At 41.1% G+C, this 121545-nt stretch overlaps 3 protein-coding genes across 8 annotated transcripts; all 3 read right to left on the bottom strand.

The window, feature by feature from the left end:
- Window positions 1-4357: 4357 nt before the first annotated feature.
- DRGX (dorsal root ganglia homeobox) lies at window positions 4358-21115 on the bottom strand. Of its 3 annotated transcripts, XR_014853209.1 has the most exons (7): window positions 20918-21115; window positions 20536-20637; window positions 17714-17886; window positions 17295-17407; window positions 6826-7247; window positions 5531-6741; window positions 4358-5099 (listed from the first exon to the last, which is right to left on the bottom strand). XR_014853209.1 is itself a non-coding variant. In XM_085065314.1 (5 exons), exons 3-5 carry the CDS (start codon window positions 17806-17808, stop codon window positions 6982-6984), a joined length of 474 nt encoding a protein of 157 aa, XP_084921440.1. In that variant the 5' UTR covers window positions 17809-17886; window positions 20536-20637; window positions 20918-21115; the 3' UTR covers window positions 4358-6981. The 3 variants fall into 3 exon arrangements, 1 of the variants encoding a protein (XP_084921440.1); XR_014853208.1 differs by having other exon boundaries at window positions 4358-6741; XM_085065314.1 differs by having other exon boundaries at window positions 4358-7247.
- Window positions 21116-32511: 11396 nt separating this feature from the next.
- On the bottom strand, window positions 32512-39107 carry LOC146435356 (bone morphogenetic protein 2-like). Of its 2 annotated transcripts, XM_085065313.1 has the most exons (5): window positions 38275-39104; window positions 38045-38184; window positions 37197-37313; window positions 35819-36020; window positions 32512-34199 (listed from the first exon to the last, which is right to left on the bottom strand). In XM_085065313.1, exons 1-5 carry the CDS (start codon window positions 38573-38575, stop codon window positions 33751-33753), a joined length of 1209 nt encoding a protein of 402 aa, XP_084921439.1. In that variant the 5' UTR covers window positions 38576-39104; the 3' UTR covers window positions 32512-33750. The 2 variants fall into 2 exon arrangements, with proteins under 2 accessions (XP_084921439.1, XP_084921438.1); XM_085065312.1 differs by having other exon boundaries at window positions 38045-39107.
- A 5240-nt stretch (window positions 39108-44347) lies between these two features.
- On the bottom strand, window positions 44348-89283 carry ERCC6 (ERCC excision repair 6, chromatin remodeling factor). Of its 3 annotated transcripts, none has more exons than XM_085065310.1 (21): window positions 89052-89283; window positions 87839-88272; window positions 85255-85375; window positions 82893-83001; window positions 80515-81241; window positions 72999-73124; window positions 69112-69270; window positions 65084-65219; window positions 58448-58618; window positions 57827-58003; window positions 56366-56482; window positions 54892-54987; window positions 53578-53793; window positions 52737-52847; window positions 52172-52291; window positions 51064-51158; window positions 49161-49306; window positions 48376-49077; window positions 47591-47792; window positions 47187-47265; window positions 44348-46762 (listed from the first exon to the last, which is right to left on the bottom strand). In XM_085065310.1, exons 2-21 carry the CDS (start codon window positions 88267-88269, stop codon window positions 46334-46336), a joined length of 4470 nt encoding a protein of 1489 aa, XP_084921436.1. In that variant the 5' UTR covers window positions 88270-88272; window positions 89052-89283; the 3' UTR covers window positions 44348-46333. The 3 variants fall into 3 exon arrangements, with proteins under 3 accessions (XP_084921436.1, XP_084921437.1, XP_084921435.1); XM_085065311.1 differs by lacking the exon at window positions 89052-89283 and adding an exon at window positions 88814-88917; XM_085065309.1 differs by lacking the exon at window positions 89052-89283 and having other exon boundaries at window positions 87839-88353.
- Window positions 89284-121545: the final 32262 nt, after the last annotated feature.

Genomic DNA, 121545 nt, shown 5'->3' with positions numbered 1-121545 from the left:
GGCAGTGTGGCATTGAGAAGCAGAGTGACACAGAGGCACTGAGGGGTCCCAGATAGTTTGTGAGCCCTCAGTGAAGGGACAAGTGACCTCTCAAGCTATGGAGACTCATTCAATTATTAAAAAGAGAGACTCCTTAGCAAGAAATATCTCCCTTCTGTATGTCTGCACTGAAAAAACCAGAGTAACACAGGGCTCAGATTGGCATGTCACAGTGCAAAGGGATGGCTAGTGAAAAACTACTAAGTAAGAAACTCTCCCCCCTCCTTTCCTGCAGCTTGGACCCAAGTTGTGGTAGGGATAAAACCTTGTGCAGTGAGTCCTGGGCTTCACTGACAGAGAAAGGGCTCAGGGGGGTGCATGAAGCTTACTCACCTAAAAGCAGCTCCTGAGCCCTGGGGAGGGAAACTCCACCAAAAATGAGGGGAAGCTGTGGTTTGAATGTGCATCCACACCCACACAGGATGTCTGTGTTCTTTATCTCAACAAGCAGCAGCATCAATCTGGATTACTCCCAGGTTCAGACACACAGGAGAGGTATTCAAGTATTTGGCTTCCTGAGAGGGATTTTGAAACTTTTCTTCTGACCCTTGTCAGATAGTAATTGCCAAGTCCTCCCCACAGAACCTCTCACTCAGTCCCATTGGGTTTAGCTCTAAAGTAATGGTTCAGAGGAGAAATAGGATCAGCTCTTTTCTCCTGTACATCTTCTTTCTCTGCCAGCAGCCAATTTCTTGCGCACTGCTACAGAAATATTTCTAATAAAAAGTAACAACTCCCAGGGATGCTCCTATCCCTTGCTGTGCCAAGGCTGGTGATCACATCAGCCTCTTGGTTCTCAAGCATCTGCCAAAACCTGATGGCTTCAGCCAGCACGACGGAGCCAGGGTGAGCCAGCTGTGATATAACAGGCAGAGTTTAGGTTCCTGGGGAGTCTTCCTTGCAGAGATGGGCTTCTTCATTTAATGGGCTTTGGATCTTATTTAACACATTGCCTCATGTACAGTGAGGGTGTAAAGAAGCTGTGTGCACATAATAAAAATCTTGGCCTGTTTGTACCTAGGGGAGTCCTAATAAATTTGCCACTATAGCAAGTGTTAGTCTCTAGGGCCAATACTGAATGCTGGAGTTTAATAAAAAAGAATTTTGAAACAGAAGAACTGAAAGGTAAACCAGTTCAGCTGACAAAGCAAACACAGTTTAATTAAAAATTAAAAGTTTTCTCCTGGCTTTGACCAGTCCCAAGGAGCGGTGTGTCTGTCTGGCCTGCCTTCTGATGGCTGCTCTAGGGGCACATTTTCCAAGCACACTGTCAGAGGTCTCCCAGCTGGGGCTGAAGGCATTTCACAGAGTATGTTCAGGCCATCAGTAGGGCAGAAGATGGGTAAATAAGTCATGAACGATGACATACTTCCAAGTGTCCACCTGTATATGGCATTAATGTCACAGTACTGTGGCTTGTGCTGGGACTTAGAAAGCAGGTCAGTAGCAGCCACCCTGCCTTTAGACCAGCCCAGAGGAGTGGAAATTTTCTCTGTACAAACAGCTGTTGCAGTTTCAGGTGCTCCAGGACACTGTAGAGCTGAACTGTCTGAGACCAGAAGCATCTTTGATAACTTCCAGGCCCATCAGAACAGAGTTCTAGAAGTAACTCAGCCTGCAGAAAATAGCTGCCTTTTGTTGCTCTGCATGTGAGAACTCTTCTTGGTAAAATGACACAAGTGGTGTTTTTTGCCTTTTCTGTTTCATATTATGAATGTTACATTAAAAAAACACTCACTACAGAAAAGGCCATTGAAATTAAATACTAGAAGAGTTATGCAGGCCAATACTTTAAATCCTGGTGAGATTGAACTATTACTACTTTACCACAGGAAACTTCTCACAACTCCAAAATATGATGCTCAGACTTCTGGAACTGCAGACCAGCACCCAGTTGTGGCAGAGAGCTTAGGGCAGACAAGAAGGACATTGTGGTTGCATTATTAAAATATTGTCAATGTGTCACTCTCAGCTAAGGCTGGATGTGCTATATGCCAATGAAATTCACATTTTCACAGGCCAGCTCTATGTAAAGGCTTCTTAGTTGTTATCAGGAGAAGATCTTATTTTGTGGTAATATGGCCACCTAAAGTCAATATTTTACTACATTGCAAAGGAAGTTTTTAACTGGAAAGAATAAAGCATTGTTTATTGTCCTTTATTGCTCTTTTATTTATGGCATTGTGGTGGTGCAACCCCCCCGCCCTCGGGCCGCACTGTGATCTCAGAGAAGGGTGTCAAACTCTTCAGTGGAGAGGTCTGAATTATGTACTCAGGGTTCAGGTATCAATTCAGGGCATCTCACTTCCCCTGCTTCACACGCTGCTTCCACCGCACCGCCAGCCAAGCACAACAGGATCTTTATCGAGCAGCAGCTCTTTTAGAGGGAGAATGTGCCACAGCAGCACACCACAAGCATTTCATCTCCATCTCCTGGTCCCTTGTGGTCCACCCGGCAGCAAATGACTTCCTCCCACACTGTGCTGGCTTCTTTCTGGTGAAGGGAAGCAGAAAGCTTGAGTGCACAGCAGAAGTGCAGACTTCCCAGAGACACAGCCCTGCCAGCAGGCTTTTATCCCTGACCATGACCTGGGATGGGGGACTCGTCTGGGAAGTGGAGTGGTCATCCCAAATTCACCAAGGGCAGCAATCCATGGGGAACAGAGGGGAGGGCACTGACTGCAAGAGGGAAGAGTTTAATGGTAAACCAAGATCTTTATCTGCATGCACACAGCCTTCAGCATTGTTGTAAATAATACTCCTAATAAAGAGCCTATTAGACCAACAATCTCATTACTATCCAGCATGCAGTAGGAAGGACTAGCCTACAGCATAACTGAGCACAGGTGAATACACAGCTCCACATTTCCTGTTACAATGCACACAGGCATAAGGAGGCTCAAATAGATGTGTAAGAGGTAACAAGCGCAGAGAGCTGAGACAATGGCATGCAGCCTTATAAAGAAGCCCCATGGTGTGGCACATTGCAGCAACCCCATCAATAAAACCCAGCCCAGTGTGCTGTGCTCACCCCACACACACATCCTAAACATGGGCTCCTGGATGGCCCTGCTGGAGCCTCCCCAGTGCCAGGCTCAGCCCTGGAGCAGCAGGAACTGCAGCATGAGAGTGGCACAAGAAGAGAGTCAGCACCAGGACTGGAGGCAGGAGTGCAGGATTTTCACAGTCATGACTGAGGATGAAGGGAAGGTGGGGATGAGGGGGAACCCAGGTGTTGTGGGTGTCTAATTTCTTGAGAAAGGAGCCCAGGACTGGGCTTTGTCAAACCTAAGCAAGCAACACTGGCACGGTGATCATTCATGTTACGCATGGCTTGTGTTAGTACAGAAATTCACACAAAATTACTGCATAGGACCCAGTGACAATGCAGTTAGCTGCCAAACAAAACATATTTGTCTTACATCCATCCCTTAAACCTTGGGCATCCATTTTTCCTTCACATAACCAAAAAAATACCATGCAGGATAATTTTGGAATAGCTCTCACGTAAATCATCCCCTTGGGCTTGGGCCTCTCAAGCTGGGGTTCAGCCTGAGTGACTTTTTATAGCTGAGTTGTAAACTTTTAAATGCCAGACTTAATCAGAGCTCCTGAAATTGCCATTAGAGTGGTTTAAGTGGCATAGCCCTGATATATGACAGCACAGAAAGTAGGCAGGTGGCTCATCTGCAGTGGGCAGTCCATCTGGAGGGGAGCAGGGTCTGGTGGCTAGAAACAAGTACGACTGAGACACAATCTCTGGAGTTTTGCCCTTGCCCTTGTGCTGCTGCTGAGTGACTTCAAGCATCTCTTGGGATGCACTGCCCTGAGCAAACAGGTCTCACATCAAAAGCTGAGAGGGAGAGGTGGCTCACAGTGCCCTGGTTTCCCCGACATGCGGATGAGAACATGAATATACATCTGCCTCCCCTCTGCAATTTGCAAGAATTGTTGGCCAACTGGCCTAGGGTTTAACACATTGTGGACACTCAAAACACACAGGTCAGCTTCATTTTGGGCTGACTTAGAGCAATCATCCACAAAATCTTACTGAATAGTTATAATCACAGACACATCAGACACCGAAGAGCTCAGGCTTAAGGGAGGTTAATGCTGCTTTGCTCCTTGTCAGGAGGCTTTGTAAAGCTTTGGGTCCCCTAATTTTGCAAATTCTGGGACACTCAGCAGGTTTCAGCTGTGCATGGGAGAGCCTCCCTCACTCTGCAATATCACTGTGGTCTAAGCAGAACTGGACAGTCATCAATGTGAAGCAATGCTTGCACAGAGAAATTGATCTGAATGAAAACAGTACAGGAGCTTTTCAGGGTCTTCTTTCTAAATTTATTCAAGTATTAAACAAACAGAAACTACAGCATGCATCAGATACTTTCCTTTATTGTACAACAAAACTATGGACTTGTTTGTATTTGCAGCATTTCCAGCAACATCAGGCAGACTTGTCGATGTTATCCAGTTTTGCACAGTCACTAGAGTGTCGCATCATGAATTATTAAATCAGTGCTTCGTGGTAATACATAATTTCTTATCAATTATTCATGCTAATGTGCGTGTAGTTTACTTAATTGTGTTATTGACGATCAAAAGTAATTTCCTGAAAATCCTCAAGGACAGAAAATTTAATCAGCGTAACTACTTTTCAGATGCAATGCTGTTAAGTATTCTTAATTTGCTCAACAATTCACTTATTTATGTACCTTTCTGGAGGAAATACGAGTTTAATCAAACAATTAGATTGAAGAGTTAGTGTACAGAAGGGCTGAAGTTCAACTGAATGCAAGGTAATTATGTTGAAACAAAGTTGGGCCTGCCTCTTTGGACTGGAGTATTTTTTTTTTTTAATCTTCTTTTAGGAAAGAGGGAAAAAAATATTATTGGGAAGATCACTAAGAAATCGGTGATTCTCTCCCCTCCAACCACTCCCCACAGCAATCTCTTTTATTTTGGTGAATAAAAGGGGTTTCTGCTGTTGTTAAACTAAGTCATACCTTGCAGCCAGACAAGCCACCTCCACCCACAGTTCAGAAGAGCAGCTCCTGAAGCTGGAGCACAAAAGCAGATCACAGACTATTGTATGTTCCCCTCCTTCATTAGGACAGTAAAGGATCTCCAAAGGAAACACACTGGGTGGCAGAAGTAAAGCAAAATTGCTCCATTTGATTAATGTGGGCCCTGTCTGACTTTTCTTTGCTCTCTGATGGAAGGACAGACCCAGCAATGCCCTCTCTGCTGGCTTGCTCCCAGAAGACACAAACTCCACTCTGGGGTTGCCTGGTACCCCTTGCTCCTCGACAATGGAAGTGCTTGGTGCTGCCAAGACACCCCATGAACACCAGGGCTCCACCCTTTGAGTGGCTGCTGACATCAAACCCTGCCTCATGGAAAGGAAGGTGTGCACCAGGGCTGTGAGAGGGTCCTGGTAGCCCCAGAGAAGTCCCAGATTCTGTAAAATTCATGGGCTGAGATCACTTACATGGAGCAGACAAATTTTTGCTGCCATCCTTTCTCAGGACTGCCTTTCCAAGCACATCCCCAAACTCAGATCCTGTGAAGAGCCAAACAAAACTCTGTGTAAAAGCATGTGCTCAGCACATTTCAGAAGGTTCTCAGCACAACGCGCAGGATCAGAGGTGACAGGAATCCTTCCACTAGCCTTCATGTTACTTGATCAAAGTCTCAGAGAAGTGGTTTCAGCCAGTTCTCCAGGGACACCTGTGGACAAGTCTAAGCAGACTGTAAATGGCACCTCAAAAATGCAAGTCCCTGTCACTAAGTTTAAATCTGCATGTGCAGTTCCTATGGAAAAAAATGTGAGGCACCCCAGATTAAAATAACTGCTCTTCAGATCTTGGCCTGCTTTGCTTTAGGGAGGTTTGGGTGAGAGATAAGACTATATTTACTAAGGCATCAGTTTCTCCTTTGCACTGTTCCCAATCTGTTATAATTACTATATTTTCATATCTAGATTCATTACAACAAGCTTTCAGTAAATGGAATAGTCTGAAATTGGATGGCATAAAGGAATAGCCTTCCAAGCCTTATTTCCTCTTTATTAAACACAAACCATGGAAAAACATATTTGTAGTCTTGCAATGAATGATTACTTTGTCTTCCAGTCTTTTTCCAAGACAGGGTTGTCAAAATACCCCCAGCTTTGAGCAGATCTAGAGACAATTACACTCTCCAATTAATACCAGCATTGCTGTTGGAAGCTGTGAATGCCACTCTGAAGTCATGTGTCTTTCATGTCTAACCCAGGGAATGGCAAGAGTAATACACTAATGTTCACACAGAAGCTAGTGCAAGGATTTTAGTCACAAGTAAACTGATCTCAACAATTTCCCAGTAATCTACTCCATGGGAAGTTTCACTTTCAGAGAAAAGAAGACAGAAGGGAAAAATTATGAAGAGTTTTGCTCTATTTTCTGCCTCTCTTACACCTGGATTGCCTGGGATAGGTTTGGTTGAAGTCAAATGCCTTCAGAAAACAGCAGGCTAAATTGGGATATACCTGGATATTCCTTCACGTCTGACATGAGTAGTGGAGTAACTGGAGCCTGGGTGCCTCTCTTGCCCCCAAACTCACATCTGGAAGTGATGTGCTGCTTCCAGATATCCATTTCACGCAGGATGGGAAGTCAAGATGTGCAGGAGCAAGCCAGGATCCTTGGCCTTTCAGGGTCCCTGGGATGTGGTGGGAGGAATAAAAACAGTTTCACGAACGTTTCCAAACACAGATAGTGCTGATAAATCGGGAAATGAACCTACAGGGACACAAGAAAAGCAAGGGTGCGTGAAAGGCAGCCGAAGAGGCCACTCAGCTGTGCCAGGTCCCTGGTGGCCCCATGGTGTCCCACTGGGTACGGCCACACTGCAGTTCACCCCGCTGCAGAGCACTCGCGAGGAGCCAGCACCACTTTGGTCTCATACGCTCTTCTCCACTTCCATGTGCTCCTTGGCTGGAGAGGGCTGCTTGTCCGGGCTGCCCTCAGGGCCGGGTTTGGCAGGAGGAGTGGGGCTGCTGCTGGTGGCGGGCAGCAGGTTGGCAGACTGGAGCACAGCCTCCGAGTGCTCGCGCGCCTTCATGCGCAGCGCGGCCACGCTGGCGGTGCGGTTGCTTTGGCAGCCGTAGGTGGGCAGGAAGGAGAGGCCCATGGGGTCAGGAACGCAGCACGAGCACAGCGGGCTCCCTGGGGAGGAAGGAGAGAAGGCACTGTCACTGCTGGGGAAGGTCGTGGAGGCTGTCTGACTGTTCCCTCCATGGTCAGTCTGAAGAGGACGGAGATGGGGTTGACCTTTAGCGGGTACAGTGACCTTTAGGGAGTATACAGGTATTCTCTGGCTCAGGGCTAGAAAACCCATATCCTGTTCTGCCGATCCTTCTGTAAGAAGGATCTTACACTGTGAGTCATCCAGGGTCACAAACAGAGTGAGAGAGGGAAGTAGAGACAGAACAGAGCAGTGAAGTTCAGATCACTCATGACATTTCCTCATAAGCAAGTCTCAGCTCATTCCCTCCTCTCATATCAAGCTGCTGCTCGGTGGCTGCCATCAGCCCCATGCTGGAGATGTCCCCTGCCCTCCACCTGCACACTGAACTTGATCAGTGTGGGCAGCAGCATTTGGGGGACGAGTGTAGGGGTTCTGTCCCTTATCTTTGCCTGAAAGATTATAGCAGGGAAAAAGGTGAAAATATTCCAGTTGTCATGATGACCTTCTCCTATCTCACTGTAAGATGAGACAGACTTTTCCTTGGCCAGGCTCTTGCCAGCTACTGGCACCATGTCTACCTGCAAGTGTCTGTTCTACTTTTACCCATTCAACGTCTGTGCTGCTTAAGGATGACACCTCAAAGAGAACAGCCTCCAGAAGTGAGCCAAGGGAGCTGCTGTTATATGGCTCAAGAGTTCCATCAGGAGATATGGCCCAGAGCATCTCTACCCTGTCGTTTGAGACACATGGCTGTTCCAAGCAGGCAAGAACACACTGGAGAGTGGATGAAGTGATTCCTCTCCCTCTAAGCCAAAAAGCTTCCGTGCAACCCACTGACAGAGGGAGTCTTCACTCCACCAGCTGCCTTCCTGAGCTGGAACACTGCAGGCTCTTCCTCCAGCTTCTCTTTGATAATGCTGGGGCTTGGGCCAGTTCCCAAACAAGCACACCTGGAAGTGCAGGTGGGTCACTGGGCAGGACATGCAGTCCATCCAAAAAGCCACCCTGGCACCCAGCTTAAATGCTTCTACCAAATGATGGAGAATGTATCGGAGGAGTAGGATAGGGGGGCAGTGTGGGATGGCTGAGCTATTTCTTGAATTTACTCTCTGGTTAGAAAATGAGACACCATTAGTCACCATTTTTCCAGGGGCCTTAGAGGCCAACACACAAACTCCACATCCTCTGGTACACCCCTGGCAAAAGACTTTTGCTGATATGCTACCTTTCAACAAGAAACAGCCCAGCCACACACATCCTGACACGATGCAGTATCTTCCCCTGATCTTTCCAAGCCAAGGACTTGCTTTAATTTCTGCAGTTAATATTTGAGTTAAATGGCTCATGACTAAGTGATGGAACTAATAACCTGCAGAGTTTTACACTTCTGTTCTTGGTAGCAACGGGTCAGCACCCATCTGCTAGGAATGAAGGCAGCCAGTTGTTTGTTTTTAGGATGTTGGCAAGACTTCTCCACAGCAATTGTCAGACATTCGTGGTTGCATGCAACTTTCAGGAAAAAGTACTCTTTGTATTTCAAAAAACAGCATCTACAAATGACAGTTATTGTAACTGTCCTTGTAAATGTAAAATTATCAATAGAAATGTAAAGATTATTAATATAATGGAAAGAACACTTTTCTCTTGTAATACCTCTCTGATAAAGCATATGATAAGCAGACAAACATATATGTGGGTCCAGGCATTCAAGCACAAGAAATTTTCAGCACTTGACTAAAATCCTCTGCTTCTTTTGCTTTTAGCTCTAGGAAGCTCAGTCTTGAAATCTGTGGCTCTTTTGAACAGGTCAGAAGGAGAGTTTATAATGAAATCCACTCAGTAACACAACTTAGTTTTTGCCACCACCAGCTATGCTCATAAAGTAATTTTTTTCCCTGTTGAATCCACTTCAGCCACTTCTAGCCAGCCACTGTTTTAACAAGAGGGAGGAGAGGCCCTGCAGAGTCCCTGGAGTTTGCAGCAGGTCTTTTTCACCTTCTGTCTCTCAAGCCCTGCTATCTTCAGGTTCTGCTCTGAGATGGGGGAGTCAGGAGGCCTGCAGGTGCATCAGCTGCCTTTGCACAGCTGCTTTCTAACACAACCTGAGCGAGGCTTTCAAACACAGCTCTTCAGCTCCCAGGCTGAGGGGAGGGCTGGCCTGTGGTGCCTAATGCAGGACTGGGCACAGGCATTGTCTACTTAGTGGGAGGTGGGGAGAAGTGGAAAGTAGTCTTCCCCTTTTCAAAAAAGCGGGAATCGTCTCCATCCCCTAAGAATAATTTTCATTCCGTTGTTAGAGGGATAAAATATTTATCAGTATTCAATACCAGCCTAAGCTCTTTGCTTAATAATTAGCCCTGATATTACCTAGCGACTCTGCAACCTGAGGGTGCAGTTACCTGTGGTGGAAACTAAGCTATATCTAGTGATAATTCACCCATAAAACATTCCTTTCATTTTCACTGAAGTTAAAACACTCGCAAACAGCTCACACATGAAGAAAATGTAAAGTAAAAAGCATCATTTCCTCCAGGGTCTAGCTAGAATAGAGGAGAATGGGATTTAGCCCTGTTCCCTTTTGATGTATATTGTAAAGAAGTTTGATTCTACTTTACAGTCTTCTGAATCTGCAGATAATAAGTCCAGTAAAATGTGTTGGACTTTGCCAGCACAAAAGGCAAAACAAGCAATAGGACAGTCAGGAGCCCAGGGTCTCCACCTGCCTGTCTGTCAGCCCACTACCTCCAGAAAAGTGACTCTGACCAAGACAGGGCATCCACATATAGCAGGGAACAGTGGTTTTAAACATCTTATTGCAGTAGCCCTGAGTCCACAGTATGGAAGGAAGGAATTGTTCCTACTTATTTTGAATCTTCAGAGGACTTCAGGCATCCAGCTCCCATCAAAATCAGTGAGGGTTAAACCATTAGCCCTAGATCCTGATCCAGCTCTCACCAACATCTATGACAATCTGAGATTAGTTTAATGGGATTTGTATCAAGTTGCTACAATATGGACAGGGTACTGTTTGCTTTCTTTCAGGATCTTACTGCCTCCTGTACACAAAATTAAAATACACAATTAGATTTCCATTAACTTAGAGTAAATTCTGCTGAATTGATCTGAACCTCCTTCTATTCCTATATGAGATCATACTTTAAATGCCCAGGCTGAACATAAATACTTAATGTAATAAATACAGTCTGAAATATTTGATCCACTTGGCAGTTTAATTGATCTACTACAGAGACTGACAGGAAAAATTAAATTAGTTTTGTCTTGTCTCTGCCAACATCACATTTAAATTGTAACAATATTTGATCTATAATTTTGGTTGTGGACCCTTTTGTGCAGTTCCAAGATTCAGTTTCAGGTGAGAAGAGAGGGATGGGAATGGGGTGCATATTGATACATAAATATAAATATAAATTTTTAAGTATGCATTTTGTGTTTTAAGTCAAGAACTTAAAGAATTTATTAGGTAGTCTTTCCAAAAGGCAAACCCCACATTCCTTTCCTCCTCCACTATTTGTGCATATCAGCATTTGATATGGACAGTTGAATGGCAACCTGACACGGAGGGAAGGAGAGAAAAAATCCCATTTAAAATCCTCATATATCAATGCACACTATTTAGCTTTCAGAGAAAATAATGTTTGATTTAAATATTTTTATCTTCTCATTGTAGTCACATTGGCTTGCTTGAGCCCTAAATTCTCATAAATTCTGAATCCCTTTCATAAGGATTGGAAGGTCAAAAACAGCCTGAAGTTCACAGTGTTGATTACCAGTGGGAGCTGATGCAAAGAGAGCTCTCTCTTGCACTTCACACACGACACCAACATTCTGTCTATTAAAGCCTAAGTCAAAAGCAGGAAACACAAAAGTGGCTTTATCCAAATCTTCTTGAGCTCTGAATCAGGAAGTTCAGAACAAGTAAGGCATGAACCTAATGTCTGAAATAGGGAAACATCAGATGGTCCCAGTATAATTTAGGGTAGCCTCAAGGCTGCTGAAGTTGTATTAGATGGTTTCTCCTTCTAGTGAGAAGCTGGTTAAGTGTGGAAGGTACCCTATGCTGCCCAGGGGCTGGAAGAGCACTTCAGAGGTGACAGCAGAGTATAAATGTTATAATTTCACATCACCTTGGCTTGTGACCCCTAGATGCCCAGTGCAAATAACACAAAGCTGATGGTCTGGCTCAGTTGCTCTATCAGGAGCCTTTTTGTCTAAATTACTCAACACTGGAACTGGAGGGTTTCATCCTCCTTAATTTGTGCCATTAGTAGTCTCCAAAAAAAAAAAAAAAATCAGAAGCTAGGACTTGCCTGTTACAGCAGGAAGGCTGTCAGCAAAGCGCACAAAAAAGCTGGGAGACCAGAACCAGTCCTTTGAGTACTGTCAAAGGCAACTTCATCAATAGGACCCCCTGCTCAGCCAAGGTCCGCTAACCTCATCAAGATCTATCTTGTAGGAGCAGGACAGCACCCATTTCCTATCCATGGCTCTTAGGGCTCCAAGTACCTGAGTACTTCCTAGTATTTGTGGAAAAGACAAAAAATCTCTACCTGTGAGGTAGGGCAGTGCTAGAGCTGGGGAACTGTGACATGGGAATCAAAATTTGCTCAAGGTGTGTGCATCTGCAGCAAACTAAAGAAATGTTTTACATTATCTGAAGTCAGAGTGGTAGACAAACTAGGAAAAATGCCAAACAAACCCACTTAATATATTGGCTATGTTACATAAGAAAAGTCAGTAAGTCCATAATCAAGAATGACACTGAAAATAAAGGACCTCAATTGTTTTATTCCCATTCTCCAGTGTTACGGTAAACGGTGGTGTTTCAATCCAGTAAACACCAGTTTAAGGGTGAGTTAGGTCCTTGAACACTTTCGTAGTGCTGGCAGTGGGAATTGCCCAATGGAACTGGGCAAATTCCCTTCCCCTTTCCATAATAGAAATTGAAATGTAATGGATGGGCAATTCTGGTTAAGTTTTAGGTTTTTTTCCTGGATACTGCAATTAAGCCACCCTAATATGAACAGCAACCACAGTAGCAACAAACCATAAAAGGGCCTAATCAATGGTGCCCTGGAATACCCATTTGGATGTGCATAATGCAGTCGTGCTTCTCTATCAATGATGTGGAGGTGCCGTGAAAACCAACTGAGCTATAACTTGCACAGAGCAGAGCTGTGGGTGAATTATGAAAGTAATTCCCTGGCAAGTGTAATTATTTCTCTCCTCATACACTTCACTCATCATAGGGTCTGGGGAAATTTCAGTGGAACGTAAGAGACACACTCTTGGCCTCAGCCACCAGAATGGTAGAACACATCCGCTGAAAAACGGAGATTCTTGTTTACACCCATTAATAACATCTTCTGCATTAATGAATTGCATTCATGCTGTCATCCATTAAGAAGGTACTTTGAGGTCTCTCTCTGCACAGAACACTAGCTTCTCCTAGTGACTCTATAGTTATACAGCCCATAAATAAAACAAGTATTTTCCCTTCATCTTTGAGGTCTGCAATTAAATCTACTAAATGGACTGCAGATGCCTGGCTTACAGTAAGTGTTTCATCTTGAAAGATCATGGAACTGTCGAAGGCACCACAATGAAGTAGCATAGTTGTCAAATCAGGATAATTTCAGAGAGTAATGAACATCAGAAATTTCATCTCTATGAGTCAACCTTCTTCCTGAGTATGGCCAGTGGCAAAGTACTAAACCCCTGAAGTAGGAAACACTGGATACCACAGAAATTTTGATCTTATCCTGATTTTTCAAATGAGGAATTGTACTTCCTGAGAGAGCAGTACATAGGGAGATGACATGGTAGTTAACAGATGCTTGCTACTAAGGACAGCTTCCAGTGTGCAAAACTTTAGAGCAACAGGAGACAGGAAAAGGTCTGTTGCATTGCTGAACAGAGAATATTTGATAGAAACACAGAAAAACTTTCCAGTGATAATATACTCTTCTCTGGAAAAGTCTATATTCTGAATAACAGTTTTGTGTGCATTGTATAGCCAGCCCCTTTTCTTCACAGAACATCCTGTGGTGCCAATATCCTTGCTTTGAGGGAAAAAAGAAATCTTAGATTCAGAGACAGCAGAGCTTATGGGGCACGGTGCTTAGGGAAAATAGCTTTAAATAGCTTTATTCTCATTCATCAGAGTAGACCTAGTCTCCTGCTCCAACAATATCCTAGAAGTGGCACATGTGGGGTGCAGAGCCACATGAGGCAAACCTACAGTGCACTTCACAGTCTTTCCAAAAGCAAAGTTGCATGCTTAGTCCCTGCCCCAGACTAGGCTGTCTTGAGATTTCCTGTCTCTTCCAGACCAACTTCACCATCAGCAATTATATCCTAATACTATAAATTAGATCCAAGAACCTTGTGCCCTAAGCACTTAATGTAGCTTTGGAAACCTTGATCTGGAGCCAAGCAAAGTCAGAGAAGGAGAAAGAGAAGTACTAGTTTTTTTAATAAAGATGGAGAACTCTCAGATGACAGAATGAAAATGGGCCCTGAGAGCATAAAATAATTATTAATTAGTTACATCACTATCATCACTTATTATTCACTGTATTGATTTTAATTGTCTCCTTCTAAAGCATCAGTCAAATATTACTCACTGACACCAGCAAAGTGTTGGCTCACAAGTCCAACAAAGCACATCTTGTCTCCTCAAAAGAGTAAGAAAACAGCCTACACTTCCCAGTAGAACCTGATGTGCTGAGAATGCTCATTGGTTTGCAGGCAGCTCTTATGGCTGTACTGAAGAATGTGATTCCCTTTACTGGCCAGGATTACTCTCCCAATGGTGGGAATACATATCTATTTACAAGATCCACATAGACAAGCTGCATTTAGTTTGACACTTGCATAGAAGAAAGCAGGGTCATGCATCCTTTTGTTGCAAAATAGAGCTTTGATTCTGCAGCAACTAATTTGCTTTCAAAAGCACAAAGAATTCCTGGTAGTTTCAAAGCATTGCTGGCACAAGGCAGATACTGGGAAGACCTTTCAATCATTTCACTCTTCACTGAAACTCACAAAATTTTGGAAAACTTTACTACTTGCTGTTATTTCCCCTTATCCAAGCAATCCAAAAAACAAGCAGCTGATAACTTTACGCCCTGTGCTGAGTTTTATGTGATTTGCGTGAGATAAAGTCCTATGCTCCCAGATACACTGCAGCAGGGTCCCAGCATCATTTCTGCAGCAAAATACAGCAAGATTTTCAAAGGAGAAGCTTAGGTCCCTTAATTAAGACATATAAGGACACAGACTATTGCCCATGTGCACACAGCTCCTGTCTCAAAGGGGAGTGAGAAGGGAGAGTCAAACCAACTGAAGTGAGCATATGACTAAGACAGTCACATTAAGGTTTTATGAACACTGTGTCTCTCCCTGTCCTTTCCTTCCTCCCCACAACCATTATCTTTTCCTCCAGACTGACACATGAGCATGGTTATGCTCTCAAATACACTGGTTTAGATGAACCATCATTCATCTGGAGTTTCCATACCAAAGTAAAACAAACTGTGCATTCAGCCTGTGACACCTTTGGTCCACTCGAAAGCTCTAGAGATTGTCCTGGTCACCATTTAACAGGACCAAAGCTCAGTGACTGCTCTGCACAGCCCTCCCCCAGCCCAAGTGAATTGCTTTTGGAGAAATGGGGAAAGAGAAACTTGCAGACATGAGCCAAGGAAGGAGGAGAAAATATTCCATATTTAGATACCACAAGAAAGATGTTATAAGTATTCTCTGCTTGTATATATCAAATCTGGTCTTTCATAGAATGATAAATTCTTCCCCCTTAACCCCAAAGCCAAAATTTGACATTACTAAGACCTAGCAGCAGAGTTAGCAGCAGAAGAAAGAGAGCTCCACTGAAAGCAGCAGCTCAGACTACCAGCTCCCTGCAAGGATAACAATACACTGACAGGCACAGGCAGTTGCACAAAGCTCTGAGGCTGGATTTCATAAAATCAAAATATATTACTTTATACCAGTCCCCTTGCATGTATCTGGAGATTTCTAGTGCCAGGCAGGAAATAAAAACCAAACATTTCAGGAATGAATTGCATGTATATCTGACAACATTCACCAATACAATATGCAGGCATCTGATAACTGACCATTCCTATACAAATTATTTAAAAAAAGATCTCTAGTCACATTTGAGACCAGTTTTTCAGGGACACTGTCTCTTAGTCGTGGCAACTGACTATTTAATATCTGCAAGAGATTCAGGAATAGAACTTTTACTGCCCCTAGGTTGTAAAACTTCAATCAAGAAAAAAAGAGCAAATTATTAATTTCTCAATTTAGTGGCTAAACTGTAAAATCACAGAAAAGAAAATCAAGTAATCTTCCAAATAAATAAAGATAAAAATAAACAACTAAAAACAATAAGAAAAAACCCCAACCCAAACAAACAAAAAAACAACCTACTAAAAATACCAACCCCTCATGACAATTTTAAAATATTTTTATTTCATTTTGCTTGGCTTTTGTTAAACTGGGTAATTTTTTCTTAAAATTTAGCTACATTTAAACACGAAACAAGTGAGAACAGTATATTGATGCATTTAATTTTGAAAATGTTTAAATGTAAATTTTAAGGGAAAAAAACCCCTTACTTTCATCTAAATTATTCACTGAACAAAACCCTATTTCCACACTTTTCAACCTGTCTGGGACTATATTTATCAATGAACAGCATTTTTTTGCCTAAAAAAATTCAGCTCTATCTACTCCAGAAAGGCTGTTCTTGCCTAATGGAAGAAGTCAAAATTCTCAGCCCCAAGACTTCATAGGACAGAGATCAAGAGGACTCAGGCACTCCAAACAGCTGCTGCCCACTTTCAGATGAGAATAAGCCTTCAAGTTTTAGGGTTCAGGTCACACCTGTGTGTCCTTTCTTGATTCAAAATTCCAGGTCACACCCCTATCAAAAGAGCAGTAACTGTGTGGTGTGTCTGCCTTCAGCTCTTTTAGAAAGACAGGAGAGAAGGGGATGTAGTGGGGGAGAGCACTGAACTTAAAACAAAACTCAGGAGTTCCAAACATTTGCTTCAGGAATATACCTTGGCAATGCTGTTTTAACTGGAAATACTCATAAGGAGCATGAGGTAAGCCAGAGAATACAGTGAGATGTATTAGAGGACATTTTTCTTCATAGAGACAGCTCTTTAACTGGGAAACTTTCCTCACAAGTTGTTGCACCACATCGGGATATAGAATAAGTGTATGTGCCTTTTTGTGCTTGGCACTGCTGCGAGGCTTTGCATCCTATAAATCTATAAATTGAATTCATCCTGCTTACACCCTTAGTCTTATAAATTGTTAGAGTAAGAACAGCTAATGGATCAGTAGGTGATTTATTTTTAAAAGATGCATACTGCTGCTTTTTGGAAACTGAAAGTATATAGACATGGGATGTACCCTTCCTGAATCCTGGGTCCCAGGCAATGAGGAATTACTCCATCTCCTCCCCTGTCCCCAGGAACATGCTTTTTCCAAGTTCTCAAAGGGGGCCTACTCTCCAAGAAGAGAAAGGTCTGGATTGTGCAGAGATGCACTGCAAAGGAAACCACATGCAAAGAGCGGATGAGGCATCAGTAACAGTGCCAGGTACTACATAATGCAAAAGGATGTATATAACTAATTTATTAGAATAAATTTAACTCTTAAAAAAAAAGCATATGCAACAAAAACTCTAAAGGAGAAAACCCTGCCTGTCTTACTCCTTGAGAGAAACCCTGACCTCACGAAAAGTGACTGAGTAAAATGAAGGGGTTTTGCCACAAAAGATGCTATGAGATACAACAGGAGACTCACTTCAGTACACACAGCTTTGGTCAGTGCAATTACTGCCAATTTAAACAGAAAGAGGGATCTACCATTTCCCAAAGGTTCCCCCACAGTGGGCAGTGTGACTATGCCATTCAGCTTGAAAAGGATGCTTTTTGAGCTTATTCCTGAAATTAAATAAAGTAATTTACCTTTTAGAGAGGCGACATGAGATAAAGCTTGTGCATATGTGGCTGTGTTGAGAAGAGTCCCCGGCAGGCAGGAAGGGAAGAAAGGTCCTGTAGGACCCACTGCTCGACTCAGGCTGATGGAGAAAAGAATACAATTTCCTTACAAAACCAGAACCAGCTGATTCCACTTGTGCATGCACACAAATACACTGGTGTCTCAGCATCCAAATAGATGTGACCAAGGGTGGATAACATTAGCCTCCCACAGCCACCAGCTTCTCAGCATCTCCACAGGGAACAGTGAGTTACACAACACTTTATTTTCTAAAGATGACACCTATAGGTCAAGGCATAGCAGCATGCAAATCTGTATGCATGCACATATCCATGAGGCATTCTTGCCCCACAGACAGGCAGCTGAGATCATGTATTACTCTTACCTCTGCTGGATCTCTAGGCCCTCTTTTTTATTCCTGGTTTGGTCTGCTGGAGAAGGGGAATTTAAATTCCTCGTAGGAGGTGCCACCTCAGCCATGGTTTCCTTAGAACCCTCTTGGTCAGAAGCACCCCTCTCTGTTTTTCTCCATTTAGCTCTTCGATTTTGGAACCACACCTGGAACGTAAGAGCAATCCTGGGTGAAAACTGTGTTTAGCCAAATGTGAAGCAAGGAGACTGTAAATTGTTAGTCTAGTGAAATCAGTCATTGAGAAGCTTGGCTAAAACTTCCTTTTATTTTGTATCCCCGTTGCTATTCTATTTGAGTCTTAGGATTACATTTCTATCTGTAACATTTCTGGGTCTGGAAAACAAACCAGAAATGTCTAAAGACATTCAAAAGGCATACTACAACAAAATTTTTTTAAAAATTAGTTTTTATGCTATTGTGCCAGTTAGGAAAGCATTTAATCACATGCAATCCTTTATGCACACATTTAATTCTCACTGATTTCTACACTTTAATGCATCTAAAAACCTTTTTATAGGGATGGTGTTAAACACATATCTAATCACTCTGAGAAAAACATACGTCTTAAATCAGCTGCTGCTAAAATCAGAGAGGTCAGAAACGAAAAGGTGTGTATCTGGCCATCTTACCCAGCCCACTTTGTGGACAGGGCTAATACTGGCTGTTCTTCCTCTCATGTCCAGTCTGCATTCAGAGGACTCAAAAGCTGATAGATAACAATTTTGGAAGATCATTCTGCAGTTTAATGATGTGGTCATACAACTGCCCCCACTTCAGGCTGCACCATGATCTCAGAATAGAATACCAGTTTCCAAACCTTATTTTTTCCCCATATGAAAAATAAATATTTGTATGCTTGATTTTATCACCTATTAGTCTAAAAACTTTTCTTTTACATTAACCTTGGAGCTGATACGCTGAAAGCACCATGTCTGAGGTGGAAAATGTCAAGCCTGTCTTGAGGTCAGGAAATCCACATTTTAATACATGAATTCAAGTATAGGCGAGATTGTTATTATTATTCTTCTCCTTCTCCAATTCCATTTTAGTTAGCTGCCTTTTAATTGCATGTATCAGCAAACATTGAATAATGATTTTATCTATATTCTAAATTTAGAGCAGTTAAATGCAAAGCAAAATGCAGACACTTTCTTGTGTCTTAATTGAATGAAGGTCACAGCTATAACAATATTTAATTGAGCTATTTTTCATTATCATATTTTAATGACTTTGCACTGACAGTTCGCCTGCTTCTGAGGAAAGAGCATGATGAAGTCGTTTATTTCCCTATTTAGTTATTGTTTGACAACATCATCTTCGATTAAGACTCTGCTTTATAGCACATTAATCATATTTGAATGAGCAAGGGGTATAAATGTAAACATATCTCCCATCCTCTGTGTTTCCCCATGTCCCTGCATGAAAGCAGGCTAAACAAATGCTTGCATCTATTGTCTGTTTGCATAATAGCCAACAACAAGGCTAAACACCAGTCCTCAGCAATCTAATTGTCACCACCCCTATCTCACCCTTGCACCTTTCAGGAAGAAGTTATGATCTTCCACTTCTGAATGCTCAATAATTGTCCCATTTATCTCAATTTGCAGTTCAGTCTTTAGGCACCAATAGCCAAAATGGCATTTTTTATTATTTTTTTTAAGCCAGTACCTACAATGCAGTGGTAAAAGGAGATTTTCATTTCCAAATAATAATCAGTTTAATTTGCCCGCATATGACCAATGATTCATGTTCAGATTTAATAATCAGGATCACATAATCTGATTATAGGAGAAATAATTTGTTTACAATCCCCAATTTACTGTGGTGAATTCCATTATCTCTCTTCAGCCATTGGGTTTTAAGAGATACTAACATGACCCTAGGGAACAAAAGGCAAGCTATTATATTTCCTACAATTAGATCTTTGCATAGTCTTAACCCCAAGCACCTAAACAAAAAAAAAACCTAAAAAAAAAAAACCAGCATACAGAAAAGCCCCATAAATAAAAAAGAATGCATAATTCTGTTCAAAAAATGGTTTGCAACTCTGTGGTGGATGCCTGAAGAGCTACAGGGATCCATCTCTGACAACTGCAGGACTGCTGCTCTTAGTACAGCTTGTAAACGTACAAAGTTAATCCCTGGATGTGGAGAAACAAACATATGTTTAAAAAAAAAAAGGAAAAAGGTGAGGAGAACGAAGAAAGGAAGGGGTGGAGCAGTGTGGCTGTGGAAAGAGTAATCATGGCCAATGGTATTTATTGGATCATATTAAAGGTGTGGGAATTGCTCTGCAGGCTCTTTCTTAGGCTTGCTCTGCAGGCTGCCTAAATTAAGTGTTTAGAAAGAAGGCGAAAGGGAGAAAAGTTGAAGAGGTGCAGAAGCTTTCTTCGTGGCAGCTGGGCTCCCCGCAGTTGACTAACCCCACTGCTCGACAGTGGTCATAGTTGCTTTGGAGAATCACGTCTCAGCTCTTTTCTCTGCACCACGCCCCCCCTCCAAAAGCAAGGAAATGGATGTGCATTGATGTAATTTAGTACCTTGGAGACGCGGACAAATTAGTGTAGAACATTATCACTAGTTAATTATGAATGACCGATTAATCAACCTAATCTAATATTCCACATTATGTTGATGTTATTAAAGTGCATCATGAAAATGACAGATAGTCTTCATTTGCGTTCTTTGGCCAAATGTGCACTCTGCAGTCATGATGTCAAATAAAAAAAAAAATTTACAAAAAAAAAGTTTGCCAGTTCGAATACCCGAGTTAAGTAATTCCCCAGGATGTTTACCTGCACCCTGGCCTCTGTGAGGTTGATTTTCAGAGCCAGCTCTTCCCGAGTGAACACATCTGGGTAGTGGGTTTGAGCAAACACGGCTTCCAGGGCCTCGAGCTGATGGAGGGAAGGAGAGCAGAGATCCATGAGGGATCCGTGAGGGATCTGTGAGGGATCCGTGAGGGATCCGTGAGGGATCCGGCCACCCCACGGGGGTGTCTGTCAGCCGTGGATGAGGAAAGAGGATCCGCCGGGGAGCGGGGCAGGCAGGATGGGCTGGCATGGCATGGGGCATGCGGGCAGCGGGTTTGGAGCAGGTGTGGGGAGGCAGGCAGCAAGGATGGTGCAGGCAGGCAGGGGCCATGGGTGCAGAGGTGAGGGACACGCAGGCTCCTACCTGCTGCAAGGTGAAGGTGGTGCGGTTGCGGCGCTGCTTCCTTCGCAGGAACCCGTCGTCGAAGTCGCCGGCGGAGTGACCTCCGAAGGGAGCCGCGCCTGCGGGCAGAGAGCCGCGTTAGGGCGAAGGGCCGAGCAGGGAGCCGCTCGGCCGGGCAGGGCTGACCCATCTCCGCGGGGCCTGCTGCGGGCACCGCGCGGTTCTGCCGCCCGGAGCTCACCCCGGGCCGGGAAAGACAATTTTTCGGGCCATTTTTGCTTTAAAAGGACGAAGATACGAAGCTTTGACACGGGTGTGTGGACGGCAGCCCGCAGAGGCCCTGCCCGCCTGCCCGGAGGAGGAGGCTCTGGCTCTGGCACTTCTCCCCACGCTCCCCGCAGAGCGGCCGAGCCCGGCCCGTCTGCTCGCCCTGCTGCTGGAGGGGAACATCGGCTCGGTACTGCCCGGCACCCGGCTGCGGCCACGGCTGAACCGCCGGGACACGGGAAGGGGCTGGAGGAGGCCACCCTGCCCTTCCCCGGCCGGGGCTCGAGGGCCAGACTGGGGCACCGGGGTTTGTCCCCAGGCGGAGAGGGCAGATGGGCCAGCGGGATGTGAGCCACTTCCATGGAGCACATCCTGGTCTTCGCGGCTCCCCCAGTCATACAGCATCCGTGCCCGTGTTGAAATGTGTCACTCCCTTCCTGTTCGCTGACAAAACAGGCTAAAAAAACCACAAACACAACAAAACAGACCCAAAAAACCATTCAAAACTTAAACCGAGTAAAACAACCCAAACCAAAAATAAAAAAATAAAAAAAAACCAAACCAAAACCCACTAACGAACAAACAAAACCAAAACAAAATAAACCCTCACGGAATAGAAAAGTACCCGAACTCCCAGAAGCGTTGCTGAGTGTCCCTGTGACCCCACTCGCAGACCTGCCCGTGGAATGCTCTGGGGTACGAGGGCTGGAGGTCACCACTCATCTTGCAGCATCATTTGGAAGATAAACACAGCCCCCAGCCCTCTCCTCGCACAGACTTCATTCGATGTGGGCCTGGGAGAGGCTCATCAGAGAATAAATTAGTGTCCTGGTGACCTCCAGAGCCTGGTCTCTTCCCTCTGGCACCGGGCCTCCCCGGCTGCCCAAACGCTGGCCGAAGAGAGCTTTTCTCTTTCCACTTAGTTTTGATGAAGGATGGGTAGGGGGCTTTGGACAGAGGTGTATTTTCTTTTCCACTCGCTGCTTTCACCCTTTGGCAGGACAGACCGCCCCTTTCCCCCGGGCGGGAGGGTGAAAGGCCAGCTCCGGACACGGCCGGGAGAGGCTGCAGCCCGCGGGGAGCTCCCCGCCTCGGGCCGCCAGACCCAGGCACCGGGGAAACTAACACACAGCAAAACAAACAAACAAACAAGCAAAAACAAGAGCACATTTCCAAAGCCGTCTGCCAAAAACTAACAAACAAAGCCGCCTCGGAGCTCGGTGGCACCGGCGGGAGGGACTTTCGCACTGTCCTGCCCAGTCCGGCTCCCCTGTCCTGCCCGCAGAAAACTTCGGGGAGCGAATTCTCCAGCCGGAACGCACAGACCGGCTTGGGTGCCCTGGCCCTGGGAAGCCGTGCTTAAAGAGGGGCTCCCCTTTCCCCGAAGTAGGACGAAACCGCTGGACCACTTCTTCCTGCCAGCCCTGCCGCAGGAAAAGCCCTTTTCTCGGCGCGTGATGCCCGTGCAAGCAGCGGGGTGGTGGAGCAAGGGCATTTTACCGAGCCGGAGCGCTTTCCCCGCCGTGCAGCCGCGGCAGCTCCGGCAGTGCTCGGGCACGGCGGGACAGCCCGCCGGGGGCTGGTGCTGCGCGGCCGCGGCTGCGGGGATGCTGCGCGCACCACGGGCACCGGCCGGAGGGAGCGGGGGCAGAGCCCTGGGCATCTGCGGGGCGACACGGGGAAATCCTGAAGGCTTCCAATTTTTTTTAAAGGATAGTAGTAGTAGTAGAGTTAATAATAATAATAATAATAATAATAATAATAATAATAATAATAATAATAATAAAGCGTCTGACAAATATCACAAAGAAAAACGTCCTCCCAAATATTAATTTTCCTTTATTTTTTTTTCCTGTCGTGCCTCATTTTCCCCCATCCTCCCACAGAATGTTTGCAAAATAGCATTAAAGATTTATGCGGTCCCTTTGGCTGGAGGGAGGAGGCGTGACCACGTCCTGAAAGTGTCCCGATTACAGCCATGACACCAACATCTGTGCTGGGAGGGGAGAAAAGCATCTCTCTCGTAGCCTGAGGCTCAACTGCGGGATCGCTATCCACAGAGGGGAGGCAGGTGGCAAAATGACGGGGGTGGGGGTGTAAAACCAAGCCCTTTCCAGCAGGAATCAAATTAAAAAAAAAAAAAAAAAAGTCATGCAATCCTTCTTTCCTTCCTCTTCCTGACAAGAGGGGAAGGCTAGGAGGGGGGAGGGGGATAGGGTTGTATTTTATTAAGCAAAATGATGATATTTAGTTGTCTCCGTAAATTTGCATCTTATCCCAGCACGTATCTTTACGCGACAGTCGTGGCTCAAGTCCGGTCACAGTTTCTCCCTCCGTCCCCAGCGCACCCCCCGCCACACAGACACCTCGAAGTTCAGCTCTTGTACTTACACGGCTCTGGGCGGCAACACTCACCTTCTAGCTGCGGGGGGCAGTGGAAGTAGAACATGGCCCTGCGGCTGGGTGGGCGCCCGCTGCTCGCAGCTGCGAGCCCGACGGCAGCCGGGGCAGGAGCAGGGGCCGGGGCAGGAGCAGGGGCCGGGGCCAGCCCGCGGGGCTCCCGCGCACCCCCCGCACCCACCGACCGGCACCAGCTCCCCAGTCGGGCACCGCGACGCACCGCCGGGATGCCTCCTGCAGACCTGAAGACACAGAGGGAAAGAAAGAATAGGTGAAGAGCCAGAAGAAAACACCTGGAGAAACTCATCGAGAGCCCTAAAGCCCATCCCACAGGACGCAGAGAAAGTAGTGTCTAACCCTGTGCAGCGAATTTAAAAAGCCAGAGGCAGAAAACTCAGTGGTAGGCGCACAGTAATCAGAATCAGCAAAACTTTGATTTTTTTTTTCTCCCCGGAATAGCAGATTGTGTCTCTTGTTCTGCTATCTATCTAGCTAACCATCCACCTTTATCACTATCTATCTATCTAATTGTCTCAAATATTTCTTTACGGACCTAATAGTTACATATAGAAAAAGTGTTTGTCGGTAGGATTGAACTGCTTAAAAGAAAATCTAAATTATTCTGCCTAAATGAAATAGCAGTAAAACCTAAAAACTGTCTTCTTTTTAAAGCATCCAACACACCGGGAGCCAATGTCCTCGGCAAGGGAAAAACCCAATCAACTATTCAAATTTATATGCAGTCATACCAAAAAAAAAAAGGAAAAAAAACCAACAACCCAAAAACAAACAAACAAAAAAATATCCAGAAGGTACATGAATACAGTAATCCATACCTAAACGGAACAGAAGTAAAAATCACCGGTAAGGTTTGGGGGTGTTTTGCTTTAGAATAAGGCGCTGTGAGTTGTTGGCTGCAGAGACAGAAGGGCTCTGTGGAGTTCTGGAAGTGGCCAGATGTCTTTATATCTGTCTACAGCATGCTCTGCCTCTCAGCACTTGCCTTTATAATCTCACGCATAATTGGCCTTAATCTGATTATTTCCAGCGCTGTCTACAGTGAGTAACTTGGATAGGTCTATTGGGCCCTACAAATGGCCCACGTGGTGTGCAGAGCAGGGGGGGCGGAGAGGATGAAAAGAAAAAAACGTCATTTCTCAGCAAACGCCAGGAATGCGAACGGCAGCACCACAATCCCATTATTTTCTGAGCGCCGGCGCTCCGGGGCTCGCAGCCCCCGGTGTGTCCCCCCGGCCCGGGGTGCCCCGGGGTGCTGAGCCGGGGGAGCCCCGCCGAGCGCTGCCAGAGCGCCGGGTAATTGCCGCCGGATGGGTTTTGGGGGGCCGCTCTGCACACGCCTCGCCTTTCCAAGCGATCGTACCACGGCAAAGTTTGATTTTGTTCGCAGCGAGGGGTCTCTGGATTTATGCTCGTTTCCCGTCTGCAAATGATATGCGGCGGGACCCTTCGCAATTACTTTTAAAATGCATCCGAGACATAGGCTCAGCGGAGAGAGATGGCCCTTGCCTCAGCCCGGGTGAAAATTAGACTTTAAAGTACCCAGATGAAATTTTCAAGTCAGGGACGCGGGATTGGATCAAATCACATAAACTGCAAAAAAAGCAAGTATAATGGCGCATAATTGGTTCTGTAATAGCATTACACAAGGATAATAGCCTGTTATGGCCCCCTGCACATTAAGTGCTTCCCTGGCGTAAAGCCTTTATGATATTAAAGGGGGAATATAATGATATTTTGGTTATTAAATGCGTGTAATTAATTTATGCACCACTGAAAATAAAGTTGGTATTATGACCCACTCAAGATGCATCAGAAGATGTAAGTCAGACAACTGTTGATAAGTTCTGGTGTCTATGTTTCGTCTAGACTGCTGATTTTATTTTGGAACAATTGCTTCTCCGGCAGACTACACAAATTTAATATTTTATAAAGTTGTAATGTTCTGTGCAGGAAGGGCGAGCAAATCTACACAGGCTCTCTTAGATCTGATGGGAGTTTAAAGACAGAACATTCATACCAGAGCAAAGGAGGTGGATACAGACAATACAGGTGCAGAAACAGTGATTTTGAAGTGATGATGTCTTTGGAAAGTTAATTCTTTACATATGATCTCATTAAATAAACACTAATAAGCCTTAGAAATATCACCTGCTCTATCTGCCTTTTTCATTAGGCATAGATGTGGAAATTCCCCTAATGTATATTCAAGCTGAAGTTATGTTTCCATCCTGTAAAGCATTATTTTAGCAAAGCAAGGCAAAAATTAGTTTTACTTGAGATCCAAATTAATTTTATCTGATCCTACCTTATCCATTCACTTATAATTTTAGTGTACTAGTAATAGATGTAGAAAGCTGTCTTCATGTGTTTTATATATATATTTACATGTCTACACATACATAAACATTTTTAGGAATATCTTTGTTTGACAACAGATATTGACTCACCATCCAGGCAAGTCTCTGAGCAGTAAAGTATACTATGAATCGAGATGGCTTTTACAGTACCATGCGAGATCAAAGAAAAATGTTTTGAATCTGACTGCACTCAATAAATAGCAGCACAAGCTGTAGGTCAAGTAACCTTAAAAAGAAGAACATAACCCAGAGGTGCTGCCTGGATCTCCCCTGCCAGTCTCTCGCTCTTGAGCTTTAAGATCCACACAGGGCCAGTACTGTAGGATCCCTTTGCACAGAGACAGATGTGCATTTTCGTTTTTCTCTGACGTGGGGAAGAGAGGAGTGAGATAGTGTTTTATCATAAGAACCCCTAATAAAATAATAATAACTTCATTATGGCGCTCTCAGGCCTTGCTCTAGTCAGGGGGCTGCATTGCTGTTTTGGCTCCAAGACTCACTTTCCCCAGCAGTTTGAAGCCTGCAAGTTCAGCGTATTGCAGGAGGGAGAGAAGGCGGAATGGAGCACGGGGAAGTGCTCCAAGTCGCTGCTTTTTAAATAGAAACAGAAGAGCCCTGAAGCCGGTCGAGACTCAACTTTCTCCCAAAGAGCAGCAGCTGCAAAACAAGGAGATAACTAAGCAATATATAATCCCCCACCCCTCGCCAGCTCGGTGTCTGTTTAATTTTAATGCTCCAAACGTGAGGCTGACATAATTAAAAGTTAGCGCTGGGGAGTCCTGGGCGCTGCTCTCGGGCGGACGGAGCCCAGGGGCGGCGGCGCTTCAGCACCACGGAGAGCGCCCGCAGCTCCGCGCCCCGGCCCAGCTCCGAGCCCCGGCCCCGCTCCGCGCCTCAGCCCCGCTCCGCTTCCCGGCCCAGCTCCGAGCCCCGGCCCTGCTCCGAGTCTCAGCCTCGCTCCGAGCCCCAGGTCGGCTCCGCGCCCCGGCCCCACTCCGAGCCCTGGCCCCGCTCCGCGCCCCAGTCCAGCTCCGATCCCCAGTCCCGCTCCGCGCCCCGGCCCCGCTCCGAGCCCTGGCCCCACTCCGCCCGTCCCTCCCGGGGGAAAGGCTGCCGGCAGGGCTGTTCCTGCGTCCCTCCGTGTCCCCCTGCTGCAGACGCTTAACTGCGAATCGGGGACCACCGTGGAAAAATACGCAGTAAATTGCTCAGGATAATGTCTACTATTTCTACTATTTCTCTGGTAGTTTCCCATTCAGCTACCAAAGGCAAGCACTAAAAACAAGAATGGAATAACATTCAGAGCTACAACATTTCAGAAAAAAAAATCCGTATTTATGTAAAGTCCTTAGTCTCTCTCATAAACTTAATTTTTATTAACATTATTTTTACTGTTGTTATTACTGTGGCTATAGTGACATCAATGTTGGTTACTAGGTTACTTTTGGTTGGTTACAATATTGGTTACTTTTTCTGCAAGAAAAAGTCCAAATAAGTATAATTCTGGATAGACATTTGCTGATGGTGTCTGTCTTAAAGCAGGAGTGTTCCTGTGCTGCACACCAAAACACACCTCATCTTTTACCCACGACAGCAAAACCTAGGGCTGAACTGCTGAGCAAAATCACTGAATGGATGTTTTCCTTGGAAGCACTGAGCTTTGAGGGGATCATTTGTAAAACTCAAGGAAGTCTGAATGGCTCAGTTTGATGAAACAGCTCTCTTGCCTTTCCATGTCCAAACACTTCCTTTCCCGTGATTCTCAATACCTGACCACAGAAAAAGGCTAGCAGCTAAAAGGTTATTTTACCCTAATTCATGTGCAGTAAAATGTATTTTCCAATTAACCAAATTTGCCGATTTGTCCCGCTTGGACACTCTTATAATTTATAATGTAAAAGTGTTCTTTCTTTATCTAAAGACCAAGGTGACTGCTTTTAATTTTCTGTAACCTCTTTACACTTGATGTTCACCAGACTCATAATGTTAATTGGCTTCATATACGGATCATCAGTTTAATGAAGGAATAAATCCTATGTTGCTTTATGTCCCTCTGTTTTAACAATGATTGCTTTAATGAAGAATGTGACGTGTTTGAAATCAAAGCTGCAGGAGACATTAGAGGGGTTTTTTTAAAAATGATTGAAATGCTTATTTAAAGCTAAAACCATGAGGTTTTCATATTTCAGAAGCTTTTGTTTAAATATTTTGCCATGGAAAATACTGACATATTCTTCACTAGAGAACTTTTTCTTGGCAATTATGGGTAGAGACTGAGAATAACACAGTCCTGTAATATAAACACCCCAATTAGGTTATGAAATTATCTCTAGGCTGATTTTATATCACTGCAGTTTTCATTCAGAGTTTAACTCCCAGTGAGTTATAAGTAGTTATGCCTGCCTAAATAAGGAGTATTTGGAGGTAACTAATAAACCTCTTTCTCACTCTATTGTATTTTCATCATTGATGAGTAGATGAAGAAAATTACAGGGGAGACAGAATTGTCAGTTCATACACAAAACCACTGGATTGCTGTAGTCTGTTTTTCCCCATGGGAATTTTAGGATTTCAGGAGCAAGGGTAAAATGTAATGAAACATGGATTCATAGAGGTAGGTGACTGCAAATCAGAGCATCAATTAGGTCAAGCTGGAAAGCAGCAATTAGACCCAACTGCATGTACTGGTTACAGTAGCTACAGCAGGTCTAAAACGTACAAAGCAAATGCATTCTGGTAATTGAACTTTTACATTCCTCGTCCCATTTATAATGAAAGTAAGCCTTCTCCCTCTCCCTCTCTCCCTCTCTCCTCTGCCCTTAATGGGAACTGCATATACTGGTATGCATATACAGGTATATATTTTCTTCTCATTTGAGAGCTGTTGTTGACTGAAATTACATGACCTGAAATTACATGCAACATCAGAGAGGAAAGTCTCTAATCAGAGTCTGGGCAAGGGCTAAGCAACCAATCGAATTGGATAGGAATTTCATGACATGGCAAAGGAAGTGCATGAGACGGAAAAGGATAGTAGCTTAAATTACATGCCACTGAGAAGTCGTTCAGTATGCTGGGCCTGATCCCATGATCTCTTGTCTTATTTATGCCCTTGCAAGTGTTATACTCATTCAGCCCAGATCGCAAAAAGCTCCATGCAGGTACACACAGACCTTCACCACTGTCCTCCATATAACTCTCCTAGATACTGTGCTGTATGTTTCTTTTCAGAGCTGGCCAGGACCCTATGAACACCCTATGAACAGTCCACAAATCACTGTTGCATTTGCTCTCCATGGAAAACAAGAAGGTACCTTGTGGCATCTCTAGTGGCACAAGACTAATCTCTAGATTAGTCTGCCAGGAGCCTTACTCAGTATCTGCCGTTCTCTGCCTGGAGCTGTGCCTTTACCAAACCTACACTTACCACTTGAATTGACTCAGAGCACAGGCTGGGATTATGCCAGGATTTGATGGGGCAAAACAACACTGGTTTTCAGGGGGATTGTCTGGGTTTTTAGTGAAGATATCATACAAAGGTGCTTCTTTCCAGATAAAAGGAAGTCTTCTAACCAAGATTTGTGAGTAAAGACGTCCAAGGGAAGGTCTTTCAGTCTATGGCTTTTGAGGACACAGTTCCTTGGCCACCAACACTGGCTCAGCACATTCAGCACAAAATTTGACTCCGATGAAGAGTTGATTACAATGTAGGTCACAGTAGAAAGTCTATACAGATTCTTAAACACACACACCAGTTTTGTGATGCCTGACAGTTTCATTTAACCTGATGGTTAACCAAGCAAGGTTTCTGTGAGCAGATCTGAACCAGCATACTGGGATTTATGCCATAATGCCCCTTGGTGTCTCAATGCCTGGATTTACAGCATCACCGAATCATGGTTTCAGTTAAAGGTCAGTCACTTCTCAGTATCAGGTCATTTTCCTAGACAAAACCTGCAGCTTTTGTTTTCCAGAATAAGACAGGCCATGATCTAGCTCTGAATTAGGGCAGTTAGTATGTGCATGAATCTAAAGCTGCACACATCCTATGACAACAGGATTAGTTAACAGAAAGTTAGCAGTCCCACTAATTCCGTGAATGGCTTCTAGCAATAAACCCAACAGGAAGACGGAAAACATTTTATTAGCTGCTTTAATGCACAATTCTTTAATTCACCAAAGATAAGACAAATTCACACTTACTAATTACTCTCCTTGGAGGTGAGCTACACTCCAGGCCAGAAGGGGAGAAGTGGCCTAGGTGTGACATTCTTTTGCACAAAGCCATTGAAATGCACCCTCTGGATGTGGCAATGTTCTCAAATTAGCCCGAGCACTCCATCTCAGTTACCGGTAAACTGCAGCATCCTTTGGGATGAACCAGGAGTGAGGCTCTGAATGCGAATGCATGTGTCCATGGGTGAACACAAGAATGAATCCACGTGTATATACGCATTTGCATGTGTGATCTGAAGGGGTCTGGGGATAATCTGGAAGGTTTGGTATCTGTGGGAAAGCCCTGCAATTTACCATAGGCACCCAGCCACTCCTCTTTCCCGGAGACAAGCTCCAGGATTATGAATAAATACTATCCGCCACGAGTCTTTCAAATAATTACCCCATTTCCTACACGAAGAACAGGAACCATAGTAATTACCTTTGGCAGTCTGGAAACAACACTGAGCATTCAATCCTAGCAGATTTCCTGATACCAAACAGCATTTTCAAGTCTGCAGAGTCGATAGAAGAGAGTGGGGGGCTTTTCAGTGGCTTACAGCACTGCTGTGCTCCAGCTTCTTCAGGGCAGGCACATTTAAGTTTTCTCTTCCCCTCGCCCCGCACCCCCATCCCCCCAAAAAAAACCAAAAAAAAAAAAACCCCAAAAAAACCCCATGCCAGATGAATTTCCCCAAGCCCATCCTTTCTGCCTTACCCATCCCAGGACATGCCCAGCATATACCTTCTCCTGCCTCAGTGCCAAGAAACACCTTCCCATCATCTATACCTTGCGATAGGAGCACCACAGAAATCCCTCAGAAAAATTTCTACAAAAAGGAGACCACTCTTGTGAATTTGTGCTCTTTATCTTTGTCTCTCTCCTTCAACATACTCTGACCCCACTGCCACCCCACTGCAGTGCTGTCGGGACCAGCTTAGTGCTCTCCCCACCTTAAGGAGTAGTGGGACTGCGTGTATCTCACATGCCTGGACTGCTTCCGTTCCAAACTTAGACAAAATGCTTTTTCATCGGGCTGAGTGTAAACCTACAGCTTTCCCATGAGCTTTACCATGGACTCTCTTCTTATTTTGGAATTTTTACTTATTTCAGTTCATGAATAAGAAGAAAATTCACCTTTATTCTAAACCAAAACAATGGGAAAAAAAGACAACAAAAAAGAGCCTACTAGTGCCTAATTGTTATTCTAATTACAAGTTGTGGTGTAGTGTAAATTTTTTCCCTTGGCATTATTATGAACCTCATTTCCTTACAAAGTCCAGGATAAACAATTCCAATATATTTTGTTTTAATTATCAGGGTTTAATGGGGCATAATAAGACTAAGTTGAGTGGTGCAGAAAAAAAATAATTTAATGTGTGCAAAACTACTGAGTGCTCCTAGCTTGCCTGTGCATATTTCACCTATTGTAGGGCAGCACTATGTTAGCTAATATTCAATATGCCCATCATTTATTTATTAACCATTCTTGCTTTTCAGTAGAAAAGTTTCCTTTTTTTTTTTTCCCTGGCATCTGAAGCAAGAAGAAACACATTAAGATATCGTAGAAAAAAATTTGGGCAGTTCTCTGTGTTGAGCAGTGAAGGATGAAGCTTATACACAGCCGATGGTGCTGGAATCATGTCATACATGGACAGAAAATGCGATGCCGGACACAGAACCTGCCTCTGCCAATCCACTCCAAATTCTGCCAGTAAAAACTGGCTAAAATTCTTAGGGCCTCTACCAAAAGAATCAGTTAAAGCATCAGCTGGTCTCCATCCACAAACAGCCTCATCCAGACTCTCCAGACTCCCGTTGTAGATACATCTTGCCACACCCAAGGTGTGGTTCCTACAGACTTAAAACACTGCAATAATTTTGCAGTGAAAAGGGAAGAGTGCAGAAGAGCAGCCTAGGAAATAAACCAGTAAGAGGAGCTCCTTTATGACCCTCTATGCTTCCCAAGGTTCCTCTGCCAATGGAACTGAATCCCACGGCTGGGTGTGGCTGATGCAGCAGATAGAACCACCCTGCTACCAGATTTGCATTCCACTTTACCAGGACGACCATATACCGAGATCAAAACACCTTCAGTTGAGGAATAACTACTGGATCCTCCCTGAAGGGAAAAATGTTTATTCTGCTTTTCTGTTATAATCCTTGACACAAAGTCAGAGGACTTGATACAGTACTCTCTGAAGCCATTGGGAACGTCCTCTCTTCTGGAAAATTACTTGATTCATGACTCTAGGGAGGAGGTTCAAATACAACATACAAACCAAACCAATGTTACATTACATTTATTTTAAAATTATCATTTTATATTACAGATCAATTTAATATATCCCAAGTGTTTGAGTTTTAAATAAAATATATTTCTTACAGACATTAGTATTTACAGCAAGAAAAACATTACATACATTTCTTTTTTCTTTTTAAAAATCTCATTTGAGTAAAAAAATTCTCCATGAAGATCCTGCCCATGGGAGATGTCACATTCTGTGAGACGTCAGCCTCCTTCAAGGATTAATAGATATAAGAAGTCTAACCAGGCTTAAGATACAACTCAGTGAATTGACTGAGGAACTGCAATGGGCTGGTTACCTGCATGAAACTGCAGCAAGACTGAAAGACCTCAAGAGGCCCCTTCCAAGCCTATGTCCTATTCTGCAAGGAAGAATGGAAGGGAATCAGTGAGTACGTTCCACCAAACTTGCTGCAGACACTAGACCAGGCCAGCATCTAGCATGTTCTCATGGACCTCCAAAGCTTCATGGTTTTCTTTCTTTCTGCTGAACTGTGAGGATTCTGACTCAAGCTTAGGACCCTGTTGTACAGCAAATACACAAAGGCAATCTCTGGTGCCACGAAGACTAACAGCCACAGCAGATAGTGGTGGAGGGGAGTAATATTACGGAGAGAGGCATTGGCCTCACCACACAGAGTTGCAGCCCTGAGATAGAAGCCAGACAAATACTGACTTATGTGCTCCTTAACACTGGCTGGCAAGTCCCATGGGGACTTAGAAGGAGGTCTCTGCATTTGGTAGAGCTGCACGAAGTTCAGGGGAAGAAGTCCATTTCCTGGTAATGCACGGTCTGCAGGCGACAGACGCCTCTGAGATTAGCTTTGGGCAAACACTTATCCTGAAAGCTCAAAGTAGGACTGCACATCCCCACCAGATCATGCAGCCAAAACTGAGTCAGGCTGTGTTACTAACACACTTGCATCCCATCCTGGATTGACACAGGATGCCATGCCTGTTAAATCACTGGAAATTCTGAGTCTTAGCGTACAGAACAAGACCCGAATTTGAACAGTCAATGTGTTTCAACTTCTTCACATAGCAAGTTCCTGAGTTTGTTTCCTTGGTGTACAGGCATTCAAAGAGCTCTCCATGGAGGTCTTGAAGTCCACAGCTCTTCATAACCTTTCCACATAGCCATGGTGAGAGGAGAAGGATTTGAATGACAGATGAGTTTCTATCTCTCCTGGCCTATAAACTGAAATGCCATCTCCTTTGGTATCTTCAGTGGCAAATGGGGAGCTGAACCCAGGTGCACACCAAATGCAGAGAAAAAAATTACTTGCTAATGACAACCACACCTTGTTGCCACCATGTCTTTATAATTTTTAAGGATGACATTCTGTTTGTCATCGAAGTAGAGAAGATTGAGGGACTTCAATTCATCTGGCACACAGCATGGCATGCTGATATCTTGAGACAGTTTCAGTGTATAAACAATGGACTGAACTGTAGCATGGTTTGTTGCATTTAGACTTTCCCCCAAAGGGAAGAGACAGGATCCTCTGCAATAAAATGCATTGTATCCACTCGGGTAAATAATCCATCCTGACCAGCCAATAGCATGGAAGTCTACATAGAGTTCCCTTCGGTGACATGCTGTTAGCTGGCTTCTGGCAGCAGGGGCTGCGGCAGCTCGGCGTCTCCTGCTCCTGCTGGCACTGCTGCTTTCCATGACACCAACTTCATGAGAAACATGGGAAGCACCAGGTTTGGCAGGGCTGATTTCTGATTCTGAAAGGAAGCTGTATGTTAATATATCACAAACGAAATCCCTTTACTAAATACAGTATTCTGCATGAAAGTCTTTTAAATAAATCTGTATTAAAGTCTTCAGAGTAGATTTTGAAATGGCACTTAACCTGTGAAAGTACCAGAAGGGGTGTGTATTCAATTGCCATTTCAGCCATACTTCCAAATCTGTCAAATCTTGTGTTTCACTTTGTGTCCTGAAAAAGCTCCAGTTCAGCAGAAAGAGAAAGGAAAAATGCAATGATCTACCAAGTATTCTGTGAACTCCACAGTCCTTTTTTAGGGCTGAATGGTATTAATAGTCTTCATATGGCCACTCCTACAACACACCTTAATCTGGGCAGTGCTAATACAGGGTGGAGTTCACAGCCTTTTTCCCTCCAGTGTTCTAGAAACTACCCATACACTTGCAAAACAGAGTGTGCAGTAACCTTGTAATGTGTAAAGCAACATTTCTAAAAATATATTTTTCAAATTTTTGATCTAAAAAAACCACCACCATGTTTACAGAACACTGCTAAAGAATGAAGCTTACTGACAATAGGATGCTTTCTTAAAGTACCTTCTGAGAAGCCCTGAGGTCCATGGAGACCTCAGGATTCACATACAGAAGCTGAAACTCACTGATTGTAGAACAATCTGTGTAGCCACTGACCACTAACAATAGGCAGGTCTAAGGACTTTCTTCATTAAGATATTTCTCAATCCTGACACAGTATCCCATGCAGAGCTTGATGCTCATTAAACTGGGACCTAGGATTTCACTATTAAATTTTATTTGGAAAACAAAAATAAACAGGCTGGCCTCATTTTTCTTTTTAATCAATTTCACCACCTACTTAATACCGATCCAAGTCCTATCTACCTTCTTTCTGATATGCAAATATAATCGTTTACCAGAAAAGCCTGCAAAGCCAGAACAGCATGATTTTTGCCACTCCTCCCAGCTTTTGCTCTTTGCCTTTATCAGGCCCTAAAATCCAGCCTTAGTTGGTTTTACAGAAGGCCAGTGGGAGAGGTAAGACACTGTTTTGAAATTTAAGGCACGAGGGTGTTGTCTTTGATGAAAGCAGCCTGTAGTCACAATGCTAATTAGTCGTTGAAGTTAAATAGATGCTTGAAAACCAAGCCAAGGACAGAGAAGTTCAAACTGCTTATTTAACAACCTCTTTTACTCTTAAAATCACTCTTAATGACTCTACTTACAGATACTTTACCAGAATTTTCACAAAGTTTTCCAAGTCACTGCAGTTTTTTCGGTCAAAACCTAACATACAATCTCCATGTAAATTTCGCCACCACAAAAATAATATAAATAGTACTTAAAAAATAGAACTCCGACGCCATTGCAAATTAAATAAACTAGTTTCCTTTAGGCATAATGAATATTTCTTGCAAACACAATCTTTATAAAGGGGAGAGGCAACTTAGGATGCTGGTGACCTACTAGCAAAAACTATTAAATCAAATTCTGATCACTGACAAAGCTGAACCTCAAACCTGCTCGACACTGCAAGTAAATAACTCAGGTTAGGTCTGCATGAGGTAGCAGAAGGTAAGAGAAGATGAACAGGAAATTCATGTTCTCAAAGTGAACTTACTTGTAGCTAAGGGTACAAAGCTGTGAGATCTCTGTTTGTTACTGTTCGTGAAGAGGACAAGGAGAGCATTTCTACTCTCCTGCAAAGTGCCCTGGCTCTTGGCAAATGTAACCAGGTTGTGTTCCATTCCATTGTTGGATACATGTGTCGTAGTTATCCAAAAGCCATGATTGGAGCTGCTGTTTCCAGCCCACTTGGAAACCTGGTGAAGACAGGGAAAGAAAAAATATTGAAACAATATTCTATTTACAGCATTATGATTAAGCAACGTTTATATTAGGAAAAGGGAATAGGCAACAAGCTATGAGAGCATGAGGACATATAACAGAAGTGAAATAACTGTATAGCTGAGATTCCATTGAATTTAATATTTAAACCAGTAATTCAACACTTAAAAATACAAAATAGCATATGCATTCCCCAAAGCTACATTTACAGAAAGATAATTAATTTCAGAGAATTTACTAGCGAACACTTGAGTGTAGGAGTTAATATTAAAACAAACTCTCTCTGACTTTCAGCAGAAATTTATTTTTCATAGCAATCTCAACAGAGTAATATGAACTCTCCAGACTTTTCATACCATTAACACTCATGTAAATCTAAAAACCATAGCATCTGGAGAAACTTGCAATCAAGCAAATTTACTTATCTAATTGTTATAATTACACACTGATAGATAAGGCCAGGCCATTCTCTAGCAGGAATATCATGACTTAGGATGGAACTCAACCAATCATCCAAGCATGGTGTTCAGTCTGATCATAAAGCTTAGGCAATGAAAACACTGTCCTAGAGTACAGTTTTAAACCCCAAAAAACGGTATGTTTAAAACCATATGTGTGTTCTTTTGGTATGGAAAGGCATTCACCTGCTGTTACACTTTATGGATATCTACAAAACAAATCTTGAAGCTCACAAATACAGAAGTCTACTGGGGAAGTTGAATGAAAGGCAATCCGACCATGATAAACTCCAGAAAACACAACATTGAACCATAGTGCTCTACAGAAATGTCGCCAGAATAAAAGGGAGAAATGAAAACCTACTCTTAGTACACAACCAATGCCAAAGGCTTTGGCAGTCTAAGGACTAACGCAAGGTTTCCAATCATAATGACGTACTTGGCCTGATGTCCCTCCATCGACTAGGTTTGGGTTACTCAATTTGCACCATTCTTGTGCTCCTAGCAGCCCATAAACACTTCTTTAGTTCAGGTAGCACCAGGTGTACTTTTAAGGATAGAGACAGCTTTTCTCTCAGCTGGTGTCCTTCAGTTTGAATTGACCTCAAAATCCAGCATAATGGCAATGCTGAAGTTATGACCTGTTCCCTTAAAAGATTTAGAAATAAAATTATGTCAGACTTCTCTGCTTACTGTCTGTGTGACGTTGAAGACTTCCCAGCCTTCCGTATACAGGGATAATAATCTTGATGCAATGAGGTGTTTTTCCTGTGGCTTCTTTTCACTGTCCAAAAGCTCGTACACTTCCACCTAGATAACAGCAATACAACAAAAGCAATAAGAAATTAATTCAGTTGTCCTTACAGCAAAATAGGAGGATGAAGATTATGCAGGCTTCTGCTACATCGCAGGTGTAAAACTGTACCATTATTCTAAATGAGGCAAAAAGTAGATTTTGGACAGTTTAACAGAAAAACAGTTATTGCTACATACGTCTACTTCTAGATGCATTCAGAGGCAGGATACCAGCCTACAGATACTATACAAAAATATCCTGACTATCCCTATCTGGTTTTGAATATCTGATACCATCAAAGTCTTCTGTTCCTCCACATATTTGTCTTCAGGTTGCAAAAAGTCCAATCCTGCCCTTTGCAAGAGGAACAGATACACTCAATTTCCTTACCCACCATGTCTTCCTATGGATCCCTGGCTGCTATTATTTTTTGGAGCAGGTCCAGCAGATAAATTTAAATTCGAATATTGAAACAACTTAAAACCCAGAACAGTGCAGTTTGATTTGGGCTAGGTCTGATATTTGATCTTTAGGGAAGGCTCACTGCCATAGCACAAAGGACAGCGTACTGCCAAAGACAAAACTTTGCATTACTTCTCTGCCTGCTGGAGTCAAAGAAAAAGTGAGGACGACAAAACAATAACAATAAAGCAGGTTTGCGTGGTGTGTAATTTCACTCCTCATTTGCAGTATTACTAACGACGATCGCACAATTAAATGTTTAACTGACTATTTCCCCACTTACTTTGCAGAAGTGTTGCACGTCGGACCTTCTGGACAGACGCGTCCTCTTAAGCTTGAACACCCTGAGCTCGGCCTTCAGCACCTGCTCGCCCTTCTCCATCGCGCTGATGTCGAAGTAGAAGCGGTGGTGGTCCACGTGAACTGGAAAAGACCCTTCTTCAGGAACAACGCCAGACCCCGCGGGCTCCGCGGAGATTCCCCGCCCGGCTCGGCCCCGCCGCCCCGGCCCACCTCGGTCCTCGAAGCTGCGCACCACGTCGCCCTGCAGCAGCCCCGGGGCGCGGGTGATGCCGTTGGCGTCTGCCACCTTGTTGAAGAGATCCACCATGAACTGGGGCGGCTTCTTGCTGGGCAGCACGTCGGGCGGCAGCTCCTCGATGTCGAAGACCTCCCGCAGGCGCTGCAGGGCCTCCGCCAGCACCTGGTCCCGCGGGCCGGGGCGCCGGGGGAGAGCGTGGGCCGCCCCCAGGCTCAGCAGCGCGGCCAGGCTCAGCAGCCCGGCCAGGCACGGCCACAGCGGGCACACCGCCATGGACGGCGGCGCGGGCTCGGCCGGGCCGCCTCGGGGCCCCGCGGCCGTGACGGCGCAGCGTGAGGGGCAGCGGCCCTGCGGCGGGCCCGGCGAGTGCGCGCAGCCCTGAGGGACAAGGGCCGCGGGCAGGGGCGGCCGTGCCTCGCCCGGGCCATCAGCGGCGCTTAGGTATCAATGGGCAGCGCCGTGCGCTCCTTGCCATCCCAGGGCCGCCGGGCGCTCGGGGGCTCGGGCTGCCGCGGGCAGGGCCAGGGGTCAGCCCAGAACGGCGCACTTGGGAAAGCCCTATCCTTTAAATCTGCCGTCTTGTTTTCACCCCGAAACGGCTTTGATTTGGGCATTGTTGAAACCAGTTGCTGTTCCTTGTCGTTGCCGCGTCAAGAAAAAATATACAGGGACATGGGCGTGGGTTCGGTACTTCCCTGATGCCCAGGGATGCCCAGGATCCCCGATGTCCTCCCGCCTCAGAGCCTGCGGCATGCCCGGGATCCCCGGGATCCTCCCGTCTCTCAGCCTAAGGATGCCCGGGATCCCCGGGATCCTCCCGTCTCACAGCCTAAGGAATCACCCCGGTGCCGGGCGCTCGGCCGGCCGCAGGACGGAGTCTGCAGTTCCCCAGGCTCAAGCTCCGGCCCTACAGCTACCCGGAGAAGGAGGCTTTTAGGGACAGAGTCCGGGGTTCTGCTAGTGTAGTGCAGCAAAAACAGCCAGGCTTTGAAGTAATGAGGGGTAGGAGCAGGAATATACGTTCTGAAGAGCTATTTTAAGGCTTAAATATTTCCCAGAGTCAAACAGCTTTCAATAATTTGCCTTCCCCCCACTCATTGGTAGATAAAGGGGATTCCCCACCCCCCAAAAATACCGAAACAAAAAACAACCCAAATGAGCACACCTCAGCCCGAAGCATCCTGCACAGTCTTTTTTAAGGCAGGCTGGCAACTTAAAGAGGAGCAAATAGACCTTCCTGATGGTTCATGCAGCAGTGCCTGTTCTGCTTGTGCAACACTGCGCTGTGTTCTCTTTCCAGGCAGGAAAGCAATGGGAAGTAGTTTGTAGGGCAGATAAAAATGTCTGCTTCCTCCTCTGCTTAGCCACACGATGTTAGACAGGAGTACTTGCACCAAACAAGCAGGTGGACCTATAGGAGAATACGGTGGAGACAAAAAGGCCACAGCTCCACACGGTTCCAAATTAGCCATTTGGGAAAATCGAAGTTTAGTCTGTATTGTTCAATTAGCTCTGACAGAGGAAGCACTCACCTTTTGCTCCTCTAAGGCTGAAGTTCCTTGGCACTTAGCCGTGCAGGTCTACTGCTTCAGACTCCCTCCCCCTGTCACTCATTCCAGCCTGCAGTTATTGAAGCCACGTTTAAAAAAGAAAGTGGAGTTATTAATATTATATTTTGCGGGGAGAAGCATGGTATTTCACCATGAGACAAGCTTGCTGTGGTAATTTGCCACGAGGTGCAAAAGACTAATGGAGGAAAATGAGAAGCAGCGATGGGTTAATCAGACCAGTAAAGATCACTGTTGCCACACATATAGCTTCAGCCAACTTTGATCCTCAAAACTCTCCACTTGTCATCTAAGGGCTGTAGGTACCTCAGCTCATGCCTAACAACAGTGCTGGATAAAATAATACCCAATCAGCTACCTGCCTGAGAGCTTGGAAAGAGACAAGTATGATAGGAGAAATCATCACTAGACTGTTTTTCAGTCAACCTAAAAAGCTTTGCTTCCACTCCACTGCTTCTTCGCATGCTTATCCTCACAAACCCTACCCTGCCCTTGGGTATCTTCATTTACTCCCAGTATCCTCCCTAGGCATATCCCTTCATTTTTGCTCTCATGGTGCTGCTTCCAGACATTAATGTCTGGGAACACGTAGCTAGGGTTCCCAAAGAACCTTAACTCTGCCCCAGAGGCAAAGATTTATGAAAAAAATCCTCTCTGTTTAATATAAGCTGGGACCACAAACAACGAAATGCCTCTATCGTAGTGCAACTGCAGAAATTCCAGCCTACAGTTAGCCAAACGTAACCCACTGAGTGCTGTGTTCTTTTATTTTCATATTTCTGATTAGGCAAACAACATAATGAAAGCCTCTCTCCCTATTCTTTTGTAAGACTGCATGACTCACCACTTATGTAAGCCTTATGCAGGAGTTGGTCATAGCTCCTCTGATGATTCTAAGTCCTGGTTTGCAATTAGTGCAAGGCTTCAACCTCCCTGTTCTGTACAATAAAAATAGGTTCTCTCAACTTACATGTTGTGAGCAGTGTGGCTTTGGGAGCCCAGGAAAAGCTGGGAATCTGCAGGGAACTGTGATAGATAGTTAACTTAAAATTTTAGGTGGATTCTCTGGAGTTCAGCATTGGCATTGCTTTCCCTTCTCTCTCAAATGACTGGATAAACAGCTTGTTGGGTCTGAAGAGTTTACTATTATCTGGCTTTCAGGTATAGCTTATGGGTAAGAATGGTGGTACTTATTATATGGCCTGCCACATCATCTTTGATGCCATTGTGGTGAATACAGGATAGCAATATTGAAAAAGCATGGTTATTGCATGGTAGCACCAGTGGGCAGAGAAAACTTAGGAGCCTTCATTGTGCATTTCAGAACTTTATCAAGTTTGGAATAAAGGGCAGGTCCAACTCTGCCATTCAGAAAGGAAGAGCTCAGCTCAGAACACACCCTCCCTCCTCTCGTTATTGTTCATGCTAATGTGACACTAAGTGCCAGTAAGTACAGCAGGCTGGGAGTTGCTTCTTTCTCAACAGGGCTGCGAGACACTTCCTGTGTTTTCTGCACTGGTTCTGTTGTTCCTAATTTAGTGACTCACAACAGATCTGCTCTTTCTGGGAAAAGGAAAGATTCCTTTTCTGCTCCGTGAATGAAAGAATGATGCTCTGCAGTCTTCCCTGGGTTTTTCAGGCAGGGAGCCAGAACACGAGGCATTTCACTCACTTCCATAGCATCTTAGGCCCATTTGAAAAAGAAAAGAGGAATGGCCCTTGCATGAAAGATGTCAAACTCCTTTTTACTTTTAGTGATAGCAGAGGCAGCAAAACCAGGGCCGCCAGAACAAGTCAAGAATTACTATGGAAAGCCTCATCTTCTAAGTCTCAGCTGGAGGCACAGGACTGTACCACATCAGCAATACTTTGTGAAGTAGGAGTGGTGACATCACTGCAGAGCCTAGAATAGCAATCCCGTGAGGGCTGGATAGATGGAGAGATCCACTGAGTTAGTAAGCATTTAGTATATTCAGCATTTAGCTTGAATGTTAGAACATTGAAATTATAAATGGCCCTAAGTAGCAGTGAGTGTTTTTACCATGTATCTAATATAGAAATACCTCTCCCAGAGGAGATAAACTCCCAAGTGCAGACTCGCCAGCACATCCTGACTCCTAGACATGTGCCCTATGCAAGCCCTTCAAAAACTGGACTCTCAGCAATTTTCTATGATAGTTTTGTGTAAATTAGAGTTGCTGAATTAATGATCTAGACAATAAAATGCCATATTACCCATTTTTCCAACCAGGACTTCTTTGTAATGTGCTATCATTTCCTGAAGGATTTTTGAAGGACCTGAAAGATGTATTGCTTCCCTCTAAAGACTTGTATCCATCAGATGGAGACACCAATGCAGCAGGCATTATAGTGCTGCATCCAAAATTACCCAGAGGTTTACAGCAGGAAATTCCAGACATCCCTACTTCTAAAAGACCAAGCAGGTAGATTATTCCACTTTTTAAATCATCTCATTGACTATGTTACCCAATGTAAAATATGAGGAAAAATTAGGAAGAGATTCAGTAATTTCTTAGCCCATACATTGGAAATAAGTTGGATAAAGTTGCTATAAGGTCTCTTCACATTTAAATTTTTCACCATCTTTACATATTATTTGAGAAAGCACAGCCACCACCAGCACAAGAGATATTGCATCATCCTTCCTTGCTGTTCCACTGTTCCTGAACACCTCCTCCCTTCAAGAGAAAAAACTGCTTGAACTGTACTTCCTAAATTTTACGTAAGAATCACAGCAGTATGCAAAAAGAATCCAAGTCAGGTATTATCCCATCAGTTTAGTTATTCATCTATCCAGTTTCTTATTTTAAAAATAAAATTATTTTAGGAGAAAAAGAAAATAACAAATAATCAAGTTTGTCCCTTCTGTTACAGCTTCTCAAAAGGCAGAGAATTGCACTATTAGAAGACAGTAAAATTTAGCCAAGTTTAGCAATCTTGGAATCAAAAGGAAAGTTGACCTTAAGACTTGAGTACAACTCATATAGGTGACTGTCACCTGAAGCCAAAACTTGCAGATGTAAAACCCCACAACTTTACAGCTTTATTTGGGAGGATGACATTTATTATCTGCAATAGACTCAATTCTCCACATGGTGCAGCTCTTTGAGAAGAGGCTGAGCCACAGACAGAAGTTAGGCATTTAAAAATACCATTTAAAATTACTATTTCTGATCAATCTAACCATTCAGCATCTTACATTTCTTTTGTGGTGGGTCATTACAGACCAGAAAAGTCAAAGGCCTCCAACCTTTAGCTGAGCCTTTTTTCTATATGTAAAAATTTAGTTCTATACCAGAGATGTATTTATTGGCTATAAATCTTCAGCAAAAGGGTGAACACAGGAGAATAAGCACCTGGAATCATATCAAAGGAGGATGGGATGGGCAGACAAGGGAAAACATCTTAATAAACAAGAGGGTTTTTTACTTTCTCCTTATAAATATGGTTTGAAACCAGAAGGAACAATTATGATGTTTTAACTTCTGCTGTTAAAGTATCAGTGCAGCACATTTTACTCAAACAGCGTACAAAGTCCTCAAGACTGCTTACAGAACAATCAAAGTTTCTGCTATTTAGCTTTCTAGATTTTTATTCAACTGCATTTGTCTGCTCAGCTGTGTGGTCACATCCCACAGTAGCATGGTGCTCAGCTTTTAGCATCTTTACAGGAAAGAAATTTCCAGTAGTTCCCTGTGGTATGCTTTTTTTTAAATTTAAAGTTTATATTCATGTTCACTGTTCCATGCTGACATGTCTTCCCTTAGTAAGATTTAATGTTTTTTCCCAGCTTGATTCCTAAAGTAACATCTGTATTTTAATTTTTCTTTATCCCCTTTTTACTGAGGTAAGAAAAGAAAATCTAAGAACACAAGCATTCCACATGAATGATTTTTGGAATCATGTGCAAATAAAGTAGCAACTATCAGCTACAGCATTGAGTACTTGGAAACTGAGATAGTTAAAATACAAGACTTGTTTGACTATGCAATATTGTTACTTAGGAATCACTTCAGATATTCTGTGAAGATGTGAAAGGAATTCACTTTACACTTTAGGTAAAGCTACACAAACAAAAATCAGATAATGCTTTATAGAATAAAAGTAGAATTATTCTGAAAAAACTCTTCTACATTAAAACGTATAGTAGCTATATTATATTCCAGAAAAACTTTTACCTATAAATCAGTCTGTAAACCTTTAATCACATATGCTTTTGAGATTACCTATTTACAAATATTTTTTGAGTATTATATTAATACTAATTTAGTCCTTAAACATTTTCAACAAGCACAGGTATTGGAAAAAAGCTAGCTGTTAGGATGCATAATTTGAAATTGTATGAAAAATGGAAATACAATAAAGATAATAAGCATCATGTGGTCAGTACACAGGATACAGGAGAAGATGCCTCCCTGCCCACTCTCCCCAGTGCCCAATGACTTTTAGAACACACTTTTGTTTTTGCTTTTTTAATAAGTCCGTAAAAGCCAAGGATTTATAAAAAGTACATGCAAATCTATTTACATGAACAGATCGAGAAGCTGCAAATTCTCCTTAGTATACAGAAACTATGTCTTTAACACTGGGAGTAGAAATAAACCAGGACACCAAAACTAACAGATAAGCTGAAACAGCAGCTTTGCTGACTGCTGAATTCCTGGTTTGTTTCTGGGATAAGTAGAGATGCATGGGGACATGACACCCAAACCAATTCAAATTCCCTATAGCTTTGAAGAAGACAGCAAAATTGGTTTATTTTTACTCTTTTTCTGATCCATTTCAAGTCATATCAACAGCAACTGCAGCCCAAGTTCTTTGTTTCATCTTTCTCTTGAAAGAGGGAATGTAAGTGAATATAAATGGGATCAGAGAAAGAGATGTTAGGGAAAGTCCTGTCTTCAAATGCTATTAGGAAAACAAAACATTCTTGGATTGTCTGCCCTGTTCAATTCCAGCCTCTGAGAAGCCAACTGACGAGTTACTGATACACAGTGAAGCACCACTTCTTGCAAATCTCTACAGATCCTTTATCACTGAGTAAAAGCAAGAGGAAAAACCATTGGAAGTCTCTTAAAGGCTTTTTTTTAAAACAAAAAGAACGTAAATTTGTATTCTTGCTTCACCACTCATCTTCCAATATTTATACTTCCACTTAAAGTAAACAAGGTAATTTCACAGTGAACAAAAAAGCTAAAAGTAGCTCAGCTTTCCACAGCTTAGGGCTAGGAAGGACATTAGGTATATTTAACTATTCCTAGATTAAGCCATACAGTAATTTCATGTTGCTGCAACAATGTGGTTTTCTTCTCAAAATCTGTCCACATTTTCCACCTTAAAATTTTCTTGTATAGCACATGAGCACCTTGAAGACAGACCCAATGTCGTACTTGGATTTGCTACAAATACCTGGTATTAGAACCTACCCAACTGTCAAGAAGGTTTAAGTTTTCCCTATCTATAGAAGACATATGATGTGTAAGTTCTAGATATGTTCCAACTGTGCCCAAAAGTGATTATGGTTAGTAAAATACAGTGACACCCTTTCCCCTCTCACCAGTTAACACCCCAGTCTATGGCAAGGTATAAAATTTTAAGTGCTAGGGAGGTAGCTGGAAAGTTTTGGACATAAGTAACAGTGAAACACATGAACATTTAATGAAATTTCAATTTTAAGTTTACAACCTGTGACAAACATAACAGTTACTGTCACCACAGTGTTAAGAAATACTGTAGCAAGCACTTGCCAGTGGTGTATGGGACTGTAACTGGATTGCTGATTATGATGTTAATGGGTATTCTCTTTAGTAGGTTTTCCATAATTATCAATTGTCAGTTAACTCAATATCCTACCATGCTTTCCATTTTTTGTGATTAAACCTCCATGGCAATAGAATTATTTCCCAAGTTAGTTACACATTTAAACAAAATTCTCACCACTGATGAGTTTCATAAAATGATTCTGATACACTTGTCAGTACAAGTGAATCTCTCATGCTGACTACTATCATCTCCCCCCCTACTTTTTTTTTTTTTTTTTGATGGCACACTGTGTGCCCTATAACCATTCAAGTAACAAGCAGGAAATCAAGGAAGTAGTCTTCTGGAATTTCACAGAAATCAAAGTCTTATAACCCATGGCAACATCCATGGTTCTTATTGCAATAAAAGGTCAGTATATGTTCCTTATCCCATTTATATTAGATTTCTTTTAAAGAAAAGGTGCTGATATTTTGTATTGTTTCATCTATGAGGTAGATGCCACTTTCATATAAATAGTGTAAATCGGAAATTAAGTTAGCTATAATGCACCACTGACTGTTCAAGGCATTAATTAGTTCAGGAATACAAAATACTTAAAAACGTTAAGTCAAACAATGTTCCTCCTTTGAGAGGAGAATGGTGGTCAAGTGGACAGAGAGATGCCTTCGTTGACCAAAGGTCATCGGAATTCTGGCTTTAGCCTCCAGACCCCTTCCCCGCTGGGGCTCCTGTGGAAGGTGCAGATATTGCGGAGCAGTTCTCTAAAGACACAGGAGTGCTCTGCAGGCAGTTTGGACTCAAATTCCTGCAGCAGCTCCTGAGTGCTGGCCTCGCCGTCCACGCGGGCCTGGAACGCCAGGAAGTTCCGTAGATCCACAAGCAGTTCATCGTATTCTGTCGAACCCTGGACTGGGGCAGGTGCTGGCTGATGATTCTCATCACCCTCGTTCCTTGTCTGCTGTGGTAAAACAAAGTGGTTTCTTGCCCTCATACGAGCTAATAAAGATGAAGAGTCCAGAGCACTGGATGACGATTCTCCAGATTTTCCATCAAAGTGCTCGCTGGAACCAAACTTCTTTATATTTTGTTTCTTTATTGTATCTGCATCCTGCAAATAAACATACAGACTATGGAGAAAGTTGCATTTTGAGACATACAGAATCCATTAAACAAAATCTGCCTGTTGTTTAGACTTAAATCACAAACATGACCACTCAGAACTTAGTCATCTAAAATATACAATAAAGAGGTGATGTGTTCTGGTCTCAACTTTAGAACTTAGGAAGCGAAAGAAAAGCATTGGTGGTATTAAGTCAGACAACCAGACCATGGTGCAATTTGTGACTGCTGTATCTAACCAGACTTCATCAAAACAAAAAAGTCAAATTCACAAGTAACTAAAAATTACAGAATTCTACATAATACTACAAATGTGTAGGAGACATCTACAGTATAAATCAGATTTACTGCATAAATTGTAACACTTCACTACACCAGCTATTAAAACAGGAATGTTAGCTTGTGTTTCTTACCTTGTGCTTCTTCGCAGGTGATGCGCAAGTGGAAAGTGAAGAAAGCAGCATGGAGTTTCTTTTTTGGCCAAACCGACTCCTAAAAACCCATGAAAGAATTAACTCCATAAAACATCCTTCTCAAAATGACTAGGATGTTTTTTTCAAAGACAGACTGAGTTTGGTGTTTTAGGGTTCTTGAGAGCCTTCTGCTAAGCTCTCTTATACTGTGTAACAATAACGCTTTCTTTGTACTTCAGAACAGACTACCTAGGCTTGTAATATGCTTTTATGTCTATATTAAATACAAAACATGAACATGACTTTGATACATGTTACTACAAATATCAAGGCAAAAAATGTAATCCTTAACAGCCTAAGTAACTCCTCTGTTTCTGGGAAAGCAGAGTGAGAACTGAACTTACTTTATTCCTGATGGTGCACCTGAAAGACCACTCGTGCCTGTCCAGGTTGGCACACCAGAAGCAGCTCCTAAACATTGCTGACGAGAGAGTCTTAAGGCTCTCAAGGCATCCTGGGCCACTCTGCTTGCTTCTGCTTCCTCCAGCACATGATCTGCATTGGAAGCGTCCATAATGGCATCATGCTTCATAACACTGTGTACCCCTAAAAACCAGAAGATACAAAAGGTGAAGGAGGACATCTCTTAATTTATGTGAAAATCAAATGCTCACTTTTTAAGTGAATGCCACAGTTGCATTTTCCCTTCTTCAGGGTGATTATATTAAGCACATCAGTACAGTAATTTCTAATGAGAGAACCCCTTTCTATATCAGTTAAGTAATCAATCTGACAGCAAATCACTTCTGGTGTGCTGATGAGGTCATTATTCACAACAGACCTGGCAATTATGTGGGTAAATTGATCATTTCCATTGTTATGGACAGGACAGACAGAAGTGAAATCCTTGTGTAAATGAAGGTTGATTACATCCCGGAAATATACAGGATAAACACTGCATTACTTCTATATCCAGAAGTGCAGATCTCTCTGAACAGTCTGTGCCAAGGTAATTAGCAAATTTATAACTGGAGCATTTAAACAATGAATATTTTAAGGTTTCACTACAGTAATAGAACAAACATGTTTTGTATTGTAGTTCTAACCATCAGAGTAACAGATCAGCTTTTCCCCTCATTTGCACAGGTTTTATATACCTCTGTTTATTCAGCAGCCAAACAAGTGTTACCTGATTTTTTGAAAAGTTTCTGCAGGACATAGTCATCATTTTTCTTTGAGTCTTGCTCCTCTTCACTGTTCTCCCTTCTGTATTGCTTTTGCTTCACCAGATGAGGAATGCGCTTTCCTTCAAATTTGGCATCTTTGTGATGTTTCTTCTTAGACTTATCTTTGTGGCTCTCATGTGACAGCATATCCACCCTGTGCTTTGTTTTTGAGATACATTTATAATGATTATTATCCAATTGCCCATCTTCAGTTTTAGTACCCTGCGCTTCCCAAGAGCCAGCTGCATCACAGGTAAGGTTAAGATCTGTGCTGGGATTTGCATTAGCTGCTCCATGTCCTTCACCAGCCAGCACAGCAGGCAGACACTTGGCTTTTTCTGAAGACCCTGCACTGCATGGCATAGACTGGGACATGCATTTGTCATCACTTTCCAAGCATTCCTCCTTGTCTTTATTGAATGAATTTATATCAATAGCAGCTTGTGCATTATCTTTTGCATAGCTATTTTGGTCAAAGGCTTCTGAATTTCCCTTTGTTTCCTCACTTGTCTCTGTTGCTTCAGAAGAAGAATCTTTCATGTCTGTGGAGGAGTAGAAATTGGAAGATTTAATCTTCTTGTGTGAACTGCTTTCTGCAGGATGGAGATCACGTTTGGAAGTGCCATTATCACGTGGCTTTGGGACTTGAACATCTGAACCAGTACCTGAGGGATGAATGAAATTAGTATCCATTTAAAGAACACTTAAGACATTTTTTCTTCCAAACAAATACAAAAAAACCATGTACCTGCAAAAATTGCACTTGTTTCTGTCCCCTGAGACACATCTGGGCTGTTCAGAGTAAATAGTTCATAAAGGTCATTGGATTTGAAGAAGCGATTCTGCTTAGGGTCTTTCAGCACCCTGTTTGTTAAAAACTGTTTGAAGATTTGTCTAAAAAAGAAAAAAAATGTACTTTGTGCATGAAACAATGTCTAGCTATGTTTAAGTACTGAGTACAGTGCTTAAACAGAAAACTATAAGCACAAACATTACCCTACAGAACAATTAAGCAGTGGGAAGATGATGTTATATTCCAAAAGACCATCTTGAGTTAGTAACTTTCAAACATCCATGTAAATTGTTAAACACGGGGATTTATTATTTTGCAACAACCCCATAACACAACAGGTAACCACCATCCTGAGATGTCCTATGAGGCATCCCTTAACTAAGCAATAAATAACTTCACAGCTAGAACTTTTTTGTCCATTAAAATTGAAAAGCTTACGTATGTTACAATAAAACAACCAGAAAGCTTCTGAAAGAAAAACAAGAGCATGTTAAAATGACAACATTTAATGGATTCAATTGATTGAAGGACTCAAAAGCAGCAGAGTAGCTCAGTCTGATGGTGATGACTGGATGACAGCCACTGAAAAGGGAAATCAGACTTGTGGTTGATAAGAGCCCACCTGCAGAGGACCAAAAGGAAAAAATCTGCAGGATATCTAAGCTGCAAAAAGTCTTCTACTATTGGTAAAACTGCTTCAATGCCATTTTTGTACTACATAGTGCCTAGAGAAAAAGCTGTTTTATTCTGTACAAAAAATACATCCCTAAATAAAACCAGAAATCAGTTCTCTCGAACACTTTTTATCATGCTTTTGGCTCTGCTGACATTAAGCAGGGAAACTATTTTTAAATCCAGTGGTCAAAACCTAAGTTTTAATTTGCAGGCAAGAAAACACAGGAAAAGAGAAAAGACAACTGCTTAAAGTTCAAGGTCCATTGCACTGTTCTGGAAAGAAATGAATTTCTGACAGCTGTCCTGACTGTTAAGAGTCCAGTTCCTTGATGCAGTCAGTGTTGTTCAAACAGAAGTGTGGCAGAGGGATGTAAGCCAAACAACAGTGGGTGCTTTGTGTCCATGTGGCAAAACAGACTAAAAAAAGGCATTAAGCGTGAGCATTTCATTATTTAGAGCTTTTTGTTCATCTGAATTTTCCAAGAGGGTATTTCAGTTCTGAAGAGAAAAGTCTAGACAGAGGATTCCCATGTACATTCATTTGGAATTCATGTGAGTGAAGCTAACTACTGAGAAAGCTGAATGGAAAAGCAAACCAAAAAGATTTCATTGATTTTGAAATACAAGCACTTTAAAGGCTTTAGATACGTTTTGGAATAAATAACGTGAATATGAGTGGTAGTTATTGGGATTTAATTCTTTCACTTTGGAATGATTTGGGAATATAATCAAATTGGGTTTGCACAGTAGTAAATAGATGTATGTACCACATACATCTTGATATATCCCAAGGAGAATATAAAGAACTTGATGATTGGAATTTGCATTTCGGAATTGTTGAGTCTCATCTTCTGAATAAGGTACTCACTGTTTTCTGTCTCATACTCTCTTTTACAGTGAATTCTGGATCCATACTGGAACAGACTGATAAGGTACATTTAGCACATGGGTCTTTTAGCTACAGATGGAGCAGCACAGTCGGGAGTCTAGTACAAGAAAAAGGTTCTCCATTTCTCAGGGGAAACTTTTAGAAGTTTTCTGTGATGAAAAACTATCATGACCAAGGTTGGGATTACAAGCCATGTGTGCACATGCACAGGTATGTCACTATTACACCACCTCAGATTCACTACAAACATCTTCCTGAGCGTGCAGCTGTATCCAAGAAATCATTCTGACTGACCTGTGGTATATCTTCTCCTCAATAGTACCTGCAGTGAGAAGCCTGTACACAGTGACCTCTTTCTTTTGGCCTATTCTCCAAGCACGTTCCCGAGCCTGGAACACAAAAGGTTTGGTTACCAGACATGAGCCTCTTAAACGTGTCTGACAGAGAACTAATGATAACCCTGTTTCAAACTTAGTTGGGACAGTTAACACATACTTCAAGAAGTGGTATTTCTAGAGCATTAGGATAACTAACTCAGCAGGAAAGGAAAAAGATTTAGAAAGTCTGTAATTGTACCAAGAAATCTATACAAAAATTATCAATAAATAGATTATGTTAAAGTTGGTACTTATCTCTAGAATATGTACTTTAGATAGATTTATTCCAGAAGGAAATTTCACAACAGAGCTTTAATACACACCTTTCCTTTGAAGTTTTCTTCTTTAACTTAACTGAAATCTTTCCTATGAACATCTTGCCAACTAATGCAGACCACTCTAAGTCAAACACTTGCAGATCTCAGAGCTACACAGGATTTCTATAAAAAAGTTCTTTTCCTCTCAAACTTGTATGCACCACATAACTGCTATGTGATCTGATAAACCAAAGTGTCATAACACCACGAGATATTGAACAACTTCTAAAAGCTTAGAGCAGCTCTCTAAGGTCATAGCTACATATCACTATCCAGCGAGAAAGCCAATTTGAGCAGCATCTGTTTTCCTTTCCTCACCCTGCAATGTCACCATGAACAGTCCAGCCTGTTCAAGAGCTTGCACAGCTGTACTCTCCCTTCAGAAACATCTGGTTTATTTATTTTAAAAACACAGGCCATTTGAACTGTTTGTTTGACTGTTTGTTTGTAACTGACTACATGAATCAACAATACTGAATAGTGGTAAGGTATAACAGTATAAAGGGGATGTGGTGGGAACCACTTAAATTGGCTTTGCCACAGGAGTAATCATAATGTGGAGCTGCACCCTAAGTGACCATTGCTGGGAACAGCAACTTAGGAAAGAGCAGCATAGTGCTTTAACACTGTTTGAGGGGATAGATGTCATTTCATCTTCAGTTTTATTTCAACTTAGTTGGTAAATGGAATGTAACAAACCAAACTCACCTGTGTGTCTACACTGGGATTCCAGTCAGGATCATAAATAATAACCCGGTCAGCACCAACCAAGTTAACTCCAATGCCACCAACACGTGTTGTTAGAAGAAAAAGAAATATGGATTTGTCCTGTAGCACAACAGAGAATTTACTAAAGCAAGGATTACCAAAATGCAACATTAAAAAAAATAAAAAAAAATTACTGGATTATTTTATCAGCATTATTTGCAAAGATGCAAAGGGAGACAAGAGAAGGAATACATTTCCTTGTTCATGTAATATTTCTTTTGACAAATAAAAGTAGCCTGATCTAAATTTCATTTACTGTTATCCAATAAAGTTTCTTTTCCCTCTTCTCAACCGTATTTCTTTTCTTAGCAGAAAACCCAGTTTAAGTGTGAAAGAAGGGATGACTTTTTCCCTGCTCTCACAAAGATAGGGGTTTCATTTCACTGAACGCCCCAGTTTTGTATCTCAAACCTGAAGAAGTATATTTAATAACACAACAAAAAGGAGTGGAAGAGTTTGACCACACTCATAAATATGTATGCATGTATGGGATGCAACATCTCACCTCATTATATTTTGTTACAAGAGGCTGTCTGGAAGCTACTGCTGTGGTGCCATCCATCCTGAGGTAGGAATAGTTCCTGTATCTCACAAAGACTTCAAGTATCTGCATCATCTGTGGTGATGGAAAACATTTAATGAAATCCACATGTGAGGACTGAGCAACTGTGATCAACCTACAAGAATTCCTGGTACCAACTGCAGAGTCAATCAAACGAACGATGACAACCAAAAACTTCAAAACCTTTCTTAAATGACAGAAAACTAACTTATGTAAAGGAGTGGGGAGGAAATTAGTAATTTCACAGCTGAATGCAGTGGAATATTTGTACTTGATTTGAAAGTCCAAGGCCATAGTCTCAAGACAATTAGACTGGGGTGCAGCATCCCATGGAAATTCCACAGAAGCAAGACTATCGTGAATACATAGGGAAAACAAAAAAGGTCACTACCTGTGCTACTGTCCCAGAGTGACCAATTCTGAGGATCAGATGTGCACAGGCACTACACAGAGCATGCAAACTGACTGCCAACTGTACCCTGAAACTACACAGCAGGGACAGCCTGGTAGGATATGGGTACAACTGATACAAGCTTTGACCCAGCATATTGAAATTGGGCCACTGCCACAATGCTGTGTCGTTCCAGTAAAGCTTACTTGAGTTTGGGAACTGGCCTCTGATTATTCCAAAGACATTAGTCATTACAGTAACTTTTTCAATAAGATGTTAATTTTATGAGAAGGACACTACAAAAGGTGGTTCTAGTTACAAGTCCTTTTGGAACTCACACATGCATTTTAGCAATAATAAGAGCTAAACCAAAAAACAATTAGCTCATCTTACCTGTCTTGACTGAGTAAAAAACAACACTCTGTGGCCTTGCTTGTGCCATATTTTCAGCAGGGATTCTACCACTATCATTTTTCCAGAACGTTTCCAATATCCAAACTGATTTGGATCCTCTTCACCATCTGGCACACTCTTCAAAACTCTGGGACTTTCAGCAACAAAGTCAGGGTGGTTGCAAATCTTTCTCAAAGTTGATAGTCCTAAGAGAATCTAAGGAACACAAGACATTTTTATTTTCGTGACAAATATTTGTATCTATACAGGCTGTGGACAAGAAAAATAAAGAACAATAGATGAATCCAGCCACCAAATGTTTGTTTTTAATAGTGTTTTGATGTTAATACTTGTAATACTTGTTTCACAGAAAGTTTTAGGAAAAATCAGTACAAATGATTGAAACTTTACGTACTTGTGAGCCTATTCTGGTGATAATATTAAGAGAATTCTGCAGTAATTTCTGTATTAGTAAAACCAGTCCCTCCCTAGCTGTAAGGTCAAGTTTTTCCTACTTAACAAAAATTCCACCACTTTGTTTCTTGAGATGATCCTGTTCTTCCTTCCAACTCCTGCCATACTAGCAGGTAACTTCAGACAGACCTCGAGAATAGTTAGTATACCCACCAGAATGTAGGTAACAAAGAATACATGAGTAAACATACTTGAACAACATACAAAACTGAAATTACCACTCCATGCCATGTTAGAAAGGATCTACTCAGTTATTCATTCAATAATACCACAAATGTTATTTATTCTTCTGCTATAACAGGCATTCATAAAAATAACCTAGCATGAAACAGTGAATCTTCTCCATCTTCTAGCACTACAAGTTGGATGTGCCTGCCCATAATTTTTGGTTTGTTTGCACAATGGTATTTTTCAGCAATTTGTCTGCTTTCTGTTAATACTGTGAAATGATCAACTGCTGCATTATAAAGTTATCACACCTGAACTGTACTCTCAAGACTAACTACGCTTTTCCTTTGCTTCACTTCTGCAACTAGATAAAAGCATGCATACAGTTACCTACAACAGGTCATCCAAAAAGCCATAAGTTGTTCCCAAGATCACAAACATATTGCGAAGCCCATTCCATTCCTACTTTTACCTGGTCATTTACATGTGGATCACTAAATCTATATATTTAATCTAACATTTCTGAGAAAAAAAAGGAGACAACTAGAAAAACTGAACAGAGACCAGTGTTTGCTTCCCTTTCTGCTCAGAATCCAGCTAGAAGAATGCACAGGCCCGTCCATGGCTTTACCCACCAAACTCTACCTGTCATTATCCTTAATTAATGCCTACCTGCATGTCTCCATTGAGAATCTGGTAAACTTCTTTAGAGTTGATGTAATTTTGATAGATTTGACGCTGCTCCTCTGTCAAACGGCAAAAGAGGACCTACAAAACAAACCAACCACTCAAGCCCAACCTGTGTAAATTTTAAAATTTTACAATGTGCTACAATTAAACTTCACAGATGTTTCACATACTGAAATACTAAGTTAAAAGATACTGCATAGAAATCATTTAAAAAATTAGAGAATGAACATAATCATGAAGATGAATTTAATGAAGTTTTATGTACTCTTTCCCAGTAGTTATGTTTTCCCCTCAAATTGCTCTAGTTTTGGAAGTGCTGCCATTTTCTAGTTTTAATGAGGTAACTGTGCAACGTTAGCATTCTCTCAAAGCTGCGTTTATAGGAAACCCTTTCCATTGTGTGTCTGTCAGATCCCTTACAACTTGCAAATTCTTAGTACCTCATGGGAACTCAAGCAGACATCAGCTGTCCTGTCATTAGACTGAGCATGAAATATAATGATTTCTCAGGTGCTCTGATGGGCTAAAATGGAACAAAATCACTTCCTTGCATCCTGCAAGGCACCCAACACTATGCTCTAAATCAAACTGATGTAGTGCCCTGTGACTGACAAGAGCAAAAATCAAATTTGTTTAAACTGTCTATGATCACATTCTTTTAAGTACCCCAGACTCTTTAAAGCATATAGAAATTAAAAAACTGGTTAAAAAAGATCATTAGACTGCACATATGCAGTATGGCCTAATCCTTTATTATACACCTTTCAGCACTCTCTTACAGAGACTGACACTTCTACTCTTTTAGAAGAAGACAGGAAAGGACTGAGGACAGAACATGAAAGCCTGAAGCACTGAAACCTGAAGAAAAAGCTCATCATTATGACAAGTGAGTGCTTGTAGGAATTTCAGTTAACCAATACTTCCAAAGTCCTCTACTTTGAATGAAAATGTTTCCTAAAGAAACATACCACCTTGTAGTAAAGCAATCCAGTTTTATACCACAAGGCTAATATTTTGGAAATTTATTAAAATGCATAGGTCAGCTAGCCAGCAATATGAACAACAGCCACCAAGTATTTCTCTATTATTTATGGCCCAAATTAATCTTTCTACAGCAGGAAACAATGCTAAATTGTTTCCTGCTGTGAAAAAGGAAACAGACAGACAACTCATTTCAATGCACTTGAGACCTAAGGGGACAGTATTAAGTAGCTCTGACTACATTTCATTTATCATTTGCTTTTTAGATAAGTGAATTCATATAGACCCTGTACAACAGCCATCATTTAATACTCAGAACACTGGTAAATGAATATGAACCTTGAAAGCTCTTCACCTTATCTTTAGTTAAACCAGAATTTTATCTGCTATTAGCACAAATTATTTCCGAATGTTTATGAAAGACTGAATTTTGGGGAGGGAGATGACTCAGATCAAGTAGTGAAAATAAGCAAACCTGTTCGTTTTTATCTGGAAGTGAAAGGCTCATTTTTACATCAGCCTTCATTCTTCGCAGCAAGTAGGGGTTTATGGTGTCCCGTAACACACAGGCACATTTATATGCAGTTTTTACCTGAAGAAAGGAAGAAAAGGCACAAGTTGTATTTTGATTCTTGGTATTAATTTTAGCAACTAACAAAATTACATAATTAGCAATAGGAAAATTCTAATAAAATTAGATTACTCATTTTACATGGATCTACAGTTCCATGTTCAACACATGAATTGCAACAAAATTCACGGTAGCAACAATAAAATTGAATAAGTCTTCCTCAGATACCACAGATTTGTCTCTAAAAGAGATGAAAAGTAGGATATTTAATTTAGAAACCAAAGAAGAAATTGAGTATAAATCTGTACAAAACCAAAATCCTCATGAAAAAGTGCTAATATGAATACTGAAGATCAAAAAAGAAGCCTGCAGCAATATTGGTTACCAGACAATAAGTGAAGATTAGTGCTCACTTGAGACTTTAAAAAAAAATCAGTACCAGAAAATCCCCATGATCACAGAAACTAAAGGTCACTCCAGCCCTAAATGGAGCATATGGTTCTGTAATGGGTAATGGATGGGTGAGATAGGTATTAACTGCACATAATGGCTAAAAATACCTTGATTTGTCTTAAAGCAAAGCAAACAATATAATAAATTATTGATATATAAAAAACAATTGAAAGGCTAACTTAGTAAATTACTAATATTTAGCCAGGAGAAGTACTTAAACTTGGTAAGAAAATAAAACTTTGGAAATGCATGTAAAACATTACAAACAGTAGTTAAAAGGATACAAGTTTATTAGCATTTATATTAAACTCAGTCTGCAGATGATGATGCAGACAATTTATTTACCATCTAATTCAAAAAATATTTAAGCTACCATCAATACTGAGAACCACGACTACGGACATTAATAGACACTTATTCAAAATAATTTCCCAAATAATTTTTTGCTTTCAAAATTAATTTATCTACTTCCAGACTTCCAACAACTAATGTGGCTTTTTAAAATAAAAACTGTTTTCAGTTTAGATTTGAGGATTCCTCTTACTGCATAACCTGCCAAAGCTTGATAGCAAACAGGGAAGTTCTATTTAAACATATGAAAATGTGAGATCAGTCACCTCCCACCCCAAATTATCTTTACTTCATATCAAAGAATACTTCTAATTACTTAAACTTCAGGCTTTTTGACAAGAAAACCTTGTTTATAAGCCGTATTCCTGTACAAATGAAATGGTCTCATTTAGTTGAATGGTTTTTTTACACAACCAGCAGTAAAACACACATACACACAAATCTTTTTTGGATTAGTCTTTAGAACATACAGCATTAAGTACATTTAGAAGTCGATTTAGAAACAACAGTAACAGTCGGAACAGTTTCCTTTAAGCAAAGTGCTATTTTAGATGCATTTACCTGGACAGGAGAGGCATTGCAATACCCTCCCATGGTTATCGGGACAGAAAACTGCTCCATGAACACAGGCAGTGTTCCCAATTTTCCTGGGAATATAAAGTCAAAGAGGGACCAGAGCTCCTTTAGGTTATTTTGCATAGGGGAGCCAGACAAGATGATTCGATGGGGTGTGCGGAACTATTAATAAAAACCACAAAACCAAAAGAAAGTTATTTGCATGGTTCATGGTGTATCCTGCCTCCTGCCTCAGAGGATATTCAATTTCACCATCAATAAATTCTCATGTCAAAATATGTGGCCTCACACTCATGAAAAAACCAGCTTTCTGCAATACACTGTCCATAAACCGTTAGCAGAAAATTCACACCAGCAATCTGACATTAACCCCCACTGGTAAATTACCATGAAATTTAAAATCTCTCTTTTTTTTCCTCTATCATACTTCTGTTAATTTTCCCATGTAAATGAATTAAAAATGTTAAGTAAGTTAAATAGTCAAATACAGATCATTGTGATTTATGCTTTTATGCTTTATTAATGATCGAACATATATTTTTATTATAGACTATTAGAGTTTGGAACCTCCCCCCAGAGCACTTAAATGTATTTTTTATAAAGTACCTGCTTGCATGCAAGTGTGACTGCAGCATTTGGATTTCGGATTTTGTGACCCTCATCCAGAATGACATAATGCCAATCATACGTGTGGATGTTGTCCTGCATTAGTCGAATGTACGAGTAAGACGTAATTAAAATTCCATGGCATGAAGCAATTTCATGAATTAGTTTCACCTAAAAGCAAAAGATTCACATTGTGAGACAGAATTCTCAGACCTACTGAACTATACACACAGAGCTTTACTATCTAAGGTACATATAAAAACTTTAATAAAAGCAGATACATAATTTACTTTGCAAAGAAAACAAGTATAGGCAAGATTTTGATTATATGATTCTTAGCTCATCTATAAAAGAATGGAGAACTTGAATACTGTGTTACAGCAAATCAGAATTTGACCAAAAGCCTGGTCAGAAGGAGACAATGTTTTTCTACTTTTAATTTTTAATGGCAATGTTTGAAAAAACAAACACTGGATTTAATTAAGGTAACTGGCTTTTTCAAGTTCTCCTATATTCACTTTACAAACCCAGCTTTGTGTACTGCAAGCAAGATGAAGAATGTTAAGAGGAAAATAAACAAGTGAAATACTGAAAAACAAATACAATAATCTGTTCAGTTAATCCTAAATTCTGTCTAACCTTTCTAATTAGTAGATTAATGTAGTTGCTATCAGTCTTCAAATTCCATGCTTCTCTTGTAAGCTCTAACCTTTCCCCAAGTTTTACTAGCCTTTCTAGCTGCAAGGTACGTAGGGCAGGGACAGTGTATATGACTTCCCACAGTGTTCAGGACCCATCTTTATTGCATTTATCCTCCACATATAAATCTAGAAGACTTAAACAGAAGATGATGCGGGAAAAATAGAAAGTAGAACCACCATCAGATTTGCTAAAGGAACGACAAACCCCTTATTACTAGAAATGCCTTTCAAAAAAAAAAACAACCCACAAAAACAATTAAAAAACCAAACAAAAGGGAAAAAGCCATGTCAAAAACTCAGATGATGTCAATATCCACGCTCTTTTACTGTAAAATTACTTTCTTACATGTACCCCAATATTCAAAATACTCTTCTGAGTTTAACTGTTCAAGAATTTCTGCTTTCTGATTATCATCTCCTGATAAAACAATGACACATTATTTAATGTTGACATCACGATTCTCAAGAGAATATGTAATCTTCTCCTGATAAAACAATGACACATTATTTAATGTTGACATCACGATTCTCAAGAGAATATGTAATCTTTAGAATAATTTGTATTACAGACAGAGTAGGATTTCTCTGCAGGTGTGGACATCCAAAGCTTAATTCTACCTGGTACATTATCCATAGTCTGCAACTTTTCTCGAGTCTCAGCAATGGTCTCTCATAGAATATTGTAGACATCTCTACCCAAACACTTAAGACAAATCATCTCGGGTGATTTAAAATTAAAAGCTTGTAAAATATGTAACCTCTCCTAATTTTTGCAATTAATAGGGTATGTCTGCAATTAGCCTGACTTACAGAATGCTACACTCTTGTCATTAAAAGATGTTTTGTGAAAGTGCTCCTGTTATTATGGAGGCTCAAGAGACCAATCCCTCCTAGAGGGCAAACAGTGGACTAGTAGAAAACAACAGCCATAAATCACGCTGTCAGGTAGCAGGAGAACAGAAGTGAAACACAGGCACATGAAGGCCATTCACTGTAAACACACCACAGCAGAATCCTAGTCAGGATTTACTGAACCTGTAATTAATTAAAGTTTCCTTCAAGCGAAATTTTTAATAAACAAGGATTTGTGCTGACAAGGAAGAAATACAACAACACAGTTTTATCAACTCACACTAGAACACTTAGTAAGCCTCATTTTACTGCATTGGGTAATTTTTCAAGGTTGCCTTCACGTTAGATGCAATTCTTGGAATAATTTTAAATATTTTAAAACATGATAACAGATCTAATATTGGATACAAACTCTTGGGGGTGTGGTATTTCATAATTTATGCTATTTTATAATGTATTCTTTAGTCCACAGTTTTTGTTTCATTAGAGTAAGGCATGTCTAACTTAATTTTATTTTTTCTCTGGAAAGACACCTCAATAAAATATTTCAGGTCATGCACTGTTATACTAAATTTAAAAAAAGTCTGCTTGAGAGAAGTCCTACTAATGCCAAAAAATTACACAGGAGTTACCTAATTTCGTAATTCTGCACTCTGGCCTTTATCTGATGCTAATGAATAGAGGAACATGTGAGTAGATTGAGTAATTATGAACTTGCATTTCTGTTCAGCACAGTACTTCAGGCTTTTACAATTCAGGGATAGTATTTTCTCCCAACCCTGGGTGATAAGTTGATGGTGTTGCCTTGTCTTCACTGGAGGACATGAGATTTACAAAGATGGCATTATTTTTGGCAAGCACCATTCCTTAAGGCTAAAACATTTATGATTTATTCTAAGGACATACCTCTAAGCAAATGCTTTTTTCCTGTTGGTAACTCACTGTAGCTATAAGTCTGTTTCTGAAGGTACAAAAACAGGACAATTTTTTGACTGATGCTTACAGAAATAAGGTTTATCTTTTTTTTTTTATAAAGTAGTCTTTTAAAAAAATATTTAAGAAGACCTGAATTCTGAACTCTTATTTATTATGTATTAAAAATGGTACTTTTCTTATACAAAAATGTGTATGTTAGGACTGAACTTAAAGAAAAATACTAGTGATAACTACAAAATTCACTAAACATTCAGATACCTTTGAGGCAAGTGTGAAGTCAGAGAGAGTATCTAGTCACTTATACAATCATATATAATTTGTGAATCAAAAGTGCATTCTTCAGCAGGCTTATCACTATCTCATAACCAACCATTAGACCTGGGGATCCATAAATTCAACATATAAAACCTCTTTATTATCTCCCTGCCCCAACAAAAACATCTAAATGGTACCACGAAGAGGCTTCAAAAGAACACATTATAATGTTTAATAATGTAAAAGTTGCAATAAAAAGAGCTAAAGCACTTAGTACATATTTAACAAGAATGCTACTTCTTGGAGCACAATACTAATTTTATCTGAGTTTGGTCCTTAACTCGGAAATACAGCTAACTTGGCTAAAATACAGGTTCCATATGCAGTCACGCCAATAACTGTAACCTCTGAAATTTGCTTTCTTCACATGTAGATCATGTACTCTACTGTGAGGCTTGAAGGTCTAAAACTATCCATGTGTAAAGTCATCTTCAAGTAGACGGTTTCACAGCTGCAAGCATCATGAACTAACAATTACCTTTCAGGGCTGCATTGTGTGTCCTGCATTTGACCAGAATGAAGGAATGCAAAGTTATGGATTTACATATAGCATGTGACTAACATCAGAAGGAATTGTTAACCTCAGTGATACCTGTTCTAAAGATTAAGAAATTAAAAGTTCAGCCTTGAACTTAAAAAATACAGCCTCCTTCCATATGTGGTATGTTAAACAAGATAACCAAAGTTCATGTTGTCTATTATATTCCATGATTTACTAAGGCTCATGTGCCAACAGAACTGTAAAAACAACAGGATGAGCTCTTTGCACAGAGGGGCTTTTTCCCAACACAATAAAAGTTTTTTCTCCTTACCTTCTGTTCTATACCATGAATAAAACAGTACTTGTGATACACTACATTAGATTTACTTTGTTTTCTCTGATGCTTAGAGGACTCACAGCACTCAACGCTTACGGATCAGATTTGAGTGTAAACCATAGTAGGAGCTTAATAGCATTAGACAGCACTGCAGGACACATTTAGCCACAAATGCCACACCTTCTTCAAACCAAAAGCTGACTTCACAAAGGAAGATTATCTCTTAAATCTGGTTCCACCTACTGCTTAAGCACATTTATCATCATAGAAGAACTAAATAATCTCCTGTAATCACTAATAATAATAACAATAATAATAATAATAATAGTAAGTTTTACATCTCATCCAAATGCCTTAAGCTCAGAAGTCCTGGAAGTCCCTCCAATTTACTACTGCGTCTTCCTTTCATCATCTAAAATAATAATCTGCCTTCCCTTGTGGAGAGCTGAAGGCCTTTAAATTATTAGTCATATTTCAAGGGGTGAAACTGGAAACTTACTCTTAGTCCATTTGTAACACAGAAGAAGTGCTACTAACTGACCATATGTGGGAAGTATTGCCTAGAATCAATTTATGATATAACAATCAGAACAGATGATTTCCCCACTCTTCATTGTCAAGTGAAACACTTCTGTGGGCAACTGTGAAGAACTGGGAGACAGGCTCTTGCATCAATGCTTGCATATCTGAAAAGGTGCACCAGAAAATACCTATTCATAAAACTATATGATTTCACCAGTCTTGAAAGATTTAGTATTTGCTAAGATTTCAGGATTCCTGACAATGTTATGGTAAAAATTACATACATCCATCTCACCTAAAACATCTACTTAAATTTTATCAAATGAAACTTCAGTTGTTGTCTATTTTCTGCAATAAAATACTGTCTTGCCTTATGGAACATCTGTTATTGCTTAACCCTTCTTCTCCAAAGTTCTCATTCAGTTCTTTTACAATTAATCTTTGTTCCTTAGAAATCACGTGTCCCTCTTTCACAGATCTGTAGAGAACAAGCTGCAACAGTGTATTTTACCACAACCTGCTGGCTAACCACTACAGGACAAAGTAGTCCTCAAAATCCTTTAAGGATTTGAGGTCTTTAAGGTCTTCACTGTCTGATGCCCAGTTAGTCTGGAGGACAATTACATTCCTCCATTGGTTCAGAAAATTGTAACCTCTTCAAAGGCTGAAATGAGCTTCCTCACTCCAAAGCTGATAACAAAGTTTGGTCCCCAAGTCCTCTCCTGGAGCTGTCCAGCACAAAACTCTTCTCATCAATTAGTGATAAACCATGATACACTAATAGAACAACAGGTGAATCCTGGAATTGTCAGTTAATTCCAAACAGGCCTGTGCAACATGGAGACCAAAGGTGCGCAGGGAGTTGGCTTTTGGCCACGTAAAATTAATCTCAAAGAACTTGTGCAGTCTAACCACTATTTTTATATTTATTTATTTAACTGACTTATTTTTTATGCCTTATGCCAGCGCGTAAGGGCAGAAAGGTCCTTGGATGAGTATTACAAAGTTAAGATGTGTAAAAGTGGTCTTCTGTAATGCCACAGATTATCAGAAGATTGAACTGTTATAAGATCAGACCAGCACTAAAATATTCATGGAAAGAATGTATATTGAAAATAGATCCCAGGAAGGAGTAAATAATCCATTCTGTATTTTATGTGATATATTTTCAGTGTATAAGTGTTACTTACTTATGCTAATTTATTAGTAGCAAACTTTTATTACAGGTATAAGGGGAACCAGAACAGGAAAGTTGGGTTTTTTTCCATACTTTAGATTGTTCTTCTCTGATTAAGACGCATTTAAGAAAAAAATGTGCATGAGGTTAAGACCTTATCAGCAGTGACATTTGTTTAATGCACTGTTGCAGCTCTTAGAAGATGAGACATTAGGTCCAGTTCTCTAAATCTGCCCGAAAGTGCTTACATCTTTAATTTTAAATTGTTGAATATGCATTTGAAGGATGACAATGAGAAGGTGAAATCCTGAAGACCTGACTATTCCTGCAGATGGAAAAATTTCAGTCAGTCTGTCAAGTCCATTAATTAACAAATAGCCCAAAATAAGCACACATTACTTAATTTAGGAAGACATGCGACCATGTTATTGAGGTCAACAGACTTTTAGGGCTTGAAAACACATCAAGTTAATTGAACAACAGGAAGTGATTAGCACATTAGAGTGTGCTACTCCTTTTTTGCCATGTACTGTAACTGCATCAATTACTTCAGAATACGTTTAATCAAGTGCAATTACGCACCATATAATCTTAATGTTATTACAAGAAATTCAATAAATATTTAAAGAGAAATTTAAAAATGCTTTGCTGAATCCTGAAAATCCATTTAAGCATCTGAAATATAAGGCTAAGGGAAAATAAAAATCTACATTTTCCTTGTGTTCCTGCAAGATACCAAAGTTTGAAACTTCAGAGAAGTCAGGCTTTCCAACTTAAGAAATAGACTAAGAACATGCATACAAAGAGACTGACAAAGAAAACAAAGACAGGAAGGGCATTGCTGGACACAATGAAAACTAATGAATAACTCTGTCATTAAAGAAAATGAGACTAAGTGATACCAGCTGACAACAACCAACTGAAGAGAAATTGCCTATGCATGCAAAACACATTAAATATCAGATCAATGATATAGTGATGCACAGAAATGCTTCAAGCATTTATGTGGTGCACAAGCAGTCTAGTCATAAACTCCTAGCATAGCCTACAGCACTACAGAAACTTGTTATATATTTAATTTATTCACACAACACATATTTATAATATGCATGTATTCCTTGTCATCCCCCTTTTAGTCCAGTTTACTACCAAATCTACACAAGACAATGAACTTTTTGTTCTTTTAAGACATTCAGAGAAAGGGCACAAGCTCTTTCCTACACACAAACACTAGGCAACAGGGGCTTTTTTTTTCTGCTAGTGACAAGAAAAAAAAAGTCGTCTCTGGAATTAAAAAACAGATGTCAATCATTACCTTACTCTTGGTGTAAGAACCAGTTTCATGGAGCACAGCGACTCTAAATGGAGGCCACCAAGTGTGGAATTCTTTCACCCACTGATGCAACACAGTAGCTGGACAAACAATCACTGTTGGACCCAATCCCTGGTACCTAAAATCGAGTATTCAAGGAAAAAAACCCTTAATGTGAAATAAATACTCTGTATTAAGTGGCTCATTAAAATACACACATATTAAAATGACACACTTTACAGTTTAAGTGGAATATGAGGGCTATGGAAATTAATTGGCAATTTGTTTTCCTGGAAGTCTGTTTTTTAAAGGAAGATGAAGAGGGTATGGCTGAAAGAATCTACCCATTGAACACTTAATGGATGCATCTATCAAGATAAACAGAAATAGAAAAGCTCCAAACAATAAGGCATAAGGGAACTTCCTCTTGTGATATTACAAATCAGGTTTTAGTGACTGCTGTTTCTATAAGTGAAAAGAAATCATTAACAAGCAATTATTTTATTATTCCTATTATACAGAATGTGTACCTAGAGTCTCACAGATGGACTTACACACAGGTGTTCTGCTTCATATTGGTAATACACTGTACCCTCATCACAGTAGTTAACAGATAAAACAAGGACTCTAAAGCAGCACACTGCATCTTCCAAGTAAGTTGAGAACTGAGCTTGGATTAAACTGTCTCATACATTTCTTATTTGTAATTATATTATTGTTTCTGAGAATTACTGAATAAGTTTGAAACAAAGTCTTTCTGTATATTAAGTTCAGAGCTGCTCTTAAGGTTAAGAAGCAAAAAATCCCTTGCACACCACTCAAACAAAAAATATTACTGCAACAAATAATTGTCAACAATCATATAAGAAATATATTAAGCAGTGGTTATAGCAGTTATTTTTCAAATATATTTGCTCTTTAGAAAATGTAACAAAATGACTTTGCAAAGGCAATAGCTTCAGTTATCACATACTGATCTGTGTCTATGTACTATTCAAGTGGTAATAAACAATGCAAAAGATCACAGTATACATTCAAGATCACACACTGATAGCAATAAAGGATTTCTCAGCGACACCCTGCTTTAAAAAAAACCAAACCCTTTAATGCCTTCAGAAACTGAAATGAGGAAATAATATTCTTTATTAAAAGCTTATACATATGCAGAGTAACAACCTGGATTGCTTATTATGAACAAACACTATAACACAACCTTATAGGGTCTAATTAAAAAAACCCCAGAAATCCAAATGGAAGTAAAAACTTGGAGTTGCAAAAAATAGCTTCAACTGTGCTACGAATCCAAATAACCACTGTTACTGCTCTTAAAAATAACTATAGCAAAAAAGCCAACTTTGCCAGAACATACTAGTTTCTCATTCTTCATGGGTAGTAACAAAATGCCTCTGTTAATTCCCCTGGTCTGTATCACACAAGCTTACATGAAGGGTTTATGCAGATTCTTTTCCCCCCCTCAGCTTACACAAAGAGTTCACACCTCCTTGGATCAATTTTCAGAAAATCCACTCTCCCTCCACTCAGCTGTGTGAAAACTCTTCTATGTCTAGTCTGACTCTAACCACTTTCCACTAGCCAACATTTTATTATTCTCTTGAGAGCTTTTATTTATTTATATAAAAGAGTCATCTAACTTCTTCCAGTCTGAGCTGTTTCACAAAACTAAACAAATCATATACTCCTGCTTGCTACATTTAGGAGGCATCCTTTATTCTCCTAATCACTGTCACACTGCAACATTTGCTCTGCTGCCCATCCAGTTTGTATGTTTTCCTTGAACAAAAGTGACACTAAAAACATTCAAAACCAAAGTCTTACTAGTGCCTTGTAACAAAATAATGATACTGCCCTGTTCCTACTCCAAATATATTTTCATACTGTATTCTGTCCCTTTTTCACAGCTGCATTGTACTAACAGCTTATGGTCAATACCATATACGATTAATATATCCAAATATCTTTCTTCTTCTGTTCCTTCTGGGTTATAAAGCCCAAATTCACAAGTATCCTTTATTTCTTGTTATTTAATTGGATGCAATTAGAATTGCACATAAGATCTACTCCTGAAACTTACTACCAAGTAAAAGGAAGCTGGATTTATACTGTATTTATTAATCTTTAAATGCTCAAAAAATTAGCAGAGGAAAACATATTTCATCATAACTAAATGTTGCCGAGGACTGGCAAATCATGTTTTCAAGCTGAAAGGATAACTAAACCCTAGCAAAAATCAGAGAAGGGGGCAGCAAGAGCAACATACTTTTTCTGGGGCAGTGGATTTTTATTTACCTAAGTACCATGGAAATTAATCTCTGCCACTCAAAGTAGAGATTGAGTTGTTTATGTCTCAGTGTGTTGAAGAGCACAGATGGGTAAATAATCAGTGTATAAACTTTCCGTCAGTTTCTCATCTGATGCTTCAAATAAATGAAGGCAAGTGTGTAGTGAAAGGTTTCTGTTACACACCAAGGTAATGAGACCCAAGCTAGGCTGGAAGACACTTAGTGCTGACAACACAACTTTGTCCACTCTTAGTGCTGGCTTCGCAGCCAGGCTGCCCAGAAGGTCTCCTGCCTATCAGACTACACATCTTTCAAGTGGAAACAAGTTAACCAGCATTACTGGTTACCAGTGCCACTGCCTTCTCAGTCCAGGTGAGGAAGATCAAGTTGTTTAGACTGTCTGTCTTACAGCACACAAGGAAAATCAGAGCAAGCTTCACCAGTGTATTGAACCTTGGTTTCCTCCTATGGAACTCCTATCATGATGGAGTCAATGACATGCACCAGACAAAACATGAAACCCAACAGATTATCTTATATATAGAAAGAACACTTCAAAACTTAGATGGGCAAATCAATTTTGGAGTTTTTGAAGTTTTGCTGTAGTTTCACACTATTTAACACCGTCAAGGGATGTCCCTGACGGATTTCCATCAACTCAGTGGTCTCCCAAGTGGGGTAGGGAACATAAAATAATCTATACAGTAGCATCCTTAACCAGGCAGCCATATTAAAGTAAATCAACTGGCCTGAGTGATGAAGGACCTGTGAGATTTTTTTTATATTAAAGCTGTAGTAGGAAGCAACCAGAGAGAAAACAGAAATATTTCCTCTTTAAAGCATTATTTTACAACTCACGTACAAGCTGAACATAATTTAAATGTACTTCTATAATAAAGGTAAATTTTTTTTGTTTAGTACAGTACTATGATAGTTGTTAAATCTCATGTAGACATTTACATCGAGTTAACAGGCCAACAGAAATAGAAACATCAAGTGCTATTCATGTGCGCCTTTGCAAATCTGAGGACACAAGTATCTTGCCAGTAACGTCACCTATGAAGAAGAAATTTTGAAGTATTTTTCCGTAACAAAACCCCATAAAATATCTTGTAAGACAGGCCAGTCACACTAGCATATGTTTTGAAAAGCAACAAAAACAAAAAACCAAAAGCAGACGGAAATTCCTCTGTATAAGTTACTAGTTTTACCCTTACTACTAATTTTTGCCATGGGTAATTCCCTGCCCATCAGAAACTCTAACTTTCATTGCAAATCAGCTTGCTATTTCCTGTAAAACATTTACCTGGTGGCTTGCCAGAACAAATATTTTAATGTAAAATTTAATAAATGGAACTAAAGGTATTACATCTAATTTAAAATTCCATATTGTGTAAACTATTGATATTAATGTAATTGAGTTTGTAAACAATCCATTTGTGGAAGGTAACCTTAGACACTGTATTGACCCAAAATATCTAGTGCGGCTCATCTGCAAAATGAAGCATCAATGCCTGGAATTCATTAAAAGTGTTACATGTTTAATTTTTCCTGCCCTACAGCTCCATTGTCTCGTAAAATTTTTCCTTTGATGTCCCCCACTAAAAGAATTAAAGGAATATTGTAATTGAAATGTCATTAATAATTCACAGGACCCTCCTCCACCAGTAATACATCTGATGAAATATTAATTGAGCTCCACAGACTGACAGTCTGCAGAGAAGCACTTGCCTGTAATTTGAACCACGAGTCCTCATATTGCTGTAGCTCAGACCTGCCAAGAAGGCAATTATCTGAATGGTCTTGCCCAATCCCATCTCATCTCCCAGAATTCCTCCTGCCTGCTGGCAGTGCAATTCCCAAAGCCACCTAACACCTGTCTGCTGGTACCTAAAACAAGGAAAAAGAAGATGGCAAATGTTTGATAATACAGATCATAACAGAAAGTACTCATTAATTAATCATTCGGCAAGGTTCTTATACCAGTTACAGTAACATGCTGGATGTGTGTTTTACATGAGTACTGTATTTACTAGGTCATACATTTTTGATGCACTCAGACATTACATGTGACTTTTGTTCTTTATGCAACACTAAAACATTTCTAATTAAACTGATAGTCATGGTAATTAGACAGTATTTTATTTCATATATACTTTAAGTGCTAAAAGCAACTTGGAAAGTTACTCTAATGAAACATTATCTTTTCAGAAAAGACAACATGCAAGTAAAGGTCTAGTAATAATAATTTCTGGAACATATACCCTGAACTGAAGGAAAAGGTTGACCTGTAAGGGGTACAGACTTCATACTCCAATACAAAAACAGATCACATTTGCCAAACCATGCCTTTTTTTAAACATAAATTTATTTAATAAAATTTAGTCTCTTTCAATGAAGAAAAAACCTAAGGCAAAGCAATAGAAACTATTGCAGTGAATGGGATGCAGCAGAGCATTAGTCAATCATCCCAGTCCTCCACTGGAAATCATACAAATAACAACATAAAACACATTCCACTTAAAAAAAGTGGACTAGAAACAAGATTTATGATGTCAAGCTAAAAAGGTGAAGATAAGATGCTGGATTGAGAATCACTTTAGGACACACCTTTTTATAATGACATGAAATAGTGAGGCCAGTAGGAATAACACACCATGTATGTGGGTTAAATTGAAAACAAAAGAAATAAATGAAAAAATGTATCTTTAAATCACATTGAAAAAAAAAAAATCAAACGTTTCAGCACCTCATTGCCTTGTAACTTACAGGAAAAAAAAGGCTACCGATATAATTTTCTTGATGGCACACATTTCTGCAGTGCAGAGAACACCAAAGAACAATTTTTTTTTTTTTTTTTTTTAAATAGGGGTTGTCCATTTTAGGTGATTTCTTGTGTGCACTTCAAAATCCTGTTTCCGTCCTTGAACAAATAATATTTAGGACTACTGACAGCTAATGATACTAGTGTCTACAAAGTACTATTAAAAATCAATTTATGATGAGTTTGGTATGGATTTAGAGAATGCTAAATGGAGACAAACAAATGGCTTGAGTAGTTAAAAAAGATGATCAAAGAACACTTCTAATGGTTCAGACATCACACTATCTGCTGGTGTCTCAAAAGCATTATGCCACAAAGCCCTTAAGAAACCCTTTTATTAGAAATTAATTCACCTTAAAATGCACCAATCTATAAAACAACTATGAAATGGCTTGCAGGATTAGCTATAATTGGATTAAGATGCTATAATTACTACATTTTATGAAGACAAAACGTTTTCTGACAAACATTAAAGAATTGAAGCCAACCCTAATTCCAGTCAGAAACTGCTCCCCCAGACAAATGTTCAGCATGTCTCTTCAGAAGACAACCATTCAATAACTTCCTGATATAAATTTGTATTATTTTTCAGGATTACATATGAATCTTCAAAATTAGATGAATTTATAAGCATATTTCTCCCTCTCCTTCCTTCTCGTGAGAAAGTTTCTCAGTAGATAATTAAGCTTGTGAAAAATTCTGCTCCACAGTTATCTAAAAATCTAAAAGATGCAGGTGCTTTCTTTATATAACCAGATAAACATGCAATAATCGTAACTATGCGAAGTTAAAGGAACACACCCCCCTCCAATTTTTGTGGTTATATGGAAAGATAATGAATTCTTTTCAAACTTACACCTACATTGCACCAATTTTTATGTTTTTAGGGTTTTTGTCTTAATTCCAAAAACACTCTGGAAGTAAAAGTGCTGCTTGTCTTCCAAAATAGTTATATTGGACTGTATTTCACACAAGCAATCATGCTGTGATGCATCCCTCAAAATTCACCACAGTATCTACCAGAGTTCAGCTGCATTGTTGCAGAGGCAAAATTGTGTTTCAGATTTATCAGGGAAATCACCCACTGTAAGCCAATAATGATGAAGCCTGTTTTCTTTCCTATACAGAGAGTGTTCTCTGAGGCTTAGTGCAGACAGAGTAAGACAGTGTTTGCAGGTCTGTTTGGTTTTGTACCACAGCAGCATCAATGCTATTCCTGCTCAATGTTCATCAAAGCAGATAAGTGTGTAGGGAAGAAACAGACTGTCCACTTACCAAACAGGCTTACCAAAGAACAAACCTGAGGGTCTCCTATTTCCAGCATGAGCTAACTTCTTTGGAATTTAACTATGCAGGAAGATCACTTAAAATACATGCTATACATGTCCTTGGGTCAATATACTTCCATGTTTTGTACTGAACTTGCTCAGAACTCAACAGTTTAATGCCTATTGACTATGGGCTTTCCTACATTGGAGATTTCAGCATTAAAGTTACAAGTCAGACAAATCATTCAACTCAATTGATCTTTCTAACCGCTTAAGAAGTTTTGCCAACTGACTCATGCTTGCAGGGATACCCTTCATTAGTGAGGCTTCCATCTTCAAGATTAATTTTTAGTGACTACTCTATTTCATTTCCCTTTGGGTTGCTCAGACCACACATCCGTCCTCAAGATGAATACTTGTGCAGTACCTTTGCATAAACAACTGGAGACCACATATTGGCTCTGCATGGTCCCAGCAACCAAGTCATTAATTCAACCCCATTTCAGAGCTAGTGCTTCCCTTCTGAGGACTACAGGACAACAGTAATAATTTCTTTGAGGTCAAGACTAAGTGGTTCTCTTGGAAGGGATACCACACACGCCCATTATAAACCAGGGCTTTCTACTACAATAAGATTTAAGAGAGTTTGCTTTTGAAAGAGAAGATGTTTTTCCTGCTGTGTGAAACATTGCCAACAAAACCGAATTCAAGCCCATTATGCATGAAATTTAAGAGAGAGATTATGGATGAAGTTAACTCGGTCAGCTGCTAGCTTGTTTGGGCCATCTTTTGTAAATAGTTGTTTGAGATGAACTTGAAAGCATCACTGGGCACTATGTCTTAAAAAATGGAAATAGATAACTCATTCTTTAATTATTTAATGCTTAGTTAAAAGCTTGGATATAACTATTTTCTATCAGAGGAATTAAGAATTCACTCTCTGTATTTTAAAATTTTGCCTGGTAAAATGTTCAAGATTATTTTATAATAGGAAATACAAGTAGTTGCTTTGAATAGATTTTGAGTAGTTACTTAAAGTTGTCCATATCTTTTACTGGCAGAAAATTTCACTCCACCCAATCAGAGAAACACCATATTTGTTGTTTCCTTTTAAGACATCTTGCCAATATCTTATGTTTCAAAGTAAAGTTATTCTACCACTCCACATCTGAATTAGGAGCAAGCATATATCAACAAAAGAAAGCATTTATAAAAATAGACAAGGAGAGCTTCTCAATTCATAGTTTAGCTAATATACATTTACAATATTCACATCCGACAGTTATCATCTGTATTTTCATGTAACTGCATTTTGTGCTCACAATAAGTTAATTTCTCTGAAGTTTGATTCTGAAATCTTTTTTAAAGAAAGAATCCTACTGAAACAATTGAAGTAAATGTTGAGACATCATTCACTGAAATAGAAGTTACAGCAAAGGGCATCTGAAACTCACCATAACTATTACTACTAATATTATTAACAGCATACAGCAGCATAATATTAAAATAAAGTACACAATACATACTTAAAAAGCTTTTTGAAGAGAAATCCTGGTACTTTGAAACCCTCTTCAAATTCAACGTCACTTTCTTCAGAAAGCTCCTCAGCTGTTTGCTGTTCTTTGTTCTTCAAACGTTCTTTTTGCCACTTCCTGAAGTGACACAAGGAGTCAACATTCAATTACAGCATGGAAAAGGTACTGTATGAAAATGACACAATTTTCGATCAGGTAGAAAAACCCAACAAAAACACATTCTCTGATGTCACGATTTAAAGCAGTAATCCTTTGGAGAATTATGCAGATAAATGCTTAATAGAGAAAAAAAAGAAATATCCGATATATTAAAAGGTACGTGTTTTATAGCTAGTTTCAATTTTCTATAGACAAAAATATTAATATAATGGAATCAACAGTTAACAGCACCAAAAAATCTGGCTACTTTAAACTCCTACATCTTCCTCTCCCCTGCCAAAACATTAATAACATTTAGGTATTCCAAAGCTATTTTATTAATTTAACCAAACACTTAAATTTAACTTCCTTCCCATAGAGGAACGTGAAGAAATGTATACTCTTATACAGAAGACTCAGTTGGAAACATCACCATCTTCAGGGTGATGTGCTCTCAATCTGTAAAACAGTCATTATTAAGACAATGAGTTTTATGAGGTTTTGAAATTATAGTGTGATTTGTGGTTAGCAGCCTCATCTTATTTGGACTCCAGGCAGCTTAGGGAATTACCTTCCCATCCCATCATTCCCCCACTGCTGAAAAAGTACCAAAGGATCCTCAATATTACAACAAAACTATGAACTTATGTTTCAGTGACCCAAACCCATCTGCCTGTAATGGTAAAATGTACTCTAGCTGGGTAAGAACTACTCAACCAGCAGCACTTCACTGACAATTTGGGTTTTGCTGGAACTCTCCCATGAAAGTACCATTTACTGCAGGCACACTGAATGTGGTGTATAAACTGACAAAATTGCTACAGAAATTGGCAAGGTAGAGAGCATCCATATGCTACTGTTGTGGATGCAGTGCAAAAGCAGATTTCCACATAACGGTCTCTGCATATCTGGCAAATTTGTTTAAAAACACTTGTGTTAGGAACAAGAGAGCAGGGAAGTTCAACACTTCACATACAAGAAACACAATCATATACCCTTTCTCACAGAAGAAAGCTAATTACGTGTGGTTTCTAGATGGACTTTTCAGCAATACCTTTTGAGAAAATATTTCAAGTCATTCTTTACGGAATGAGTAACAAACTTGGTATTTTTTAATTAACTGAAAATAAACACCACCATCTCCAAATACACACAAATTACAATCACTGCAAAGAATGAAAACACTGAAAAACTAAGACAACACAATGATGGACATGTTTAGAGAGCCAGTTTCACTGAAGCATATTTTGATCTCTTAAGTCAAGATGTCCTCAGAAGCAAAAATAATGATGGAGAGAAAACTAGTATACACAGGGAAACAATAAGATATTCAGTTTGCTGATTAAAACTGATGAGTTGCTAATATTTACTATCAGATTCTTATTTCATAATATGAAATCATATATCCACCTAAGTAGTAAAAAGAACTCACCAAAAATACATAAAGTGTCAGTGTTTTCCTCTTTTATATACCTACCCTAAAACAGGAAGGGAAATCTCTATCTTAGACTAGCAGTCTGCTAAATATTTGACTTAGGAAAATTACACTCATGCTCTGGAGTCTAACAGGCTATCAGATATGATACACTCTACAGAGTCACAGCATAAAAATGCATTTATTTTTCTTCAGTACTATGATGTTGTGCTATCAGACACAGAGGGTCTTACTCTTCTGAGTACCAGAAAAAGGAATTCAAACTGACAAATGCTGATAGTCATTGCTTCAGACTGTGTCACTACTAGAACTGGGACATGAGAGAACTTGATTATTTAATGATTATTTAATGACTCAAACCAAGGAAGGAAACTCCTACTTACCACACTAAAATCAAAACAACTACCGATTACAAAGCTTCCAAACAGACATCTAGGTAAACAACCCATATTAAATGCAAGCAGGGCAATAATTTGTATAAGAGTTTGCTAACAATTTTGTACTCCAACGCGCATCACCACCAGCTGGCACTGGAGCAGCAGCCTCCCCTGGGAAGGAGCAGATTGCCCTCTAGTGTGCATTGGGAAAAGTGATCCAGAAACAGCCAAGAGGAAACTGCTATTAACGTAAAGCTGTCCAGGAATTTAGGCACTTCATAGAACTAAATTTTTTCAAGAAGTGTGATCGATATTACAATTTCTCCTAAAATTATCTGACACACAGAAAATATATATATATCAAGAATTTGAACTAATAAACCCTGTATTTAATTTTCCTAAAAAACTGTTTCCTTTTTAAATGCTGTATTTCTCACCTAATTGAAGTACTACATCTCTTCCAAATGTCTGGAGGTTTTTTACCATCAATTGCCACTAAAAAGAAACAGCAGCAACTTGTTATCACAAACAACTTTCAAAGTTTGAAGAAGCCATTCAGTTTCTGAAGGGCTGTGAACCTAATGTAACACACAGCATTAAGATATTCTACACTGAAACTTCATTATTTTCTTTAGAAAATTGTAAATACACAAATGGCTTTTGTGAGCCATGGGAGGACAAGCACTATTTTCAAGACCAGACTGGTTAATTGGTTAATCTAGTCTTGTACCTTTCCCTGGAAATCAAACTTCGGAGGGAGAGAGCAGAAACTCATCTTTGACTTACATACACAGTAACTCACTGTCCTTTTGGTCAATATATTCCTTACATACATCAATTAAACATCATTAGTATACCTAAATAATCAGAAAGCATAGGTGTTACTTTATCACCCAAGTCTCTTCAAAACAGAAGCATGACCTTTGAGAAATCTGTCTCATATTGTCCATTGTCACTGACATAAATACAATTTTATCCCTGAAAGTGTAGTATGAAAACCATATATCATACAATTAAATTTTTCCTTAATATAAGAATGTATTCAGATACTAAGCCCATTTCCCACTTATTGCAATACCCTAGAAAGAAATTCCACACCCAAAACAGTAATGAGCACAACTTGACTTATTTTAAAAAAAATACAGTCAGGAACCAAGCTGAGTATTTAATATAGTTTGACTTTGTGAAGCACAATATGTTTTATATTTTATACAGCTAAGAATCCCTTACAGATCATTCTAATTTGCTAAATTGAAGCATTCAGTATTACTTTTTTGATCTAACTTTTTATGGTCTATATGGGTGGATTTAATTGGTATGTCCTAACAGATGAAATACATGCAGTTAGTACCACAAGCCCCCATAGGTAAATTAAGACTGATGTAGACAATCACACACTTGAGTCTAGAATGAAAGGTGTACTCAACGAGTGAGACAAAATATATCTTCATTTGTGTCCTGGTTTTGTCACTTTAAAGAGCAGTAAGGATGCTTTAAAAAGTATCTTTCAAGAAAGGTTGTATTTAATCCTTTTTTAATTTACAACTTTGAAACATCAAGAGATTCAGTAACTCAGATACATCAAAGAAAGCTAGTTCATGAAAAGTGATCTATGAAAACCAATTTAACTTAAAACAGGTTTTTTTTGGTATACAAAGCAGTTGATTCAAATGACACTCAAAACCTCCTGCCACTCAACTGCCTGCATGTCACTTGAGACATGAAAAGAAGCAGCTTTCCTAGCCTTGCTCTGTGCACTTGATAGCAACAGAAGTCAAACAACTGTACTTCACAAATTATACAGAACACACAAGAAAACACAAATATGGCACTGATCTCCCATAACGGGACATGTAATTCCTTCCTTGAAGCAGCAGGCAGATACATACCGACACTGGTATGGGAAGAGTGTCCGTAAGACTGCTAAGGTTTATTTTGCCTCCAAGCTCTTACCTTAGACTGACATCTACCTTAGATTGACATCATTATTACTGATGTCAATAATGTAAAGTGTTAACTACACATAAGCAGAAAAAATTACTTTTTTGTACTTATGCTTGGTATCTTAAGACATGCAAAGGAAAACTGAGTAATTTAAACAACATCTTGATAATCTGAGGTTTTCACACGTGCAAAGCTTGAGAATAATACAAGAAAAACGTAGCAGTTTTCTTGTTGAGACAAAAACCCAACAAAATAGTTTTATTTTTTACACATTTAATAGGCATTCAAGGTTACTTTCGGTTTTTGATTCTAGGTAAAAGAAGTTCAAAACCAGGTCCATTTTCACACTTTCCATGGTCTTCAAAGAAACTGACTCAGCCACGATCTAATGTGCTGGTTTTGGATGGAACAGTTATTTTCTTCCCAGTGGCTGGTATGGGGCTGTGTTTTGGATTTATGCTGAGCTGAGGGGTGATTATACAGAGATGCTGTTGTCATTGCTGAGCAGGGCTTGCACAGAGCCAAGGCCTTTTTGTGCTGCTATGCTGGCAAGGAGACTGGGGGTGTACAGGAGGTTGAAGGGAGACACAGCCAGACAGGTGATCCCAACTGACCAAAGGGATATTCCTTCACAGTCAGTATATAAAGTAGGGGGTGGGAGGAAGGAAGCGGGACATGTTTGGAGTGATGGAGTTTATCTTCCCAAGTCACCATCACCTGTGATGTGGCCCTGCTCTCCCAGAGATGGCTGAACACCTGCCTGCCCAGGGGAAGCAGTGAATTCATTCCTTGTTATGCTTTGCCTGTGTACACAGTTTTTTGCCTTCCTTATCAAACTGCATTTATCTCAGCCCATGAGTTTTCCAGCTTTTATCCTTCCGATTCTCTTCTGCTAGGGGAGTGAGTGAGTGGCTGCGAGGGCTTGGCGGCTGGCTGGGGTTAAACCATGACACCTAGCATTCTGCTGGACAGGAGGCAACAGGTTTAGATTCCATACGCTCCAATTCTGAACACTTCTAGACAAACATGGTCACTACTGAGTATGACAAAATAGACATTGATAACATCCCTGTTAATGGGGATCAAGTCTCTGAGACATTCCAGTACCATCCTAGAGACTGATTACCTAAGCCTCTGGGTTCAGCTGGTAATAGCCAATATGACGGATAGCTGGGAATGATGACACACTAATTTTTACTTAATATTTAAATTACCTTAAAGGTGCATGACAGTATCCTTAGTTACCTTACTTTCCATAACCCTGATGCTCCTTGGTACTGTTCTCTACTCTAGCAAGCTATGATCCACCTTAGACATTGATTTTTCAGAACAGTAGATTTTTTCATCTGCACGTCTACAAGGCAACATGGCTCCAGTAACAGCAACTAGAGAAAGGCAAGACCCATGAAAGGGAAAAAATCTGAAATTTCTGATAGCCTAAGCTGAATTCTGCATAGCTACTTTGCTTTTTCACATTCCTCTGATCACACCTTGCTCTGAGTGACCAGGCCAACCTCTGCAAGTAGCCTTTAGAAGGAAAGGGAAGAGTCAGCTCCTCTCCTGCCTGACATTTCCTACAGATAACAGCTCCTGTTCTGACAAGCATCTCTTGCTCTAGAGATGCTCTGCAGTCGTGCAGTTTGCTAATTATCATGCTTTAACAACATCAATGTAGTTTCCCCTTGACACAGACCAATCTCTTGAAGTCCCATCTCTGAAAAGTTTTAATGTTAAGGAAACTCATTTTCAATCTCTAAGAGTGTAGGACTGAACGCATTGCCAAGCACAAGACTAGATGTTCAGAAGAATAAAGTAATCCTGAAGGATTTTCCTCTGTCTCTCTCACGGGTAAAATTTACCATAATCTCACCCATTTGTTTGCATTCAAAAGTAAAACTGACACGAAGCAAGATATAAATGTAAGCAAATGACAGCATTTCTGTAGCATTCTTAATATGTTTCTTAATTCACTACATTTTATTTTCTTATGGCATTTCCCATAATGAAGATTACCTGGGGGTGTCAGCATAAAAACATCAATGTGGACAGCTGCAGCTTAACAGCCACAATAACTGTAGCTATGAAATTTTTAAGAGATGTAGTGTTTTGGTAGCAATTACAGTTATTGATATTTCTAAAATTCATTTAGGCTTTTATTGTAACTTCAGTAACCAAAAGAAATGTAGTCTATGATATGACTTTGCTAAGGATAAATTGTCACAATCTTAACGTTATTAAAAAACGTTTTTGAATGAATTTAAACTGTGAGTCATATTAAAACTTTCAATCAAAATAAATTACTCTTGATGAAAACACTGAATTAAAAATGATTTAATATTGGTCTACTTTAAATGTGAAGAATACAGTTTTATTCAATAAAACAGTAAATATTTTACCAATTAAGAACAATTAATTCTTGTTAATGCATCCAATAGAAAACGTATTTCTTTTTGACCCTTTGGACATTGTTCAGATTAGCCTCTTGCCGCAATTTCTATTCAAGGGCAATAAACTATGCTTTAATTTTGAAAAGCAACATCCTGAGACTGCAATTCTATTGCCTTACATAAGCTCCTGATCTGCCTTTGTAACCTGGGATGTGGAAGTGAAGTTGGGCTCTTCCAACATGAGATTTTCTACAACTGAGGGCACTTCTGCTACCAGAAGGTACCTCTTCCTCTACAGCAACCTAGTGGAGTAAACATGATCTCAATACAGGTGAGATCATGTTTACACCTCTATTTCTTGATTCCTTCTCTGACACAGCTTCATTTAAATCCTTAAGATCTTAATTTCCCTAGAAAAAATTTGAGCCTCCCAAGCACCAGTTAAGTTCTTATGCTAAGGTTTATCACTACATCGATCACCCTTCAATGACAGGCCTCTTCCTTTCATGCCAGAGAAGCTGTCTTCAAGTTCCACGATTTTCTAGAGGACTGTGTAACTATCTGAAGGACATTCACTAAAGGTAACTAATTTAGAGTGCACATGCCATCAACAAGCTTAAGTTTATTACATGAAGCTCAACCCCTATACTAGAAAAGAGACAACATGACAATGGTTAGAGAACAATTAAAACTAAACAACCATTTTAGCGATCTTGATCTCTTGACTCCCAGTATGTGCAGAAGTCTCATAACTTCACTGGCATGTCTAGTTAGCATCTTAACAGCCTAACTTACTGCATGTCAGGCTAAAATTGCATGTCATTTCATTGCCCTTTCAAAATGCTTCCAAGCAAGATGTAAAAAATGGAAACATTGCTCAGTCTTATTGTTAGGAGCTCAAAAACTATGCTATCAGTAGAGAAAACATCTCCACAGCACACTGCAGCTGCAGAGATCACCAACACATAGGTTATACAAATTTCATAAATCACAGATTAGCACAAGGTGATACACAAATAAGGATCTATAACCAGAAAAATTTAACAGAAAAGTTCCTGTAATGAAGATCCATATCTGAATCCTTCTCGAAAGCTATCTATGATCCTTCAGAGTACCTCATTTCCCTTACTTCAATACACTCCCTAGAAATCTATTATAGACACTGTCCTTTGCATGTTCAACATACTAATTTATTAGTATTACTAACAAAAATGTCTAGGACTAACCTTAGTCTCTGTTTATAATAGCCCACATCTCCATCATCTTTCCATCTTCTCACTCTGTGCTTCCCCGGTGTATGCTCATCTTCCTCAGAGCTTGGAATGAAGTCAGCATCATTTTCAGCTTCTTTAAAATGCTTCTTTACCAAACGTTCTCTTTTTTTTGATAAATTCTTAAGTTCATAATCAGAATCATTCTCAGCAAGAGAAGATGGCTGTTCTTCTTCCTCTTCTGCTGCTTCTGGATCAAAGAGTTCCTCATCAGGTACATACTCAGACTCCCCACTATCATCCTCTTGTTCGTTCCTGAACTTCTTGGCCTCAAGATACTTCTTTTCCTTTGGGATCCTGGCCTTTGAATGAATCTGAAGGGCATGCTTCTGAAGCTCTCTCAAGTGTTTTTTTAAGCGCTTATCTGTTTTTGAGAGGGCTTTACCACTTTTTTCCTTTGTAGCAGCTGCAGGAACCACGCACTGAGCATTTTTGGCTTGCTCTTTCTTCTTCGCTCCTTTGCGACGGGATAACTTCCTTCTTTCAGATGACAGCTTAGCTTGGTCTGCTAAGTACTTCTCAAAGTCTGATGCTTCATTTAGTCTTAACTGTCGTGCCTTCCTCTCTGGCTTCTGAGGTATTTTAGTTCCAAATGGAGTCATCTGACCAGTACGGATGAGCTCTGCCCACTCTGTTTCCTGAGCAGGCATAAGCATACTGCCAAGAGATGATGGACCAGGTTCTGCAACAAAAATCAGAACATATAGCATGCCTTTAACACCTTCTGTATAAATAAAACACAGGAACAAGGGTGTTCCATGTACTATCAAAATGCAAATACTTCTGAAACAACACACAGCAGCAAGAACTACCAAAAATTACAGTTCCCATTGATACAGGAATTCTAATCTACCACCTATGCTGTCAATTCCACCCATGTCACCATGTTCAGTCCAAGAAACCACCGTGTTCGCATACACAGCAACACTGCCTGTTTCAATTTTATTACTGATTTCTCAGTCCTACTCCTAAGCTCAAAATTTGACATTTTGATTACCATACCAGAACAGACGCAAATATTACAAAACACAGACAGTCCTACCACATGCTTCAAAAAAAACCCCAAAAGCCCAACAATAAAACCAAACCAAAAACCCCAGAACCTGTTTTAGCCTACAATACTAATATTAGGAGGATGACTTTAAAAGTCAGATTGGCTGCACAGCATTCCGCCATAAAAGAGAACTTTTTGGTGCACTTACAGTCACCATACACAAACTGCAACTGGTGCTTGAAACCAGAGAGAAAGAAAAGCTCTTGAATTCAAGAAGCTGAAGGAGAATTCTGGCCTGAAATTTATAATCAGGGTCCAAAATTTCAAAATAAGTCTATCAGAACTTCCAGCACAGCTTTAAGCATCCCATTTTAAAGCACTGTATCTAGTATATGTTTAACGAGTAATAACAGTGCATCATGAAACCCGTCTAACTCCATCCCTTCCCACTGGAACTGCTCCATTTCTTCTGTTGAGCTCCACTCATTTTAGATACATTTCAGCACGCTGGATGCCTGAGTTTTGCTGCATGAACCCATTCAAAGAAAAAGGATTCAATATGCTTTTCTACTGAGAAAAGTTAACTGACACTTTGACTCTTTTACGTTTTGTTGTATCAGGAGAGAATCATGAGCTTTGGGAGATCAGAATCTACTCCAGCCACATGTGCAAGGGACAAACTGCACAAGGAGTTTTCACCTCTGCAAACAACAATAAAACCCAAAGGTGATGTGCAGACACCAATGGGACCCAAACTTGCCCTGCAAAATACTGCAGCTTGGTGACCGTGGCCAAGCTTAGTTTGCAGACAGCAGAGAGAAAGAACACCAAGTAAAACATTGAGGGAACATATATCCTGCTCCGGAAGAAACCTTATTTTTAATTTTTAAAATCATACTGCAGCCTGAAAAGGAGAAGCACTTTCTCCTTCCATTTCTAGCGATACTTCCCAACAGTAAGAAAAAACAATTTTGTTAATGCTGATTGATAGCATCCAGCATATAAAATGTAATTCAATCATGATGTTAGTCATCTTTATCAAATTAGCTGTGAAAAAATGTTAGGATTTCCAATTTATTAAGCCCAATACTCTAATGTGCCTCAGTCATCCCTACTCAGCTGAACACAGATTAACATCCATTTTTTAAAACTTCCCACATGAATATGCCAAGATTTGCAAATCTGCAGGTGTACAGAATAAGTGTTCTTAACTCTCTCTTTGAAAGCCAACCAGTGAAATTTATTTCCTTACAGGCAAAAATCTTACAAACTAGCTTCAAACAAAAAAAAGGCATTACATCAAAGTAGAACAGAACTTTCAGCATTTTCCTATACATACCTTCATCTTCCTCACACTCAATGTCATTTGCTTCATCAGCAAACTCTGTTAAACCAAGTATTCCTTGGAGACGTTTTTGTTTTGCTTTTATCTTCTTTAGCTGTTGTTCCTTCAACAAGAATTAGGTAAGTAATTTAATTTTTATTCTGGCTTACAAACTTGCTAATCCTTTAAACAAGACTTAAATCAATATATTTGCAGTATTTTCAATCAGAATCTCAAATTCACATGTTTACAATATCACACCTGAAACAAAAAAAAAGTGCAAAAAAAGCGTCACCATGATACCTGTAGGGCTCCAACCCACAGGAGACACACAGTTTTGTGTGTACACTTATCTTACCATATGTGTATAGTAAGATCAGACTGTTTATACACACAAAATTCATGTGCACACTTTGCATTTTTATATACATTTCTTAAGGTCATTTTATGAATGTGTTGATTCTAATGAAGGAAGCCCATCAAAGCAGATTGCTGTGATGCACAGAGAACACCAAGAGATTTGTTCATAATTGCAAGATTGGGTTAATGATTAGTCAGCCACAAATAACAGCTGTAAGATTTACTAAGATTTATTTATCACCCCAGAAGTTCTGGAATGCTTTGTTACAAAGAAACTGAAATTGTAAATCAGTCCAACATCCTGATAGGTGTTTGTATATGGTTAGTTCAGGAGTGGTCATGGCTAATTTAACAGCAAAAAATAAAAAGTTAAATGACTTCAAAAGATCAATGTTACAGATGATATCAGAAGTATAGCATACTACCACTATGAAAAGTTGCTAACTTTCATTTGTGAAATGAAACATTCCAATCAGTAAAACAAAGACGCAGACAATGTGACCTTCCACATTTGTAACTTTATTCTTTGGAAGTATTTCCTTACTTAGAGAGGCACATACTTCAGTAAAAATCATGTTCATTGCAAAATGAGCAGTTTTTTTTCTTTTCGATGAAGAACAGTTCAGTAGCCTGCCCATGCCTTCATGTAGCACTTTTCAAAACACAAAGAGCAAGTGTATGGTATGGTACCATATATTATCTCCTGTGTATGCACTATTATCTTTGCTACCAGAGTACTTAATATCATAAAACATGCCCTGTATGTCAGCTCTAAGGAAATAGCTGTTTTGTACCAGTCATTAATTTCCCATTTGTCTCAAAACCAGAAGAATTCAGTCATCTTTAACAGTATTTTTTAAATACTACAAAAGGAAGAGTACTAAAAAGTACTTTCCATGCAAAAAGTAGCTCAAGACCAGCTTTAAATGCACTGCCTGCCTCCAAAACACTCCTCAGGTTCTTAGGACCACTTTATAGTTTATAGCTTTCAAAGGGCGAATTTTTTCTTTCACTTCAAAGATGGTTTACAATGAATTTGTAATGAATTTCAGACCTGAAATTCCCCTGCAACTAACACATGTGTAAATCTCTTCAAGCAATAGGAAAACACGCAGAAAAGTGATCATTCTTTAACGGTAAGTCTGGTTCAATGCATTTCTTCCTACTCCTTCCAGCTACCTTTTTCTAGTCCTTTGCCACTGCTCAGTACTGTCCCCATCACTCTCTTAATCGGCTAAATTATGAGCACAGTGTTATGCAAGTTGCTGAAATTAGCAAGTTTAAAAAACATCAAGTGAATGAGTCAGTGGCAAATGACCTAAGACTGGCCTGTCTGAGGGCAAAGGACAGTAAGTTTCACAGTCAGATTTATCATTAGAGAAAGTATTACGGTGAATTTCCAGCAGACAGTGAGCTGATCAAGGTGCTACATTCCTGAGCAGCACAAGTTTTTCTTTTCTCAAATCTCCTTCCTATTCACAGTTGCAGAGGTCTACTGCATACATTACCCTGATTGGAGTTAGATTGCTCTACAGCTCCCTTAATGCACTACTCTGGCAGAAAAAAGCTGGAGCAGTTTCTGACAAATCAATGCATCAAAGAGGCTGACAGAAAGAACAATTGTGTACTGACAAGATACAGAAAATAAAAGACGATTAAGGAAAAGAACACAGGGAATGAAGACCATGAGAGCTGGAATTTTAGGTAAACTACTAAATCATGCCCTAACAAGGCTTTGTTAATTCCCCAAATATTACTGGGAGGGTTTTAATTAAATTAATGCAAATCAATCTTCTGAGCAGGTTCTGGAACTTCAGTTTTACATCTTGTTCCAAAACTTAGAATAAAAAAATGCAGCATGGTAAATTCTTTAAATTAGCACGAAACCATTTCAAAGGAAAAGAACAGCAGTTCTAGACTGACTCCAAACTATATCATTAAGAATTACATCACAAAAGACAAACCTTAAGACAAAGTACAAAGTATTGTCAACAGGAAATTCCTGTAATCCAATTACCTTGTTATATTTTTGCCGTTTTACAGAATCTAGTTTTCTGCTAATATTTTTGTTGTCAGCAGCTTGAGGGGAAAGTTCCTCAATAATTTTATTTATATGTCTCAGAGATGTTGTACATGATCTGAAAAAACAATAACATTGCAATGAACTGCTAAATTCTAGAAAGAAAATTAGCACATTCTCAATTTAGACAATGTAGAAATTCCAGGAGATTTAAGGAAAGACTTAAAAAGGTCTAAAGGTAAGGTTCTGAATAAGCATATTATATTTAAACAACACTGGAAATACAAAACACTTACAAAAGTTATACATCATAAAATATTTTTAAACCAAATTTTACTAATAGTAAAATTCTAGAAGAATGTAAAGGGAACAACCACTGTACTATTTAGTACTTGGAAGTTACAAGTCTAATGATGACAACCAAGAGTGGTTGTTTTCATTATTCAAGGTAAACAAAACACAAATCAAAAATCTAAATGGGAAACCCAATGTTTTCATTTTCTAATATGGTTTTAATAATTTCATGCCATTATATAAGGAAACCTGTATTTTTTACCTCTTGCATAAAAAGTAGATTACAAGATAAAAATGCAATTTCATGAAGACAGACTAGCTCAAAAAATTAATAGCACATCAACATTAAACTTCCCTATTCACACACTACTACTTTTTGTGTTTCCATATACACTATGAAATTAAAGTAGAACCACATGCTACAACCTATCAAGTTTTTGCTGCTGAATTCATCTGCAAGGAAGAAGGAACTGCCCGACCATAAGAAGCAACAAATCTAGGTTTGCTGATTCATATAGCAGAATATTTTGTAAGGATACACAAACAAGCATCTCAAAGCATTATGAAAAATGTCAAAGAAAACTCTCCACAACACCTGCAAAACAGCCATTACTCCCCTCATAAGCAAAGAGAAACGCTAAGGAAGTCTCCTCCATTGTCAGGGAGGAAATTTTTGGGCCACATTTACTTCCAGTTCTAATCTGGATTCTACCACTGTTATCCTTCCTAGGAGACACTCTACCAGCTCCCCAGCAATCACTGCCATCTTCACTTCTCCATTCTCCTTTAATACTTCTGAACCATCTCACCCTCTTTCTCAGTCTCCAATTTTGTTGCTTTGCAGCACACCATCCTCCTGCACATCTCCTAATTTTGGCTCTTGCTTCCTTGGCCCTGGGGTCTCTTGACACTATCTTCTTCCACAAAACTTTAATTAACAGGACTTCAGAATTTAAACAGGATTTAACTTCAAATATTTTTATTCTACTTCTGCTAAAATTTGTGTGTAGGCGATAGAACCATGCAGCTTCTACCATGAACTCCATGCCAACTACTCCAAAAATACTTCTTGGCTAATTTTTCCTCTAGTCATGTACTCATTGTGCTACAGGATTTTAACCAACTCTATCATGCTCTACTCATGTCTGAAGTTTTGTTAGTCCCTCTGCTCAAAGTCAGCTATACCTGTTAATTTTCTCAAAAAACAACTTTTAGATTCATACATTACAGCTTATGCAGACAAGGTTCAGCAAGTCTGCATAAACCATTTGCATTCCCTCATGTAAATCTTGTTTTATGACTTCAAGTGGAAGGTGAAAATAGAGGGATAAGAAAAAACATAGGATGTTTCGTAAAGAAAAATGGGAAAATATAAACTAATTGACAGTGCTGGGCACCACTCTTTCCATAACCACATAATCTAATTATAATGGCTATGCTGCTCCATTCTCTCTCAATACCATCTTACTCATTATGCTCTTCTGCTCTATAACATCTGAAATTAGATTTCAGTTTTGCAAACTTATTTAATTTCACATCTCCACACCCAAACTGGGAAATTAATGAAGTGCATAACATTAAGCACAAGAGAGCTGTGTGAATTCACACAGGTAATTGAGGCCTACAGCATTCTTAATCACAAAAAAAACCACCATTAATGCAATACAGTGAAACATACACAGGGGTAAAATGATAACTTGCAATAGTTCACACACTAACTCTACAATCAGACTAGAAACAAAAAGCGAGATTAAAATTTAAAAGACTAGTAGCTCCTATTTCTCAAAGTCTTATATCAACAGTATCAATGTTACCTAAGCATATGATTTTTTAAAAGTGTCATTAAGTACTTCTTACAAACACTTGTGATAAGGTTGTTTTGGTTGCAGGACATTCATGAGATGGAGTCATCCAAGTTACAGAAGGCACATAACCCCACAAAACTGAGGAAGTGACACTTTCAGACTGTAACTTTGAATAACAGACTATGTCATTCTCCACTGCCAGCAAACAGATGCATCTTGGTGAGGTAGGAGACAAAGCAGAAAAAGGAGACTCACTCTACTCTGCTGCCTTGATGCATGACTAGAGTAGTCAAATAGGAGCAATGAAGCATTGTCTGACGTGAAAAGTATTTTCTATTTTTAAAAGGCAAGTGACTCTAAAGAGTACATGTGATCTAGTGCTTTCAAAACATCTTTTACTCTTTCAGATTTTAAAAACATGATACCAACTCTCATTAGATTGGCAACAACAGAAAGGAACAGTAAGAAAAAACACAATTTACCTTAAGTCCTCCAGTACTGACTCATATTCTTTTGATGCATTAGCTATTTTTGCTGCTTTAGTTGCTTCATTAATTGCATTATCTACTTGCTGAAGAACTCCTTGCTCCAACACGTCCTGATCATAAACATCGACTCCTAAATCTTTGAGCTCAGCAGCATGTGCACTACATGAGACAGACTGAATCTGCTGCCTGTTGATCTGTAAAAGGGGATGTCCTCTTCTGGGTGCCTCCAAGGGAACAGCCATGGAAGTGGAAGCCTGGTTGTCAGAGTTGGGAATTCCGATACTATGACCCACACCATTGTCACAAATGCCATTTTCCCTTTCAATTCCCAATTCCTCATCATTATGCAGGCAATTATTGCTTGAAGTAGTGGCAGAGTCTTCTTCTTGGATACTTTCTGGCAGGTGACTCTTGTCTGTTGGCATCCTCTGCTCAAAGGCAACAAAGAAGAAGCACATTGTCATAAGAACATTCACACATACAAAGCTCCACATGAACACTGTGCTCCCCCAAAAGTAAGCAATCTAATAAGCATATTTATGAAAAATTCTCAGTTCAAACCACCTGATAGCCTACTCCTCCATGAACCCTCCCTGCAAAGGCAACTCCACACCAACTTCCACAATCAAAAGAGAGGCCAAAACCTCTCAGAGACAACTATGTTTAACCCTCCTGGAAGACACTGATATGAAGACATATAAGACAACATGTAAAAACTACTCTCCTCGCCAGACAGTGAACTCAGTCTTGTGTATCAAAGGCCATGGTTCAGAAGACTGTGACATAACGAAAACATACACAACTTAACGTATCCAAACACAAAAAATAGTACTTTTTGAAACAGGTTGAGACTTGCCATTGAAAGCACCAATGAGAATAGCTGGCTGTAAGACTTAGTTTGACAATTCAGCTTTAAAGCGGAGCATAAAGCACCTTAGTTCTCAGGAAATTAATGCTGGAGTGACTCACTCAGGCAAGCCTGGAGCTGGTATGGTTCAGCAACCTCTCCTAGCATGGCAGCCCATGGGTCTCAGTCCCACCTCACGGCTTTCTCCCAACTGCTCTGAACACGGCCGCACGGGGCTCGGTCCTCCATTCTGGCCACAGGTACCACACCACGCCCCAGCCCGCCCCCTCCGAGGAGCCGCGGGCCCCTCAGCCCCACCTACACCTAGCGGTGCCCGGGCACAAGCGGCGCTTCACCCACCTCTGCGTGGAGGCGAGCGCTGGGACGGGACGGGCCCGCTGGCCCAAGGCTGTCTCCGCCGCAGCGTGCGGCAGGGCCCGGCTGGGACAGGCCCGCGCGGGGCTCCGGAGGGCGGCGGCTCCCAGCGGGCTGAGGCCGAGCCGCGGCCCCGCAGCGCAGCGGGAGCGGGAGCGGGAGCGGCACCGCCGGGCCGGGCCTGGCCCACCGCTCCGACCGGGACCGCGCCGCGCACTGCGCCCGCGCACCACCGCCACACCGTCACTTCCGCTCCGGCGGGAGGGCGCGGTGCGCTGGGCGGGCGCGCTCCCGCCGCCGTTCCCGTGCGCGCTCCCGCGGCGGCTGCTGCTGCTGGTGCTGTCGGTGCTGTCAGGCCCTGCCTGGCCGTGCCTGTCCCTGCCTGGTGCTCTGCTGGGGACCCAGGCAGAAAGCGAAATCTGCTCCGGGGAGCTGTCCGGTTTCTCTGCCTTTTTAGCTTGTCTTTCTCTCCCCATTTCACCGCCAGGAAACTCCTCCAGCCAGCTCCACCTCCTTTGGGCAGCAGAACTGAGTTTATTTGCTGACAGCCATTGGCCAGCTGTGAAAGCTATCTGTGTATTCTATGGCAGAATACATAGATATTAATGAATAAAGTCCAAAAATGTTGATGACTTTATTCCGGCTTTATTCTGAACGACAATTTCCAGTCCTTGATTTAGGATGTTCCTTCTTGTCCCATTCCCTGATTCCCTCCTTGTAATGTCTACAAGCCTTAGGAAAACACAGAATGGGTTCTCTAATGTCTGTAAGACCAAGACCCGAAAGGTCATCAGAGTTCATCAGGCAAATAAAGCAGTGCTACGTTGATAAACTCGTTTGTTTACTTTGCTCTGAAATACACCATTACTGCAAATACCCTTTTGTATTTAGTGACTTCAATGAGCAGGCTTTTTCAAAGCCTTCGTTGACATGCTCAAAGTAGAAGGAATGATGTTTTGTAACTGCTGAAACAATTTAAAATGTGAAGTGCATAGGCGTGTAGCAGCTTTCAAAGTCTTTAGAGAAAGGCAGCAACCAGGGAGCATTTAGGGACAGAGCAACATCAAGCTGTTAACAAAACTTACACTATGGCATGGAAGGGTAGGCTACATTTTGCAGAAACCAATTAATGAAGGTCTAAAGATAAGTTGTCCTGGAAGCAGAAAAAAACGAGGTTTGTATTAGTTGCTAGGAGAAAAGTTTTCTAATGACAGGCTGCTTCTTTCGTAAGCACAGGAGGAAATTGGAGATTTTCCTACATGTTAGCAGACTTCTATGGGTTAAGAGATCACTAATGTGAGAGAGGATCACGACTAAGATTGGAAGCAGGGCTATAATTCAACATTAAATATTATTGCTTCAAAGCAGATACTTGCAAAAAAAACCCCAACCAGTTACACTGTATCCAGCCTGTGACTCCAGAGATCCCAGGCAGAGGTTGCTCATAAAGATCCCTATTGTGCTCTGTATATAACAGCATAACTTGTACTGAAGATAGTCTTTCTGGGAGTGTTCTGAAACCAGGATGTAAAAGTGTGGGCGTTCCTTTTGGAGACTCATTGATGACATCTGTCTGTGAAACACCACGGACACTGGGAATGATTTAGCAATAAAAAGTAAATTGTACAACTAATCTGGGCAAAATGGATCAGATTCACAGGTCATGTGAATGGAGGCATTTCAGCTGAAGTCTGCTGAAGCCAAATCTTCCAGCAGTTGAAAATCTATATGGTTCCATTAGAGTAATAGCAGGGATGGATCCCATAGGCCCTTAAAGCTCGTTCCATGGTGGTTCATCTTTGATGCATTTGCAACACTATGTCTTTCTTTTGTGCCTCAAAACACGGTTTTACCTAAGCAGAGGAGATCTGTAGTTTCACCTGTTCTGAGCCTCACCTATTGCCTGGAATGGTCCATTACGAAGGCTGTAAAAGTACAAAATCTGTATTATAAAACACAATGTCTTTGAAGTTATATTTTCACTGCAGTCATTTTCGCACAGAAAATTAACTTCTAATGAACCAAAAGTTCAGTTCTGGTTTTGGCCACATAGGCATGTGGCTTCTGATATTTTCACATAGCATGGATGCATGGATACTTATCTCTTGCTGAATTATTTAAATGCATTTATGTTCATTTTGTTTTCCTCTTTTTAATTTTTCTACATGTAGATAAGTGCTTGCTGCAGTGCAGCTACTCCACTAAACCATTGTCAGTGTGGTTTCCTGGGCAGGGCAAGTTATACTTGTTTGGTTAGTTTTTTTAGATGTTGTTAACATAGCCACAATCTTCACTCCCCTTGTATGCAAGCAATAGTTATGACAATTATTTTTGGAGCTGGTTCTGGCAAGTTTTGATATGAAGATGTGCTCTTTTACTTAAACTAGATTGGGAAATTAAACTGTGTGAGTGTCTTCCTATCTATCAGCCTTGTGGGGTTTCCTGTGGGGAAGGGTCCTGGCTGACCATGTGAAGCAGCAGCTCAGAGCTCAGCTGTTGGATCTGGAGGGATGTGAGAAAACTCTAACAGACTCCCAAGGAAGCTCAAATAGAGTAACAACTTGGAAAGGAAGCAATTTGTTTCTGTGACTCTGGATTGGGTAATGAAAAACCATGTTCTGTAAATTATGGTCAGTGACTAGGGGGAAAGGGGCAGTGATTTAATTTTTAGTCCATCATTTTTTCAGTTTCCTGCTCTGAAGTTAACCACATAACTATGAGAAACACATCCAAGTGATGTACCCAGTATAACCAGTGATAACCTACTATGTCTAAGTCCTGGTTCTTAGCAGGAGACAATCCTCTCGAGCCCTTTGTGCTTAAGACCCTGGTTGTGCTGTTGAGGGTGTGACCTGCTGACAGTTGGCCAAGTCTTCATTCTTCCTTTTAAAGTAGGCCTTTCCTCCACAGATTTTAGTATGTATTTTGCCAGACTGGAGGCTAAGGAAGGACTTTGTGACAGAAAATATTTATGGATTTTGTTCTGAGGAAATGCTGTAAGTGAACTGTGACTGATCGCAATGGAACAACCACACAGAAAGGCTTGCACTGACTGTCTAAGAAAAAAGTAATAAAAACCACTACATTTTCAGAGTCAAGTGACCATGAGATTTGAACATCTTTGCACTCTCATCACACCAGTGTTTACATGCATTAAGATGACCTGAGATGGCTGAGCCTCAGGCATGTGGCTGCTACTTTTATTTATGAAGCAGTCCCAGTGGATGCAGTGCTTTACTAAATATTTAAAGATGTTCCTTTGTCCAAAGTGCATAGGCCTAAGATTTTCATTTATTCATAGAGCTGAAGGCCAGACAGGACCATTAGATCATTTATTCTGACCTCCTGTGGGACACACAGTAAAAATATTCAGTAACTTCTACATCAGTCTTGGAGGTGAGGTAGCACAGATGGCTTAGCACACATCACATTTTGATTTAAATATGCTGAACAGTAGAAAATCCACTACATGACTTGGTAGATTGTTCCAGGGGCTGATCCTTCTTGCTATCTTTCATGTAGCCTGAAACATGCTAGCTTTACAAAAACATGCCATGTGCTTGAAAGAGAGGCTGGTCTGTTAAACACACAGGGAAGAAAGGCTTCAGTGAAATTCTAGAATAAGCCTCAAACATAACTTTGTTAAATCTTGAGGCTGAATTTCAGAGGAATAAACTTTGCCTTACCTGCCTAGAGTTCTGCAATGGGATGGACACCGGAGGTTTCACCTAAAACTTTCCTAAGCAGTTATGTGCTTCCCTGTGCTATAGTTATTCCTAGAAGTGCTTCTTTGTGGCTGAGCTGATAAGCTGGCTACACTTGTCCTGCCTGAGGCCAGATTAGAAGCTGAAAATCCCAACACTGTGCTAGAGGGGTCAGTTAGTCAGGTATGGAGTGTCCTAGTGCCAAAAGGCAGCACTGTTCTGCTAAAAAACATATGGCAGTGGCAGATTTTAATGCATATCAGTTTAGCTTCCCTATTTTCCAGTCCTTTCCTGATGAAGTATCAACAGTGGGTCTGAGCCAACACCCTAGGAGATTTCTGTGCTGGTGGTGGAAATGCTATACACTGAGGCACACTGATACTTTTAAAACAAAATGCCAAAACTGTGAAGTTGTGATGAGAATAGATAATAAATGATTTAAGGGCTGCATTACTTCTCAGGAGGGCACAGAATTGCCTGCAGCATTGGCAGAAATGGGAATTCCATCCATGGTAATAAAGCATCTGTATCTCTTTGTACCAACGAGTTGAGTGGCAAGTATCTCTCAGAGCCATGCCAGTGTAATAAAGCTAATATATCAACCTAAGAGAGATGCTAAGCTCTTTGAAAATAATTGTGTAGTTGGCAAGCAATAACTGTTACTCTTTATATTGCAGAGAAATAAAATAGGTTTTTTTTTCTTCCCTCACTTTCCCTGCTGTGGTGCATTTAAGAAATTAAATGCAGAAATCTACTCCTAATGCACTACTAGGTTGGAAAACTAATGACTGCAAATGGGAACAAATTCCAGAAGTGAAGGTTTCTCAGACTGCTTTTCTGTGGTTGGATTGCTCACCTTTTGTATTTCCAACAAATATTGCTGGACAATGGCTCACATGTCAGGAAGTTCTTGATAATACCACTTTTTTTAGGAAAGCTCCATGTTTGTGGTTATTTGGGCTGTATATTTCTCTAGAGGTATTAAAAAGTGACTTTCTCCGTGAGTCTGTGGCAGCTTGTTAGAGGTCTTTTTCTGTGCTTGTGACCAGATCATTGCTTCACGTGTGTCTTCGCTACTTATCTTTTTAGAGCTGTGTGTGCACAACATTTCTTTAAGGCCCTATTTAAAAAGGAGAAAAAAATTACAGAAATGTTAAGAACCAAGTAAGCATATAATGAGATGTTTGCATCAATCTCCTGCACACAAACAGGGAAGTTAAACCTGGGAGTTTATTGTCTTTTTAAATCAGCTTTTCACATTTCATATACTTCATAGTTGTTCATTGAAAAGCTTAGGACAAGGCTCTGGCTCTTGTATCCCAGAATCAGGATCTTCTACTGTCATCTTACCCAGGCAGCCAGAGGCTGCTGCTTTTCACCTGCTGTCAACCTGTGTGGGTCTCCTTGCAATGCCTACTAGCACCTATGGAGATTCCTAAAGCTCGCTGGCAGAGTCCTGCTCCAGCCATGTTTGAACTGTTGGTGGTGCTGGGAAGAGAAGCCTAATAAATATTCAAGTACTTGAAAATCTTCCACCTCCTCAAAAACTGGCCTGTCAGACCTGGTGGTGGCCACCTGCCGACTTTAACACTAGAGGGAGGCATCGCCTAAAAGAAATCACAAATGCTTCCAAAATAGCACAATTTTAAACGATTTATATTTCTTGGAAAGGAACAAAACACTGATTTCTTTCTAAAGCCTCTGTTTTTATTGGAATACATTATGGGAGGCCTCATTTGTTGCCGAGAACGCTCTTGGCCAGAGTGAAATCCAACCTTCCTGATGAGGTGGGCAGATTCAGCCTGCGCTGCTCTGCTTTGTCTTAGCTGGGCTCTCCTGGGACAGCTCTTTGCTCCAGACCTGGAGGTAGTGCAGCCTCTATAAATAGCTCACTGCTGAATTGTGTGACCAGATTTTGAGGGGTGTGCCAAAGGATAAAGAATTGTGTCATTTTAGTTCACTTCAGACTGACACATTCAAACCGATTTCACCGTCTGGCCTCAGTTTGTACTACTCAGGGCAGAGGTCAGGAAGATGAAATGTCAGTGGTTCACTCTGTATTCATTTCTCCCTAATGTCAAGCCTCTAAGCAAAATAGTAGGGATTGACTTAATGGTGGTTGCTATGTAGGAATGGTTGTTGTCCCTGAGGACGCTTTGCCTGTCCCTCTTTACTCCATTAGCTTGTCCTGTTGCAGTGTGGATCCTGTACCATAAAAATGGGGGTTAGTGCACAGCTCTGTCATACATGGTGGGACTTCAGTGTCTGTAGACTGCATTTTTCTATGTTGTGCAAAAAAACTGTGGAAGAATGGGAATAGTTATTTTTGGGCTCCACAGCACTTGGCAGTAACTCAGAGTTGTATAAAGCATATATTGTACTGAGCAGAGAGTTGAGAAGGAAAATAGGGCAAGAGAAAGGGCCCAGGAGCTCTCTGTATCCTCCCCAAATCTTTCAAGTCCTGTTCAGTGGAGATGCTTATTTCTTCTCCTAGGCATTTCTTTACCTTGACTCAGTTGGTGAGCACAACTACACCTAACAGGGAAAGGTGGAAAAAGTGGTCTGAGGTCTGAGGCAGTCATTCCCAGTCAGGTGGCAGGGAATAAAACACTACTGAAGGAGCAAGAGAGGCAGAGCTGGGATGTGCAGGTGGGGACAGAAACAGATGTAAGAAGGAAATGTATGGATGGGGACCAGTAAGGAAAGAACAGATGTGGAGAGTGAGGGCAGGGCTGTTATGAAATCTGGGGACCAGAATTAATTGCTGAGCAGGACACTGCAGAGGTATATGGATGGCTGCTTTGAGTGAACTTAAATCTTTGCATTTTGAGGTGTAGCACAGATGCTGATGAGTTCAGGTGCTCAGAGATCACTGAGATGGAGGTCCTGAGAGACAGGTCTGTTGTCAGAGGGTGCAAGTTACAGATACTTCAAACGGACAACAGGAATTAAAAAGAATAATAAAATGTGCAAATTACAGCTATGAAGACACTGTTTAGAGTTACTTAAACTGTTCCATGAATTTATTCTTTAACAAGTTGCAGGCAGTGCCTCTTATCCTTTTGGCAACACCTAGGGTGTCCTGAGTCTCTGCTGGAATAGGTCTTGGTCCACTGTTCCTATTGCATCATGCTGCTCTATCTCAGCCCTAGACTGCTTCTAATAAAGGAACTTTCACAATGTCTGTCTGCAGTTTCATTCTGTTGAATCCCTTGGATACCTCATCATCTGTGTTTCTCACCAAAGGCCTTGAGATATGTTTTGTTAAACAGCTAAAAGAAAATTGTGTTGGGAAAGCTGCTGATGTAGTTCCTTTTGCCTTTCAGAACATAATCCAGCAGATTTGTAGTTATTATAGCAGATCCCTGTTAAGAGCAAGGAAGATTTCTCAAGGTGCTGTTTAAAACTTCCTGGTTTGTGCTGCAAATTGTTAATCAGTCCATGACAGCATAAATAAAATTAGAGGGTTTAATTAAAACTAATGAATGAGTGAATGGAGAGTACACAGCATGTTTCACTTGTAGTGCGCTGGTGCTGTGAATAATTAAAATGTCACAGAGTAGGAGATGTCTTAGTAAAATTGTTAGAGCTGCAAAAATAGGCGCCCCAGGACTTTGGTAGTTTGGGAAGGTTTTGCTCTTTAAATTGGTTGAAATACATTTATATAAGTTAGGGGAAAATAAAAAAATATATACAACTCTGATATTTATTAGGAGGGAGTCAAAGTTGGAAGCTTGGTGCCAAGCAAACTGTACTGCATTTTGGATAGTTTTGCATGTCTCTGAAGATCTAACTGTGTTCATACCATATTAATCCTACAACCATATCACCCAGGGGATTAGATTCCTCTTTTGACTCATCTGTGACTCTATTTTTGCAAAATAAACTTATTATTACAGGCTATTATATTGTTGTTACTTGTTAATGTTCCATCTACTCAAATCACAAACATTCTTTTGATTTAAACCCAAACCTGAACCACAAGCTGAACGGGATTTGCCTCTGGCTCAGATTTGGTTTATATGACGTGGTCAAATACCAGGCCAAGAAAATAGTTATAACTGGACTGTTTTAAATAGATCCAGGGGGCATGAGGTGAGAATTAGAAAGATGAGACAAAGAGGCTGATCAGACTGTTGTAAATCTTGGGATTACATACTAGACCCTGAATATAAATTCCCAGAATAATATGAAAACATCTTTCATCTCTTCTGCTCTACAGTGGCTTGCTGTTGCCTGTGGTACGATGCACTTTATACCACCCCTCTGTGACTTATTCTGAGGTTGGTGTTCTCCTTCTCATCTCTGGGCTTTTCCCCAGATCTGTTCTCCTGACCCTATGACATCTTCTAAGGCAAGGAGCCTGTTGGAGCATGAAATAGGATCTGGATAAATGTTCTGGCTGCTGACATCGCTGATGAAATAGTAATGCCCCCATAGCCTGTTTCTTTGTCAGAATGACCCCAGGTGAGCATCAGTGAGGGACCTTACTCTGTGTAGGGGTTTAACTGCACATTAGGACATGTATTGGGAGGTTTAAAAGGTACCATGCCTCCATCAAATGCCTCTAGAGGCCATGATCTAATGGTTGGCAGTACTGGATGCAAGTTAGGGAGGGGTGAAAAGATGAAGATTATCCATGAGGTAAGTGTCTATGCTGTTTTATAATCCTAGCTCTGTGTCATGAAATTTCTTATGATGGCTGAATAAATATTGAGAATTTCTACCAATTCTATGAATTTCAATGAGAAATTTCTACCAGAATTTCTTCTCATCTTGGCCTTGTAGGTCAAGATGAGAAGAATAGTGCAAGCTTCTAAGTGGCACTTTGGAGTCTTCCATGTCCAGACTGGGTATACAAAGCTTCACTGCTAACAATATACACAATATTCTCCCTATCAAAGCTTGGCTGCCTGTTTAGCAGAAGATCAGACTAGATTATGACAGTGGTCTCCCTGAGCCTTATACATTTATAAAGAAATAAGTAGACTTGCCAGGAACTCGAATGATTTCCTAATCTTAGATGAAGTATCATTTAGAAGTAGGGCATAACTCTAACCTGTTCACCATTGGCTTAATGCTTTGGCATTAAGAGTAGTGTGGAAAAAGGAGTCTCAAAAATGCATTTCTCTCAGAAGAAAAGACTTTTGAAGAATATGGTGGTTTTTTACTTAAAATTTTCTTTTCCCATATATGTTGTTGGTCTATTTTGGTTCAAAATTCAAGTATTTTGGAAGCAGAACATTGAGAGACTAAGAAAGAACTTAATTCTCCCTGTATCTCACTTTGAATGTGTTTGAGTTGAGGGAAGTTATACTAAAGAAAATGTGAGCCTTACTATAATATCTACACATTGTCAGACTAGATTTCATGGCTCAGACTACAGCGTTAAGAGCCTTGGTTACTTGGTTCAAAAAAAAGAAAAAAGAATGACCAACAATTGGAGTTAATTAGGTATGCTCAATTCCTCACGTAAATTATGCTGATTTATGTGAATTCTTCAACTTTAATGATTACATTAGTAACTCACTACAAATTAACAATAATCACAAGTGCAATTGAGAAAATGTCTTCCCACTGGTTTTACTTTAAGATTCAGATTCAATTAACATGTTTGGTACTCTTTTTCAATCAACCAAGGCTTGGATCCTGCTCCTGGTGACATCACTGTAAATCTGGGGTGAGGTTCTTATGAAGTTAATGGCATCACTCCAGATTTACATAGATCTTGCCAAAAGCAAAATAGAGTCCATCGACTAAAGCATTCCCTTATCTTCAAAGGGAATTGGTTTCATCTGTAATAAAATATCTCAGGGCAGCCTAGGCTAAGCCTAGTTATTTGGCTTGACTGAGCTGCTTTGTGTGAATGAACCTTTTAGATTCGAGCCTAGAAAGTTGAAATCTATGAGCAACCTTCCCTGGACTACACTAGAGCAGATCCAGGCTCTGTAGAGCCTCTGCTAAAATGCTTTACATTATGGCAGTATGAAGTTAATGTTGCAAAAGTTTGCTGGACTTTTCATAAGAGCACATGTAAAAACTTGTATTTCCTGAATTCCGGAGGCTGACAAATATGATTAGAATGTAGCTAGAAACAGGCAGACGTGAGGTGTTTGGGACCCTGTCCATGCTGGTCTGTTTCTGCAATGGATGGTTCTAATTAGCTATATTCTGTTGCTGTTCATATAATACAATTTTTTTTCCAAATATGGATCAATCAGTTACCTTATTGGTTTATTATTTCGTTTTCAAATGCTCAAAAGGCAGAACTTCAGATCAAGATTCCTCAGTGAATACTGCTATGCTTTTAACTTGGATTTGTTGAGTTTAATGCTTGCTACAGTGTAGGGTATACAGTGTATACTTTTAGAATGTAGGAGCTCTGGCTTGTATTTTGCCACATGGTTAGGCAGCAATACCTTTATTTAGGTGTCTACAAAAGGCATTGCTCTGCTTTTCTTCAGGGCACACAGTAGGAACTGTGAGCTAATAAGTTCTTCATTTTTTAAAATATATGTCCTTGCTCAGTCTGTTCAGGATGTTGGCACATTTCTTCCCCATTCCTGTATCTTGCTGCAAGAATAAGACAAAGTAGATCAAGAATTGGTTCACAGAGCCCAAGATTTTTTCTGGTAGAAGTTTGCATCCTTGCCATGTATGGAAATGTTGGCATGGCACAGCTTTTCCCTCACGGTCAGGTAGGATGTGTGATACTCCTGGAAATATCTGCCTTACTGCATGTCAGTATCAGTGTAGGGGACATGATCCTCCTGCAGCTGCTGGGGGAGAGTAGATGGCTGCACCATGCAGTGCACTGTCAGGCTGGAGAAGAGATGCCTGGAGGATGCCTGAGGGATGCCTGACAATACTACCTTGTCAGCATTCAGTGTGCTTTCAAGATGAGTAGGCTGAGCCAGCAGATCTAGGAACTCATAGCTCCTGCATCAGAAGGAAGCTTGCAAGATTTTTTTCAACATATACATGAAGAACCATGGAGTGAAGAGAGAATTCCTTTGATTGAGTGGGATCCACCTCTTCACTGTTAGGGAAACCTTTGTGTTTTCTGAATGTTTTGGATAAAGATACACTGTTTTACAGTCCTTCTCTTTGTAGAGTTGCTTGGGGCAACATTCATTTATAACTGGAAGTCTTATGACAATGTTAATTTCCCAAATTTAGACTAAATATCAAAGAACTTAATGACAGCTAAATTTATTACTGGTAAGTCAGCCTAAAGTAACATCAGAAGGCCTGTAGCATGGGTTATGTAGAACTGTAATATATCCAAACCTGGGAGAGTAACATGTGAGGAATAATCTTAGATTCTTGCAACTGAAAGATAAAGAACAGTAAGAAAAGTAAAACACTGGGGCAGAGGTCCAGAGGAGTGCAGGCATCTCCATCCTTAGTATGTAATTGAGATTGCCCTTGTTGCACCTTGTGTATTGCTGCTCATAGTATCCATCTGATTTTAGACAGCTTATGCCAGCAGGCCATGGAATCATGCAGCTGTGAATCAACTCCAATAAGTAGACTAGGATCAATACCTAATTTGATAAAGAAATCCTCTTAGAAAGGGCAGGAGACCAAACCTAGGATTAATAGAGTCTTCCAGTGTACACCTCCAATTGCACGTCAGAGAGTTGTCAGAATCCCTGATACAATTTACACTGCCTCAAAAACACAAACCTCAGCAAGTACAGAAAGTGAAAGCAGTTTTGGAATGATCTGTGCTAGAGTGATTCCCTCCACAACAGGCCTAAGTTAACCCAAATTGATGCTTTTTATACAAATGATTATAAATAGAAGCCAAAATTTTGTCAGACCAATAGTGCAAACTTAACATATTGGCCCCTTGGTGTCATTTGAAGAAAATTAATGCAGGGGGCCAAAGAGACAGTCTGCAATATGTAATGCTCCAGAGACATAGCTGAGATTTTGTTCCTAGTGTAGCAGAAATAAATGCTCTTGGCAAGTCATAGGGGAGGAATAAGACATGTGCATAAGTAAGATTAATCAGTAAAGCCAGCATCTATCTCATGAGTCATATCTGACATCAAAAAGGCCAAGGTTGTCGCATGTTAAATTTGTGCTACTACAGGAAAGGAAAATAACAAAGATTCTCCTGTGCAAATTGTGCTGTAGATTTGGATAACTGGGAAACACTAGAGAGAAAGGGGACAGGGCAAGGAGTTGGGGCTTCTTTTTCCTCTCTCAATAGAAAAGTAAGTGTGAAATCATGGACCAAGTAGAGTCAGTCACAATGCTCCTGCAGCTTTTAGCAGGGTCAGATCCTGCACACAGTTTGTACCTACTGGGTTACAGTGGAAGGACAGAATTTCTCAGCCTTTTCTTAGGTAAACTCTCAGAGAACTAAGAAAGAATGACAGTGGGCCAAAGATCCTCTATCTGCTGAAAATGCTAGATCTGCTAAATCAGAGGCAGGAGAATTTTTCACCAGTGAAGGTCAAATAGGCTTTTGTGAGCTGCCATAGTGTGACTGAATAATGAGGGGGCTGGGGAGAAAGAAGCAGAGCGTGCAGTGTGCCAGAGTGTGCAGTTGTGGCCCCCAGGCTGCAGGCTCCCAGCTCACCTCCCCTTCCCTCTGTGTGTGCAGAAATGCCCTGATGCAGAAGTGCCAATTCTCGTGTGTGCTGAGCAGTGATGGCTCAGAGTGTGCTGCTTTGCCTCCCCTTGCAACAAACCACTGGCTGCCCTTTCTGCAAGGACAGGGAGATGTGAAGGACAGAAACTGCTTTTCTGAAGCATTGTTCTCTGTTTCACTCATAGATTTCTTAGCACAGTCAAACTTTGTGATGGACTGGACACATTTTTGCTCTGCATCAAGGACAGCTCTTGACAGGGCCCTGTAAAAAAGCACATCAACAGAACCAAAAGGTGTTCTTTCAGCACATGAGACAGAGGTACCTGTGTTTGATTTCTTGAAAGAGTATGTTGAATGGGACTGATACAAGGTCTCTATCTGTTTATTGCTTTTTCCCCAGTGGTCCCTTCCCCCATTAGTTTACTGGGTCTTACTTTCAGTGCTTAGTGGACTTGTCAGGCACAAGCCACCCTCCCTGGTAATAAGAAAGGGGGCAATGCTTTCAGCATAGAAGAGATAAATGTCAGTTGACAGAAGGACTGCACTTCCTCCCGCAGAATCACATCTCGAGCTTCTGCCCAGATCATGCAGCTCAGTAGTGCTCCCACATGGGCCTGAGCCTTCAAGGCACAATCTGGCTCTGTTAGTTTTGTGGCTGTGGTTGTCTAGGTGGATTCCCCCAGGACTGAAATGAGAGACCGCCTGTGCTGAAAACACTTGGGTCTGTCCAGATTGAGCTAAAGTGGGCTCTGCAATTAGGGTTTGTAATGGCTTGTATCTTTGGGGAAATGACCGCAGGGTTCAGGATGTGGCTGAACAAAGGCTGGCCAAGCAGTTGAAGTGGCCACACAGGTGTCAAGTGTTGGGAATGCTGAGCACCAGGGCAGGAGGGTGGGGGGATAGGGGTCCTCATTTCATTGGTATGTTACGTAGGAAGAAGATACGCTGTGGAAGAACATTTTTTGCTGCAGTATCAAAACCAAGCTGTTAGGTAGGAGTTTTGTCTTGCTCTCTATGATAAAAATGCTGTCCTGCTCCTCTCTGGCAGAGGGAAGGCTAACACATCAGGACATTTTCCCTTTTTGTTCAAATACATTTTTCACCAGCCAGTTTCCCCAGAACAGGAAAACAGAGTGGTACCCTAATACAGTTTAGGAGAACAACCACTGCACAGGCAAAATAGGACTCAGTGGAATAAAATCAGAAGGGGGAAGCATACCCTGCTTGTGTCACAAACTCATTGTGTGAAGCATTTCAAAAGGGTCTTGGATACTGATCCCAGTACGGAAAAAACAACACCCACAGTGTCCTACAAGATGGGGAAGAGGTGGAAGGTGCAGCAGGGCAGGCATATGAGGCAGTGGCAGTGCCAGCAGGCTGAGCAGTGCCAGCCAGCTGGCCAGCCTGAGTCCAGGGGCTGCTCATGTTTTGGCTGTGGCAGGGTGCCACGCTTGCTCCCCACATGTGCTTTTACAAGGCACCAGTGCCCAGTTTATTTGGATGCAAGGGGATGCTTTGTGAGCCCTGCACCCAAACTGGCATGCAGATAGAGAGCTTTTTAACAGCAGCCAGCCTGAAGGAGAGCTCTTGTGTGTGTGGGAGCTGTTAGTGTAGGAATGTGCTAGCTGTCTGCTGCTCACTCCTTCATATTAAGTACTTTAAATAGAAAATGCAGACAAGAGGAACTGGCTGCCAAATGCATTGCTAGATAAAAGATGTAAAGATGGAGTTAAAGGTGAGGTTGAGTATCAGTCATTTAAAGGTTAAAATCATGTTGTAATTGGCTGTGCAGTTCCAGGAACTTCTGAATACAGATTATATTGGCAAGATGACCTGTCATGTTAAGAACATGCAATTAAAGCTTTTTTCTCTTCAAGTAATGAGGATGAAAACATGATAAATATGGTAGGTCTAGATTGAAAAATCACTGTTGCCCAGCCCTGCCTTGCCAGGTTGTGAGAAGGAAGTCCCACTCATCTGGCTAGCACATGGATTTGTGCAGTGAAGGGACCTGTTAGATCCCTTGAAGCATTTTCTTAGTCTTTGTAGAGCCACTTGTGCCCCTTGGAGGGAACAAATGGATGAGCGTAAGTGCTGATAAACTTTCTTGCTTCTGGAGTCCCTGTGTAGTGCAAGTGCCTTGGGACAGGGTACTTGCCCTGGGTTAGAAAGTTCGGTGACTTGTGCCTCCCTGTTTTCTGGTCCAGCTTTGTGTTGTCTCATAGCAGAGACATCCTCTGCTCTGCAGCTGTCATAACACTTGCAAGCCACCCACTCTTCACAGGAGCAATTACATGTAACCCAACCCCTTGCCGTGTGTGCAAGCTGATCTCTCCCACTGCCCTCACTCAGGCTCCAGAATCCCTTTGTTTTGCAGCGCTGTCACCTCTGCAGCAATTGCAGCAGACCAGCTTCATTATTTTCCAATTTGTGCTCTGGGCTCTGAGACCTCAGACGTGCTGGCCTTCTCCCAGTGGAATTCCACTTAGGCAGCTCAGACAGGGTGCTTTTTGCTGGACATTCCCTTGTCTGCCTCTTTTGGAGTAACTTACAGGCTCATTTATCTTTCCTCTAATTGTGTCAAGTTGTCAGCCATAACTTTTGCTTCTGATTTAGTTGTCTCTTCTCAACCCCACAGCAGAAATTTGCCATCGAGTTTATCTTACTGGTGCTGATTTATTTTAACACTCGTTGCAGTTTACAATGGCTTGCCTTTCCATTCCTGCACTGCCACATCCTCTGCTGTGTTCTGTGCCAGTTTGAAAGGGGATCATGAGGAAGAGCCTTGACAAAAGGGGACTCCTCTCTCTCTCCTGTGAAAAACTGTTGGTTTTGTATGTTTTCCTGTGCTTTTAAATCAGGAAATTTGCTAAGGTGGGCAGGCTTTTGGGGCTGCAGATGTTGCCCCTGCCAGATTTACCTTCTCATCCAGTGTTTGATTCAAGCTGAGATGTTCTGATTGGAATCTGGATTTTGGTTGCTCTGAAGTCTGACATTTGTATCCACTCCAAAATTAGCTCCCCTCCTGAAAAATGAAAAATTAAGAAAAAAAAAAGTCCAAACACAACCATTACCAGATTTCTTCCTAGAAAAGATATGTACTAAGTATTTATAACTGACCAGAACAGCTTTTCTGTTTCCCTGGAAACTTCAATTTTAGTTCAAACCAAAGCACAGTCTATACTGGTTATTAATTCCTTGATATCACAGATAGTTAACAATTATGACTGACGAGTTTTATTTATCCAACTTTGCACAGCTTCTGCAAAAAGTCTTTCTAAAACTATTGGAGCTGGAAATGCTCCACAGACCACATATGATAGAAGTGGTCCTCCTGTGACTCACTGCTTGGGCAGTTCAGAGCCTTCCTCATGTCCAGTCAGGACCAGAATCACTAGCTTTACTTTGGGAAACTGAACTTGGTTACCTGCAGCAGTGTCTGTGCTGTGGGACTGTGTGTTTGTCTTGTGTTTGTACTGCAACCAGGTCCCTCTGACCTTGCTGGAGGTGGACACTGAGTGAGACCTTTCAACCTGTTTGACTTCTAATGAGCTTTTCCAGGAGTGCACCAGTGCCACAGAGTTTGGTGGTGACCTCGGTCAGCCTCCCTGGGCAAAAGGACAGCATTAATTTAATTTTTATGCCTGCATGGTGTTTCTAATAAGCACAGCTGGCAATTAGGCAAAAGGTAGTGAAAAGCTATTTAAGATTTCTTTCCTGTTTCTCTGGACAAAAGTGTTAGCCAGCTCTAATGAAAATATTCCCCAAGGAGATGTGTTTTGCAGTTAAAAGTAGGACTCATAGGCCAACCCTTGAAATCTAAACTTAGGCATCTAAACAGAGATGAAGACAAGACCAGCTTGGAGTAGGAATACTCAGAAACATAATTCTGCAGTCAAAAATGCTTTCTGGGTAAACCAGTCATCTATGGGGGTGCTGGCACAGTGTCACAGAAATAAGTCACAGATAAAAGCTAACTCTCTCCTGTCCCCTCTGTACTGAGATGCAGGACAATGCTGTTGTATGCATGGAGAGAAAGAGGCTGAAGGGCTGATGAATTCACCGGTGCCATGCACAGACAGCTGCCAGATGCCAGTTTGACACTGGTTTCACCAGTGTGGGACGCTGCTCATTTCTGGCATGGACCTTTGGGTGAAGGATCAGTGGTCGTCTAAAGCCAGAATCAGAAAACATCAGTAGCTTGGTTGTGCCGTGAAATCACTGTACCTTGAGGTCATTGGTGGGAAGCAAAATGGCATTGAAATAAAGCACTGGGACTGCCTGCACTGTCCTCTCCTCAGCACTTGGCCCGTGGGTCACATTCGTTCCAGCCAAAATTTCTGTTGGACGTGTAAAAGAGCTGCCCCAGACGAGTCTCTGGGTGTGTGATGGTTGGAGCATCGTCCCACTCCCCGCAGGGCTGAGCGTGCTGGACACATCCTGTTTGCAGAGCCGGGGATCTGCTTCGGTTTGGCTTCTAAAAAGCGAAAAGACAGCAATCCAGCCATTCTTCTGGCCAATAGATGGTGCTCTCCAGCTGATTTTCTGTCTTGAGTTGCAGTCTGGCAACAGTTTCAAGCAAGATCTTTCTTATTGTTAACTCCAGTAAATCTTTTCTGGACTGGGTTGAACTTCCCAATTATGAAACTCAGAGCAGGCTTTTGGAACTCTCTTCAGAACAGGCCTGATTGACCAGGCAGATTTTTTTCCATGTGCAATTAAGATTTTATATAAACTTAAACAATGGTGAAACAACAAAATCCATCGTGCCACATGTACAGTGTGCTGCTGGCAGCCTGACAGCTTATGACTCCTAAATTATACAGTGATGACCTAGTGCCAAATAGGAACAGAGCACGTTCATAAACATGCTATCACCTCAGAGCACAGCATGCTTTTAAACTCCCCGAAGCCTTGAATAATTGCATTGTGACGAACTAATACAACCAGGTGCTGGGTAGATCAGAGTAGGATAGCTCCTTCCTGGCACTTGGGACCTTGTATTGGAGACAGAGTTTCACAGCCGATTTAAGCTACCTGGCAGCTGTGCTGTGGGTGAACAGGGTGCTGCTGTGCACCCCTCTGCTGCCAACTGCTAGTTTGCAGTTATGCAACTGCTTCTCAGTTTTACCTTATTTTATTAAGTTTTCTGTCACAGTATTTTGTTTAACATACTTTTGTTGAGAACTGTATGTCTCTTGCTCTTGAACCTGGCTATGGCATCCCATCTCCTTTCTTCTGCCAGCTCTACTGTTTGTTGGGTTCATCTGTGATCTGATTCCGTTCACCAATGTTGGTGAAAATTACCAGTGGAGAGTATCAGCAAGGCCCTTTCACTCTTTCAGCAACAATGAGCTCAGGAATCAGTTTAGTTTGCTGAGGGAACTGCTGTCAGAACCTTCAGGAGTGATGTTCACATGGAGGTTGACAGCAGAATTCCACATGACATGGAGGCCACAGGAGCAGTCCCTGGGCTCCAGTTTTGCACGTGGTTATGAGAAACAGCTCAGGTGGAGGTTTTGTGCCTCCTTGGAGTTAAGCATACCAATATGTGCTTCAAACAGCTACCTGTTGTCTGTGTATGTCACCCTTAGGAAAGCTATATTTTAACAGATCACAGCTGCCTGTGGGAAGGCAGTATATCACAAAGGAGAGATGTATTGCATCAAAGACAATGCTCTGCAAATGCTACATCTGAGATTAACTTCCCAGACGTCTCTTAATTTACTTATAATCAAGGGCACGTGAGCTGCAACTTCCTTCCTTTGCTCTTCCTTGTCCAAAGGACCTGTTTAATGCAAACCTAGGGAGTATGACAGGACATTTCTTTATGCATTGCTGGTGGTTTATGTGGATAGCACTCACTTGGGTCACTCTGTTGGAGGTGTGGAGCGCTTCCTCCTGTGTTAGCTCAAGAGAAAGTATCCAATGTGCTCAATCTGGCAGGAGTTTCATATTAACTCCCCCCAAAAGTGTTATCACAACCATCTAATGCATTTTTATGGATATAAAATCTTCCCCTGATTATTGAGCTGAAGGGAACATGACAGCAATTTGTTCATGTTAATAACTAGGAGTCTTAACTTGAAATAAATTGGAATGAAGGTAAGATTAAACCAGATGAAGAGAGAACAGAGTTGCAAATTATTGAAGACGTGCTTGAGGTTTCTTGTGCTGATTTCTCTTAAAAACTAATGTATGTTTGAGAGTGCTCTTCAAATCCATGGTGCTTTCTTTTTCCACTGTGAAAGCACAGTTATGCACTGCTGAGAACAGGGAAAAGCCTTGCTTTGAACAGCATGTGTGGGAGTGCATGGAGGTGGTTGGATTGTGCCTTTATATTTCTGGAATGGGCTTTTCTAGTGGCTGTTTTAAGCCAGATGAGCACACAGTGTTGCTTTTCCCCCCCCTTAACTCAGGAGTCAATAAGGAAATAGTCAACAAGGACTAGTCAATCTTGGATTTTGCAAGACTGTTTCTGATTCTTTTAGCCTGTGTTGAATGATGAACTCAGTTAAGGCACAGAGATTTATACCTTAGCTTCCACATGTTTGCAAAAGTAATAGATCACAATGAAGTCAAATTGTTATTCTTGATTTTTTTTTCCTCCAGGATGTTGTCTACTTGTTTTCAAAGCCAGAATGTTTACATCCACCTGATTACTTGGTGATGTCCTAGAAGTAATTTGAATGATTCAAGGACCAAGAACATGAGTTTATCGAGATGAAGAGGGAAAATTCTCTATACTGTCAGGTCTTGCTTGTGTTATGGTTTGCATGTTAGGGAGCATCAGTAACATATCCTGGAAGAATCTAAAACAGGGAGCCTTGCTAATGGCAAAGTCTGCCCTTGGTGCAATTACACATCAGAGTTTCCATTAACTGCAGCTGTGGATTGGTCTGAGGCACAAAGCTGGTCACTACCTAGAACCAAGAGAATCTAGGGAGGCTCAGATCATCTGTTCAGAGGCAGATGTTAACAGCAGTGTGTAGGCCCAGAAGCCAGAGGGTGTTGACAGCTGACTCAAAAGTTGCATCTAACAGCAGAATTTTTCTGAAGTATTGGATCAATGCCAGAAAGGGACCCCCCGCTCTGGTTGTGTTAGCAGCACATGTGACCAGTGCTTAGCTCTGTGTATATTTGCTGTTACCTAACAAGTTCACTGGTGCTGCTGTTTTGTGTCAGAAAGTTTAATACATCCCAGAGCACCCCATCAGTGTCCGGGTACTGGAGGCTGTGTGTCCACTTTGCAGTGTTTACTTCTGTGAAGCTGAGTGGGTGGTAGCCATAAGAAAGAGGTTTCACTGAAATCAGGGTGGTTTTATGTTTTTCTGACATACTTCTTGGTCATGTCTAGTTCAACAGTTTAAAAGGTCCTCTCACTGGAATATATTTGGGAGGCATGGGGGCACATCTATCTTTTCATGGTCCTCAGTCTTGACAGAAATCCACATGATGGCTGACACAGACTTGCCAAGAAGGCTGCAAAACTGTGCCTTCCAGAAATCTGTAAATAAGCAGTAGCAGCAGATAATTTAAACCCAGCAATTTTGTTTTCTGCCACTGCATCTCCATTGAGAGTAACGTAGGTACTTGTCTTGCCAGCCCAACCACATTTTGTCCTGGTGGGAATTGGCCAGCATGGAGCATTCCTGGTCTCCATGGACTCTTGTAGCTCGGATCCTGTCTCAACTCACAAGGTTTTATTGCTACCAACAGATTCAGGCATTTTGTTTAATCCTCAGTTTTGTTTTGTTTTTTTTTTTCACAAGACAGGTGGAAATGGCCAGGATTACTTGGCTGCTATACATCTTCTATTTGCCAATTATTTGGATGAATTATAGATATTAGCAGGCCTGCAAAAACAATACTTAAGTAGAGCTTGCATTCTTCCAGCTCATTAAACCATTTAGCATTGCATTACTCTCCAGTTCACATCATATATATAATAATCTTATCCTCTCTATTTGTCAAGAACTAAACCTTTATTGAAACACAAACCAACCATGGCTTATTCACCATTAGCTGTACAGGCTACTATATTTATTTAACAGAAGGAACATAAATCTAGGTGGAAGAGCTTTAGGAGTGCTGTGAGAAAGGAGCTTTTATGGTAAGACTGTACATTTGAAGTGGTACCTCAAGAAATAGGTATTCAAACAAAAGGAATTCACTGTCCCTCAGATCCTGAGAAGTCCCAGCTGCTCCAGGCAAGGCCATGAATAGAAGTGTGATCCTTTCACTCACGTAGTGGCTGTTTCTGCTGCTCCCTGTGCAGCAGGGTGTGGATGCAAAGACAGGGAGGGTGGGAAGTGAAAGAGACATGCAATTTATCTGTGGGCATTCTGGTGGGGGAGATGTTTTCTGCAGTGTGTATGTAATGGCTATTGAATTATGCATGCTGTGAAAGTGGATGCTGAGTAGGTACTTCAGTGGCCCTGCTGCCTCTGCAACCTGACCCAAAAACCAGAGTCAGAGTTCACCGTATCACTGTAATTTTTTTTGCTCAAGCTCAGCTTTTCTCTTTCTTTTCTAAAAGCGGAAAAGGTCACTGTTCAGGAGGCAGCAACTAAGTCACCAGCCTTGTCTTTTTACATTCAGTCCAGCATCCACAGAAGGCATTGCCTGACCTAGCTCCATGGTGGCTGAGAAAATACAGAGGCTTTTTTTAAATACGGAATGTGATGTCTCATATGTTTCAAACTGCAATTTTTTCTGGTACAACAGAAATACTCTGTGGGGACAAGTAAGCTGTGTAATTTTTAAGTAAGATTAATCAACGTCCTTTGCTCCTGCTCACTGAGCCATTCTTCACCTTCAGAAACACCATGTGGTTGCAGTCTGCTCCTCAATTCATCCTTTGGCTGGTTCGTGACAAGTCTCCAAACCTGCAGTACATCATTAGCTCTGGCAGTGTGTGGGTAAACATCCTCTGAGAAACTAAAGCATGGGGCTGAAGGAAATGCCCTGGGTTTTTGTTGCTGAGGGAACCAGAGAGCTGTTTAATCTTCCATTTCCTACATGGAGAAGTGGTCAGCTGTGACCCAATGCTACTGTCATCTGGAAGATTTGAGACTGCTAAGTCTGGTGTCTGAGCTGGAAGTGAAAGGGATACTATGCAAACTGGATCTTCTTGGGCTTAAGCAAGAGCAGAGCTGTGACAGCTGAACTGGAGACTCTAGAACAGAGGATGCCAGATGGGAATGTAGCTCTTCTCTGCAACTGCCTTCATGATATCTACTGTTTGACTTCTGGGAGAGGACCTTGGCTAACACGTACAAGGTCCCTGTGAACATAAAATATTAGAAAGGCCAGGCAGGCCTGGCTGAAATGTTGCTGGTGTTGGTAGCATGGTGGCTTCTGTTTCAATCACTTGAAGATGTATTCTGCATGGTTTAAAGTCACAACGAGATGATGCCATGGCTGAGCTGTATGTGAAGTTCAGAAAAAAGGTAAGGTAAGCTGAGTGAGAGAGCAACACATTTTAGGCATAGTTTTATTAAATCAGTCGTTGTTTCTCTTGCCACATGTTTGCAGCTCCCTGGCATGGAGTAGGCACTCCAGACTCAGCAGAGGTTGCAGAGGTCAGAAGCTGTTGGGAAGGCTCTGAGCTGCCCTGGGCAGTGGTGTGAGAGCCAGGCATGCACACGCTCACGCACACACACTGGCCGGCATGCGGCAGAGGTCCCCAGAGGGCTGTGCAAAAAATAACTTGAAAAAGGAAACGGTGTTGTTGAGAATATTTTCAGAATGCAAAATAAACTCTGGTCCAAGAAAAGGTATTACCTTGGAAGGAAGCCAGAAAGCAAATACAGTCATGACCTGCAATGACCACAGCTTCTCTCTTCTGATACTGCCTGCCTTCTGGCCTTCTCAGGGAGGGCAGTACTGATTAAAGAGAAGGCCAGCAGCTTCTCTTCTTATTTATCCCTATAGTGAAAAGATCAGACAGTCAGGGTACTGGGACTGAGCAGTGTCTTGGCTTGGTGAATAAAAAGCCTGGCAAAAAAATCTCACCCTGCACTTACAAGCTTCCTTGTGAAGGGAGGGAGGAGGAATGCTGCAGAAAAATGTGCTCACTGAACAACAGCAAAACATGTAAGATCTGTCTCTTCTCCAAATACAAAATCACTGTACTCATTCAAGGATATGGTTATTTTAGTAACAAAGAGACATTTTAAATTTAATTTTGTCAAAGAAATTATCTTTAAAATTCACAGAAGTGGGGGAGTGTTACAGGATTTTTTCCAAGGAATAAACCAGTCTGTAAACATTATGTAAGCAACTTCAATCTGCTCATGCTACTTGGGTCAAACCAATGATGTGTCCTTGTAAACAGACTGATGCACCATTCTTTGTGGTCAATGGGATTCTCCCTCTTGACTGAACAAGGCTTAGACAAAATCTTAGCCCTTTTAATTAAGAATAGAAGGGGGGAAAAAGGCAAGATAAACACCCCATTGGAAACAATCAACTTGGTGCAAAACCACAACACTGTAATATACTCATCTCAGACCCTTGAATTGCTTGAAGAGACTCCTTCTGAAGTCATGAGCAGTGTTCTTTTCAGAGCAGCAGCATTCCAAGTATGATGGTGCATGTCCTGACTGTCTGAGCCACTCCTCTACTGCTCTTCCGGGTGGCCTTCACTGGAAAACATCCAACTTGCATAGAAGTTAATTCTCCCTGGCCCTCAGTTGTGCCCAGTAGTGGATGCTCCATCTTCTGAATGGAGTTGTGCCCAGTAGTGGGTGCTCAATCTTCTGAAGCTTTTGGACTTCCAGTGCTCCATCACTGGAAGAGGTAGCTTTTCAGAAAACCTTGACTTAGGCTTGCATATCTCAGCTTTGACTGCCTTCTCACCTGCAGACAGATCACAGGAGCAGGACAGGGTTGTACCTAGTGGTCAGAGAGGGACTGATATAGTTAGAAAGGTTGGTGGAAGTACTTCTAAAGAATACGAAACAGTTGTTTTGTTAAGACACCTTTAAAAAAAATCTTGACATGAGCAGTTTTATCTCAATGACAGCACAGGTGGGTCAGGCAGAGTGTTTTGTTATCTGAGTTCTGGGAGTTAATGACTTCAGAGCCCTGACAAACAGCACACACCCAATTTTATTGGAACTAATTAGCCACCAATGCAGCAGTATGTACAAAATTATGTATTCCACTCACTGAGCTCAAAGAGCTGCCCTTGTTTCACATCTGTGTCTGATTATGCCTCTTGAACTCGAAGGCAGCTGTCTTACAGGTTCATTTTCTGTAGGAACTCAGGAAATTACTCAGGAAAACCACTGACACTACCTACCACTTACTGCCAGATCTCTTTCACTCCTCATGTGAAGAAGCCTATTACCGGGAACTGCTGGCACACAGCGTGGTCCATGGCAGCCTAGCAATTAGAGTGGAATTTATAAAGAATGATTGCAAGAGGCTCTAAATGTTACCAATTGATGCGTTTCTTTTGGCTGATGGAGGACTCCCCAAAGACTCTGGCCCTTCCCTCCCACTGGCAAATAATAAGGGATTCTACAAATCACATTGAGATCACAATGGGATTGATTAGGTGTAAGGGAGATAATATATGAAGGAGGATGTAAAGTGATACTTACTTGCAGATCATTAGTATAGCGAGGGACTCGACTGTTGTAATATTGACTCAAAATGTGTGCATTGGTTTTTCTGCATGGAGCAGCCTTCGAAGCACTGCAAAAATGACTGCTTCTCTCTTTATTCCATTTTAATATAGAAAAAGATAAGTAACTTGGAGCAACTGAAACCTGAAACTCATTTCCCGTCTGGTTGTTTTCCTGATAAAAATTAATTGAAGGACAAAAGGTGATTTCTGAAGTGCTTTGCAACAAATACACAATAATTTCTTCTAAAGGGCATGTAGCCCACCAGAGTTGACTTGAATGAGAATTTAGGACTTCTGATGATGTTGGTTAACTTGTCCCTTTATTTCTCAACATAATGCTTTGGGCTATGATTTCATCTGATCTCAATGTTAAGTAAGAGTCAGTCATGCCAGAACTTATATAGGAAGCAGACAAGAACAGGTGTTTGATGAAATGGTGTTGGTTTATTGAGATATTTTATTTATTAGATTAACATCACAGCAAAGTTCTACAGTCACTGTGCTACTGAAGTTGCTTGGTGGTGGTTTAAACACCAAAGTTTTGTTTTTTTGGTAAAAGGAAACCATTTTTTTAAAGTGTAGCATTGTTTGTCTGGACATCCTTGCCAAATAAACTTTGGTAACTTTTCTCATGTGTTTCTTCTTGATTTTGGCACTCTGTAGCTGTGACAGTGCTCTGTGATTCGGAAGAGAAACAGCTCTCTGGCAGAGTAACCCTCCAGGCTGAGAACGTGTCTGGAGACATGTCATTTCATACTGCAATGTGTGATGTTTAGCTGCAGAGATTCGTATGTGTGTCAGAATAGGATCTGCTTTTCTGGCTCTTTCTACCTCTTTGACTTCCAGTCCTTTTTGGCAGATTGCAGTGCATACCTCTGTGTTAAATTTGCTGCAGACTTGGGCTGGAAAAAGGTGAGTTAGGGTTGTACCCTGAGGGGCAGCAGAGGAGAGCTGAGGTTTCCATGGCTGGCTTTGAAAATTGTCCTTAGGGTGACCTGACCAGAAGAGAGATGACAAGGGATATGGCAGATGCACACACACACACCTGCAGAGGAGGGAGGTGAAGGTTTTACGCTATGAAAGGCAGGCAAACAAGAAAGAGGTTTGTCCTTGGAAGTGTCTGATGACTTACCTGATCAGAGGCTGTATAGACCAGAGGAAGGCAAGCCCAAGTGCCCAAAGAAGAAGTCCACAAGAAAACAGTGTTGTTAGATGACTTGTGTGTAACAGAAGCTAAAAGTAATAATGGCTCCACTGTTTGGGTTGAAAGTGTGTGTTTAAATCCTCCTCTCACTTCTCCAGTGGTCCATGGGTCCTACCAGGAATGGCTCCTCCTGCCCTACCTGTGAGGAGCCCATACCTACACCTTGGCTCTGTGTGTGGTTATGGTCACTTTCTACAAAAACAGGGGCTCCTGTCTCCCTGTCTGATGTGCTGAGCCCTACTGGGGTCAAGTAAAGGGAGAAACATAGCAAAAAAGATTTTGTGGATCCAGTAACAGTCATCTGGCTTTCAAAGCTTTCCAAGATTTCCTGGAAGCTAGAGAGCTGTAATCAACCTAGTCTGAGCACTGGACAAATGCACTGCAGTGTTTGGGTTGGTTTCTTTTTTCCCCCTCTCTTTTAATTTAAAAATTATTTGTTGGAGGAACAGACTAAATTAAATCAAATTGCCAAAAGACCACAGGGGAGCTCTACAAGGTCTTTCTTAAACTGAGTACATAAACTTTAACTCCCATTGGTTGGGCAGCTTTGGAGTCTTTAATCTTTGTTGCTGTTTATTTTTCATAGCTGTCACTCTCTGTAATTCTAATTATTGGTTTTGTTAGTGGAGTCATGAAGTGTCCTGCTGGCTCAGAGGCTGATGCATGGGAACCTTAAATTGACTGACTGAGTTGTGACAAGTGCATATCACTCCAGTGTCTACAAACTCCTCTGCAGGACTTGAAACAGCCATGACAATTATTTGGCCAGCTGAAAAGGAGACAGTACCAAAATTAATAAAATGTGTTTCAGTAAAGCAATTTCCTTTGCCTTTCCCTGTCCTGCTTCCCTACTTTATTTCACCTTTTGTCCCCTCAGAAGTTAATTTTTAAATTAAAGAATGCATGCTACATGATACAGCTTTGGGTTTTTAAGTGAGCTTAGAGCCGAAATCAGAGAGGCAGTGGGAATTCAGTTTGACCTCAGCACTTGCCAAGCATGGAGCAAGCACACAGACACAGAACAGACACCCAGGTGAGCTGAAGAGGCAGTGGGACATCACAGACAGCTAAAGGTTGCTGGGTAGACCTGGATGCACCAGCTCAGTAGTATGTGAGCAGCCCTTCCTCTACAGGCTGTGCACCTTGCAATGCCCGCCAAGACTCTCCAGAGGGTGCTGCTTTTTTAGTAGTTTTTTAAGCTCCATGCAAATAAAAATATTTCAGATTCCTTTCAGAGTCCTGCTCAAGGAGACAGACTTATCTAAAACAGTCTTACATTTCCTTGCAGACTTGCTGCTACGTATGGGGAGGTTGAAGACCAAGTGTGGGAGGGGGAGTGGGAGTCACAGGGCATCTTCTTGGGATGACAATCCTGCACTGCTGACCAAATACCCGGTAGAGAGGATGAGGGCAGAATGGTGTTGACTTCACGTGGGAGGGTTCAGCAAAACTGCATTGGATGATGGTAACGAAGGGTGAGGGGGTTTGCAACTCAGATGATTGCTGGATCACAGCTTCACAGTGACCTTGACATTGATCCCAGCACTCAGTGTGGACATGTTGTTGATTTAGGACCCCAACCTTTGCTTTCAGCTGTGGCAGGGGTAGGTATGTGTCTGTATGTTGACTTCTGCAAACGCTAACAAGTCCCATAGCCTTACACTATGTTTGTAAGCCCCTGTTGATGGTGTGCTGCCAAATTTAGGATGCTTCAGGAATTAGTATTGGTGTAACAGGCATTTAATTATCACATGGAGCTGCTATGGCTGCAAGCAGGCAGAGACAGGGATGTAAATCTGGATAAGTATCTCATCCACAGGCAGTTATTTGCCTCATGTATCAGTGTGATGCATCAAATGCTTTTAAATACTCAGTGTACTGAAATGTCTGGATGCAAATGACTTCTTGCCTGTCTGTTCCTTACCTCTTGGCCACAGCATGAATATATTTGCTAGGCTCAGTCCATCATACTAAAATTGCCTGGGCTGTCCTGGCTGTGTCTCCAGGTACAACCATTCACCTGTGAGTGACCTTAGCCTGCTGTTTTTGCACTTCACTGCAAGCTTAGCCTCTGGCTCACCAACAAACTATCATCTACTCCTGGTACAGGACAATTTAGCAAAGAGGACTTTACAACAGTTAATTAATTACACAGTGCTAATGTCTACATCCAGCTCACAACCCTGTGTCAGGGAAAGCTAGATCCTATTTACTCCTCTTCCACTGGCTGTATGAAGTAGGTTTGTAAGTTATTTTTCAACAGTGCCAAAGCATTTAGAGATTCTCAAGGACTCCGAGGGTTAATCAACAGAATTCTGGATATCTGCAAAGAACTTTTACCTGAGATTAGTTATTTTGCTTACTTATGTGTTGAACATGAATAGCCCTAGGCAAGCTGTGATGAAGAGCAGGCTGGATAAACAAGTGATGCTGCTAATATTGACCCAGAGCTCCATTTAGCTTTGCAACCCCCTTTAAAAGGAAGCAATCAAAAGAAATCACTGTGAGATCCTGAAGGCTGCTTGTTTGTTTTTTCACATGCTGCTCAGCTTGGGAGGTGAAAATACCTATCAGTTTGATTTCCTTTTTCTCAGACGTTGGTCAATTCCTGATGGCTTTGCATTTTCAGTGCAATGGGAGGGCAATGCTGAAATACACCTCCAAGAGGTCATGAAAAACATTCTGGTTGAAGAAAGTTTGGGATGCTTTTTGAAGTTTTTTTATTATTGTTTTTCATTTTGCCAGGTCACATTGCTGAGCTTTGTTTTAAGATATTTTTTTAATAACTGGACTATTCCTACATGTGATTATCACTCATCACTTCTGGTGATGCACAGATTGTCTAGTGGGTAATTTTGCAGTCTGAAATCTACCAAGTGGACTTTGGAAAGCTTTTGCAGCATGGTGATGTTTTCTAGACAATGGTATATAAATGCCATTTCCAAGTGTGACTGCTGTTATTATTCCCAGATGTTCCAGTCCTTTAGTTGCCTAAATATAGCTGTTGGTGAGGAGTTTTAGGCTTTCAGGGCAGAAGGTCAGCTTGAAAGGGACTCAGAGTTGTAAAGTAAGCAATTTCTGGATTTTTAGCCTTATCAGCTCTCACTTTGAGTGTGATGAGAAAGCCTTTAAGCTGTTTTTGTCAAGCTTGGAAGATAGACCCCAGAATGCCAGTTTTATCTCATAGAAAAAAAAGCTAAGGTGTGTGTCAGTTTGGGTCACAAGTTTCATTGGTGTAAATTTGTCCCACTGTATTGACATAGTAGAGCTAATGTGATTTCCTCTGTGTACTCCCGGTGGTAGAAAAATTTTAACTTTAAATGAGAAATGTCAGAAATACATTCACCTCCCCAGCTTGCCATGTGGCGAAGGAGCAAGTGAAGACATAATGCCTTCTTTGGAACCAGAGCACTGACATCCTTCATTTGAAGAAACAAGCCTATGTTCACATGGGGTCAGCAGCAAAACTTTGGATTTCAGTGAGTCTTAGGGAAAGCTACATCCCATCTGATGAGCTGCAGCTTGATCTTGTGTCATACTTCAGTATTTATGTACTGAAGGCTCTTTGTTTAATGGCAAATATTGTCCTTTTCCCATCATGACTGTCGAGTAGCCATCTGTGTTAGCTAGGCTTGCACCTTTTATGTGTCATAAAAACCAGCATATTGTAGTTTGATATGTTGGAGCATAATAACAAGGTATGGGCAGTGAACAGAACTGTAGGAAAAATGGGTTATGATCTTGTCATTAAAGAAGGCAATGAATGTATGGAAAAGACCCCAGTCTTGGCCAAAGACCTCATTCTGACTCCTGCATTAGAAGAGCACTGACTTTGTCCTTCATATGTACCTTATTAAATCTGAACTTGTGCTTTCCTTTTATCCTTTCCAGTCTCCTTTTCAGGATTCTTTTTTCTTTCTTTTTCATTTAGTGGTCATTCTCTAGTTTATTTTAAAATCTCTTTTTGTAGAAAGGTAACTGGACACTTCCTACCTGACCCTTCCTCTTCTTCTTGCATCTCCCTGTGAAACAAGGCAACTTTTCACCTATAAACCAAGAAGAGTTAACCAGGAGCATCTGGCAGAATCACAAATTTTTTAGTCAAAAGGTTATGACAAACTCTTTGTTTTCTACAGAAAGTACACATTTTTCATAGGCTCTAAAAATTTCACTTACTCAAGGCTCTGACTTCTGTCCAGAAAAATAATTCTGACAAATTTTCTCAAACAGCCCTAATTTTTCTTCCTCAGGAATTTTCAACCAGTACTAATTTTTCTTCATATGGATTTTTTTCTCCATCATTTCTCCTTCTATAGCCTCTTGTGCAAAATAAGATCCCTATAAACATTTGAGCACTAGATGAACTTTACAGCCTCTGGTATTTGAGTGGATTAAAAATAAGGTGAAATAAGTTTGCTGGTACCTTAATTTTGACAACGCTGGCCTAGATGCTTCCTTTATAGGTCAGTAAAAGCCTTGTTATATGTTTGTAGAGTCAGCAGAAAAAGCTGGCTTTCCTCATAGTCTGAACCAATGCAATTGTGAAGTTTTCTGAAGTCACTGAGATAAAGACCAGGCCCTGAGAGAGAGCACGAAAAATACACTTAAACGCACAACTCTGGCCCTTGGATACATCAAAATATTTTTAACAAAGTGGTAGAGGGAAAAAATGGAATCCTGCCCCTCCACGTGGACCACACCAGACAGCTCAGCATTGCTCTTGTCTGTAAATGCTGCTGTTGGGGATGAATTCTGCTGTGTTCCCATCGCAGCAGAGCATGAAACACCCACATCTGAAGCCCAGCCAGCGAGGCCACCTGAGAAGTGTGCCAGGCTGGGCAATGAGAAAAGGCTAGGTAGCTCTTTCTCCACAACAGAGGGCAAGGCTCCCCCACCACTTCTTTGCCTGAGAACTGTCAAAAGGTATCTATATATGTGAATATTTTTAGGTCAGTAGCTTCCTTCTAGCTGGTATCTAAGGACCACAGGTTTGATCATGGTGTGGGATATGCCTGTAATACTTGCAGGGTATTGTGTAGTTTTCAGTCTGTCTCTCTTTATCTTGCTTGAGCAGCTTAATCTGGTTTCACCACATTTCTTTTTCCAGCCTGGGCTTTTTCTTGCTCGCAGGGTATTGTTGCTCAGAGGAGCTGGTAGGAGAATATAAGCTAAGCTGGAGAAATGTGTATAGTCTATTTTAAATAGACTTACTCCCTGGGAGAAAATCAGTCCCTAGTCAGTAAAAACAGTTTCTAGGGTACACAAGATGAAAAGAATTTCTCTGTGAGAAGATTTCTGGTAATTTAATTACTACTAACTACCATCCAGCACTGCCAGCGGAAATGGTTGTAGTTTGCAGCTAACTTGCTATAAAGGCTGAATGGGGCATGATGGTAAATTTAATATATTCTGCCTTAGTGATTAGCATTTGTGTTCAACTTTGCAGCCTTTAATGGGAGCTCTGTGGCTGTGTGCTCTCTGGTAGCACTGGTTTCCATGACAGCTTCTGTGTCAACTATTTTTCACACATGCTTTATGACTTACTGTGCAGCACGTGTTGTTTAGTTTCACAGCCCGTGCTACAGTTTTCAGGAAACCTGTGACTCTTTAACATCTACATTGCAAGAAGCAATTGCCTGCCAGGAGGAATGAGAGAACAATGAGAAACCCATATAGGAAAGGTGGGGAAAGCACGCTGGTATGTTAAAAATTTGGATTTGTCACACCAGAATACAGCTGGCAGGAGTGACAGGCTCAGGAGCATGTGTGAGGCCTTGGGCTGGAAGGAGCTGATTGTTAGTGATGGTTTGCTGCTGCTTTGTGAAGTCTCCAGCATGAGATTTTGAATCTCTGTCACATTCTCTGAACCCCTTGCCTAGCACTGCCTGAGGCTCTCTCTCGTGCATGCCTTCTTTGTTCCCATGCCCTGTCTGTCCTCTGTGAAAAGCTTCTCACTCGTGTCACAAAGACATTTCTAAAATTACCAAGGAGGAACTGTGCCAGGCGGGTACTTCAGTGCATGCGTGTGAGTCGTGCTGGGTGAGTCCTGCTACCCCAGATGAGTTCTCACCATGTCCGGGCTGGGAAACCTCTCTGGGGAGCAGGAAGGCACCCAGCCATGTTTCTCTTGCCCCCAGCACATGGGCAGCATGGGAAGGACAGCAGCTGCAGCTTCTCCGGGGGGCTTCCCTGCAGAGAGCTGTTCCCTGAGCCCATGGCAGGTGGGGCTGGTGGGGACATGTGGCTGCATCGCTGGCAGAGGCTGCCTTGGGGGCTGTCAGTGTCTGAGCAGGCCACAGGCTGTGCTGTGTCATCACAGCTCAGCACAACGCTTGCTCTCCAAGGATGACGTACCAAAGCATGGAGGTCAATGAGAATTTGCCTTGACAGAATCTGAGGAAAGTAAAAAGGCAAGCCTGCAATGAGGCGGCGAGCCCAAGGTGGGTGTACGTGCTCTGCCCGAAATAGAGCAGCCAGAATTGGAAACTGTCCTTTGGCCAAGTACTTCAGAAAGGAGCTTTCCAGAGGGGTGTGATGTGCAGTGGCCCTTGTGGGTTGGAAGGGAAAGCCTGCCTCTGACTGCTGCCTCCCTCAAGTAGCGCCCGACAATTAATTCTGCGGCAGGAAATAGGTGGGAGATTAACAAAGGGTTTGTTGCTGAGCGGATTGTGTGGCCCCGTCAAAAGGAGCTGGAATTCCCACCCAGCCTGATTATTTTTGCCATGGACTAGCCCTGTTACTTGCTTCCCTTTTCAAATAAGGTTAACACCTTCAAAAATTCGGAACTTGCTAGAGACTTGGAGTCTGCTGGAGAGAGTGGTTTCTGCCTCCCCTGAGGATTTCTGCACAGTGTTACGAGTTGGCAGGGTTCAAGGCTGGAAGGGATCCTGCTCTTTAGACTGAGAGGGGGACAAAGACAGCTGATGAAGAGCAGCATTCCAGCCGGGGATGGGCTCATTTGTCATCTGCCAGGTACCTATTAGATCTTGCAGTCCCTGGGAGAAAATTTGTTCAAAAATGAAAAGCTTACTGGTGTCTGAAGATCAGTGGAGCCTGGTGCAGGAGATTTTGCCTGACCGACTTCAGATAACTTAAAAATGTAGAAGTTGCAACATAAATCACTTAAAACCCAAGAGCCAGTCAGGAACTGTTTCACACCCAAAACTGTGTCCTATTCCCTGGCAGCCATAACAGCTCAGTTTTGTGTTCCCCAACTGCCATGCTGCCAGACTTGCTGCTGGCCCAGCACCAGAGGAGAGGTGCAAAGTCTGTGGCAACTGTTTGTGGTTAAACGTGGTCATTGAGATGTCCTGGCTCTTCCAGTGAGC

Source organism: Lichenostomus cassidix, chromosome 6 (assembly GCF_008360975.1).
Source record: "Lichenostomus cassidix isolate B80296 chromosome 6, HeHo_3.0, whole genome shotgun sequence".
Lineage (NCBI taxonomy): Eukaryota > Metazoa > Chordata > Aves > Passeriformes > Meliphagidae > Lichenostomus > Lichenostomus cassidix.
Note: the sequence above shows the minus strand (reverse complement) of the source record. Positions and strands in the feature narration are given on the sequence as shown.

Coding starts and splice junctions, on each gene's coding strand:
- DRGX (XM_085065314.1), bottom strand. CDS start 17,808: ATGGCTGAGGTGGCACCTCCTACGAGGAATTTAAATTCCCCTTCTCCA. Junction 17,408..17,713: donor GGCCTAGAGATCCAGCAGAG/GTAAGAGTAATA, acceptor TTTCTCCATCAG/CCTGAGTCGAGCAGTGGGTC. Junction 7,248..17,294: donor TCATGTCGCCTCTCTAAAAG/GTAAATTACTTT, acceptor CTTCCTCCCCAG/GGAGCCCGCTGTGCTCGTGC.
- LOC146435356 (XM_085065312.1), bottom strand. CDS start 38,575: ATGGCGGTGTGCCCGCTGTGGCCGTGCCTGGCCGGGCTGCTGAGCCTG. Junction 36,021..37,196: donor TCTTCAACGTCACACAGACA/GTAAGCAGAGAA, acceptor TGTCTTCACCAG/GTTTCCAAGTGGGCTGGAAA. Junction 34,200..35,818: donor CTTTGTACCCTTAGCTACAA/GTAAGTTCACTT, acceptor GCTTCCTTTCAG/AATCAGAAATCAGCCCTGCC.
- ERCC6 (XM_085065309.1), bottom strand. CDS start 88,338: ATGTGGAGCTTTGTATGTGTGAATGTTCTTATGACAATGTGCTTCTTC. Junction 58,619..65,083: donor GTTCTTACACCAAGAGTAAG/GTAATGATTGAC, acceptor TTTTGCTTTTAG/GTGAAACTAATTCATGAAAT. Junction 49,307..51,063: donor GAGGAGAAGATATACCACAG/GTCAGTCAGAAT, acceptor TTTCTTTTTTAG/ACAAATCTTCAAACAGTTTT.